The following is a 144,179-nucleotide window of genomic DNA, read 5'->3' as shown; positions in this document are numbered from 1 at the left end:
TGACCCAGAGTTTAATGCTTACAGCAACTCTGCATCTCCAAGTTTTCACCTTATCTTGATCTTCAAGATACACAGCTCATGTGAGCACCTACTAATTCACTCCACATCAAATATCCCAGCTAAAAACACAATCTCTATTTCTATATACTAACCCAGATAATTTATCCTTAAAACAACTTAAGAAGTCAGAAGCACTGAGCTCTGAGAAGGACAGTAGTTTCTTCTATAGGCACATCTGGATCCAGAAGAGGACAAGCCCTCTTTGGTCATAAAGGTGAAAGAGCTGCGAATGCACTGAGCTATTCCATCCCCTGGGTAAAAAGTCAGATTTGTTTTCCTGCAAGATATCTCCAAGCCTAAGCTCAAATGGAAGTCAGACTTCACCAATTCTGACTCTGTTGAAGTCAAAGGCAGTTTTGTCATTGACTTAAACAAAACTAGGATTCACCCTACGGTAAGGGGCATTGTGTTTTTCAGCAGCCACCCATGTGGAAATTTTGCTTAGATGACTGACTGCCTGGAAGGTAGCAATGCTAGGCCACAACGTACCAGAAATGTTTGTTAACCCATGTACTCCAGCATTTGAAACTGCAGAGATCTGAGTACAGTCATGTCCTTTAGAAAAAGGATGTTCCTATACCCTTGGCTTCTTTACTCCACCTGAAGCTGGTTATGCATCTGATGTACCTAGCCTGTTGTTAAGCTGTGCTACTGGGTCTGACTGTTTATCAGGGAACATCAGAGAGGTTTTATGTTCACACATTGTAAATAATGTGACAGACCTTGAAAATATAATGTCTTTTTATAGCTACTGTATGCATTGTGAACTCAAAAGAAAACATCTCCTGAAAGTAGAGTTGAAAATAGGTTATTACATTCATGTTTCATGTTCACTCACATTCTGATTTTAAAAAATCCACTCAGTGTATGTTCAGACTGTGGGGAAATACATAAAACTATAGGAAGTAGGAAGCTAAAGAAGAATTCAAAAGCATACCTAAGAAATTCCTAAACTCATCCCAGGAATTTATCTGGTACTCAGAATCTAGGCAAAATACTTTTACGTATGTTCAAATGAACATACATATGATGCAGAGGTATTCTAAAAATGCATCTTTGAACTATGAGTCTGAACCAAAGTTCCTGTTATTACAAAAATGCAACAAAACTCCTTGGTAATATTGCTTGCTTATGCATTGGCTTTTCAGTATAAGGCGCCCTATATTTGGCAACAGATGCATTTAAATTTATACATACACAGATTTAGTGTGCTATTAAAACTGCAGTGCAAAGCATGCCATGAAACGTATAAAATATACTGCAATATAGTTAAGCTTGTGCTTAGCTGAGCTGTTTTCACCTGCTCTAATTAGAGAAGGCCTCACACAAAACCATCAAATCAGAGATGGAAGCAAAGCATCAGAAAATGCAGAAAGGCTGTAAAAAAGAAAAAGGAGGAAAGGCATAGAGAGATCAAATTTCAGCCTTTGCATCTTGGGTTTCTTTCTAGTTCAGAAGCCTCCACAAAAGCTTTCCCGAGGTGGGTTGCTTCTTTCAGTTTCTTCAGTCTAGAAATTAAAGCAGGTACGTATCCACAGGCACCTTTTCACCATTCCTGTTTCTCCCATCTGCAATGAGCTTCTTAACAGTACTTCTGTGCTTCCACTTTTGGGCCAAGCTGCAGTGAGGTACTTCAGCCATCCAAAAAAACTAATTTTATTGTAGCAGCTAGAGGTGAACAGCTCTCCCTTATAAGATGAAGTAGGTGCTAAATTTTATGGTTCTGAAGTGAGGAAAAAAAAAAAAAAAATTGGGAACAGAAAACGAGTCAGTCTCCTATCTGCATCTGCCTGCAGGCACTGTTCTAAGGGACAGAATTTATGACCATGAATGCCCCTGTGCAACTTGCATGAAAAGGAGAACAAACTTTCCACAGCTACATGCAGGCCAGTCACGATCTTGCTCTGTGGAAGTATCACTGGCACCAATAGTACCAACACCTTGCATTCCTCCAGCATCATCCATCAATGGGTCTCAGAGCGCATTAGAGATCCCAGAGGATGAAGGGATGGAGAATGACTTAATGCCTTTCCAAACAGCGAACTGTTATTTTCATTTTGCAGATGGGATGCTGAGGGTAAAGGAAACAAAGTGACTTTGGCCCATATGACAAGGCCAGAAGTAACCTCAAATTTCCTGAACACCATTTCTAAAAAGTAGAAAGGGCCACTTGGCACTTTCACTTTCTTCACCCCAACAAAGACTTTTTCCACCACTAGAGAAATGAGGGAAGATATACTAATATGTTCCTAACCTCACCTTGAAATTGCTTCTCCTTGAGGTATATTTTATTTCCACCCTCCTTCTTTCACTGCCAGAAGTCTTTCTACATCAGTACTCGAGCATTACAGAGCAACTGCAAAATCTTGCAGTACAGCAGAGCAGAGGTTATATGGCCAAGACAACTGCTATTTTCATCAATTCTTCAGCAGTCCAGCTGATCATAACAGCTATTCTTGACTAGCTTGCCTTCCTAATACCAGTCGCCAGGAGAACACAGCACATACTATTGGCTGTGGCCCTCACTAAAAATACAGTGCATTCTTGCACAACAACAAAAGCTCCCAGTAGAGCCAATGGACAGCAGACTAAAAACAGTAACCAAAGGCTTTAAACTGCACAAATTACAAAGGTAGAAGAACTGAAAGCAGCATGCCACTAAAAGCCATCTGCCATCTTGGCCCGCCCATGTGTCCCTTCTCCCCAGCAGTGTTTTATATTAGTAATGATGTCTCTGTATTATGTATGACAGAGTCTCTGCTGCTTTGAGCAAGCAATAATATAGACGCTCCTTCAGTCCACTGCTTTGCATATCCACACTAGCTGGGGGAGCAAAGGATCTGCCTCCCAGTCTCTCTTTCTGGACATAGTTCAATTGGAAGGCAATATGCACATGCAGATATTCTCCAATGCATGTACATGTTGTATTATCAGGACTCTCATGCACATTAATAATACACAGAAGTACATAGAAATAAGCATGGATTCAGACATGGTGCGGATTAGATGAGATAAGAATGGATCAGCAAATGGTTAGCCTGACTCCGGGCCCATCTCCAGGATATAAAAACATTGGTGTGCTTTTTTAATTTGTTTTAACTACTTCACTGGTAGGTTAATAATTTTACCTGCCATCGAAGCTGCCATTTACATAAGTCTTTGGAGTGAAGTCTCAGAAGATTTTTTGAAGGAAGATGAAGCCAACCACTGGATTATTCTAAAAGATGCCGCAGAGATGGATGTGGAGTCAAGGCTGAGGCACAGCAGTTCAGTGCAGAGAAATAGCTGAGAACTCTCCATGATCAAGCTCAGCTACTAGCAACAGCCTTTGTGGGTTTACATGCACTATGAGTAAAAAAAAAAATTAAAAAAATAAAAAATAAAGGAGAATTAGCCTGAGGAAACAAAGACTGCTTTCACTACTTGAGCTAACGGGCTAACTCATGTGGTCTTCACACAGTCCTGCCAATAACACCTGAGTCAGCAGACTGAACTAAGAAAAGAGGATGAATAGAAATGAGACAGAAGATGGAGAAGAAGGTGAAAACAAAGCATGTGAATTTATATTGGCAGATCCTTTTATGAATCAAAGAAAACAGTAGCTGATTCAAGAGAAATGACTACTTCCGCAGCTGACCTCAGAAACTATGGTGGGTTATCAGAAAGTTGGTGGAAAAATTCATTACAAGCTCATTTGTTCAGATAATTTTGCAAAATACACTGTGTAGCCCACTTTCAGCTGATGCACATTGAAGTCCATGAATACAAAACATATTAGGCAGTTTGTGTATGGGAACCCAATTACCACACTCAGCTCACCTCAAGAGTTAGATGGAAGGCAAGGGATATAGAGGCACACAGACAGGGTGAAGGCAGGGAGGACTGAAGAAGTGAAAAGAGAAAAAAAAAAAAAGGGAAGGAGGAGACAAGGAAACTGTGCAGAGAGAAAGGTGGAGGGAGAAAAACTAGCAGAGAAGAAGGAAAACAAGGGGGAAAAAAAGACAGGTAAGTCAGAAGTAATTGTGGATAGCCAACAGGGTGGGGAAGAACAGAGTCTGCCAATAACTGGAGGCAGCTTGAGGCAGCTGAGCCTATAAGAAATGGGAAAGTGAAGTGTGCTGTCCAGGTCAGAAAGACAGCAGCAAAGGACATGTAGTAAATGCATTTTTCTTTCTCCCTGTTAGAGCATTTATCACCGTTAGAGCAGAGAGATGGTAGCACATGTGAATCATTCCACAGCTGAGTTTTGGATCCAAAGCCAGCACATTCTGTATTTCAGCACAGGATGTTATATATTAGCAGAGGTTCTGATTTCCAGAGGTCCTGAGCTCCCAATCTGAAGTCTCACAGATATCGAAGGCAGCTGCTTTCCCCTGAAAAGCTGCAACACTGCAGCTGAAAGTTATTTTGCTGGACTTCTACTAATGATTTTGACAAATTAGGCCTCAGCTTAGAGCACCACAGTCCAAGAACAGCCATTTGGCAAGCACATACAATGGGAATAAGGAGGAGTGAATCTGTTCTTAGAGGTAATGTACTTCAGGTATGCTTCCAGTCAAGCTCCTCAACTGTGTGATGCTCCATGCGTGTGCAGAGAGAGCATCTGATTCCCTAATTTCTAGGAATAGTGGTCTGGATTTGTAACGTGCATTGAGATGCTCAGAAGAAAGGTCTAATTTTAAGTCCAGAGAGTTGACATTTACTTGATTTTTCCCAATCTGCTGTTTCTTAGAACTCCAAATCTAAAGGGATGGGATGGTGCAGGCAACTGGCGATATCACTGCCATAATAGCTACATCATGGCACAGACAGCCCCAGCTCATAAGGCGGTAGGAAGCACACGAGTTGGTATATAAAAAAGGACTGGCAGCACAATGCAGTATGTGGATGCCAGATTCATTGCTCACTGAGAGCTACATTTTTAAATCCAGCATTTGCCTCGTGTCTGAGCTGCAGCTGATTGTTACAAAGAAAAAATACTAAAAAAGAATTTTAGCCCTGAGACTTTGTGTTGCTCTTGGTTCTTACGGCACCAGGAAGAAAGTAGGGTTTCTGTACTGAAATACTAGTGAAGTCTTTGTCTGAACTGAGGTTTCTGTTGGCATTCTGGCTGTTCCTGTCTTTGTAAAAACTATAAGGTAGGATTTTTTTCAATGTGAAAGATTTAGCAAAGCTGCAGACATCCATTTTAGCCAAAGTGATTTCATCTCTTTTTCCTCCACGGCTGCCCAACTGAAGAATTATCAGACTTTTTTTTCTACTTCTCATTGCATTCTCTAATGCCACTGGTTTGTACCAACCTTCTATTTTTTTCTACCAGCCCCTCCCCAAATTAGCAATCATCAAACAGTTCAGATGTTGACTAGGAAGAAAAATAGTATAACTTAAAATTAGCAAAGAAAATAAAAACACAAGTTATTCTTCAGGGATCTGAATACATTCTGCTTCACACTGAATGTGTTTAAGAAAGAACAGACAACCTACTTCTCAGTGTCTGGGAACACAAGATTCAAATTCATGCTTTGGCCTCATTTTGAGCTAAGATAGCACAACTACAGGACAGAAAAAGAATTGCGTAAGGATCTGATTACAGGACTGAGAGCCAGGAAACCATGAGCATTGGTGCTGTCATCAGAATTTTCCTGTGTAAATCACTTGATTTCAATTCCTCTGTCTGTATGAAGACAGGCATATTTGCCTACTCTTAAATAAGTCTCAGAGTTACTGGTAGGTTATTGGCAGAGAAATCCCAAGGCCCAAGTGCAGATCTGATGGTGCTTAAGCGCTCATCAGGAGCTCCATCTGTAAATACTGAGATTGAAAAGAGAAATTGCAGGCAAAACGGGCACATCCTCCATCTCTGAAGATGGCAGCCTGAACAAGGTCAGATTTGATCTTGTAGGCAAGGAAGTCCTTCTCTTTCCAGTTTGACGTTTGTGCTCTTTTCTTGTATCACTGGAACAAAGCCAGAAGCATTTATTTTCTGCCACTTGGTTTTGCAAAAAAAGGTTCGACGGAAAATTGTTCGCTCAACAATCAAAACATTTTTTCTTGCTCTTAAAAAAACATTAAAACATCTTTTGTAAAAAAAAAAGTTCTAGAGAAACAAAGATATTTCACTTCTTTGCACAGAACCTAACAGATAATCTAAAGGAATTCATATCCCCATTGGACAATATACTCTTATTCCATACATATATTATGTGTTATAAAGGAGTTAGCACATGGACTGTGAAAGCTTAATTTGAGATTGAAAACCTGCAGAATAAAACAAACACACACAAAGCTTCTGCAAAGTTTGTCAGCCATCTTCTTCATCTCACCAAAGACTGGCTCAACAGATGCTTATTTTATCTGACATACTAAGCATAGACTAATAATCAAAATAAGTTAAAATCAGAGGGAATCTATATAAATTAATCATAGCACGAACTATTTATCAAGATTCATCACTTTTTTAAGGATATGCCACAAAGTAATTTTGACTGATACATGGCACAACTATAAGTAGATATTTGAATGGTATAAAAACATAGATCATCAATCCATCAGGTACAAAGACATCATGCCACAAATCAGTCTTCAAAATGCGGATTATTAGGTTCTGTCCATATAGTAGAAAACCACCCAGCTGCAATTTCTATAAGATACCTAAATAAAATGAGAGGACTGAATTCAAGTGTTTAGGTAACAGACAAAACATCACTTGGTGGTACATGTTGTCGCTCCTGAAAAGCGCAAGCAGAAGGTGAGGTTATGAAATCCCCCCAGAAATACAGAAAGACGCTAAGTGAGACTTTGCTAAGTAGCAGTTACTGCAAATACTTCATTGCACTCTCAGAGCATAGATGTCTGGAAATGGTCTAAGACATTCTCATTTTACTGAGGAGAACATCTCCTGTTCTCTGTGCCTTCAGAGAGAGGCCCCACAATATCTGCTACATCAGGCTAAACTCATGTAAAAAAAAAAAAAAGTGAAAAGTGAGCTAAAGAGGTTTCTGAACAAATTGATAAATGAAGAGTAACTAGTCACTAGTATCAGAAGTTACATATCCAGTGATTCTAAATCAAAGACATTACTAAGTTATTAATAGAAGTCTGTAACTAAGTCCTGAGTTCAACCTCAGTATCTTGAGGAAGTGGAAAAAATTTTTGCCACATAAGGACTCCACAGTAATCTCGGGTAACTACAAAACAGTGTATGATCTCTGCAGTGGATGAATTTCTAGAAACAACAGTAATGAATAAAATTGGTAGACATGTATAAATCAGATATGCGAGGGAAGAATCCAACAGTTTCTTTCAAAAAGTCACGTCCCAGAAATTTGATGAAATCTTCAATGAGCATATGGCCTAGGATGCTCTCTAGCCAATACAGCATAAGAAATCCCTCCTTGCACTGAACTGAACATTCGTAGATCAAGAAGTTAATAACTGGAAACAAACTGTACTATTAGTTCTCCCAGTGGAAAAAGGTTTTGAATGTGTTTACAACCACTATAACCACTATGTTTGTAACCAACCTGGGAAAGCACTACAAGAGAGGTGACAGGTTGCTGATGATACAGCACTGCTCAGAACAGGCAAAATTGTAGCTAATCGTGAAGAGCTGCAGAAGAACATAATGAACTTAGAAGAAATTCAGTGGTGGTGGATGCAAAAAAAAACAAAAAACAAAAAAACAACAACTAGTTATGGACACACAATGATCAGCAGCACTCTTGGGAAAGAAATCTTAGACTTAATTCAAATAATTAGAAAAGGTCACCTCAGTGTTCAGCTGTTGTCAGAAATGCCCAGAGCAGCTTTTAGAAACTGCTAGGAAATAAGTTGAGAGAACAACAGAATGAATGAACAAATAAATAAATTCCGTCTTTCTGGATGAATCCACATGCACCTGCATCTTGAACACTCCTGTTCTCAATTTTAGAGCACATCATTGCTTGAAACGTTTTAAGGAAGCATGGAAAAGCACTAGAAAAGCACCGCCACTGGCACTAGCTGACTCAAGGCTGCTGGTATGATAAAACAGGGGGAATGAGGAAGATGTCTGGTGTTGGGACCTATCCTACTGGCAGCTTGTCATGGGAGGAGAATGATTCACAGTACTTAAGACCACCATGTCGGAGAGTTTTACTCCTCATTCATGGAGACAGTTGGTGCACATCTAGAGGATGTTATGTTCCTCTCCACAATAAAGGACTCTCTGGCTTTGTAGCCAGGAGTGAGAACATCAGCATGTTTCAAACAGAGCACAGGTGATAAGTGGAGAAATGAGCAACTTAGGAACGAGCTGAAAGGAATCTAAACTATATAAGCTGCCCAATGACAGATGGGGAAAAAAAAGAAGGACCCTCCTGTTTTGTCACATCTCTTGTCACCTCTTGCCCTCCCCTATTAATCATTTCCCATGCATGTCATCTTCTTACTTCCTTGCTCAGTCTCTGATATCACTTCTCCCTTTTTGACGGGTAAAAACCTACCACCTTGGATTTTCCAGGGTGGATTCCTAATGATCCACAGAAAAAAAAAAAAAAAACTATGAGGCTTTTAAAAATGTCCTAAACTACTTTGCCCTTCCTCTATTTAACTGATTTGCATTGAAGAGCAGTACTTGCTCTACTCTCAAACACAGGGATCATTAAAGGCAACAAACATAAGTCATGATAAAAGAATACAGAGAATTCAAATACTTAATTCTCTGGATCATTTCCTTTTTCAATGGAAACTTAAGTTCTCCGTGGATAAAAAACAATGCTTTGAGATAAATCTAAAATAGAGAACTGAGCAGAAGGAGGAATTGTACTGGACTTGATTGGGAGGTACCTGTACTGTACACCTTTCCTGTGCATGAACACAGCATTTCAAAAACATACATACAGAACCCATCTAGGACTACTCAGAATACAGCTTGAAATATGGGCATAGATATTGTCCTGCATTTTAGAAGAGATTCATCCAGACAGCCACTGTAAACACCTGAAGGTTTTGGTTGGCAGCAGCATTTTGGAGGTGCACACTGGAGTTGCAGAAGTGTGTAGCCAAATCACAGACACTACAGGTACACCACAGCAGAGAACAGGCAAGAGCCCCAGCTGTAGGAGAGCAACTAGAGATGGATGAAGTCCAGCCATAACTATTTCTGCCATAAGATTTTTGAACCTTGCATTTTTTGCACCCTCTGGATTCACCACCTCTATGAAATGTACTGAAAAAAGTAACATTTTGGCAAAGAAAAATTAGTTAGGTTTTGAGTGTTATGTTTCAAAACCACATTTCATATCAGAATAAATCTGCTTCTATTAGTGAAAAGGAACACGTTTTACAAGGGAAAGCTCCAAGCCAAGCTAGTACATGCAGTAGAAAAAAAGGAGGCCTATTTTCAAGTTTCAAGTTCAAAACATCATACAAAAGCAAAGTCACATCTCCGGCAGTTTTGTTGGGGTTGGGTTACATCCAGTTCCAACAACGCTATACAAGGCGTATGAGCCATTGCAATGGTACCTCACTTGATCTTACACGATAGAAAAGGCAGATTGCATGAAACTGGTGCTATGCAGTAATGCAGCTTCCTCAGTTATCTGCTTCACAAACAGCAAACTCTTTAGCCTTATTATTGTTTTTCTCATTTGCCACATTCCAGCTCCAAAAGCAACTCTAGTTCTCTAAATTGTTAGCAGCTTTTATAGCCAAAGATAAGTATCCATCACTTTTAATTTTCATCGTTGCATCTGTTTTGTCATTTAGCTGCAGCAGGTTGTATCACAATGGAACGATTAATGAGAAAATGGGTACAAACATTTTTATTTCAAATAGCAGCTCCTGGACAAGGTCTGTAGAACAGAACCAAGCCATGTGACTGTAAAAAAAATAATAATTAAAATAAAAATTGAAAAACCCCTACGTATATTTGTATACACACAAACCTAAAGTGGGAGTTGTGCCAATGTCTATGAACACCTTAGAAATGCAACAAAGATAAAGGCATATTTTTCACATTTGCCTGGTTGGATTTTTTGTTTGTCTTTTACAATTAATTTGGCCTTTTTTATTTCACATAAATGTCCAGCTCAAGTGTGGTACATCAACAAATGGCATCATTTATTTTCCAGGGAAAAGCCAAACATTGTGCTTCCATTTAGAAAAGGCAGCATATACAAAGCGTACTGCTAATATCAAAGGTTTTGAGAATGAGAAACAGTAACTTCTATTGCTGTCTCTAGGAGATTTGCTGTAAAAACTGTTCATTTATAATTATATTGGAACAAGAATATTCTTTAGTATAATTGTTACCTATAAACATAGAAGTCCTCCAAAATATTTTACAGTTTCTGCTGGATGGGAAGAAGAGTGTGATCTGTGGATACTATCCACAGAAAGCAGATAAGCTTTTTGATTTACCCACCCTCACCCACCCAAATAATCCTTCAGATTGAAAGAATTAGTTAAATTTCATTAATATTAACATTGTAGTCAGTTAAGATTTTGCTAGGAAAACAAATAAACAAATATTTTTACTCATAAAAATACAATCCCATGAAGCAACTATTTATCTAACAAACAGCATATTATAGTGAACAGCATATAAAAGTGAAGACTTCAGTATTAGATTGAGATAAATATTCTAGCTGGAGACCTATTAGATTCTGCACTTTCATGTCAATGAAACATTTGGCCTACCAATGCATTTTTGCCTACTCTGCCAGGCAGGGCTCAGGCTCTGCAGGAGGATACAGCCGCAGATCTCTGCAGGAAGAGAAGACCTTTTTTTCCCCCAAGTAAAATGTTCCCTAACTCTGCAAGGGATGTTGGCAGTAGATCTCAAACTCCGGCCTGTCTTTTTAATACCCCTACAATAGCTCAGTTGGATTGGGACCAGCTGTTGGTGCATTACCATTTGTAAATGCTTAAAGCAACTACTCCTTGTTTTCTTGGCAACATGTACTGTGGAAGAAAAAAAAAAAAAAAAAAAAAAAGCACTTTCATTCAGACATTAAGAATTACTGGATGCCAGCTTTGGCTTACACAAGCTATTGTTTGCACAGCTCTCTTCAACAAGTTTTCACAAAAAAAAAAAAAAAATCCTGTTTAAGCCCCTAAAATTCTGATTTGCACCATCCACTCAGCCTTCATTGGAAACAAGATTCCTTTTCCAACCATTTCAGGCCACAGGTCGTTCTGAGTTTCAATTTCTGCAACATCCCCACAAAATCACCCAGATTGTCTTAGGAATGATAATTATAACTTCCTTACTCGCTGTTTTAAAATAACAGTGATTTTTTTGCCTTTTAATATGAGCATAAGAAAGAGATCTGAGCTGTCATTACCCATGTTCTGAAATCAGATTCAGCACTGAAAGCTCGGGAAAAAAAAAAAAAGAAAACATTATACTTAAGCATTTGAGAAATACTGAAAGAGTCAAAATACCAGAAAGATCCCCGATTTGGCTGCCACGACAAAAAGAGCCCAGTCATAGTAGGGAACATACACCAACATTTTTGCTATTCAGATGAAAACAGCTCCAGTGACCTTTCACTGCCTCATCCCTTCCAACCACCCCTACTAGAGCATGGTGTACTGGAAGTGTCTAAGCACGGATGCTAGCATCTCGGTGGTTGCAGCTGCTAGTACAATAGGATTAATTTGCCATCTACCAACTCTAATGCCCTTCTGTTTCATCTTCTTTCCCCACCAGGGGCAGTGGTGACAGCATCTGTTCCACTGTTATTTTAGTGGCGCCTTTCGTGCTGTTATAGTTAAAGGTCTGTCAGCATTTCCATTACACACACTCATGCACACATTTCTTGAGGGGAGGGACAGCTCAAATCCCTCTCTGGGAAAAAAAAAAAATATAGTAAGAACACTGGGGCTGAAAATGGTATGAGAGTCTTATCTAATTTATTGTTAGAGAGAAAAAAATGGAGATACAAGAGGTTCCTAGTAAACTATTTTGCATGTATTAATGGAAAACAATGGTGAAAATTTTATATGGGTTGTTGTATGGATTGGTCTTAGAGAAATATATCATGTCAAAAAGAAAACAAAAAAGAAAAAAATGACAAAGCAGATAATTTCTCCCCACCAATGACACTCTTTTGTTAGTTTTTAGATGACTAATTTAGATGATAGAATATTACAGGATATTATTGCAGACAAGATTTGATTAATGAGCTGTTGATTGTGGCTGACCAGCTCTTAATAAATAATGGGTACCCCAGATCTCTGAGCTGAGAGGGATAATGGGAGAAAAGCATTGATTTCTTCAGGAGGTCAAATGCACCAAGAGGTAAAGAATCTCTCTGCTGGGCATGGGAGCCTGCAGGTTGGTACTCCCAGCCCTCCTGCTATATGTGGCAGTGATGGTTGCTGCATCCGACAGGACAAGGGTTCATTCCACCATCATTTTGCGGCAGCTGTTGCCCATGAACAAGTCTGAGTCACGAGCATTACTTTCTATCCAGTAGAGTGGATAGGAAAAAAAGGCAAGTGCTGAGGCAATTAGAGGACAGGTCAGCTTATCTCAGCAATGAAAATCCTCTGGAAAAGCAACAGGTAGCAGGTTAACCAGCTCAGGACTGCTTCACAGACCCCACAGGTGTTTTCTCTCACTGAGCTATGCAAGCCTTTCCATGCAAAATTGCTGGACATGTGCAGGTTCCCCCTGGTGAAAGAGAACTTTGAAACAGTATAACATCTAAAATCTCAAAACCCCTTTCACTTGGCATGCTTTAATACTGCAGAGAGGTATCTCTTCAACAATAGAAGGGGGGAATTCTTATTTTACAAAAATCTCTTCTTATAGAGAGAAATTCATTGGCAATTCAGAGGGCCAGCACTAGCAGCAGTACAGTACTTGCCATAGGATGATTGACATAACCTGAGTTTTGTAAGGGCAAGTTCCAATTTGTCTCCAGTATGATCAACACACTACCATCACTTACAACTTTACTTTCTGTAAACCTCATCCTCTTCCAAGTTCTGAAATAACAGTGAGGCATTTATCTTTCTGAAAAATACATAAATTAAAAAAAAGAAATTGGGGATTTTTAAATTCTTAGTACCCTAAGGAAAAAAAAAAAAAAGCCTCACAAGAAACAGCTAAGCAACATAGTTGGAGGCAAGGCTCCAAAGCCATACAAATTTCGTTAGTCACATTGATTACCATCACAGTCCAGTCACTGTGATGGGAAACATTAATAACATGCTGTTTCTTTCACAAGTTACATGATCAAATACCTGGGTGTCCTTTGTCATATCACTTAACTGCTCTGCATTTCAGCATCCTCATCTGTGAAATGGAATAGGTAATTAAACACTCATGAATGCTTTGGGACTCTTTGGAGGAAAGAATTATGGTGTCTTATTACTGTGAGACAACATGCAATTGTCTCAGGTCTCTGTAACAGCTGAGCCTAAATGGTAAAGGAAAAAAAAATCCAAAAGCTCAACTGAGATCTTCCGCCCTATCCTCTGCAAGATGCTGCTACTACTTAAATCTGATTTTCATGTTGGGGAATCAATCTGAGGCTGGATCACATTGAAAAATATTATCAGGTTACATGCAACCAGGTTGGGTTGGAAATGAGGAAGAGAAAGGAGAAATGAAGAAACATATCTCCCAGAAATATTACATTCATGAGCTGCAGGAATTATTTAAAAGATGACTGAGCAGAGGAAGCTCAAAAGAAGAGCATGGAATATGCAGCCTTCCTCTCACAAAAAAAAACACCACCCTAAAACTACCCCCACTGTGTAGTCAATTTCCCAAAAGCACATGGCAATGAAAAACATTTTATACTGCCCCAAATTTGCCAGCAGTGAGATCTAGGTGGCTACTGCCCACCTCACAGCATTGCAGAAGCAAGTGCCCAATGGGTATAATTCTCCATTATCTCTCAAACCTTTGCCACCAGTGTACAGATAGAAGCGACGGAAAAATGAAAAGTGTGTATATTGTAAGCGTTGGTTAAACAACCCCACAGTAATTCTTATTTGCTGGAGGTTTTAGAGAGCAGATGTAGGATTGGCAGGGGCCAGGAGCTGGCTATATTGTTCTAGCACATTTAGAGCCAACACGGAAAGAACACGGAAAGCTGCATTTTTGTGTGTGTGCATGCGAGTGTGTGCGCGTACGTGCGTGTGTCTGCCTTTTGCCATCAACTCAGCTAAGGTTTCTTGGATTCACACTGACATATACAGGAAAAAAAAACAGTGGGTTGGTTCTCTTCCAAAAGAAATATGACTTATATCAGCTGCTGCATGAGAGTCTCTCAATTGCCACTACTAAGCTGCCTATTTTGCAGTAGCAAGTGGCCATGTGCTGTAACACACTGATTGCCTGCTTTGGTGGTATCGGTTGCTAGAATAAGGGCAAACAAATGGGGAACCAAATATAAAAAGCAGCCAGCAGCACTGAAGAAGCATTACAGCTGCCAGGCAATAACTTAGATAGTTACAGCTGCCATCACCTAGTTCACGCAAGCTTTTTAATATCTTTTGGCAGCGCTTGGTGTCACAGCACAAAAGGAAAGTTGGCACTTCCTAGCATACTTTGTTTGACATAACTGTAGGCAGAACCCAGCTGATACCTTCATCAATGTGTATGTGTTTGCTCTTAAGGTACATTTTAGCAGATCAAACATTGTTTTTCTCTTTCTGTTGCACAAACCGCTGCTAAATCATAGGTTGGGAACCACACCAGATAAATGGGAAGCAAGCTGGAGCACACGGCCAGTCCCAGCAGCACCTCCGATAAGGAACACAAAAAAAATCCTACAAAAATATAGTACGGCAGGAGGGGTTGCGGAGGGAGGTTTAAAAAAAATAAATATACTGCTTTGCCAAAATGTTCTCCCGCCTCGCCAGTAGCAGCAGCAGCCTCAGAGCCAGGACAGATTCTCTCCTCCATTTACCGTACTTATAAAAAACCCACAAGCACAAACACATAGACCATCACATACACATAATTAAAGCATCGACATCCCTTACTGTGATTTACAATCCACACCACCAGAAGTACACAGGCGCTCCCAGGATTTCATCAATGTCTCATCTGGTGCTCTTGGCAAACCCAACCTCTTCCTTAGACACAGCGCATGCTGCACCTCATTCTCTCAGAAATGGGGATGCAGAGCTCTTCCCCTTATGTGAACTAGGGAAGACAAGCACTAAATGTGTCAGCGCCATGTGATTTGCTGCCGTGGGACCTCATTTTGCAGGAGATTAATAAAAGACTAGCCTGCAGCATTGACTCTTGAGACTGCTTTCTATCATCGTGAGCCTTCTATGTGGCCCACAGATTCGGGTTATAATATTGTACAAGGAACTGGACAGCCTCGGCATAATGATACTATTTTACAGCACTTACAAGCAAATATACAGAGAGAGAAGGCTCTGCCCCCAGGAGCCTCCATTGGCTTAAAACACAGCAAGCCAGTAAACCTCCGCTTGAAAGCATCCTGAGGTTCCAATAATGCATTGAGTTGATTTATTTGTATTTCATCCCATAAAACAAATGAATCCCTCTCTTAGGCCTCTGTTGCTTTAACAGGCATTAATAAACTACAGCACTGAGATGAAGAGCATTACATCGCTTTTCAGGTGTAACACTATCAGGAAGGCTAGCAATTAAACTTGACAAAAGGAAAAAAGGGAAGCAGAAAATATCATTATTTTAATTTTAAAACAGGAAACTGAGGCACGTGAAAGCAATGAGATTTCTCCAAGCCTAATCCAGGGCCAAGAACCAAAAGGCAGATCTTCCCACTTTCTCATTCAGCATCACACCCCACAGCCCTGAGTCAAGCAGGCTCCTCTCTGAGGAGCAGAAATGGCTCTGGATCCAACCTGCCCACTGCTGCACAAGAGCGAAAAACTCCAGTTGATCGTGGGTGGTAGAACAAGGCACCAGAAGCACCACAGGGACATGAGGGAGGTGCTGAATATTTTCCTAACACTTTGCTTTGGGATCCAAAGCAACACTTTCAGAGTGGCAGAAAAGGAAAGCTGATCCATAGAACGTCCATGTGGCTCCCAATTCGGTCCAGGCTACGAACATATTTTGGAAGCTCTTCATATGCTGTAGGAAGGGACAATCATTTAGGCACACGCATGCAAAAGGACAGTCCCAGATTTACAGCCACACACCAAGATAAAACAGGTGGCTGTAATGCTGTAAAAATGTATTGTGAAGAACTTGTGAATTTTAAAAACAAGGATGCCTGCAGACATAATAAATTGATGCATCATTGTGTTAAAGCTAAAGCTTTTGCCTTATCTTAAAATGACAACGCAGGGGAATTCCAGGGAAGGGACTGCTCCATCATTACTCATATCACAGCAATTTACTCCATTCATGCAGGTCACCTCCTTGATCTCAACAGGACAACGCACAATGTCATGGCTTACATCTGCCATACAGGTAGGAAACCAAGACCAAAGACACCCAACAAAGTCAACCCCAGAGAATTCCTGGGGAAAATAAATGTTCCAAGGTTCTGGCAAAGAAACCCAAGCCCTTCCCTTCCTCTACCACAAGACATGACATCTTTTCTTTGATTTTAAACATTTCAGTGGAGATGATGCCATCTGTTAGCCAAGAATTGCTTCCTCTTTCCCTCCTGTTTTTAGTGACAGCATACAAACCTGGAAATACTACAGACTGTACTCGCTTTTCAATAGTATGGGAGCAATAAAATAAACCGATCCTCTGCTAGCCCCAAAAGCAAAGAAAGAGAAAGAGTGAGCATCTAGATTTAACTTTGCAGGCAAGATATATCCACCTCAATTAAGATGCAGATTAACAAGACAGTCAGCCTTACAGCATTTCACCAAACATTTTAACTGGGAAAATAAATAAATAAATAAGCTCAGGTGCAGTGAGATACTGAACAGAAAGAAACAGGGATAAATCGTCAATTATGATAAACTGGTTTCCTCGGTAACTATATTTATAACTGTAATGACATTGTTATTCTTTTAGTGATGAACAGGAAGGTTTGCTACAACAGTATATAATTCAGGTATACAACCAGCATCTGTTCCATTGGTAAAGCTGAATCTACATCTTAATGGAACATGGCAAACCTCTAAAAATTTTTAAATGCTTTAACATTTCTTCTAAATGTTTGTAGATTTCCTCCAAAGGAGGGGAGAGCCCACAGTGCTGAATTTCTCCCCCACATCTGTGCCTGGCTTTATGAGGTTATTTCATTATCTTAGCTGGGCACTCCAGATCCAAGAGACAGTGGACAAAGGCACAAATGAGAGAAAGAGAAAAATAACAAATGAGAACAACTTGGGAGTGGTATTTGACTTGTTGAGTATACACGTAATCTTCATCATATGCACACACACAGGTGCTGTAATTGGACGTTGCCTCCTACCTGCTTCCAAAAATGATTTCATCAATAAATTGCCCCATGTTTTTGAAAATGTGCTTGAATTTCCACTACTGATATCAGAAAATCAGTTCTACTGATACCCTTTTAACTGTCATTTTAACTATTTTCGTAAGTCAATTGAAATCCAGGCATCAATCACACTCCTTCCCACAATCTAGCCTTCAGCTGCCCAGCAAAGCTGTGGCACCCCATCCCTGCAGGCACTCAAGGCCAAGTTGGATGGGGCTCTGGGCAGCCTGAGTTGGGGGGGGGGGGGGGAGAAGAGAGCAGCCCTACCCATGGCCGCATGTGGTTCTGGGTTGGATATAAGGTCTCCTCCAACCCAAACCATTTTTTGGTTCTACAGCCTTTCATCACGAGTCACTGGTCCTGAAAGCAGGCCACAAGCTGGAGCAGCATCTGCCTTCTTCCCAGATTTTCCCCAGTTAACACCAGCATTTAGGGATGAGAGGGTGTGAAGTCCTCTGGATTTCATCCAGACCTACCATCAGGAGGCAGTTGGATAACACGCATAGGTCTCCCAGCTAGACACATTTGTCAGTACCACAACTGGGCCCCATCAGTGACAGTCCCTGCAGGGGCTTGTGATGGTGACAAACATGCTTCAGCATCACAGCACCCTTTCTCTCCAGCATGCCCCAGAGCAGCTTATAGTACAGTCAGTCATCTGTAGTCTGCCCACTTCTGCAATACTCTTAATCAGGCACTTGGGCAGTTGGTGTCGTTACTGCCCTCCACTCACAAGGAAGAGGAATGGAAATAGCAAAGCAAACCAAATCCTTTGGCAAAACAAAGACACTGTTCAGTTGCATCTGGAAGCAAATAAGCCTCCTGATGAACTACACTGTGGGCCGGGGGCTGCCTGTGTGCCTGATTGTGTGAAATATAAGCTTCCCCTGCCTAACTAGGCAGGCTTTTCAGTTAGATGCTCAGTACTGATTAATGGGAGTGCTAGAGCTAAAGCACTATAATGCTCACAGATTTTACCCTCCACTGTGTCTTTAGGCCATTGCCCCAAAGGCTTTCATGTTCCTAAAGCTGTCATTTAAAACATTTGTGAATCAGGATGTGTGGACAATGGAAGAAGCTGGTAGAGCCAGGGAGTGCAGATGTGAAATAATTCAATCAACGGCAATTTTTCCATTTACTTCAATGGGTTTTGGATCACCCGCCTCATGAGTGGAACACGTATTGAGGAGGAAGCAGCCCGAGCCAGATGAACAGCCAAGATACCAAAGTAACAGAGTTCCACCAAATAAGAGGATCTATAGCAGCTGCAGCTTGAGATGTATGATGCAAACAAGGACCTCGACTCAGCTAGCAGAATAGGAAAAGTGTACGAGAGAAAACTGAAAATAATCAAGGATTGAGCTATTTGAAATGCCACATGAGATGCTGAACAGAAAATTTTTGTAGGAGGAAACATACTACATAAAGGAATAATAATACTTGAAGGGCTGCACAGGATTTCTGAGGATGAAATGAAGGCACAAAGAAACAAAGTGAAAACTTCAGAACATTGAATTTATAATCAAATAAAAAATAACCAAAGAAATAAAAGAAAGCCTGAAAGCTTTTTATTCCCTATATGGCATAAGCATCAGTCTGTGATGCTCACTGTAACAGTTATATCACACTGTGGTGCTGAGATCATTGTGTGCTAGATGACAAAGCTTGCCCTAATTGATGCCATTAAGTAATAAAATAATTATCGTACCTCAGACTATTGGCACTTCAGAAATGACCATTTCCACACACAAGCAGTGATGCATTTCTGGCACACAGCTTGGTGCTGAAATGGTTAACACCATATAATATATGTCAGTAATGAAAACTAGCACTCAAGCAACGAAATTCAAAGCTAAGGCTGACACACCATCGTTAACGCAGCCCTTTGTGCTTAGCTACCACGGGAGTCTTGGAGCAGCACATGGTGTTGTACCCCACACAATATGTGCTACTACAATACCGCATTCACAACACAATGAATCGAGGTCAAGTGAGTGACCTTAAAAAGAGCTTTCTTTTAATTCTTTAAAGAAATGCCCCATGATATGTTGGAGCCCATTAAACAAAGCTGCAAGAAGATACGGTAAACTTTAATTAGCAGTGAAGGCAATAACCTCACTTTATACTTCATAATTTCTCCCACCATGTTTTATTACATGGAACAGTCATTTTAGTACCTTTGTACCTAAGGCAGCATCTGTGTGGTGTGGTAAGGGATGTGTTGTTGGATATTTATTGTAATGGGGCTTCATGTGGTTGGAGGTCAAAGTGTAGGACTTTCATTTGTACATCACTGCTCTACTATCTGCTCATGTCTCTGGGTAACCTGATGTTCAAACCTTTTGTAAGGCAATTGCTGAGGAGGTTGTTCTTATTGTTACAAGAACTTGGAGAAGGGATGCTGGGCCCTGGCTTCGGAACAAGCCTACTGTGTGACACAAGGTAGTCTGCCAAAATTTTTCTCACACTAATCCCAGATGCTTCCATTTTTAAGGGACTCAAGTGCAGCTCCTACATTCTGGTCTCAGCCTGAGAATCAGCAACTGGGCTTCTCTGAAACACTCAGAAGCAATTTCAGAAAAATTGCAGATTTTTACCCCCACAAATCACCTGCGATTTTGAAATGCTGGCCTCTTGCCACTGACCTTTGAAATATCCCACATTAAATCGGGATGGTAATCACCTATCTCTTAGAGCAGATTGCAAACTGCAAGGGACACTTCTTTTTGTTCTTTTTATATTAGACATTTACCCAATAACGGGGCATAATATCTGAACTTGTGTATACAAGGGCACTCTCTGCATTTTACTGGTGGAAAACTCCAATACAAAGGGGTTCTGGACCAGATCCACAGCAGGGCTCGAGCAGCTGTATCCAGCCTGTGTGGAAAAGATATAATCCTCAGAACACCCAGGAGTCTTTTGGCACATCAATCAATTGCATTACATATTCCTCAGTTTGTACAATTCAGCTTCTGTGCATGCTTAGAAAATGCTGTCTTGAAAAGACTCAGTCACTCTGTGGTGATCAAGTATTTATGCCCCAGCAGGCATCCACACACCTCCATCTATCTCAGCATAACAGCCTGGTCTTACAGGTGCCTTTGGAACATGCCTACTGAAAGAGACTAGATACAAAAACATCATTGCTCTCAATTTCCTAGGCACCATGGCTAGAAGAGGAAGGCATGCCTAGTGGTAATGGCAGCACTTGATTTCCATTACATGCTTCACAGTTTCTGCTACAAAACCTTTCTTTCCCAAACAAGCACAGCTAACCACTGTGCTAGAGTTGGGCTATTTTCACATCCTTTTTCTGCCGCAATTAACCTTGAATTTCATGACAAGAATCACTTCCAGAAGCAGCATGAAGAAGATCTCTTCTGTCATCCTACCCAAGACTAGATGGTAGTTTGACATGCAGGATCCAGTTCCTCCAGAAAACAGAATTATAGAATCACAGAAAAACCTGAGTTGGAAGGAACCCATAAGAATGAAGTCCAACTCCTAGGCAGGAATTAAGGCAGGAGAAAGGAAAATGAACTCAAAAATCCTAGATGAATGTACTAACCAGTAAAGCACCAGCTATAAATACTGCAGTTTCCTTATTAGTTAGTTTTTCAGAGGAAAGTCAGACACCAATCTTAAGAAGAGATTTTGAGGCTGAAAATCCGATGTAGGCAGAGGTAGAAAACATTAAAGAGTCTATGCCTGGGGGAAAAACCCTGCAATGTTCTTCCACCAACCAGCTTCCAAAGTGCACATAGATTTCACAAAAAAAGTCTGCACCTAACTCCAGGCTGCTGTTCTCACTGTGATATGAGGACACTTAGGATAAGTATTGTGACACCTGCTGTTGCAACTGTCATTGTTGTACCTCCACAGTAGGACCAAAAGAACTTGCCAGTCCCTGTGCACAAGGGATGAGGCACCCTGTGTAAGATAAGAACTTGTCCTGTGATGTCCAGGATCGCAATAATCAAGTACAACACTTCTTTTGGATCTGAAGCTACAGTTGAGGAATCACAGGGGTTGGAAGGGACCTCAAGAAATCATTGAGTCCCAACCCCCCAGCTAAAGTAGGTACCCTACAAGAGTAGGGTACAGGTAGGCATCCAGACAGGTCTTAAGTATCTCCACAGAAAGAAACTCCAAAACCTCTCTGGGCAACCTGTTCCAGCACTCTATCACGCTAACTGTAAAGATGTTCTTCAGCTAACATGTTGAAGAATGGAATTTCCTATGTTTAAGTTTTAGCCATTACTCCTTGTACTATTGCTACACACCACTAAGAAGAGCCTGGCCTCATCTGTTTGCCTCCCACATCCATTGAGATATTTATCAGATTCTGTCTAAACTTCTTTTCCCCAGACTGAACAGACCCAGGTTATTCAGCCTTTCCTTGTATGGGAGGTGATCCAGACCCTTACTCATTTTTGTGGCCCTCTGCTGGACTCCTTTTTTGAACAAAGGAGCCCAGAACTAGATACAGTGCTCCAGATGTGGCCTCTCACCAGGGCAGAGCAGAGGAGGAGTTTAGCAGAACACAACCCTCACGACAGGAGATGGATATACCTGTGCATTTCATACATCAAAAATCTTCAACAGCTGTATCTACAGTGTTTGAAAGCCAGATTTTTCAGAATTCAGTGTATATAATTCTGCACAGGAACATGTTGGGAGCGTCAACCTGCTGGTAGGCATGCACCTAGCCAGCCTGAAGAATATCCAGAAATATGATGCAGATGGCTGGGAGCAGGATGCAGAGGCTGCTGGATCTGTAGACCTAAAAGCTGCTTGCTCTTAGTAGGACTGGAATAATCACTGAATCCACTCACAGGTCTAGCACAGATGCTTAAGAGATACTTCTCAATCTCAGGTGTCTGCATAAGTGAAAAATTGTGTTTTTAGGACAATATTGTAATGTGCAAGAAAAGCAGAAATATTTTAAATTGTGCTAACCACAAGGGCTGCACTGTTGTTTGGCTTCACCAGAAACACTGCAAGCAGCACTTCAAACAAAGCTAGAAGATTTATACAATCTCTCTCAACCCAGTCTTTCGAGAACAGGCGTCTTCACCTTCCTTCACCTTAGAAGAAAGAAGTTCTGAGCATCCGGAAGGCTGCACTGCACACACTGCAGCAAGTATGTCAACAGCATGTGGACCTGCACTGAGAGCAAGTGCAGAACACAGGAGCTGCACGCTCTTAGCAGCAAGCCCTCAGTGAACGCTGGGCAGGATGCTCTGCTCCAGCCCAGGCTACTAAATTGCCTTTAGAAGTAGTTCTTGATTGAGCACATTGCAGCAGTCTCTACAGGGGGACAAACGTAGAAATAATTGTCACAAGAGGAAAGGGCAGAAAATAGGCAACTCAATACAGACTGAACAGGCACTTTAATAGGGAAGCAAATGAGAAAATTCAAGACAATTAATAGAAGATGGTTTAATTCTCTTTTTCTTTAAAGTCTGTCAAATGGGACAGTAATGACTACTGGTAATTAATTTTTCCCATTTTGTGAAAGCACAGCAATGACTCACTAGGTATCAAGCAAGGACCATGTCATGGAGGCCTTTTCAAAACCTGCATTGCAGACATAGATCTTTGTAGGGCCCCACCTGGCCAAGTGCCCTCTCAGCACCTTTATATCTCACTGTCTGAAAAATTGCTGTAGAACTTCAAGAATTCCTGAAACGCTAAATTCCACTAGAAAGCAACTCTGTCAACAATTCCCTTTCACGCAACACATTTATTCCTAGAAAATATTAAAATATATTCATTTAAATTCACCCTTGATGCAATGCTACCAAGTTTAGCTGTGGCAAAATCAAATTAGGTGTGATTTTGTCTACATTTGAGAAACTTCCAGCGCACTGAGGCTAAAACACAGCAAGAAAAGAAACTACTAATCAGCTTCAGAAGTTCCAGGAATGCCTTCATCTCTGTGTTTTCCCTGTGTTTTTATAGTATATTGTTGCGTATGAGTTAAAATTTGTGAAAACATTAAAGCTGAGCCAACTACAAAATAAGCTAATATCTTGTGTTTTCTGAAAAATGCAAGTCTAATTAGAGTTTAGGTAATTAAAGCTTTCACAGTTATAAAAAATACAATACATTCATTTATGCAAATCTGCCACAGAGTGTGATTTCAGTAAAATACCATGTAATGCGCGTAACATCAGAATTTTGCTTACAATTGAAACGTCTGCAAAGCAAGTTCTCTTCCTAAATTTCAGGCACACGCACTGTAATTCTCTTGCATTATGGATTTAAAACTCAGATTGCTTTGTCTTCATTTAAAAATGATTAGCAGTTTACATCGGATTTATGTGCTGGCATAGCCTTTGTATCACTGAACAACTACAAGCTGATTTACAAAAGCCCAGATACACTATGTGTATATCTACGTAACTACAAAGTAATATGTGATGGCAAGCATAACCAGCACATAATTTATAATTATGTGATTAGCAATATCAGCCACTATTATTAATTAACGTTTAATGCTGACATTGTGCTTGGGGCTGTATAAACTACAGGTGTAAGGCAATTTCTGCCTTGGAGTGGCAAGGAGCTGCAGTAACACATTTCCCAGTCCTGCACCTTTTGAGGACCCCAGAGGAGCAAGCACACAGCAGGAGTCCTGCAGCTCTGCACAGCCAGAGCAGCACAGGCTGCTGCAGCTGCCTACCCCTCTGAAATAGTAGCAGTAGGGAAAGCTAAGAACCCTTCTGTATTAAAAAAAAAAAAAAAAAAAAAAGAGGAATACTCAAGTCTTACCAAAAAAAGTTCTCCAGCTTCTGTAACCCTGAGGCAGACCCAACAAATCTATTTAACACAGAGAAACATAGACCTAGAAACTCACTCATCTCACTAGCGAACAAGGAGGGACAGACAACTCTGGGGGCTGCACAGATTATTTTTGGTCCATTCTGTCACTGAAGAGCTGAGAACTGCTTTTCAGTAGCTCCAGGAGCCCTGACACAAAACCTTACTGAGCAGCCCTAGTCTATAGGGTACGACACACCCAACAACTCGGAGCAAGTTCTCATGGAACAGCACCCGAGACACATTTGGACAGCAAAACACGAGTGAGAACAGTGGTTCAGAAACATTCACCTGGAACTGAGACACCAAAACCAAAATTAAATAATCAAGATACGCAAAACTACAAGAACAGCCACTATATGTTTGAGGGAAAAATACTTTCTAGATAGTGCGCGCAATTGAGTTTGTGATTAGATTGAGATTTTCACAAAAGTCATGTGTAAAAGAGGTGCTGCTGCTTCACAGCACTCAAATGTTGCTCTATCTGTAGACACATTTCTTGACTATGCAGAAGGATAAGGGATATGAAATATCTTGCCATGAAGCCATTGCATCTCCACCAGCCCCCAAGAAGGAATAACTGTCCACTATGCAATAAAGAGAAGTGAGGAGAATTTTTAGTACCCTATGATGTGAAGCTAGCAGTAATTAAAACTGGGTTTAAAGCATTTCTTTAAGTGGTGATTAGGCATTGAAAAACACCTCTAACAGATATTGTCAGTTTTGAAAATCCTCTGCTTCTTTCATGCTCAGTAGTCTAAATGGGAAATAATCCAACCTGGAAGTGTCCTTCATTATTATTTACATAGAGCCTTACCTGCTCTTTTGTTGATAAATCGAAAAGCTGTATTTGCAGCAAAATAATGATAATATACAGCTGCACAGACAGATTACAAAAAGCAAAGCAATCAGACAATTATTTACTGTGCTACTAGAAGACAGGTACAAACTTTCTTTACATCAAGTTTTAAAACTGTCACGCAGCTTTTAATTGCCATTAATAAGGTGGAGATAAAGCCCTCTGGGTCTTAATCCCATCATCATGGTGTCGCAAGTTAATGATACATTAGCCAGTGCTGTATATCACCAGCTTACAGAAGGGTCAGAAGGAACATTTCATCCTAGGCCATCAAGGCTGTATTCCATGGGTAACCTCTAACCTATTGGGACTGTCAATCAACAAGCAATATGCATGAATACCATGGTTCTGGTCTGTCATCATCCATTATTAACATTTCTTTCAGTGGTTACAACTAAACTGAGTTGTCAGATCTTCTCACGGTAGAGATGGGTGATTTGCTATTGATCTTATCTCAGAGAATTAGTGATCTACTGCACAGCTCTGGCTAGCTGATAGCACCACAAGAGGCACAAGATTGTTTGGCTTGCTGTAAAGGACCTCTGAAGATTACAAGAATACAGAAACCATAAGAATCCTATAAAATTAAAGGAGCTATCAAGGAAACAGTCCTTCAGATGGATTTAACTGAGAGATGAACTGAGATCATAGAAGTCAAGTAATGGAAACTAGCTGGGCCCCAATAATGAGCAGGACCTCAGAGGGGTATTGTCATACAGATAATGGAGATCTGCATCCAACCTACCACAAGATTCATTGGCACTTTGATCAGATTAATGCCACCAGTATAGATAAGGGCAAAAAAAGAATCCAAAGCAAAGGACTTTTTCTATTCCTCGCTATTGAAGTCTTTTTTACAGAAAAAGTACTCTGGAGACCAGGGGCTCTATTGAATAGTTTTACATAGGAAATATGACTAGAAGTGTCCTCCCAGGTCATCCCCTGCTATGTCTGACACATCATATCTCATTGATATCACAACATCACAATCTCATTGATAGATTTCCCAATTTTTTTCTTGAATCCAGGTAGTATTCTCGCCCCTGTGACTCCTACTGGAAGGCTGCCCCAAAACTTCATATTATTCAAAATCCTTATTCAACTTCCAAAAAACATGTGTTCAGAATTGGCTCCTATCAGTCATTCCTACAGCATTCAGTGTATATTTAATTTAAAGTGCTCTCTCTCATCATTTATCCCAATATTATATTTATAGGAGCAGTATACTCCTACTCAGTTTTAGTTTAACAGAACCAAAGACACAGATCCTACCTCAATTTAATTAACTCTTTTTCTGTATCACAGCATAATAGACTGGCTGAGGCTACCAGAGACCTCAGTTCTTTCCAGCCCAACTCCCACTTACACAGGGACACCCAGAGCAGGCTAACCAGGGCCATGTTCAGGTGGCTTCTGAAGATCTCCAAGGAGGAGACCCCACAGCCTCTGGACAACCTGTACCAGAGCTCTGGCATCCAGGCAGCACCAAAGCACTTCGTGATGGAAACACCTTCCATGTTCCAGTTTGTGCCCACTGCCTCTTGTCCTGGCACTAGGCACCACCAAGAAGAGGCTTCATCCTCTTTGCTCCCTTCCTTCAGGTACATAGTTTAAGATCTCCTAAGCCTTCTTTTCTCCAGTCTTACCAGTCCAAACTCTCTAAGCCTTATCACATAGGAGAGATGCTCCAGCCCCTTAATTATTTGTGACCTTTTGTTGGACTCTCCAGCGTCTTTTTCTCTCTTACACTAGAAAGCACACAACTGAATGCAGTTCTCTAGGTGTGGCCTCAACAATGCTAAGTAGAGAATAAGAATCAGCATCTTGACTTAATGCAATGCTTTGCCTAATGCAGTCTGGGATACATATAGCTGCTGTGGTTTTCTTTGCAGCATGGGCACGCTGCTGGTTTGTACTCAACTCTTTGTCCACAAGGACCTACAGGTCCTTTACTGCCAGGCCGCTTTCCAGCTGCATATCCCCCAGCATGTCCTGGTCCATGGGGCTGTTCCTCTCCAGGTGCAGGACTTTGTACTTCTCCTTGTTGAACTTGATGAGGATCTCCCCAGTGCCTTGTACAAAAGTGTTCAGGAATCCCACATGTTTCCTGGATATGCTTCCCCTCATGCAACATCCAGGGGAACATCTCAGGGAATATTTCCCTTCCCTGCTGTTGAAGAGCTCCAGCAGTTGTCAGTCATTGTGAGATTCAGAAAAACTCTTTACTGTTACTTCCAGCTGATGAGCCTCCTGCTCACAGCAAAAAAGGAAAACATCTGCATGACCTTGTGCTTTATTAGTACTTAATTTTATCTGTTTTCCATTTCTGCTGTTGTCAGGGTCAGTCCTCTGAAATGTCAAGGCCTTTCAGCTTTCTGTCACTTACAAACTTTTTAAGTGCTCGCAAACAAAAATGTTAAGATAGGTTACAAGACTGATCATTAATAAGCTGCTAGTTGCTGTTCTTGTCCCTTGGCAGTTCTTTCAACTAGGTTCTCAGCAATCATCCTACAGCCATTTCTTTACACTTCCAGCAAAACTCACATTCTCCAGCCCAAATTATTTTCTTTCACATAGCATCCATTGAATATTTTACAGAAGCCTTGATTGAATTAGAGCTACTGTAGCTCTTGGTCACAAACTCAAAGAAAGATACCAAAGGAATGGGAGGCAATTTACCCATGCACTGTTACAGTATTTGCAAATTATGGTTTCTTCCAACAGATATACACACCTCCCCCAGTCTCACTCCACTAGAAATAAAGAGCTTTAAAAGTTACTGGAATTACTTTTACTAGTATTTTTAGCATTTAGTATTTTATTAGTATTTTTTAGTATTACAGTACATATGATTTTTTAAAAAAGATTTGAGACCTTACATGACTTGGAACAGGACAGAGTGTAAGCCCATAACTGTAATATCATGCATAACTATAGAAAGGATTAATTATCTCAAAATTATGACATCTCAAATGAAAATAATTTGAAAGATGCTACTGGTCTCCAACAGGTTTTAAAGCTTATGGCAGGCAACTTCATTGGTCGGTGCTGATCTGAGAAAATACAGATCGATTGCAGAGAGCTGCTAGCTCTGGAGTCCACAGTGAGAGTATGATATGGTGTCCTAAGTTAGCTTTACCTTTGCCCCATCATTAATACCTTAGTGTTGGTATCATCATGGGAACTTTTGGAAGGAAATAGAAGGAAATAACTGCCATCACTGTTCCTTTAGCAAGCCTAAAGAACTCCCAGGTGCCATCCCAGCTCTAACTACGACCTTGTTCTGCATGATGGTGACTTCAATATTAAAAACATGCACAGTGCTCATGCTGCTGTGGGCCCTTTCAGACAGCTACTCACCCTATCTGATGGAAACATAATATACACAAATCGCTGAAAATAACATTCCTTTGTGAACTCCACTGCTTCACTAGGTCAATTTAATTACTCAGAGAAGATTAACAAAGAAAGGAGTAGCATCACTAGACCCTAAACCATGTGTCATGTCCTTGCTGCAGAAGAAAGGATGATTTTGTGACTAAAACACAGCTGAGAGACTTACGGTAGGACTTCAGTGTTCTTTATAATATTGCACAAGTCACTTGATAACTTGATTCATGACAGTTAATAAAGTCATGACACCAATAAAGTCTCCAATAAATAGTTCACAAAAAAATCAGACTCATTTTGAGATCTTACTTATTAGAGCTTTTGAGACACCTTTAGATCCTTAGTTGGTAGAAACTGTTATTTCAGTAAGTTTATTTGGATACAACAATTTCTCTATTTCAGCTGAATCAGTAGGACTGCTCCTCATAAAAAGCTCTCAGCTTAGAAGCTGCTCACATGGGTTTAGAGGGCCCGAATTTCAATCTTGCTGAGGTAGCATGAGGAAAGTGTGCATAGCACGTGGAATGTTGCCACATTCACTTCTCACTGGAAGCTGATAGATTTAGAAAAAGATTGTGCAAGTGATTACAGACAGATGCCCAGATACCCCAAACTTTGATAGAAGTAAATAAGGAAAGTTTTAGCAAGGTTCGTGCATTTATTCATTGGTCTAACAGGATGAAGTACAGAGACCAGGTTGAACAAGAGCCATTCACCTGATCCTCATTATTGAATTACTCAAAGCTGATTAAACAGTCTAAATCATCATCTTTACAATTATACAATTTATTTACTAAGCTCATCAAACCCAGGCTTGTGTGAGATTCCAGGGCAGTCACTAAAGACTCCATATGTACCTACAGTATTCTTAACTGTCTTTCTGCTAGGTGAGCATAACTCCAGTTGTCTGGACTTCTCTAGAGAAAGAGAGCAAGAGGAAAGTTCATTGTCTCCCCGACAATTTGCAAGAATATGCAAATTAAAAATGGAAGTTTTGTCATTTGCATGGCAAAGAGAGCGAGGAAAGAGAGGAAGTATTGTTAGGTATTGGTAATGTAAAAACATAAGTATGCTGTTATTTATGTAATTAGTTATTGCTTTCATTATGGGTGCAGTCTTAATGGTTATAGTATTTATGTATAATTACCTTAATATTCACTGAAATTTCCAAGTAGCTCCCTAATTAACTGTCTCAAATATATAATTACATTGCATCTTTACGCAAGACTTGCCTAATTAATGTAGTTACACCACTTCTTTGTGAATGTGCATTATTAAATGCTCTTCGCATCATTCTTCTGACTTCTTGTAATTCACGCTTTACAAAAATTAAGACCCTGAATTAGAAACCTTCATGAGCAACCAGCTCCAAAAGCAAGCACCAGATGAGCTTTTCTTAACAAAAAAGAAGTCTTACTGAGCCTCATTACCACCGCCTTTAACAAAAGCTTTCCATCTGGATCTCAAAGAAATCTCAGGTACCATTGTTTTTTTAAGAGGGCATAGAAAACATGTTATAGTTGTAAAGAGAAGATTTTGCTGCCATCAAGGGTACAAACTCCAGACTCCTTAACTCATCTATCAACAGGCACATCTGGCAAAGGAATCAGATGAGTGCATGAGAGCACCCCAACCACTTAGCAATTGTCAGGTGGCATTTCCAAAATGCAGGAGGTAACAAGAAGTTTAAGACGACTCCAGAATCCTCCAAAATCAAATGAGCTGTGGTTTTAAATCAGGAGCTTTGACACTTTCTTGCTAATACCCTCACCAACTTCTACACTTTACACACTGCCTGCTGCTCTGAAGTGCCTACCGTGACACTGCTTGCCAGTATTACAGCTTGGAGGTCTTTCCTTAACCCTTAGCTCCGTGGGATTGGTTATACAGTGGCTCCCTGGGGAAAGGAGTGCATTCCACCCTTAGTCAGCAACATGTGTGAAGTTCAGAAGAATTCAGATGCACTTATAGATTGAAATCTTCTGATCCCCAGCATCCTGGACTGCTCTGTGAGGCACTTGAGAAGAAAGAGACAAGAAAGAAGTTCTGGCATACTGTCCAGTGAGAAGTGTTTTCTGAGTTCATTATGCCCACCGTCATCTGACAGAGAGGACATTAGAAAGCTACTGAAGGGACAGAAAAGCCAGAGGCAGTTCTTTAAAGAGGAGGTGCACTGAAAAGTGGAAGAGCTAAAGAAATCTTGTCAGAGTTCTTACAAAAATAGAACTAAATCTGAAATTGCCAAAATGCAAAGACAGTACAGACACAAGGAATTTGATTCTGTCAGTTTCATAGGACTGATGTAGCTTATACTGTACTCAGCAAATGCTGTTGGCCATATAGGCATGATAACTGTGATAGTGCACTCCAGCGGCACAGAACTCCCTGCCCACATCTGGTCAGTATGTTTTACACACACTGGATTTGTTTGAAACAATTGGGCATGCTCCACAGACATTTTATAAGGATTAACCTACCAGTTAAATAGTTTCTCCAAATCCTAATTATTCGGGTAAACTTTGCCAAATGTAAACTGTAGAACTGTTGTAGCAAGTGACACCCACCCATGTGGCAAGTGAAGTGAGGGAAGAAACACACTTTGAGGACTTTTACTGAGCAAACATCACTTGGAGAACAGAGGTAAAGATCTCTGACAGCGCTGTAATGAAGGCAAATCACTGTCTGTTCCTGGTAGCCTGCTCCTTACATTAATTTCCCATTTCCATGTGAAATTTCACTTGGTATTTTTTGCACAGCAACCAGGTCTCAGAGATAAAAGGACAAAACCTTCAGAGCTTAGGACTCAGCTTTGTTTGTATTTACCACTACAAAGATTTCACCACCAACCAGCTGTCACAGGTAGGCAATGTAGGTACATAGTACTGAGTAGACCATTCCATTTCAGCTGCCATAGTAATCACTAAGTATTAGTACACAGGTGTATACTACATATAAACCACACTACACTAGAAAAGAACCCACCCTTGATAAATCTGTGTGGATACAAATAGAACTACTTTGGTAGACAAAGAGTTGGCATTGCTGAGCTTTACAACGCAGGCCAAAAGGTAGAGTTAGGCACAGAAATAAACAGCTTGTCTTTCAGAAGTGCCAAATGTCAGGAAGCCAGAATAATAACTACTGCATACATCTTCAAGTATCCTGCCCTACATCCATATATTCTGGCCATTTCATAAGTACATCACAGGTTTTTTTCCATAGGAGCCCATAGTTCTGAACTGTTTCAAGCACTGGAAAAAAAAAAAAAAAAAAAAAAAAAAAAAAAAAAAAACCACCTTAAACTCCTCATTGCTAACAAATCAGTACTATTTTAAAAGAGCCTCTTTCTTTTTGAAATAACAGATACTAACTCATACACTGAACAGATACACTAATTAAGCACTATGTACTGCAGTATTTAGATAGATGTTCAACCTGTCAGTTGAGCATGTTTCAGTTGACATGCGACATGCAGGTGGAAAATAGAGTATCATTTCACCATGGGTTTTTTCCATTTCTATTTTTTTTCAAGCTTGTACGCAAAGAGTTACTGAAATAGTCAGTCATGCAACATCTGGGAGACAAAAAACACACACAGGAAAATACAGCAGAAGGGGAAGATTCATGAAAACAGGAAACATTAAGAGGAGAGTGAAAATATGTCAAAACAAAGGAGGCAATAGACCATCAGGACGAATGAGTTCACTGATCAGCAGAAGTTCCTCAAGAGCCTTTAGAGACCAGCGTGGTAACATAGGCCCCTCCTGACACAAAAGGCCAGCAACCTTTTAAACCTCAGTTTTACACACATGAATTTTGGTGGCCCGCTCACAGACACGCTCATTGAGAGATCAGTTCCATTTTCAAAGCCTGTGTTCATTCTAATGGGCAACATCAGCACTTAAAGAACACCACTAATAACAAATGCAGATGTTTACAGCCACAGGTGGCCAGAGTAGGTGCTTGGACCTACTCTGTTAAGTTAAAGCATCACTGGCAAACATGCATATTCAGAGGACTTTTTGCTCCAACTGCAACCAGGGCCTTTACACCAATGCTTGCATTAGCACCCTTTTACTTGCCCAAAGCTTTGCCAGCACTCCTGTATTTCCAGTCATAAAATAGGATTCATTTGCATCTCTTGTCGTCCCTCACATTTCCACTCTGAACAGTTTAGTCACCCAGTCTGATGCTACCAATACTATTCTGAGCACTGGAATAACTAGTTTCACAGCACAATAAAAAACTGTAAGTACCTGAAGTGAGCAGTCCTCAGACTGAGCACTGCTCAGGCAATGTTTCAGTGACAAGTGTGAGTGCAAAAACCAGGACGTTGTGCAACATGAGGAGCTGTGAAAGCAAAGGCCATTCTGCAAGAGATTACACAGGCTTTAAAGCCAGCCTGTCAAAGTAGCCTTCCCCCGCCTTTCTGAGGGAGGTCTAAGATAGAGAGAGCCTTTGTAAGTCATCATCAGCTCTTGAATCACTATAACATTAGACAGAAAAGCAGCCAGGTATCATCTGCACAGAGAGAAGTTCCTTGTGTAGACTTTCTCAGTCTTCTTATCACAAAACAATCTAGGAGGATTTTGACTGAGGAGATGAGGTATCTCAATTCTTTGCAACAAACCAAACCCGAGCCTGTAAGAAATGAAAGATCTGAGGACAATTTAAAAAAAAAAAAAAAAAAAAAAAGACTTCAGTGTAGCCTCATCCACTGACTTTTTGCACTTGCACCAAATGTGGGCTCTTCCCATTTCACAGCACGTACTTTCCTCAGACACAAAAGCCATTTAGATACACAACTCCTACTGACTTTCAGAGGAAAGGTAAGCACTTAAATGCACTTGTGCCTTCACAAATCTCCCCCTAGTGACACAGCAGTAAAATTAATTCTCCAATAGTTGCAATAAAATGTATTCACTGATGCCCTACGAAATATCCCAAATAAAAATCAGTCTTATGGGAACGAAAAAAACACACAGGGTAAATGCTCCTCTTCTCCCACCTGGAGAGAGGAGTGGAGAAACCTTTGGGACCAAGGTCAAAGGGGGCTGTGAACCCCATGCATGAGCTGAGGGGAGGCAACAACTGAAGGCTGCGCATTGGGTTTGTAGCCAAAAGTTGCCATCAACTTCAATTCCAAAAGTAAAGATGACATCTGAAGGACATACCTTCATGAATCCATTCCAACGTGTGACCTTAAAGAAAACACTCTACTGGAAGTACCTTAAGCCCTCTGGAATAGCTGCCCCAAAGGTGATTCATAAATGGCTGTTAGATGCCAGTCTTGGTGAGAGGTGGGTTCCAGCATTTCTCCTCCTCATCTCACCAGTCTCTGAAAGACAGGATGTTCAGGGATTCACAGCTATGACGTTGGAAATCATGAGCTTGAGCTCACTGTCTGGGGTTGGGACTTATCTGCCACACCCATGGGTGTTTCATTTTACTTTGAAAATATATTAAAGCCTTTTACAAACCCCAATTTAGGCTGAAACAGACCAAGAAGCCCGTATTGTACACCCAAGATCTAAACATCATCACAGAATAAAGCAGCACGTTGGGTATTTGTCAGACAACAGATGTGGGGCCAAAGCAGAAACTAGTACAAGGTTGCAATGAACTTCTAGGATCTGTAACATATCACATCATACACCGACCTGCCCATCACCAAACACAGACCACCCCCGGTTCCCAGGCACACAAGCAACACCTCATCTCCCCCAGCTGTAAACACACACACAACACGCACTCCAGATCCAGCAATCCGAAGTGCACACACCCGCTCCAGTCCCAGCGAGCGCACAGCACTGTGCTCAGCAGGACTCCCACAGAGCGAATCCCTAACCACACATCTCAGTTTTAGAAAGTTAATTTTAACCATTACCTGAAAGGCAGCTCATCCACAAAGTGTAGATCATTCGCAACAACAACGACATCAGGAGAGAGAGAGAGAGAGAGGAGTTTGGAAGGGGGGAAGCCTCTTAATTACATACAGTACTGCATGACTTCACAGAGCAAAGCTTTTCTTTAAGATCTTAAGACCACCCACAAGCATAACACATGGCCTGGAACCTGAAGAGAATATCTGAACAGGGGTCTCAGCATAAGGATGGGAGGCAGGCAGTTTTGCCTGGGCATATGCAAATGTTTGTTTCTATGGGATCAAATAAAAATTAACTATTTGTTGTGTCTGGTTAGCATTTGTCTGAGCTGGGGGGCTGCTTGGTAAAACATGGAGAAATAAACCTCAAAAACCTGAGACACGAGAGGATTATTTGTCTGTACAAGGCTTTAGTCACGGTTTTTGGTGTTTTATGTATGGATGTTGTGCAGGAATAGGACAACAAGGGCTTTGTTCAACTTGATCATCTCATCAAACAAGGCTAAAAGAATAAAAGTTGGGATGCAAGACTAAATGGATATGATCTGAATGCATATTTGTGTTACATCTAATACAACCAGCATCATAGATGAACAAGATCAAATAAATGGTAAAACCTGACAAAGAGAAGAATAGATGGTGTGTGGAGCCATCTGTTTTGGAGGACACCCAAATCTGTCTGAATCAGGAAGGCCAAACTACCAGCTATTCTAAGATCCTCCATTCCAAGAGTGGCCTAATACGCAACTACACAATCAGCTTCTCTCACCATCACTTTGGCTGCAACTTTTTTGTGCAATTAAGTAATTTATTCCTTTCTTCATCCTCCTGATTCTAATGAATCCAAGCCACAAACAAGCCCCAGTTGCTCCTATTCAAGGAGTCTGATTGCATCTGGCAGTAATTGCTGAAAATCCTGAAGAGGAAACAGGGAAGGAAAGCATATTGTTTGTGGGGGTAATAGGTGAAGACCTGCCTCTCTTGACCTATAATACATTAGTGTCAGTGAACATTTGGCAGCCTTCAGATGATTAGCAATGAAGATGAATCAAGCAAAAAAAGAGGTAGAAATCTGCCTCATCTGAATCGCCAGAACTGCATAAATTTGCATGTTGATTAGCTGTTCTTTTGTCTGTGTTCCTAATTATTATGACACATTATGTCTTCATCATGCAAGATTCTGATCTGTCTTGTTCAAAATGCATGTAGAAAAAAGTGCTGTTTATTGATTCAACATGTAACTTTAATTTTTATGTTTGCTTTAATTAAATACATATTTGATTGCTTTTGACTGGTGTCTCAGATATTATTTTTTTTAACACTTATTTACTTCATCCTGTTGACAAACAAACAGGTAACCTTTCTTTATTCTCAGATCACTTGCTGATTAAAATCCTCCCTACACCCATCCTCTTCTTCACACACAACCACCTTTGCTTCCATGTTAGAGCAAAGATTTAAAAAAAGGGTCCTTAAGTAATGAGTGGTATCCACAGTTCTGAGCAGGACTGCAAGGACTTGAACAACATTAACAGTAGCAAAGAAGTTCATGTACAACACGGTCAAGGTAATTTTCTTACACCATAAACTCATTAGCATTACGACCAATAAAGTGTCTGGAAATGCAGACCTTCTGATCCACAGCATTAGTTACAGCAGGCTAGATAGTACCCATGAATTCTTCCATTGACTTTCACAGTAGAAAGATTAAACTGTAGAGTTCCCAACACCAGAGGAAGCAAAGTCCCCACCATTCCACTGACTCTTGCGTGATTCCAACAATCACAACACTCTACCTGCCTCTGGTAACTGGGAAACTGTTTCTTCTTACAAGACTTGCTTGGCTAAGCAGCTAAAGAATCAAAGCCAAACAATAAAAAAAAAAAAAAAAAAAAAGTAAACATCCATTGCTTTGACCTAAAACAAGCTTCCAGTATTCTTAGCATTTAAAAAAAGCAACATAAGATTAAATTTCAGTGAAAGATTTCATAGTGTACTTCAACTTATATTTTATCTTTTTCAAGTTTTGAGATAAAATTGAACTCATTATGAAAGTTAGCAGCATGTTAAAAGGAAAACTAGGGAAACGTATTTCATTGTAGAGCACACTGAAATGTATACAAGTGTTGAAATGAAACATGAGGGTTTTTTTGGCTTTTTTTTTTTATTATTTTTCCCAAATTGAAACAATTCTCTGAAAGTAGCACAAATTCACGATTTGTTTGACAGAAGTCTGCATGTCTTAACCAGAGCCTCAGTTTCAGATTAAACATTTAACCCTCTTCCCTGTCTACTAATTAGTCTACCTTCACATGTGTATTCATTTTGGAAATTGATCTGTATTGAGGTAAAAAATATTTCTCTGGATTTTTTGTTCCCAATAAAGAAAAACAAACAATCACTGTTGTAATTCGGAAAACTAAGTAGCCCACTGAACTTGGCAACAATTCCTCATACTGTGGGCCAAATATGAGTATCAAGACTTTAGTTAACTTCCTTTAAGCATAAAAATTATGTGTTTTATTATTATTTTCTAAAATCCACTCTTTCAAGGAAAGCAGCAAACAGCCTATTAGATTTTCTTTAACAGCAATAGGAATATGCTAGTCTGTGTACAGATATTAATCAAAACTGTACTGATAAAGATGCCTGTGGGTGATAAAAGCTGTATATACAAACAGTTGATTTAGCTATTGGGGTTTGTTTGTTTTTTTTTTTTTTTTTTTTTTTTAACTGTTGTATCTCTGCCAAATCAAACAAGATTTAAAACAATGTTTACCATTTTTCACTGTTCATGGCACATGATTGGCTGCAAGGGTAATCGGTTGCTTGGTACCCAATAATCATTGTGAAACACAGGTAAATACAAATCCATATTTTTAAGAATATGGACACATAATTAACACTTTGTTACAGTGTAATGACTTAAAGTTTTTGACATCAACCCACAAGGCAAGGAGGAAAAACTTGTTGCATTTTCAGGCTATCCATCTTCATTTTCCTTAAGTGCCAAGAGTATCTGATCCCAATCCAGAGGCAAGCAGTAACTACCACCCTGGACATCCATTGCAGTACCCAGAAGTAACAAAAGAGCTAAAGGAAATCTCACATGTGGACAATAAATAATAGAGATAAATCAAGTCAGCTAATAGACTCTTTTCTGCACTTTCCTTCCCAAAGCACTTCAGCACATGGCCCACACAGAGGCACAACAGTTCTGGGCTCACCCAACCTCCACAGTAGCCAAGCACAGCCAGAGACAGGCAAGTGTACTGCAAACTAGGGCAAAGCACAATGGAAAAGGGTGCCCTGCTGGCATGACTGTCATGGGGCAAGTCAGTGCACCTCATCTCTGTCCTGGTAGCACTGACCTGAACACAAAGCAGCCACACGATTACCAGTACTACCCTACGTCCAAGACCACCGCCACCATCAGTACATCAAGGCACTGCAGGTATCAAAGAGGACACATGATTTTCATTCACCACACAAGAAATCATGCTGATGAACGGATGTAGTGCCCTCTCCGTGCTTTATAGTACCTTGGGAAACACCAGACATCCTCCAGTTCTCTTTTCCCAGTAGCATCCTCAGCTGAGGAGGGAGGCAGAATGCAAGGAAGTCGGCAAGCAGGAGAAGCTTGTTCCTGAAGTACAGCCTCATTTCTTCCAGCAAAAGCTGCTCACACTATCCACTGACTTCCATCCCCTCCCATAATCCTTTCCTCCAACTTACTTAATCAACAGGAAGGACCCAGCCCTTCCTCACACCTGGAAATCAACCCAGCTGCATTACAAGAACCAAAGACCAAATAATTAGATCTTTTGTAAAAGCTTCCCATTCCCTCCTCCTCAGCCCATGAAAAAATAAGAGCCTTATTTTACATCTGGTCAAGTTTATATTAACATTAAAATCCCAGAAAATGCACAGTTGAATTGGGCTTCTAACTACAATGAATGCACCAAAAAGCTCCCTCCATTTCAGTATCCATTTGCCCTAGACTACACCTCAAAATACTGCTTTCTGTCCAGGATTGCTGCAGAGCCCAACCATAAGGCTAAAGTCTTGGAGGGAAGCTGGAGACACCAACCAAGAATTACCAACACACTGTGTTACAGTTGGTGTTAGAGCTGGAAAGATTGTTGTGTTGAAAATGGGACAAGAAACAAACAGGGAAGGAATGCTCACCTGTATCCAAAGATCTAGGTTCACAGGAAAGACTCCACTGAAAAGGGATCTCCAGAAAGAAATCCTTCCCCAGCAGCAGTCAGCCTTAAATGGGGTCTAGCAGGAGCGGTGTAGCCAGGCTGCTGGTCACACAGCTGAATTGCCTTCACCTGTGCTTTCGTGGCTGAATCAGTCCTTTCCCCAGGTGATCAATCAGTGGTTCAGGCCACGACTGAACAGTTCCCATACACACTGGAAATTGACTGTGACTCAGCCTTGTGGAAACTCACTCTGCAGACATGAGTTCTTCCTAACTAACATCCAACAGGCTTCCCAGCTCCCAAGAAAGCTCTTACAGCTACTAGCCCAAGAGTGGCTGGGACTAAATCTGCTAAAAGTAAATCTTTTAGATCTGGGATGGTTTGGATTCAAGCTAGGACGTAGAAATGAAATAACTTGAGTTGCATTGATGTATGAGAGTCTCCTGTCAGTGGGGAGAGGGCATAAATCCATCTTCACCCTCCTTGACTTTAGCATTAACAATGAGATATTGCTGTCTCACCTGATGGGTGGCAGAAGTCTAGGGTAAGGTACTAAAATTATTTTCAGTCTTTTCTGCTGAGACTCATCCCATGACTCCTGAAAAAAAAACATTATCTTCAGCATTAAATTCCTCTCTCCTGTGGACTTCTGATCTGCATTCTTTGCAGCACTTCCCCGTGTCTACACAGAGCCACTATGTGACATGACATGAATTGAATTGTCAGAAGTAGACAGGTGAAATATGTCTATACCTACATCTTGGTGAATATAAACACCCTGCTACCTCCAACATGACAGTGGAAGAAAAGCAGCTGGTTACATTCAAGCAAGACAGAGGTAAGACAGATGGGAGTCAGGAAAGCATCTTTAAGAGCTTCTCACTTGTGTGCAGTATGCCTGGCATGAAGTTGCATTTCCAGAATCGGGTGTTTGTTTCATAATTTAGAAACAGCTCTTGGATTTGCTACTGATGCTAAGATTTCCCACAGCAACCTATGCAAATAACACTTCTGTTCTCTTCCATTGGCTAGCAGGCTCTCTCCCATCCTGGCAGGTGATGACCTTGTCTCCGTTATTCATGGCTGTGTCACTTCTCAGCTGGACTGTAGTCATTTGAAATATGCAAGCATGCAGCATTCACGCTTAGAAAACTTCATTTACTGCTGCAATGCATCTCTTCAGTGACAATGGCATATCAAACCTGGCATTGGGCCTGGCATCAGCTTCCCATGGAATTCCTAATTGAGTTCATGGTCTTCATTCTTATCATCCTCGTCACATCTAACAAGCTGTACAAAGCTGCAATGAAGGGTCTGTTTGACAGATTTGCTCCTCTAGACCTATGAGCTTGCTGCAGAAACACATCTGTCCAGAGCCTTCAGCCTGTGGATCAAACATCTTCACCTCTATGATAAGGCATAATTCTCTGACTTGCATAAATAATAGCAGCTGAAACAAGGTTCTCCATTACACCCACTTTTCCCTTGGCAGAAAGGCTGGAGAGGCAATCCCATCAGAAAACCTTGATAAACTGTGTAGGGTCCTTTCCTATACAGCCTTTCCCACAATGCTTGTTCCCCACGACAAATCCTCACTCCACAAGCAGCACCAGTGTCACCAGCAAAGCTAAGGCCTCCATCCACACAGCACAGTTGGGTTAGCATGGCCCTGGCACCAGTTGAGCTTTGCTCAGTAGGTGCAGGGGCTGCCTGCAGGGAGCTGACCTGCCAAGCACGCACTAAGGGCAGGGGCCCACACTGCATCCACCATGTCTGCGAGTCTGTGGAACCAACTGGAAGTACACCACATAGGTGGCACCCAGGTACTAAAGCGCATTATTGTCTCTATTTTTATTGTATACGTTGTTCCTGAACAGATAATTAATTTGCAGGAATTCTGTATCATGCCAGCTCTTCAGTATGAATATTATTTTAATTGTTTAAATTGTGAGTTTATACATTTCTCTCAGCTTGGCATACACAGTTTCAGAGGATGTTGACAGGTCACTTGGCCTTTAAGATCACATGTTCTCCGCTAGAATATGAATCTTAATCCAAATAGGACATTTTATTTAATTGAATTTTCAAGTGCTGCAGTATTTTAAAGGAGCCTTGTTGTAAATCCCCATCTTCCAAGTCTTGCAAGTGCAAAAGATCACATCTGATGATGGTAAGAGAGCAGGCCAAATTAGCAGCAAGCACATGAAAATGATTTGCCATATGAAGGCCATGAAATATAATGAATATCTGCATAAAGGATGAAAATACTTTGCCTAAGAGCAATATTTGCTGAAATCCACACTGATTAAACTACTGCAGTAAGAGCTGCCTACTGGAGGCTTCCTTTCCCATAGCTTACTTACAAGTCACTGATAGTGGAGCTATTACTAGGTATGTTTATATCTATGGAATTGTACGCTGCATTGCACTTTTCTTGGGGGGAGTGGAGGGAGGCTGTAATTACTGTTTGTTCTGAGGAAAGAGTGAAGCTTGGTTTATACAAGTATTTACACTGTGCAGCTCTACTTGCTTTGACTCTATGCTTGCAATAAGAAATTACTAACATGCAGCAAATATCTATCAGCAGAATTACAACCAAGCAATGCAGGTTTTGCTAATTTAACTGAGTCTGCGTGGTCTAAGACCAAGATTAGATAAAGCCTGCTTAAACTGATGGCAGTTACGTGCTTGTGACCTTCCCAGTGGAGAGGGATTTCCAAAGCCACCAGTGTCACTGGTGGTACAGGTCTCTGCTGTGAAAACTGAAGCAGCAGCAGATACACTTTGAACAGACCCAGCAGAAGGAGCTGGCAGAGAAGCTAGCAGGAACAACAACTTTGATTCTACCACATATATTTTCCAATCCTGAAAGCTTTTCTGTTATTTTGGTGTGGATTTTAGGGATAGGGGGTGAGGTTTTTTGTTTTGTTTTGTTTTTGGTGGTGGTGGTGGTGGTGGTGGTTTTTTTTGGAATTTCAGGTTACTTTGGCCATTTTCAACTATTTTCATTAGTGTGACTTGCTGAAATTTTAAAATCATGTGAGAGAACCAAACCTTTCCTCACTATGGTGGCAAAACTGAGGTTGGAACTTAAAAGCAGTAGTTGGCCATACGATTTTCCAGACACCATCCACCCTCTCAACAGAAAAACCCACCAGACGGGGGAGATGGCATTTCCAAACCTTACCACATTCCTGCAGAAGAACCTTTCCTTTATCTTCCACCAGCCTGCAGAAGTCATGCCACCTCCTGCTTCTCCGGTTTTCCAAAGGCTGGAACAGATCAGAGAATATGTGGCTGCTGCTTTTTGCTATAATCGGTATTATTTTGGCTCTGAGGCATGGAGAACCCTCCAAAAATGCCTTGAGCGGTCCACACCTTGCTGTCTCCAGCCCTGAGGTCGCACAGCGCAGCGTGGCCATGTCCCCCTGGTGGTGAGGACGAGCAGGCAAGTTCACCTGCAGCTTCAACCATGGTCTCTGGCAGGAGTGGTTAAATCGCTCTGAGGGACATTAGGGACAGTAGTACCTACCGATAAGTGTTGTCCAGTTCCGGGCCCCGTGTCCTCAGCAGGAGGGTTACCTGAGGCCCACACAGGCAGGAGAGGCGTAGCCATGCTGCTGCCATCAGCGCTGGGCTGCCACTGAGAGAACAGCGCTTTTCGGCACAGATTATTGTTCCTCATATTCCTTTGTTTGCCATTGTAATCTCCGCAGTCATTCTCGTTGATAAACAAACAAGTGAAAAGATGCAATGAGGTGTAAGAATAGATTTGCACAGGGCAGACAACTGAACATTTAATTTATTTACCTCTCCTAACAGATACCTGGGGTGACATTTATTAATAAACGGCATTATCAGGTGTCTGATATGTAGCTCACAGAAATTAATTACCCAGCCCATGGTAAAACCATAACAAGCCTGCAGTGCTGTAACATTTGTGCTAATTGAAAATGAGATAAGTGCTGTGGGTGCAATTTGCATTCAATGCAGTGTATTAATTATCTTCAGTTCTCTTCATGATAAATATACCTGACTGAACCGCTCTGCTAATTTACTGGGTAATAGAGTCATAAGTGGATTCCCTTAGGTGACCAACCACCGGCACTGGGCTCTCCACAACATCAAGGCCTTCGTCTCTTCCACGTACTGACGCTGGTTAGCAGGCATGATATGATTTTCTTGCAGACTGAGTTGAAAGTACACAGCAGCAAACTCCTTTTGTGACCTCTCCGCTGCTCCATACGAAATTAGAAAACACATCTCCACACACAAGACTTTGTACTTCATCATAAAGCAAAACAGGACATATTTCATTTCCATTAATGACACGCCGCGAAGTTTGATGGCGGCTCCGTGAGGAAAGGCCTTTCCCTCCATGCTCCCCGTCCCTCCCCAAGCATTTCACAGTCATGTTGTTGTGAGATTTAATTAGATTTCTGTGTGAAATATAAATGAATTAACTCTTGCAATACCTGTAATGATCAGGACAATTCAGATTTAAAGGTACTATGCAGTTCCAGCAGATTAAGGCATTAAGTGTTGCGCTCACAGATGACGATTACATGGGGATCAAGTTACAAAACCAAGGTGTTCTCGAGTTGAAGCTCTGTGGCACCCTACAATTAGGACTAAAGGTTTTCATAAATGGGCCCAATAACGCAAAAAGCTCCATGCAAATCCCAGTCTTTCTACTTCAGAGGTCACACACTGTCTAAGGCAACTGCAACTGTACGCGACCACCGTCCTTTATTCACCCTCCTCCTCTGTGACTTGGGCATCTGAACTTGCTGCTAACCTTGGACGCACTGTTACTAATTTCAGGGTAGGTGATGGCAATGCAAGGAGATCAGGGCCAGCGCCTCACTGCGCTGCCCCTGGAGCAGCCTGGGCACGCTGTGACTGAGCGGTGATATCTGCCTCCCCCAGCTCCCCTTCGGTTTGCAGGCTGCAGATGGGGTCAGCTTTTGGGCTCGGCTGTCAAATAAGCAGACACGTAGGGCAGCAGACGGATGGAGATGACAGTCACACATGCAGCTGATGGTGCCAGAGGTGGTGAGCACAAATCTCAGCCCCAGAAGCACGTAACTGAGGCCTTGTTGCCCAGAGGCAGCCCTGCAGGCAGGGAGACAGAGCAAGGAGGACACGTTCTGCTCTCCTTCATCCCTATACGCCACCGTCTCAGCAACAACTAAAGGATGAGAAATATCAATTCAACGCCAGCAGAATCAGTTAGCTATCTCAGAAGAACATCCTAGTGCGAAAGAGCTGGAGAGACAATACACTTCTGCCTGAGATATGTTCACAATGTTCCCTTTTTAAACAGAGGAGTCTCTCCAAACTGTTAGCTATCATCTGTTTCTAAACATACTAACTGCAAATACAAGTTTGTTTCTCAAAGTATTTTGTGTACTTACCCAAATACCCTGTGCATCTTGAGCTTGTGTGGTTCACTAAAAAAGGCAATTTAATACCAAGGAATAACTATAAAATTTTAGAGCTATTTTTCACAAGCTGATATGATCTATGCACAACTTAGCAGTGACATCTACAAAGGCATCAATTAATCTTCCCAGCACTTCTTCTCTGGTAAGAAATTATTTGGAAAGATAAAACTGAAGAAAACTTTTTTTCTTAGAAAGCTGTAAGGGAGAGGGGGTAGATTTGCAGTATCTTTTGGTTCAGATGATAGCCAAAATCAGAGAGAATAGAACCTTGGCTGTGCAGAGGCATACGAGTTCTCCCAACCCAAACCTCCACTGAAAAAATTATATGTCACCACACAGATAGAGGGCATGGAAAGGGATGTGGTGGTGTATGGGGTGGCTCCTCAGCCCAGAGTGAGGGCAGTTGTCCCACCCAGACCCATTTACAAGCTGAAAACAAGCAGGCCTAAGCCTTAATGCACTGAAGGCATCTTTATATTACTATCCTCCCCGTACATTCCCAGACTGACCTCCTCTAAGCTGCAATCCCCCACATGGGCTATGAATCCTTTTTCCAAAGGGGGAAAAAGCCCAATGTGGCAGGGGAGTCCTGGCATATTCACAGTGCTCAAGGATTCCAAGTGTAGACAACTGGGTTGCTTCCCCACAGAAAGGTGCTTCACTCCTCACCTCTTGCCAACACACAGCCCATCAACAGCTTCAGCCGTGCTGCATGCAGCCCACCCTGGTTTAAGCAGACAGCTGCCACAGGGTGCTGCAGGCACACTGGTATCCCCATGTTGCGGGCAAGCAGGACAAATCATAGAATCATAGAATTGTAGAATGGCTGAGGTTGGAAGGGACCTTAAAGACAATTGAGCTCCTGTCCCCAGCTGTGAGCAGGGCTGTCACCCTCCCAACTCAGGCTGCCCAGAGCCCCATCCAACTCGGCCTTGAGTGCCTCCAAGGATGGGACACCACAGCTTCTCTGGGCAGCTGTGCCACTGCCTCACCACTCTCTGAGTAAAGAATTTTTTCAGAACATCAATAGAACGCAGAAATGCAGCTTTTCTGGTATGCTACAGCAGGACTAAAATGAAGCCCAGGTCTCCTGCATCCTAGTTGTCACACCAGTGTCCCAGGCCTCACTGCCTTTGCACGCACACAGTGGCCAAAGCACTTTCCTGCTCTTGCAGGAGGGACAGAGCTGCATAGAAAAGGACGTGAGGTGCAACAGAAAGAGGTGGGGGAAAAAACATGAACAAAAAGTCTTAACTTTTCACATGAAGCACACATTTGCTAAATAGAATCCTAATGGCATTATTGTAGCTAAAAACAGAGACTTGAAAATGCTGTATACATTATTATGTTCATTATCTACGAACTGCAAGAATGCTGTGCTAAAACTAACTCAAAACACCTCAGGTAAGGTAATTGCTACTAATGGATTTGAAGTGTGTAAAATTGAGCGTTATTACACAGACATCACATTCTCGACTTGGTGAAGCTGTTGGATACTGTAGTTACCAGCTCACTCGTCTCTCAATCAGGGAGGGATTTGAGGAAAAGGGCAAGCTCTCTTTCAGTCAGCGCTGGAAGAAAAATTCAACAACATGGTATTAAGGGCAGCCTGCACACACTTCTGCAGCTCAGATGGGTCAGTGCTTGTTTTATAAACCACTGCCTCAGAAAAACATCTATGAAAGTTTGCTCCAGAAGTAAATCTCTCAGGGGAGATCTGAGAGTAAACTTTGCCTTTTGTTTATACTTGCAGGTCTAGAGGAAAGAATAGGAGAGCAGCCTGCAAAATTAGACCTGAATAAAGAACCACGAGTCCATATGATGTATTCTGATGCAAATTAAGGGCTGGCTCCTCAAGATATCCTAAACTACTATAAAGCCCTGCTGTCTAAAGACATAAGACGATCTTAATAAACCTCCTCCTATTTAAGGGGATGCCCGCAGGCCAAGGACTGTGAACCTGAACCTTGCCAAAACCTAGGTGTATTTGAAACACCCGAGTCACCTGTTTGAAACATCCCATGTAACAAAATGTGTTTAATAAATTTAATTGAGTATTTTTGCACTGAGGGAAGGAAGGATTTATTTGCTTAAATGAACAATTCCGGATGAATACATGAAATTCCAAACACCAATTTAGCTCTTTGCAGTCACATCACCGGTCCACAAATTAACCTCAAAACAACAGATTTTCCTCTCTTTCATAAACATGAAAAATAAGCTTTAGGAGAACAAATGCTTTTTTTAATTTTTGAGAAGTTAGATTAAGTCCATTTCTTATTTTAGTTATAGCATCAGAGCTGCAAAGTGGTGTTTGGACAAAATGATGTAGAGTGTTGCCATTTCAGTCAGTATGCAGAAAGAATGTGTGGCTGGTACTAGTAAGTTTCAGTTCTTCCTGATTGTGATGGAGGACAGAAACTAAAAAGGCCGTGTGCGAATGGGATTAAAGCAGTCTCTATCCAAGTAAAGAAAGCACAAAGAAATCCAAACTCACAGCTGCAACTGACAGCAATGGGAGCTGTGCTTTGAACAGATAACCAGCTGAAGTTCTCTGAAAAATCAGAGCGTGCATCTCAGATTTCTTAAAATTAGTGAACACTTTCCTACTTAATCTCTTTCTGCCTGAGTTCTTCATCATGAAATGGGGATAATACCACCACCCAATGCCTCACTGCAGCACAGTGAAAATAAGTTCATTAATGTTTATGAAACATTCAGTTACCATAGCGATGAGTTCTATAGAAAAGCCCATGTGGAAATTAATATTTCGGTCTTCAGAGTAGGGTTTGAATAGAACACATTTAATAAGGCCCAGGGCCACACAATGAGGAGAAAGGAAAACCGTAAATATCTTGCCATTGAAAAATAAAAACAATAATCAAATCAAAATAGCTTGTTACACCTATTTTTACAGAAATTTTTCATTTTGGTAAAAGTTATTCAGTGAGAAATCCAAGATTCTTTCCTTGTTGGCTTTCTCTCCTCTAGTTTTCCCCTTTGCTTAGTACAAGGTTGAGGATTTCTTAAAGTGAACTTGTGATGGCAAAAATTGGAAAAATTGGTGACATTTTTAGCTATTTGCAAAGTGTTTTGATTTGATAATACATTACCTGCCAAGAAAAATATGATATCAGCCTTGCCCAACCCCAGAAGGTCAAGACTAGCAGTACCTCTGGAAGAGGCATCAGGTGTACGTAGCTCCGTTCCACACCTGTCATCGGCAACCACTAAAACCAAATACAGATATATTAAGGGAATCGATAAGAGGAAATTACTGAGGGTGTGCAAAGTCTTTAAGACACAGATAATGAAAAATCATTTGCTCTGTGCTCTCTGGAAGCAAGAAATACAAGAGAGTGAACCTACGCCACATGTGTTTTTTGAAATTCACGCTTTCAGAAGTGATGTGTTGGAAACAGAAATTGCATAACCTAAGCAAGGCCATATATACATACGTTGTAAGCTGAAATTTTCATACTGAAAATATCCACCGTGTAGCAAAAAAGATAATACATAAAAAAAAATACTGAAATACCAACATATGATTTGGGTATCTAATTACAGAGAAGACACTTAACTAACGAAAGCATTTTACTTATTAAGCAGCAAAATAAAAGAATGAAATAGAGAAATTTACTAGAGAAATAAGATAGTAACAAAAATCTTCAAGATGTTTCTATACAACATATACTGCATCTTCATATTCCAAAATTTGAATTCTCCGTTCAGAAACTAACAGGAAACCTTCAGAAGCTCTGAAAGATTTCCATTTTAGGTTCCTGAACAGTTCTGAACTGTTCCATCCAGCAATTCTTCTCACCGCATGCTCAGTAGTCAGTGTGCAGATGGAGTGATATGGTTTTCAGATTTTGAACTGTAATGCCTGGTGCTTGGCTTGAGTTGGCTGCTTTCATATCAGCGAGAACTAGAGCTGATGCCACCACAGCAGTCAGCACAACTAATCCCTGAAGTTGAGTCATTAACATCTTGGTAATGAATAAATCACAGGCAAAACCAAATGAGTTGTTTTTAAGTAAAAAAAAATGCAGTCTTTCCTTTACAAGAGAATTTTTGCCAAAAAGCAAGCAATGAAAAACAAAATCTACACTCTGCATTAAAACTCACCTAGCTTTTGTTGAAAGTGATCATTCAAGTCTTTCTCTGCTTTAGCTTTCCTATGCACTTCTGCCATTTTATCTAATAGAAAACAGTGGTAGAGTCTTTTGAATAACCTTTATTTTCATTTGGCATCCACACTGCTGTCTGAAAAATTAAGCTTTGAAACACTACAGGACCACAGGATTCAGGTGGTAGAGAAAAAAAACTGCTGGCTTATATGCTGGAAGTAAGTTTTGTGTTCATTTATTGAATCCGATACCAAGCAGGGCAGCTTTTGTCTCTGATTTTGTCTTTGCGTGGCACTGTTGTCCTGTTATCAGCTATTTATGTAGAATATGTCTCCATATATGTATTTACAGAATGTATCTCCACTGTCCTTACGACAGGTAGCAGATGAACCTGTTCATTTATGCTGAACGTCCATGGAACAGGACTCCCAAGGCATGTGGCTACAAGTGCTGTTACCCTCTAGAGGTGGGTACCTCTACTCATTGCCAGCACGGGCTGCATCTCATAATACATGAGACCACAGCAGGCACGGTTCTATTATGGAGCTACAGCCAGGAGCCAGCACTCTCAGCAAAAGATAATATTTCTAGCTAAGTGTGGTGTTAAATGGGCTTGTGCAATCCACAGCCAAAAATCCTGTTAAAACTAAGACACTAACAGGATTTTAAAAACAATAATTCAAGTAGATCTGGTGAAAGCAGTTCAACTCAACAAAGATAAAACAGGCATAATCTTTACATTTCAAAGCAAAATCTGAAGCTAATTGAATTTTGCAGGAAACTCCACCTACAAGAAAATCATTTCAGTTATTTACTGAATCACAGTATCACAAATGTGATTCTCAGACAGGCCTGATAGTGAATAGCAGTGAACGACAGATACTCAGATCATAGAATGATAGAATCATTAAGGCTGGAAAGGCCACTGAGGTCATGTAGTCCAACCCCTAGCCCATCCCCACCATGCCCACTGACCACGTCCCTCAGTGCCACATCTAAGTGGTACTTCAACATCTCCAGGGACTCCACCACCTCCCTGGGCAGCCTGTGCCAGTGCCTCACTGCTCCTTCTGAGAAGAAATGTTTCCTAACATCTAACCTGAGCCTCTCCTGGTACAACTTGAGGCCATTCCCTTTTGTCCTGTATTCAGAGAATATTGCTGTCATTTCAGAACTCCTATATTTCCTTATGGGACCACAGACTAGGAAATGGCAGCACTGTTAGCATTGTGTGCTTGCTGAGGTGTGCTGAGAGAAAAGAGCAGCTATGCCTTGAGACTTCAGCATCCTACTGCAGGGACCCACTTCACAGACCAGCCAGCCCACAGCTATAATTCGCTCTTTTGCAACAGAAAATTGTGCTGGCCTTTTTAACTAACTTTCAGGAAACTTCTTCATCAGGACTTCAGAAGCTTTTGTTTTCATTTAAGAAAAGCTCTTCTAAGCTAGGGAAGCCTAATTATGAGAGCTGCAGTCTGCTACACAGCACTCTTGTACCCAGAAATGATGTGAGGGCCAATTGCCAGGACTAAACATTTAACGCATCAACAGGTGTTACATGTTATGCATCAATGAGGTGTACATCACTGAAACATAAAGACCCAGCAAGGCGGCAGCACAACTATCAACCAGAACAACACAGCCATAAAATCCTAATTAGCCTCATACACTTGTTATGGACATTTTTATTTATTGACACGGTCAAATTAACAGGCAGCAGCATTTTATTTTAATGATAGCCTAGAAATCAGCCCAGAAAGAAAGTTAGCATTAATGTTCAGATACTGCCTGCCATTCACATTTAGCCACGTGAACGCATTTTTTTAAATACACCAATACTGTCACTCTGATGGAGTAACCTTGAGCGGGTACAACCAAGCTTTAAATCGATGCCTATCTTGTATATTCTCCTCCCAAGCTGTGCAAAAGAACTGCTCAGCAGCAGGCAGGCCGCAAGCTTCATAGTTCTCCACACACATTGCCACAGGCCTGATCCCTGCCTGCCGGATGGAGCAAGTTCAGGCAAGATGGAGTGAGGCACGAGGAATCCGCGGTCTTTTATTTGAACCCAACCAGCCAGGGAACTATGTAAAAAGATGTAAAAAGCATCTACAGGTTGGCTGTCCCTACAGGAGCACTGCACTGATTCACACACTTCCAAAAAGCAGGTGTCACTGAGCACTACGCTACTGCTATAAAGATTTATGTCCATTAGCAGAGTGGCAGATTCCCGTAAAGCAGACACTGGGATGAGGCTACTGGGGTTAGCCGTCAGCAACGGTTTAGAAAGCAGGAGAGAATACCTCAGCTTATGGTTATTGCAGTGGCGAGTTTAGGTGGTCAGCCTGATCGCTTCTCAAGACGCATAAAGGGAAAGGAACTGAGCAGCATTGGGGTTATCAACCAAGTTAGAGAAGACGAACAGCATAAAGGAGAATGAAGATTATTTTCCAAGGTAATTTAAGTAAAATCCTATTTTGCTGAGAGTAGTAGTAGTAGCTTGGAGGTGAGCACTTCTGGAAATGAGATTATTTCATGGAGTTCAAATGTACTGAGTACAGCTGCTTTCCCAAACCAGCTTCAGCTTTTCAAGCTCCTGATTTACCCACCTCATCTAAGATTGTACCAGAAATTGCAAAGGAATACTGGGAAAGTATCTGTGTGCAATAGTTGAACAAAACAGACTACATATTTTGCATGAATTACATATTATACCGCACTATGCTTGTTTGTAAATCCTGTTGTATACAAAGGATCAATGCTTCAAAAAGAACCAACATCCCGACTCAAAAGTGATTTGAGAGTCTAATTTCATAGTCCAAAGTGCTGATGTCCTTTAAAAACACAGCCCGCATTCCTAACTCACTTCAGCAAAGTACAGGCTTTTATGCCGAATCCTGTTCTGTGGCTGAGATGTGGGCAGAAAACTGGAGAAAAACACTCCTAAAGATTTCTTGGTTCATTTGACTTGGTGTTTATGCATATGCATGAGGACAAACCCACCCGCGTCTATTTTTTTGTTAAAAAAGAACCAGAAAATCCATTTTCACTTCAATTTTCATGGACAGAGTATGTTGCTTCAGGGAAAAGCAGGCCTGCAAGCTTACCCGAGAAAAAGTTTCACACTGCATTTTTAGTAACGGTGGTCATGACACGCAGAGAAGGACAGGACAGGACAACAAATCCTGCTTGCTTGGGTGCAAGCTCAGGCTCCAGTTGCTGCTGTGGGACAAGAGCTTCCAGAGTGGTTGCATTATCCCAGCTGCTGGTATGGGACGAATGCTCCCAGAGGGGTTGCATTATCATCCCCACACCCCCCAAGCCCAGCCAAACTGGGGTACACTTTATGGCCTTTCTTCAAGTGATAGCAGTATCAAGAGAATGGCCAAAAACGAAGGGGGAAAAAAAAGCAGAAAAAATAGCAGTTACCAGTATTTGTCATTATTATAGGTTATATATACAGAAAGAAAGTTAATTAAGCTTTAAAAAATCCATCACACATCAATGGCTGCATTTTAATGAGTACAAAAAGTTGAGGTGTTTACTGCCAATTAAAGTGGTTTTTAAATAAGCATTAATTAACACAGAAATTCAGAAGAAAGTTATACCTTGTCAAAGAAAGGCCAGTGCAGGCTATGCCCACTTCTGCTCCCATTCATACTCAGATAGTAATTACCACCAACCCTATATTTTCCATAATAATGAGGAGAGGCTGTCATGGCTGTCAAACAAAAACAAAACAAAACAAAAAGTAGTGCACAAAAATATCCTTAAATTGAAGTAAACTTTCTTTTAAGAGCCAAAACTGAAGAAGACTCCAGTCTGTACCAGGACAGCAAGTGGGGCTACAGGACCACTGCCTCAGGAGAATCACAGAGTCATGGAATAGCCCGAGTTGGAAGGAATCAACAGAGATCATGAAGACCAACTCTGGCTCCACACAGCACCACCCAGCATTCAAACTAATGTCTGAGAGTCTTTTCCAAACGCTCCCTGAGCTCCAGCAGCTCAGGGCTGTGCCCACTGTCCTGGGCAGCCTCTTCCATGCCCACCGCCTCTGGTGCAGACCCTGTCCCTCACCCCCAGCTGCCCTCCCCTGACACAGCTCCATGCTGTTCCCTCGGATCCTGTCGCTGTCACACAGAGCAGAGCTCAGCACTGCCCTCTGCTCCCTGAGAAGAGCTGCAGCCGCCATGACAAGACCGTGCTCCCTGCTGAACAAGAAAAGGAACCTCACCCACCCCTCATACACTTTGTCCTCTAAAATGTTCTCCACCTTTGTTACCCTCCTTTGGACACACTGATAGATTTATGCATTACAGAAGCATCAGAGATGCTCAAGGCAGAGCCAGCACCAATTTGGGGGCTTTCCAATCCCAAACCAAAGTTACAACCTCCCACTGAGGGAAGACAAAAGAAAGGCCAAAAGATGAGCAGTTTCATCCCTGATGCCTTGGGTCCTGGAGGAGCCAATTCCTCATCTTTTAAGGCTTTCTGAACTCTCAGCAAGAGTTTTGTTCTCCCTCAAGTTGTCCCTCAGCAGGAAGCAAGGAAAACAAATTCTCCCATTTTTGTCAGGTATACATTCAAAAATTTTGGGAAAACCTTCCCTACCCCAAAGCACATGTTAGGCATCAGTGCCAAGGAAGCTGCCTTACTGAAAATGGTGTATCTTCTGAGCTGCGGTCATACAAGAATGTCACTGCTACCCCAGCTGACAGGAGAGACAAGTCCAATTTCTAGCACTGTAAGAAATTTTGGACAAATCTTCAATGTAATAATTGTAAAGAAAATAAAAAATAGAGTGGATTTAGAGATGCACAGCTCCCGTTCCCTCTGTCCCTTTCCCTTGGCACGCCTCCTGTACAAGTTATGTCATTTAGACAACACGCAGCCTTGTTGTAAAGTGCATTGCTTGCTTCTATCAGGCAGTATCTGGGTGCCTTTTTCCTAGTCTATGTCCTCAGGCAGTATCTGCAGTAAAATAAAAGGAGTACATTAAAGCCTGTGGAAGTTTTGTTTAACTCAGCTGAACTGGGCCTTCAGATCTTTCACTAATCTTTCTAACATATCTGATGGGGCTAGAGAGGAACATTTTATTGCTAGGAATAGTTGGGCGATTACTTCAGAGAAAGGACGGACGTAACACAAAAGAGTTTCCAAGTACCGACAGGAAAGAGTGTTGCTCATTCTAAATTCCACATTAGGCACTACAATAATAATAAAAAAAAACACCGGTCCTTGTGATGTCTGAACTCCCCGACACTGATGTATGGAGAGGGGAACAGGGAGGAAAAAGACAGACAGAGCAAAGCAAATACGTGGGGATGCTTACGAGCAGAATACAGAAGCCAAGTGCCACGATTTGACCCTTTGTGTTTGCTCTGAAATTTGACCACTCCAGGCCAAAGTCCTTTAGCATTTTTATACCTGTTTTGATTTTTGTTGATAAAGGGTATTTCATGCAGCATTATGATATTTAATGTTGATTAATCAAGATTTCAGACAAGGAACGGATTTTAATTACTAAAAAATCCATTGTTCACATTTATGTTTTCTTTAGATGTATTTGCCCAAGCTCTGATTAAAGGCTGCAACACATAAGCATTGTGCATACAGGCACGTAATCAGAATACATCTTGCTTCATAAAAAATGGCCATACACACCCAAGGAAAATGCTCAGGAAAATGCAGGAAAGCCCTGTCCTCTGCTAGAAAACCTCACAGACCTCCAAATAGCCTACCAGCATGTAGCAGCGACCTCAGTGGAGCCCTCTGGGTGCCCTTGGCATGAAATCAACATGGGGTTTAGCTTGCAGCTGCAGACACCCATGTGTGAAGCTCCCATCAGAGAGACACCTGAACACCAGCAGTTCAGGGTTTTTTGTGCACAGTTCTTCATCACTGAGGATCGAGAAAGTTGTGCTGGATATAAATTATGTTCACCTTATATGTTACAGTGAGCGTGGCACTGGAATTAGAAGTATAAACCAAGAGCCTAAAGAAGGAGCTGAAGTACCCAATCCCAGCATGATCAGCACATAAGAACCATACATAGTGAGAGAGGATGAGGCCATTAATTTTGAAATAACATGGAAGCTGTCCACTCTCCAAAAGTTTCAGATGCAATTGGTTGGCCTAGACCATAGACAGAACTGGCCACACTCATAAGAATGCACATTTATATTTATGTTGGTTAAACTAGTGCAAAAAAGTAACTATTTGCTCTGACATCAATGGAGCCTGAATTCATCTGCAAGCTGCAGCTAACAAAACCACACTACGGAGGAGACAAAATTTTTCACAAGTGTGCACCACACATGTGCAAATCCTCATCACAACTGGCCTCACGCATCAACATCAGTGTTTAAAAATGGCAGAGAGAATCACAAAGAGAATCTATAGAATCATAGAACATCCCAAGCTGGAAGAGACCCTGAAAAGGCATTGAACTCAATTCCACACAGATAGATAGCATTGGCTTTCACTGCTAGGAAACCAAAAAAACTCAAACAGTAGGAGCACCGTCAGGCTCAAATCCATCAGTAGGTACAGCTATAGGATACACAGCTTGTCACCAACATCTTCAAGCACCTCGGCACTTAGAGTCTCTCCTGAAGGAAATGTCTCTCTCAGGCACAGACACACAAGCGTGCAGTGACCATCTCTAAATCCTGAAGTGGCATTTTTGCTTTAAGTCTTTTTCTGACTAAAAAAAAGCTTACATTTCAGTGAAGCATCCTCTTTTGATCAGCCCTCAAAAATAAACCTTTTGATTAAAAAATTATCCACACACCAAAAGCACTTTGAAAGGGCCACTGAGATACTACAGAACGAAGAGGGTCTGCAGGAAGTCTCAGAAGGCACCTCCACTTTGTTTCCTATTGACAGCGTGAAAGAAGCCCTGACTTGCAACACTTTCTCTCTATTTAAGCGACAAAGGTCATTTCAAAATTTCCAAAACAGAAGCAAATCTTTAATTTTAGACACTATATTTCCAAAGATGAGGCCAACAATGTGACTAGATAATATACTGGCATGAAGGCGGATATTGTGAAAACGGAGGGAGGTCAAAAAGCCGCCCCAAGCTATGGACAGGAGGGGACCAGTAGCACGAGTTCCACACCTCGGTGCCAGAAAAGCCAGCCCAAAACACACACACACCCTCACGTGCCTCTGTGCACGTGCTGTGTGGGGACCATGTATGGGGCCGTGCCGGTGCAAGGGCACATCGTGGGATCTCTGCTCTGCAAGGAGACCTGAGAGCAACATGGTAAAGCCAAGCTGCCAGGGTTTTATTGCGCAAACAACAAATAATACTATTTCTGGGGAAAGAAAAAAATATATATATATATTAAAAAATAATAATAATAACCATAGTGGTACATCTCTACAAGTCTTTGAATTAAATGGCATCATGAAAGTTTCACATTTGCATCTTTCATACGCATCATATTGTGAAGCAGCAGCGTAATTGTTTCAGAGCCCTGGATGAAACAACACCAATGATTAAACAAGCAGGTTTAACTATCTCGCACTGATGAGGCATTTGTCAACACGGTCCCGGCATTTGTGCGTGCGGGCGGCACGTACTGTGTGGCTGCAGAGCCGAGCAGCTGCCTGTCAGCAGAAAGGTTCCCTGCGAGAACACTGCAGTGCAGACTCCATGCGACCCTCAGAGCCTCTTTCAGCTGCCTCCTCCTTCCCCATCCCTCTGGAGTCCTTCACCGGCATGTTCTGAATTAAAAGGGGGGAAAAAAAAATCATATCAGAATATTTCTATGCATTTTCATATTAAAAGAGACTTAACCTTAGGCAAGTCTGCCTACACGTGCGAGCCAGAGCTAAAACAAAGTTGGGGAAAGGCGGCTTTGATTCACGGCTCGCGAACAGCTCCCGACAATCCCTTTAATAGAGCTCACCACATTAATGCAGCCCAAGCCACTTGTGACACCCATTAGGGCTAGGGAGAGCTCCCATACATGTATTTCAAGTAAGCGGCGCATTCCCCGGTCCCAGAAGCTGTCTTCATTACAAAAGTCTAATATATCAGAAGACAGAGGAAAGCTCAGCTTTTAGAATGCATTTTTTATTATTCAGCCTTCAGTGGAAATGTCACCTTTCTAAAGCAAGCTGTTATCATGCGTTTCCCATGCCAAACACATGGCCTCCAAGGAGAGGGTTTTATCTCTACATTTCTAGTGATTTGTATTTCTCTTTCAAAGAGCTCCATGCCTTAAGGCACCCGAAATGTTCTCAGCACAAGGAGGTAAGGTTACACGAGACACCGTGGAGCAGGACAAAAAGCAGGGCCGGGAGTCCAACGGCGGCCGGATGATCCCGGACCCTTTGGAGGCGTTGTTGCCACCCAAACCCCCCGTTGGAGCCCTCATGCCCACAGCAGCCATGGCAGCAGGGCCAGGCCAGGCAGCTGCCCCACGCCTGCCAAGCAGCCAGATGCTGCCACGCGCTGGCATCTGGGGCCTGGAAAAGCGGCCACCGCCTCCATTTGGCGGCGAATCCCGACCCCTCGACTGGAGACAAAAGGAGGAGAGCAGGAGGGGGAGAAGGGGCCTCTCCTGACAGTCTCAACTGGTGACGATTTAGACAAAAACCTATTGTTTAAGGGCTAGCCAAATGAATAACTTTCGGAGGAGGAAAAAAAAAAACCACCAACCTTGTGCATTCTCAGTGCTGTCAGAGTCCAGGGTGCAAGTACAAGGGATTATTTATGAAAAGAAGTAACAAGGAAACCAGACGCCAGCCTTTCTCTGCCCCACTCTCTTTGGTCCCCCGAAGGGAAAGGAGCAGCACTGTTATGGCAGCCTCTCATCCTCACAGCTCAGGCCAGACACCGGCACCTGTCCTCTTAGAGGGCCCATAGCCGGTCCCAGCTCCTGCCACCCCCACACGGCTCCACCTGGGCTGGGGTAGAAGAGTTCAGCCCAGTCCAGGGGCAGCAGCCGAGTGCCATGCTAACTGCACCCTTCAGAGAACGCTTCGGCTTATTTCTCTGGGCTGTGTATCCCTAAAGCTGGAAAGCAAATATAATCTCTATACCTCTTTTCAAGAACTTGGCTTCTAAATCAAGGGCAAACTCCTGACCCAGTGAAAACTCCCAGCAATGTGAAGAGGGCTGGGATTTCACACTGTGAGCTGCATTACCCTGCAGCAGTGTAACAAAGATAGTGAAGGGCCTGGAGGGCAAGGTGTGTGAAAGCGGCTGAGGTCCCTGGTTTGCTCAGCGCAGAGCAGAGGAGCTGAGGGGAGGCCTGATGGTGGCTGCAGCTCCTCACAGGGAGCGGAGGGCAGCGCTGAGCTCTGCTCTGTGTGACAGCGACAGGGCTGAGGGAACGGCATGGAGCTGCGTCAGGGGAGGGCGGCTGGGGGTGAGGGACAGGGCCTGCACCAGAGGGCGGTGGGCATGGAACGGAGCTGTTTGAACAGCACTCAGACACAGGGTTTAAAAGTTGAGCAGTGCTGTGTGAATCCCAGAGATGCGTTTGATGTTCCTCGTGAGTCCCTTCCAACTCGGGATATTCCATGATTCTGAGGGGCCATTCCGTTCAGGATTGAAGAGCTCACGTTTGCTTGGCTTGCAGGCCACTCTGAGGAACCATGGTCTGGGCTCAGAGGACTTCTCTTGAGATCAAACCAGGGCTGGGGCTGGAAATGAAGGAGGCAGAGCAGTAGGGAAGAAGGTTAAAAAAAGCCTGGAGAAAGGATATACACCACTTGGCTCCTGATCTTCTCCATGCCTGGTTCGTAAAGGAAGCTTATGAGCATGCAAATGTCAGAGCACAGTGCTCAAACAGGACCGCAGGCAGAGTGCAGCCAGCCGGCAGAAGGCCCTAAATCACAGTGCAGCGCTGTCCTCTCTCATGGAAGCTTCTTCTCTGCTGTTCCACCACTGTGCTGGGCACTATAAAACTTTCATTACTCAGATGCTTCTGGGGTAAGCTATTTCCTAGCCCTTTTACAAGCCCAGCACTTTCATTCTGTGGGAGCAATCCTCTCTGTTTTCATCGTTACATGGGTATAACAGCTGCATCTAATAATCCACTCCCAGGTCCCAGCACTTTAGGACAGCATATCAGAAGCAGAGGCACAAAAAGAGCAAGAAAATCTGTGGCCAAGGCTGAAGGACACAATGCAGGAGATGAACAGAGGCAGCTGGGCAAATCTAGACAATACCCTAGAGATAAATGGCTCAGGGGTGTGAGAAACCAGCAGAATAGGGCACAGAGGAGTTTAGCTGGGAGGGGAAAACTACTAAGCAAGTGATCAGAATAAAACCAGAGCTTATTCTTCTTCACCTCACATTATGCTAGTGAGGCTCCAGGGATGCCTCCCACTATCTCCAGCTGCCCCTTCAGCCTCCATCCCTGCAGCACAGGAGGAGCCATCAGGTAATGCAGCCAGCAGACACTCCTTTTGTCCAGCTACATTGAACCTATTTTGGTTTGTGGCTTTGTCCTTTGCCACCACACAGCTCCTGCAGTGAGATGACACTGAGGCACAACAGCTGTCTCCAGGGCAGAGCAGAACAAGGCTAGCAAGGCTTTGCAGAGGACTGCTGATCAACATCTGCTCCTTCCCTGGCTGGCCCATCTTTATTCCACTTTGCCACTTGCCAATCAGCTTGCCTACTGTATTGCCCCCAGAAGGACGTTTCCCAGACTTGCCAAACTTGGGATCTCGCAAAGCATCAAGGCACCTGCCTGCAGCCTTCCCAAGAGGTTGCCAATTCCCTGCTGCCCAGCAGTGTGCACATCTCCAGCCCTCCTGCCCATCATGGTGCCACCACAGCTTTCCGGCAGCAGCTCTAATCCCTCCTGACAGGTCCCTGGGCCAAGAAGATGGAGACAGAGCTGCCTTTGGAGGAGGAGAGCTTCTAGTCTGCCAAGAAGCCACGAGGTCCCATTGTGGCAGCACATGGAGCTATAGCCTGCTGCTGGAAGGCTGGACAATTCTCTGCTGTGCCTAGGTTCGCTTCTTCTGGCCCACAGCAGCAGTGCAAGGGATTTCACTGCACAGCACTAGCAGGTTGGACCAAATGCACCACTTCCTCCATCCACCAGAATTGAGGCTTTTCTTGGGGATGCCCCACATTTGGGTCTGGGCTCCCCAGCTCCACTCTTGCAGGTGGTCCAATAGTGCAAGAGATGGCTTCGTGCTGCCAGTGTGACACTGCAGCCAGTAGCAGCTGCACGGCCCCTTTGAGCAGGCACCATTCCTCTTCCAGGAGCTGGCTCTGTTCCTCCTCCCCAAAGCTTCCCTCTGCAGCAGAGCTGCACCAGGCCCCCACCCACATTTGGTGGAAGACATGGCCCAAACAACGGCCCAGAAAGGGCTGCATTCACCTCACAGCAAAATCCATGTGGAGAGCAGAGATGCCAAGAAATCAACAAGTGCACTTTTTCATTTTATTGCTTAAATCACTGCCATAAATCTCACCAGAGAGGAAGTTTCTGTTTCTCCGGCTTCCTACTTAGTGTCCTTGAAAAAAACAAATGACACCACACTCAAAAAAAGCCCTCAGAGGTTTACTTCGCACTTCCCTGTGCGTTGTTATGCTGAGTGCTTCATTTAGAGCAGGCTGACCTCCCAGCCTTCTTCATCCCGCTGCCCTTCTCTGCGGGGACGCACCAAGGAACAGGTTTAGAAATGGAGAAAAGAGCCGAGTCGATGTTCCAGAGCAGCTAACCCTGCCAACTCAGCATCCCAAAGGGGTGCGGGGAGTCAGCATGACAATAACTGCTGTCTGAGAGGTGATTTTCACAGGAGATAGAGGAGCTAGGCAACAAGCACAGAAGCTGTGAATACAGCCATATAAAGCAAACAGTGTTACATCCCCTACATTTCATGAGAGGCAGTTTCTCCCTCATGTTTTGAGGGGGCTCTGCTGTGCTTCGCAGCAACTCAGCTCAATGCCAAAGGTCAAAGATCAAGAGAAGCTCAAAGAATGTTGAAAAAGCTCAAAGAAGGGGGAAAGAAGGTGGAAAGGGGACCATGAGCACTCAGAGGATGTCAAAGCAGGCAGGCCAGAGTCTGTCAAAAGAGCAGAGCAGAGATGAGCAGAGCAGAGATAAGGGTGTTTAAAAATGAAAATGGGAGAAGGGATGGTCAAAGGAAAGATACTCATGGTTGTCAGAAGTCCGCGAAGAGAACATTGGACAACACAGGGAAAAAGAAGGTCAGAGACGAGCAGACAACCAGAGAAGGACAGAGAGAAGATCAAGAAGAGAAGGTGAGAAGGAAGCAGCCCAAGAAGACAAGAGAAGGTCAGAGAAGATCCAAGAAAAGCAGAGAAGGTCAAGGAGGGTCAAAAAAAAGGTGACAGCAGGCTGCAGACAGTCAAGAAGAGCAGGGAAGAGATTTAAAAGTGAAGACAGGAGCAGAGGGGAGAGGAAAAGGTCAGAGAAAAGATGGTCTTAGAAGGTCAAAGAAGGTCAGTGAACAAGAGGCTGGAGACGGAGCGATCAGAAAAAAGGAGGAGGTCACAGAAAACCAAAAAGAAAGAGAAGGTCACAGAGCCTTCATATATTTTCTCTTTGAGGTTTTTTCAGTAGGAGACGAAAACATAATGGAGTGGTTCAATGGGGTGCAAGGAATTATCACTTCCAGACATCCAAAGCCCGTCATCTGCTTTGCCTGAATAGATGAGGAAAATCTATATGTCTATTTTACTGTACGACATCGTCTCACAGGAATTTTTGTGAACGAACTGGCAGGTTTACTTTGCTATCAGCTGTTAGGTGTAACAGAAGGTGGAATGGATGCTGCACTCCTCAGCAGTCAGCAAAACAGAGATGTGCACCACAGGGCCTCATAACAAGCACCAGAGAGAAGATAACTCAGAATATTTTCCCAAGTCATATAAGCCATCGATTAGGTACAAAGGAAATATAATATGTAAATGTCAACAAAAAAACAGAATCCACCACCTATCTATCTATATATAAAACCAAGATTTTCCATGTGCCATTAGCTCCAGACTGTGCTTTGTTTAGCAAAATCATTATCTGAAGCTGTGGTAAAGTTATGAATAACAGCAGCATCGCAAAGGCGCAGTTACAGCAAACTGTCCTATCAAATGTCCTGTTCCTTCTCATCTAGACTTCCTCATAACTCAATGCTGCACTTGAAAAAGAAATATTTCATTGTGTCATTACTTAAACCAAATCAGTGAGAGTCACTGGTCGTTTGGTTCCTGCTAGAGCAGCGTTTTCCTTCTGCTGCTTGTCCTGCTGTGCTTGCTCACACTGCTTTCACCTATAACCAACACTGGCACAATCTGAACAAGAAAATGTTTTAAGTTAACACGGAAAAACCCTTTACTTTTTTTTTAAAAAAAAACAGTTATTGCCAGGCAAACACAGTGGGACAGGCAAATGGAACCGACAATACGACGAGGTGGTACCAGCAGGCAGAGCTGCCGGGATGGAGGCAGGTGGCAGAGGGATGGAGGCCTCCCCTGAGCAATGAGCCCTCCAGAGTCACAGCCGGGGCAGCACTGGAAGGAAGCTCTGCATCAGCTCGGATTCTGCATTAGAGATTTCCTACCCTGTCGGCGCAGGAAGTCGTTCCTGTGGCTCACCTGAGGGAGTTCCTGTTATGAAGCCAGAGGGTGGTAGGTTGAAGCACAGTTTCTGAGAGTGATGTAATCTTGGACAGTGCTCCGTAGGCGGTGATACCAATGACCTGGTTACAACCTGCAGTGTTGTTACAGCCCCTCTGCTGGCCTGGTGATCACAAGAAAGGGAAGAAACAAAAAAAGAGGGGAGTGGAATAATTTTAAAAGGAAAAAAAAAAGTTTCCAGATTTCCTTTGTTTAAGTGAAGCATTTTCCTTTTCCACTTTATTTCAATACACCAACCTGGTGTCTAACAGATGGAGACTGTGCAGATGCACTTTGGGGAATGCTCATAAAACGCGTTGCTAAAATACAAATGGAAGGATACAACTTCCCCCCCCCCAAAAAAGTCAATTCAAAAATCATTGCTGTCACCTCATTTTCCCAAAGGAGTCTGGTCTTTGTTCTCCGGATAAAGCTGGGGAGAAGTTTTGGTGTTTTTTTTTTAAAAAAAAAAAACAAACAACAGAGAGAGAGCAAAGGGAACATTTAGAAAAGAACACAGATCCATAATCTGTACAACATTACAGTGTGCAGTGTTTGTACATCGGGAACCTGTACAAGCATGGCTGATTAGCAGCAACCACAGCACACAGCACAATATTCTGCATCCATTGTGTCCTCCTCCCATTCTCTGGACCTTACCAACAAGCAAACAGGTCAGCTAGCTGGCTCACTCCAGGGTTTGCTCAGAGATGACACCAAGTCACTCAGTGCGAGCAAAGCCCAGGCTCCTTCCTGCTCGAGCAGCAGAGTGGGTGAAGGCTTTCTTTGATTTATTCAGATCATTAACAAATAAAAAGTTCAGAAGCTTCCTCAAGCAGAAAACAAGAAGAAAGGGTTTTTCCTGAAGAAATAGTTAAAAATAGGACACTTAGAGGAAGTAAAGTTCATTAAGTGCTAAGTAGTGGCTACAATGACGAAGAGAAGAGCTTTTCCTTTTGTAATCTATACATTTATTTAGCACTGTGTCTTCTTGCTCCTTATCAAGTTGCAAAAGCAGTGTTTATCTGGCTGAGGGAAAGGTCTCCCTTTCTGTAGTGACGTTAACACGTAGCTCATCAAATATAACAGAGTCAAGAGTTTTAAACAGACAGTGCCAGCCAACAAAGTACAACATTTGACAGCATTATTTGCCTTTTATATGCTCTTTCCACTGTTTGAAGTGATATGCCATTTTCAAGACACATTCCACAGTATTATGCAACAGCTTTCTTACTTTTTAATGGATATACTATTTTTAATGTGTCAAGTTTTGCAGAAAGCATTTTAGTATTTCATTCAGCATATACCATTAATAAATTATTTGTTCCCCTCCCTCCTCCAGCTGCACTTAGCATAGGGAAATGGTCTACTGACATACAGTATAAAAGATATTTTCAACTGGCACACTCTACAGACGCTTCCATCACCAGACAAAGCACCAGGAGGGCACTGTCACTTCGTTGACAGTCTGGCAGCGTGAAGCATGCTAGGCAGCAGTTTCATCACAAATCACCCTTTGGTGAAAAGACTTACACACACATAGCAGCCAGTTGCCGTAAAAACAAGCTAGCACCCTGCACAATGGTGAGTCCTGTTAAAAGTGTTTGCTTTTGGCATGATTGGTCCAGCGTCCTTCAGTTAGAATGTCCAAGGATTTGGGACACCCGAAGGAAGAAAGTTGGTGTTGTTCTGTGCCAGAGAAAATTGTCCACTTGACCTGAGTTTGTTCCGAGGGCGAGCGCATCTCTCATTTCACCAGATCTGCCCATTCTATGAGGGCAAAAAATGGATGGGATTTGATGTCTTCAACACCAGCAACGCCAGCACCAAGACGCTCCGCAGGATTAAACTGCAAAAGCTTGATATAAAAAAAAAAAATATATATATATATATATATATGATTCAGTGAGTAAGAACAAAAACAACAGCTTAAAAGTTCGGTAAAGGTCTAAGGTAAAGGATATCCCACCGTTTTCCTGCTCTTTGAGTTACTTTCAAGAGTGTGAAGCATACTTGAAATTCCTAAAATGCAGTAAATGGAAGACTCTCTTTTCCTTGAGTCTCAGTGATACAGTCTTCAGAGAGTACTGATCACAGCATGCAATACCCTGAAGCACTGTACACTGGGACTTCATTTTAAGCATAACCTCGTTTTCAAAAAGAGAACAGCAGCCAGAGCCTACATCTGTAGAACTCTGGCCACTGCATTTGCTTCATGTTAACCTTTGCTCACACCACTGCAATAAGGCTACATCAGGGACGCTGGTCTGTAACTTTCCATTTCATGAGTTGACAGTTGTTCCTAAAATATGGCAGTCAGGTCTCTGTTTCTTTAAATTAAAAAAAAAAAAAAAAAGTTTTGAAGAGTTCTACAAATGCATTAAGATTGAATAATCAAAATCCCAGCGGTTAAAAAAGAAAACAAAACAAACAAAACAACAGCATAAGGGCTCCATGGAAATTTCCTGAGATTCAGCACCTCATTCCCTTTCTAGTCGTACATCACATGCTGAATTCATGTGCAAAGGAAATCACAATATTTACATCTGTTTAAAGATATCAATCCACATAAAAGGGAATGCAAAGGTAACACTCTGAAGATATTAATAAAGACACACAAAAATATTTTGCACTTCCAGAGAATTGTTTATCCTCTATTCAATTACACTCAGTACAAAGGCACGATTTCTTTCTTGCTCTTTCTGCAATAGCTAATAGGATAACTTCTCCCAGTTGTCTCCTGGAACAACATGTACTCATATCTTAATGCACTCAACATCTAAGTGAGTCTACTTCAATAAACACATGAATTTACACATTCTAAGATAGCTTTGCTATTTGCAATTGTAATGTCACATAGTAAAGGTAACTTGGTGACAGTGAATGGTGCTGCTCTGAGATCTTCCACAAGACAGCACAAGCTGCCACTGTCCCTCTGCCTTCTGCTGAACTGTAACTCTGTGTAGCTGAACACTGAGCCCAGAGAGTTATTCTGTGATGCTTTGACCTTGGCAGTATAGGGAAGGAAAGTCACAGTGACAAATTGCTATCCATGCCAAGAGAGCTTTCTTCCTTTTCCTGACAAGGCTTCCTCAACAAATGAATGGCAGCTTCCTTGGATAGTCACACAACAAAAATGTGATTTACTAGCTCATAGAGCTGAACCTCCACCTGACACGTCACCAGCCTGCATCAGAAGGCTTAACCTAACAGGCACTAGGGTGACTGTCCTCTGAACAGATTACGGTCTTGCAATATATCTGAAAGTGACAGATGTATCTCTTCCACTTACATTCCAAGTGGCAAAAAAGCCACTCTTTGGCATATATGAAAGCAGGCAACACATTAGTCTGCACAGTCTCCATGTATTGGCAGGGAAAAGTGAACTGGATGACTTTGTTTGTCTTCATTTTCAGTATTAGAAGGGAAGAATTCCCTTCATTGAGCTGGTATTGCTTTTCTTTATCCATTTAGGTCACGTTGCACTTGTAGGTGAGGGCAAAAGTTTGCCACCATCTAACAAAATAAATGCAGGTTCAACAAAAATGGGATTTTTCTTTCATCACTCCCCTTCCTATCCTTGCCAAAAACACAGAAATGCATGTGAAAGCGCTTTCAGATCTGGAGGTTCAAACTTCGGGTTGCCTGTCCACTCATCATTCAACACTAACAGTGCAGAAATCAGTCACTAGGGCTTTTGACTTGCTGAATATTCAAAAAGTTCTTCCTTCATTTTCTTCAGAAACTATTTACTTCCGTTCAGATCTTCATCTAAGAGATGTCATTTTGTACATATTCACTAGCCAGATACTCTCCACTCAAAGCTGAACACCACAGCTTACGCCTATTATTTATTCAGCTCAAATGGAATAGGTCTGATCCAGGCCCCATTTGCACAGATAGGTCAAAATTAACTACAGGGAGGAAGACAGTGTTACCTGAAATTCAAGACTCTACACAGACAAGTTATTTATTTTCCTCAGTTGTGACAACTTAAATCTAATTAGTTTGAAAATATGTGGTATAGCACTCTGGAAGTTTGTCTGTATTTTAAAATTTCCCATTTAGCTTTTTGCCTAACCTAAGAGTTATCTTCCTCTTAAAGAAGTCAGACTATTCACATTTGGAAGTCCTTCACCCAGGATTTCCTGAAGCACAGCAAATTTTCAACTCGATTTTCAACAAGTGGTTGACACTTCAAATCATTGCCTTACGAGTTTCATGGCACTTTGAGCCATCTTGTTGATCGGCTTCAATATTTTCGAGTTTAATTCACTTCATCACAAACATTTCCAATAACAGCTAGGACAGAATTCCTAAAATGGCCACATATCACCAATAGGTGTTGCCAAAGCACCCAATATTGACCAAACTTGTTCTTTGGAGAAACAGCAGAGCACTCTGTTTTTATGCTTCTGTGAAGCACCAGGAAGCAGAAGTCAAGTTTCCAGATGCAATAAACCAGTCAGGCAAAAATCATCAGTTGCTGACAAAAGACCCATCCACATTCCTATCAGCAGCTTTTTCTTTTTACAGTAATTTCCACAGGAACAGCTCAGGTATATAAGTATTCATCTAGACTGCACATGTACCCATAGAAAATAATTTTTCCCCCACAGTCACCTGCTGAATCAGCGACCTGGCTTCCTTTGATACATGGTCTGGTATACTTAAAGAAGTATGAGTGTTTATTCCTGATGGATGGCACTCGACCAGGGTCTGGAAAAAAAGTCAGATACATTTATTAACTCAAAAAAATGTAGTGCTGGATTATCTTCTAGTATACATGTCAATTAACACACACGGCTAAAATGCCAGTGCTTCCTAGTTTGAAATATTGGTTCTGAAGGGAACCACTACAGATACTGAAGTACCCCTAGAGATTTGCCATTAGAACATTTACATCATAATGCTCTTGCTCTATTGCTCAAACTTGAAAAGTTTTGGAGTTTGGTGAACTTCGCTTTCTTCACATGGAACTGCCAAATAGCCACTATTTTTCAATTTGGCTGAGCACCCTGTCTTCACATACTGAAATCAGCATTCTTTAGAGGTGCTGGTATCTTCCTGTCTCAGTGTAAGATAATTTTGCATTACCACACCAGTGTGAGACCTCCCAGTGCAGGCAATCCATCAAGAGAGTCTGCTCAGGCTTGAATTAATATGTCACTGCAACACACAACATTTAGACTATCCCAGAGAATAGTGCTGAAACAAAGATATCTGTCAGGGCAAAAAAAGTATTAAATGTTCAGGAGGGATATCAGAGAGCTTCGATTTTACTGTGGTTGAGAGAACAGCATTGGTTTTGGCTATTTTTTCAGTCCTGAACTTGATGCAACTTTATGAAGTTATTCTGAAGCTTGAGCATGCTTAATTTCTCTGGCCATGAAGACATAGCAGATCAAGGATACTCTGCTATACAAAGACATACATCTGCGTACAAGAAAGAAGAAAATCAAAACTGGGCAAACCACTTGTGAGAAACTATTGGCCAGCATGCCTGTTTTATAATGCAGCTTGTCCCCTACCTTCCCTGTGAGCAGTTCAAAAAGAATGGCACCCAGGCTCCACCAGTCACAGGCTTCTGTCTCTTCTAGGATAGCTCCAACCTCTAAACATGAGACATTTCAATTAATATTAAAAAGGTCAGTTACACCTTCAGAATTAACATATATTTACAAGGTGACTGTTTAATGCTGACAGAACATATACTAAATACCACAGAGCTTTCATTACGCCTGCAATTTAGTTAGCCCTTTAGCCACCTACAGATTGCATTGTTCAAACACAGCAACACTACACATTTCATGCATAATTTGCTTTTTCCTTGCACACACAGGCATTTTCAAGACTTTTAGGAATTATGGTTAGGATTCTGCTACACTGAAACTGGACAGTGACAGGTGGTAAAGCAAAACACATTTACAGAATTTACTCTGGTTAGAAGAGCTAGACTGGCAAGTTTGACCTGAGGCATCCATAAAAGCAATACAAGAGAGTTTATAATCGCCAACTGCACGCTTTAATTTTGTCTTGGAGGGCAGGATTCATCTCATGGCCAACCCATAGTCTGTGCTGTGAACACCATAGCAGGCTGTTCACAACAGCCTCCTGTCTGCTGAGAACTAGATGGAGACGCTAAATCTACTCCGCATAGCCTAGACATGGGCAGTAATTGCACTGCTACAGCTCAGCCCGAGCTCACCTTAGCTACCTAGGAATAAAAAGTTTTCCCTAGCAACCAGCAAGAATCCAGTGCCATCTTTTGCTGTCCACGATCCAGCAGTAGCGGAGAGGTGAGGTGGGACTTGTGTCAGCCATTGTGTGTATAAGAGCATGATGCACGCAGCAAACTTGGCCTTCAATGACTCAGGCTTTAAACTGCAAAAAATATTAAATACAAACACGCCACACAGTCTGCTCTGTATCAGTCAGAAAAACAGATTGTAAAGAAGATGAAACCTTCATTTTGACTGTCAAAGATGCAGAAGCTGTACTAAAACAGATTTGGTGGCAAAAGGCACACCAGATTCCCAACAAAGGACACCAATTAGCATACAGTCACACAGCCATTCCTGTGAAAAGCATAAAGGCTCTTTAGAAAAATCCTGCTCATCACTTTATGGAGCTTACTGTGAACGTGGCCAAGGAGAGCTACAGATGAGTCAGACTCCAGCATCAGGGAAAGGAACATCATCATCCCAGAGCTTCCCTAGTGGTGTACACACTGAGCAGGGGGTGTGCAGAAAGCTCCCTTTGGGGGAGATGCTCAGGACCTCAAAGGATGAGCCTGAGGTCACTGCTGCAAGAGGCCAGAACGATGGATCACACGTGCTTCTTTAGGCAGGACATCACTCATGGCGAAGTTTTTTGTACAGTTAATAGCATTTATCTCTCCAGTATATCACTGTAAGGGTGCCATATGTTGGCATTTATCCCACTCCTTACAGACTAATACTTCTATCAGTATTGAGGAACACTTACAAAGATATAACGGCAGTCACATGACAAACTTATTGGTTTAACTGTATTTCATACAGTTTTAAGATCATGTTTTAAGATCCCAGGCATGTATCTAAAGAATCTCAATGTAAGTTGAGACAACTTATACGAAAATAAAAATCTGCTCCTACAAGTTAATTTTATTTAAGAAAGAGAAATCTTCGTGACATTTGTCATGCGAGAAAAGAAGGGAAAAAAACCCCTCAGGCCTTTCTATGTTAAATGCGTGGTAAAAGGTTTTTATAGCATCTCCCAGTAACACCTATATGGTAGAAATGCCTTTCCAGTCTGGCCGTGATTTCCTAGTGCTAAATGATCCAATGCTGTACATTCAAAAATAGCATAATATGTAAACTAAAATCTAAAGACAAACACTTCAGGCAGCTTTAGAGTTTTCTTTTCTTTATGTCTTCCAAACAAATGGATGTTTTTATTATAAGTTCAATTCCGGAATCATTTGAGGATAAGGACAGCTAAGCCAAGAGTTACTTACAACTGATTACTACTTCCTCAACTCCCATACTGCCAGTAACTTCCCCATATCGACATACCTTAAATCTTAGCATAATGCCCCAAAAGCAGGTAGTCTATTCCTCCCCAGTGACACTGAAGGAACCTTAGAACTAACATTTAAAGGGGATGGACCTCTTGAAAAAGTCTAAAATAAATACATAAATAAATAAATAAGCCTCAGCCACAAGTGAAAAAAAATTGTCCTTCTGATCACAGAGAAGAAATATTATAGAAAATTCATTTCTAATTTTTGGTCTTATATCCTTTCATGTTGGCAGTTGCAGGTGCTGAAGGTTCTTTGAAGCATCAAACTTACAGGTCACTCTTCACAGAAACACACTGTGTGTCACAAGAAGTTGATGTAACCCTACTTCACTGATCAAGCAAATGGACACAAAGCAAGAGTCAAGAAGTAAACTAGAGTCTGTTTCTCCAAAATCCAAACTCATACTTTTAACCACAGAAGCACTTCCACTATCCACCAAGCCAAAATAAACATCACTACAGAACTCTTGCAAGAAGAGCACTGAATTCTTCCATCCCTCTTATCTGTGACAAAACAACAGAATTAGGATAAAAAGAGAATGGCCAAACTGTGCAGGCTGAGATGTATGGAAAGTCTCTGGCTGGGTTCTCATACACAGAACAGAAATGGGTCTGTGATAAGTCATCTAAACCAACACAGGAGAGAACATGGAAAATTCAGCTGAGAGGAACATCTAAATACCCTTTTTACAAAAACTAAACGTTAGCTCCACTTTTCTCCCACTGTCTGCTGTCCTGCTGCTTTCCCTAGGTCCCACAGTTTCCTTACTTTGGACTAACATGAATGTTTTCCTTAAAAATAAAAACACAAAAATCAATGTGAATACTACAGATAAACATGTGTTGTTTACATTCCCTTACTTTGAACAGGTCACATTACTTCTGATGCAGTACACCAATCGTAAGTTCAGGATATCACATCAATATTACTGCATTTTATCTCAACTGCACATCATGGGAAAATTTAGAAACTATAGATTATGAAGTGCTTTCAAGTGATAGAGTAGCCAGCTAATGTAATATACCACACAGGGCATATGCTTTTTTTAAAGCTCTAATGTCGCAATAAATCTGAACTACAATATCTGCCTTCACTAAGAAAACATTTTCATCTCAATCCATCAGCAAAGTAATTTAAACAATAAATGGTGGTGACCCATAAGCCTAAGTGAAGAACATGGGGATATTTGTGCCAATTCTTTACTTCATGAACCTTGAAATCAAGGACCTTGTCCACATTTGTACAAACATAAACATGCGCACACACATGCGTAGTGTTGGTGTTTCTAGGACTAACGCCATAATATCTGCAGAAAAAAAATATTCTTATTTTCAAATACAAGATCCTTTTGAACTGAATAAACAAAAAGCAAGGTGAGAAAATAAAATCAGTAGCTTTACCAATTTTATTCAACTTTATTAAAAACTTCCTTCTCTTCCTTTCCCAGCATATGTCCATACAGTAGCTAGCACCAACTAGCACACTTGCTCAATTCCAGCACAGAAACAACAGTAACAGCAGTCGTTGGGCTAAACTGAAGGGAAGATTTGTAAGATGCTAACAGATTCAGACTGAGGCAGATGGTTCAGGTAAACAGCTTCTCTACCCAGCACTGTCCCTCTAGAGAACTGGCGAACTCAACTGAAAGGCTTTTTTTTTTTTTTTTAGTGTTTCCATACTTATCTCAATATTTGCACCTCACTTCCTGATACGGGATCTGTAGTTGACAACATGCTGTGCTTTCAAACAGAAGTGCCAATTCCAAAGTAGAAGAGCAGAACTTCACATCTTTTGAACACACACACCGTTGATAATATTATTAACAGTGACGCTGATATTCTTTATACTGGACCTTAATCCAAAATACATCCTTTCATTCTGAAGGATTTCAAAGGCTTTTACAACTATCCCTCAAATATATTCTCCTAAGAATTGTTTCTTCCAGGGCTCCTGATGAGCTCACACAGACACTAAAAAAAAAGAAGCCAGGCTTAAAGCTAGTCAAGTGGACTTGGAAATGCACTGTGCAACTGAGGCCCAGCCACTTGCAAACGATAAGGAGCATAAAGTCAATCAAACTTTTCAGGATAAACTGTAACATCCAAAGACGCATCCGAATTAGGAACAAGATCTGAAATCAGTTCATGACAAAACAGGGTCTACACGGAGAAACTGCTTATCCAAACACCTGAGAGTCAGGATTAGCATTGCACTGAGATGGAATTAAGAGGGCAGCATTTGAATCTCGATGGATTGATAAGATTTTCAAAAGCCACGGGATCCCTTTCCCTTATTCCTCATTTCAAGCAGAAACAGCATACCTTCAAGTACTGCTTCTGCACTGATAGGAAAACAAGGGCATCCATCTGAACTGCCATCAGGTGTCTAGAACAGTTAAGGAGGAAATGGACTTGTCCAACACTCTGAAAACACCAGACACAAAATTTTCCCTTCCGCTGCCATTAAGATAAACAGCATTGCATGAAAATCCATTAGAGTCGCTTCAGAAATTCTATTTACCTTACACTCATTTAATTTTAAAAGCTTACTTTTTTATCTTATTTTAATATCTATAAATGTAAAGAAGCATTTGCAGAGAACCAAGGAAAATGAACCCAAGGTAATTTACTCTATGTAGATTCAGTCAGCCAAGATATAAGATATACTCACTAAATAACATATCACGCAAGCAGTCATAATGCTTTGCCTAAAATGCTTTAGCAATTTATAAAGCACAGTACTGAACCATCTACTCTTAAACATAAAAAGTTTATCATGGCCTTTAAACAATAAAGTAGTGAAGCAAGTGCAATGAACATCTGCTAAGATCAAATGAAGTATGAAAATAGGAAGTTTCAGCTTAAAGGTATCAATAACATACGAGCTTCTACATTCCTCTTTGGAAGAAATTTCCTCACGTCATTAACAGAAAAAAAAAAATTAGAAGCAACTCTTGTTTTTTTTTTTTTTTTTTTGTCCTCTTAGCAACCCAAGATGGAATTAAAACTTCCTTTAAAATAATCAGGTGGCCATAGAGACAAAGAAACCTTTTACCACTCCGTTAACAAAAGAAAGCAAACACTGTTTAACCCTTCAGCTATCTCCACTTATTTTCGAAAGGCATCTTCAAGTTTCAGCTCCATTATTAAAACAGCAACAGAAAACAATTGCAGATAAATTACAGTTTCTTCCAGAGTTGTTAGATGTCCTTTATGTCAGCCAGATAAGAAAACTATAAATCAACAGCCTCAGTACATCTCACTGCTTACTAGTTAAAGTCTGCAAAAGCTGAAGGAGAAGGTATTTCAGCTACAACACACAGTGTACTTGCAGCACGCCTGAGTGCCCAGCCACATCGTGTTGTTTTCAGAAAATACCTGCTGCCCTCTCCAAACCTTTGCTTTCAACTACTTTCTCCAGGCTTATGACAGCTTGCTATTTTGGGAGCAGTCAGCTGTTATTGTTCTCTTTGGGACACTCCGGTGTCTTTGGAGAGCTGGACACCCCCAAAGGGTTGCACAGTCGTTACTCCAAGCTTCACAACCATCGTTGCTTTTTCTGCAGCTTCAGACTTTTCCTCCTTATTCACAACAGCCATACAGTCGTCACGTTAATGTTCAGTCCCATTTCCTATTGTCAGAGCTTTTAAAATCAAGAGAGCCTGTCCTTTTACACTTGCTGCTCTAAATCCATTCATCTGCCCCGTTCCCCGACCCTTTTTTTTCTTTAGGATCATCCTGAAACATTAACGTCACACAAAAAGCTACAACAGAGTCAGAGATAACATCGAGGAAGTCCAGTCTCGCACTAACCGTGAGACCAACCCACCCCTCGACACCTCTCGGGGTCAATGGCACTTTAATCCACCACCGCTATTTTGCTTCTTAAACAGTCTACTCCAAATTAAACCACTGTAATAGAGAACAGCAGAATTTAATGAGTGCTTGCAAATTCCTACTGCAAAACACATACACATAACGTGCAGGTTTTCCAACATCAGCTTTCTATTTGGTAAATAGAGGCAGACCATTTTTTGCTTTCTTCAGTAAATAAAAATTACAGCATTCACTCTGATAATAGCACGCTGGCAATTTTTATTTTAATGCCATATGTTTTAGGTTATCAGCTGCACTTCGCATCTGTATTTTCAATTGTCTACAAGTACACTGTTTGGGAGTATGAAAATCAGGTTGCACACTGAAACACACTGGTCTGCTTGGGGCAAAATCATTTACCTGCAAAGCCTTCCTTTTTTAGCTAGGTTTCCCATTGTGTACAATTAGTACCAGTTTCGATCTAACCAAATACATCACAGATTTCTGTGCAGGCTTCTGCGAAGGCTAGTTTGTGTAAATAAGGCTTGATTATAGCACACAGCTTGTGAAAGCATCTGACTGCATTACTGATGGCCAGTTTTCTACTTACATTTTCAATGACTCTAAGCTTACTTTTCCTACTTGCATTTTCAATGAATCTAAGCTCACTTTGACTTTACAATTTCAACAAATCTCCAGTTTTTAGTAAAAACAATCCAGACAAAATTAATGGTTTGGATAAGAAAGAAAAAAGACTCCAAAGAAAACACAGCTCTGAAATCTCATCCTCTAATAACTCTACAGGGATAAGACAGAACTCGCCTCACTGCTGGAAAGAGAACTTAGTGCAAATAAAACACCTCGTTCACAAATTGCATCCACGTGTTAGGTTAGACCAGCAAGCCACTGTAACATCCTGCTTTACAGGTTAGATTGAAAAAGTACCTAAAGGATTCCTCTTCATGAGTAAATCCTCAACACAATCTGCTTCAGCTGCAAACATGCTCAACTAGTCTGTAGCTCTAGGCAATTCTGTCTTTCTCACAGGTATCAAGCATATTAGGAAGGGGCTCTCTGGGAAAAAAAAAAAGTTACCAATTTTATTTTAAAACTCACAACTATCAAAAACGGAATATAATTACTACTCTTTTTAAAAGGTAACAACACTTTATATTTAAGATCACAAAGATGACAAAACCAATACTTAAGTAACAGAAGGTAATCATTTGCATTTCAAAATTCATCTCTCTTGCTTTTCCCTCAATTAGACCAAAACACGTTGATTCACAGGTTTGTGTGCGCGTTTGTTTCTTTTTTAAACTTATTTACAGCGCAGAATAATGGCCCCCCTGCTAGGCTGGCATTTGCTCAAGTTTCTGTCCCTGTAAATTGAATCTGTTACTGGAATTTTCCCCCTTCAGAATGCCTAGGCACATTAACCAAGAGATAAAGAGATACACGCTGCTGATACTATCAGCCACCGGGTAGGTGGATAATGTGAGGGATTTTCTGTTAGTTTTTCTGGGTGGTTTTTTTTTTTTTTTTTTGAACAAATACATGATAAGAGTTCTCAGGGGGCGCAGAGAGCAAAGGGCTGTTTAAACAGAAGTGAATCATTCTCATCTGATCTGCTAATAACTTTGTATTCAGACATCAGCACACTTTAAAACATTCAGAAAACAAAAGTACTTAAAAGAGAGGAAGGGGAAAAGAAAAAAGAAAAAAAAAAAAAAGCCAACCAAAAAAACCCAGGTGGATCTCACATCTGTCACCTTAACCTCGAGTGCAGCAGAACAGCTCACTTCTGAGCACCTAATTTCTTCTTTAAAAGCAAATGCGTTATTTTTGGCCAACTCCCCCTCAGATTTACTTGAAGCGGTGCTGAGTTTACAGGGATGATTTATAAGCCATCATTTCCCTCGTGGGTTAGAGAAACAACATCTGACTTATCATAGGTGAACAGCGAAGCTTTAGTTTGGCCATCCATCAAAGCAGAGCGCGGGCGCTACTTCCAGGCATCTGCAGATAGCCCCGTTGTCCCGGAGCGGCTCCGGCCCCAGCTCTTAGACTGAGTACAACCACGCAGCGGCGAGCCTTGTGCCGTCGCACAACAGCAGCGCAACGCAGCCCGGCTCTGAGCTCCAAGTGCAACTCCGGAGGTGCGAGTCGCTGCAATGAAACCTCGCCTTCGGCCTGCAGCGCCGTCCTCCAATGGCACAATGCCACCTGCCGCCCCCGGAGGAGAAGTGCAACTTCTCGCAAGACAGCCGGCCCCGCTTGTAATTTATGCACGATGAAAACTGACAATTGCTCTTGCAAACAAAATTAAGTACACTGGCAGCAGGAAATGGAGTGCGGCTATTTAAACTATTTCTTCTCCCATCCTTCTGACACTTCTACGCTTACAGTGTTTGCATTTGTTCTGTTAATTTATACCTACGTCGCATAATCTCTTTTATACACACGCCGTTAACAATTCCTCTCTGCTTTTCATAGGATAACAAGAGCTGAGCGAGCCCCGGCTACTCGCCGCAGAAAGGCTCTGGCCGCTGCCTCTGAACCAGGAGCCCTTCATTGGCTTTAGCAGAGCCCCATCCTCGAGGACCGAAAACCTCCACCACCACCTGCAGACCCATGCAGGGGCACTTCTCTCCTCAAGTCTGAAGAGCTTCAGCATTAATACATATATCCTGACTCCCTCCAGAAACTAGATTCTGACATAGAAGTTGTAGGATTTAAGTTCCACATTTTCCTTCAACCAATAAAGCAACTTAAAACCTAAATATGCCCTCAGGAACTTTGCTGCTCAGTATTATTTACATATCATGTAAAAGAGTAACTCCTGAAACCTTAGCAATTAAAATGATTTCAGACACACTTTTGTGCCTTTCACATAACTCTGCAACACAACTTCTTACCTTTTTTAAACTGAAGATACCACGTAATCTATTTAACTTCCACGTTCTTTTTTTTTTTTTTTTTTTCCTGCCTGTGAAATTTGTTTCTCAACAATTATTGCAGAAAAACAACTGCGTCTCAAAAAGGATCATCATCTGTACTCAGTCTGTAACACCAGACCCTAAAGGACAACGTTTTATCAAAGAGGTCTTCCCTTCCTTGCCTGCTTTTAATGAGACCATTTAAATAACAAAACGTCAAAAGTCTGTTAAATACAGGCTTTCCACACCCAAATCCTACTATCCCGAATTCAGATGAAAACAGACACCAAACTAAACACACAAAGGTAAAATTTTCCAAGCTGAGTTTCACTTGGTTAGAGGTGAAATGAGATGTCAGGTACCCGGAGGCACAGCACCACAGCCCACCGAGCTGCTCGATGCATCAAAACGAGTTGGAGATTCACTTGGAGTTATTTCATTATTCACCGTGTCGCAGTGATGATATAAATCATAGGGCCTGGCTAAGTTTTGTGAAGATCACTTGTTCATCTGTTCCTTCAGCAGGAAAAAGCAAGCTATGAGAAACATTCACAAACAATTCGAAAGAGCAACTGAAGAAGAATAGTATAAAATCCAATTTTCTCAATTTACCTAAGCACTCTGAACTGAGGCACAACTAACTTCAAAGTGGTTAACCCAAGAAGCAGCTTAGGGGCAATGCTGCCATGATCAGGAGGAGACGTGGGTTCCAAGTCATAGGACATTTCCTAAAAGGAAAAATGACCATCCACGTAAGGCTTATTTTCCTGTAACGTAGCAGTGGTGCTGAAGAAAGCCCACTAAGGGGAGCTTTTTTAATTACAGTTGGATGTTTTGCAGCAGCCATAAGAAAGCTACTTTCACCTCAGTTGCACACATTACCTAAGAGCACATACTAAACCTTAACTCAGAATAGAAGGTGTACACAGGTAACAATAAGATCAAATGTGAAAAGCTAACATGGCAATATCAATCCTGCCATCCTGCATCTATCTAACACTTGCACTTGCAGATCTTTGTCTTGCAGCTCACCAGTTACACATGGAACAAAACCAAAAAATCCAGATGGATACCACACCTGTGCTGGGACATGGAAATAAAGATGGCACAGAAAACTTTATTCTTGTATTTGGGGACTTCTAAATATTATTTTGCCTGCTTCCTGAACAATTAATTACAGCAGTTGGCTGGTTGAAGATCAGGGGGGCAAAAAAACCACCTCTCTTTGGATTCTCATTAAAATATGGAAAAATTAGGCTTTGACTTTTACAGATTATTAATGGTGACAAGGTGGGAATAGGCTGTGCTTCCATCTTAAAAGCAGCACAACTTTGTACAGGCCTGGGTTGTGGAGGCAGGAAAACATCTCTTTCTAATGCAACAGAGTGCATACTGGCAAGCAGAACATGTTTCTGTTCCACAGCCACAAGAATTGCTGGGGTTCTCAAATCAAGGGTTCCTCAGTTTCGCTGCTCTTGAACTAAAGTGGGGTGAGGGTAGAACAATAGTAATATCTATAATTCTATATATATAAAATCTATAATTCTGTAATATCTGCCCCTTCCCTTTTGACTTGCACCTGGAGAGCAAAAATTTTATTTACTGTTAATCTCAAGAGCTGGAATTCATTTTTTTGTTGCCATACAACCACCTGTATTCACAAAGAGCAGTTTCACACTGTATTTGAGTGGGGGGGAACCAAGTCACAGAACGAACACCTGCCAAACTAAGTTCACAACTTTTGCCTTGAGTCGTTCACTCAGCTTCAGCTAATTTTTTTCAAGCCCATCTGCACACTCAGCTTGAGGACTATCTGCACACCAAGTTGCAAAGCCTAGCCAGGCCACGCACTCAGCAGAAAGTGTACATTGGCATTTCAAATTCAGAACCAAAAGACGAACTGAAAATCTGAGTAGCATCACTGTAGTTACTTGAACTCTAAAAGCCGTTTCTTTAAGCTACCTATAAAATGTTTAAAATGCAAAGTTATAAGTAACGTATCTGATTATAATTGTCACTACCATTAGACAACTATAATAGCAGAAAATAAATTGGAAAGAGTAAAAGAGGGAGGGATCTGTTTCAAGTGCCATCCTTGCTACAAAAACCCAAGAGATATTGATTTTATCACCCTCGTGATTGATGAAAGCAGTTCTAAGAAAAGAGCTCTCTAAACTATTTCAAAGCCCACTGTAGCTCATCAAAAATGTCAGAGGCATCTCTGAGCCTATTAGGGTTGTGTGTTTCAAACTGCGATACGTTTTTTTTCTATGTTCTTTGCATGTATAAATTGTTGTGCTTTTAAAGCTCATGGTGTCATCTTTTCACTCTGCCCTTTCCCTGTTTGCTCATTCCAGTTATCAGGATGTATTCACACATAACAAACTACTGAAAGAACACACAACATTTTTAAAATTTCCTTAAACAAGGCATTCAATGCAATTACACTTTATGGAAACGCTCTAACAACAACACAGTCAACAATAAAGCAGTTACAAACTCTCTTGCTTTTTAAGATATTCAGGAAAAGAAAATGCTATTGATATTGCATGTTCTTGAGCTCTGTGTTACAAAGGCTCCGTGAGAAAATGAAAGCTGCTTATCTACTTTCCAAGTGAAACATTGTAGGTGATTGTTCTAACCTGGGGCACAGTACATTCTCTCTATGGCATCGCTGTCACAGGAATCTTCAACCTCCCTCCACCTGCTAAAATACGTTAGCTGAATGTGTCCTAAAAACAAAACGACAGGAGAAATCAAAACATTTTTCCCTTCCATTTTCTGCAGAAGTGAACTGTAATTACTCCTTTTGTAGCTAAAAACAGTATCATTAAGAATAATGGCATCATTAAGTACTAGAAGCTATTACTGGGGGTGAATTTGCTGCACTGATAATGAAGCTCTAGACAGGAAATGAAGATACTAATTACAAGATAAAACGCCTACTCAGTTAATTGGAAGCAACAGCGAATAAAAAGAAATGCATTTGCAAAAGTTCCTGACCTCTATCATTCAATAAGATGTTGTTTGGGTTCAAATCGCGGCACACAATTCCTTCTCTATGTAAAGCATCAAGGGCTACAACCATTTCAGCTGCCCATCTTTGAATGCAGTCCTCTGGGATATAAAACCTGGAGGTTATCGCTAATCTTTCATCAAGGTCCTGAAAAATTTGGTGTATATCCTTCTCCCCTGCTACTGCTACTTTGTCTTCCCTCTTTGGTGCTGTCTGTTCACTTTCAGCTGCTGGTAACAAAGACAGGTTTGTTTCCTCTTTCCCAAAGTCTTCAGTTTGATCAGAAAACAGCAACACTGCTTCGTTTCTTATCGTGTCTCTGTCCAAGCTAACATCTTGAGCACCTGAGAGCAGGTTGGAAACAAGCACACTTTCTTCTTTGCTTGTCACGTTTACGGAGCAGGCTGCAGGCCCCTGAAACAGAGCCCCATCTTCTGAACTACCTACCTCTGGTTCAGAAGTAAAAAGGGTCCCGAGAGCTCCCTGAGTGACACCTCTTTGTCCATTCACTTCCCTGGGGGAAGGATCACCCAGTTCTGGTGTCACACGATTTGGCTCTTGATTAAATGCTTTGCACTGCTCTGCAGAACTATTTAATTGTAAGACATCAGGTGTTTCTAGTAATTTTACTTCTAAAACATCCATATCAGTTTTTGTAAACTTGGCAGGCCTTGACACTGCTGCCTCCTCAGTTGTATCAGACATACCAGGTAAGTTTATCAGGAGATCAGGCCTTCCCTCATCAATACTACTCACATCATCGAATGCAGCATCCTTAAACGAGATAACTGGCACGGAGTCGTTTGAACCCCTGCTAACGGTGTCTTGAGCTCTCACACCCATTTTGTTCTCCAGGGCATCCAAGCTTCTGTCATGACCTGGCATAGAGAACAATGGCTTCAAAGGTTCTGATTTCAGGTTATACAATTTTTCTCCCAAATCCAGTCCCAGAAGCTCACTAGCACTATCTTTGCTGTCAATTCTGAAGAGTTCCATGGGGCTCTTCTTTGATTTGGTTAGTGAGTCCAATATTCTAGTAGGACTGGCTATTTCTGATTCACCATCATCAATGAAAAGCTTTAGCTCCTGAGATGGAACATGAGAGCTGAAACTATCACTGCTAACAACAGTGCACTTCTGTAAAGAACTTTTCTCTTTAATATTCAGACTTTGACTCTCCACTTTAACCATAGGCTCCTCATTGAGAGAGCCAGAATCAATTTTTTCTTGCCCATATTCATTACATAACGTTAAGTAACTCGTAGTGCACTCTTCTTCTGAGCTGGATGCTGAGTCCATCCATTTTGAACTCTCTTGTCCATCTTCCTGGTTGCTGCTGTCATCCTGAGAGCTCGGCGTCAGGCTGCTCCTCAGAGGGACCACCTTCAGCATGTTCTCCCCACAGCTTTCTCTGGAATCCGTGCTGCTACCAATGTCTTTAGGGCTGGGCGTCGGCCGCTCAAGAAGAATTTTAGTTGAACTGAATGTTTTGGTTTCGGGAATTTCAAAGCTCTGTTCAGGACTTGTGTTTAAGAATTTACTGACATATGACCACAGTTTTCCTCCTGCAAGAAAAGAAGAGATAGAAGTCTCTTAACATCACTCAGAACAGAATCAGTTTAATGGTGATATAGGAAAATGTCAATATTGACAGAACACACTATCTCCTTAAGCCAATAAAGCAAGTTGGATCTGCTTCCTCAGGAGGAAGTAATTACAGGGACCACAACTTGCTTTCAAGCGGATTTGTATTAATACATAAATATTTAAATAGCTGCATCTGAGATTAAGCTTTTTTTAAAAAATAAAAAAATAAAACCTTCAGTAAAGTCTCATTTCAGAGTCTGTCTCAAGTTGCATGGTGATGACTGCTCTCTCCATCTGCTGTCTCCAAAGAAAGCAAAAACTAGGAAAGATCAAATGGTTTAGGGGTAGCCATCACCAGTTCTGCCTGTTCTGAATCACAGCTTCAAGCTCATAAGCAACATCGGGGAACACGAGACTGAAAACTACTGATCAGCGAGTTCAGTGAGGGGAAGGGAAATACCTCATATTAGTAGGGTATTTTAAGGATATGTTTCTCTTTGAAGAAATTGATTTTTTTTTAGTGAAATACAGATGAATTTCTCCCTTAATGTCAGGCCTTAAGAAAATTCTTTATGCCTTACTGCACTAAGCAAACATTTTCAATATTTTAAGCTATATGGGCAAAACCCGTTTATTCATATCAAAAAAGTTTACTTATATCAAAAACTCTAAACAAAAAAAATACAGCTCCAAAAGTAATCATGAAATTAAAAAAAATACACTCTAAAACTCATTTTCTAAATACCACACATTTATAAGATTACAGTTTACAAACAGAAGTTGGAAAAAAAATGAATCAAGAAGTTACTGCTGCATCTCTTGCATGTGGCAAAGAATTTGTCTTTGAAAAGCTAGAGAGCCACCTTTACTAACTTAAGGAAAAATGCAAAGACAAGATATTTCAGTTTAAAAATTTTATAAAAATTCTAGAAACAGTTCAAACAATCTTTGTAGAAGAAAAGAATAAATATTCAGCCCGCTGGGCACCTGAAAAGTTTTTGGTGTGGTTTTTTTCTTTTTTTACTTCTTTGGGTAAAACAGAGATTTATATTATGTTTTGCCAAAATAGAGTCTTTAATGGTTATTTTTAAACACTCTCCTTATCAGGCAAAATTCCTTTAAAAAGAACAATGAAACAAGAAAGTATTTTTCACTGCCTAGGAGCAGGTTTTATATATTTCCAGGTATTTCAAAACTAAGTTATCAAAGGCAGAAAACCCTTGATACTTTAAAAATGAATTTGAATAATATAATGTGGAGTTTTCTTGCTCTTCATCCCCCTGGCTAAGACAAGACTTCTTTTTAAGGGAAAAAAAATATCTCAGTGGTTGTGGTGAAACTAAATATATAAAAAATACTAAGAGGGAATTCTAACAGCTTGAGTGTAGTTGTAAATATGACCATTTAAATTTATTAGTTCTGCCTACAAGCTACAAATTGATGTATTGGGTCAAAATGACTCTTGCCACTTTCTAAGGCAAGAAAGTATGTCAGGAACAAATGGAAGTGATGCTCATATAGAAGGGAACAAGACCTGCTGTATTCGCCGCTGTGTTACATAAGCATCTCAGATTCACCCAAAGATGTAGAATCACCGAATGAATCTTGAGTTGGAAGGGACCAACAAGGTCAGTGAATCCAACTCTGGGCTCCACACAGACCATCCAGTGTTCAAATCCCGTGCCTTGAAAGTGTTATTCAAATACTCCTCAAACTCCTGCAGCTTCATGCATTCCCTAGTGCCCTGTCTCTGTCACACAGAGCAGAGCTCAGCGCTGCCCTCTGCTCCCTGCGAGCCACCACGAGGCCTCCCCTCAGCTCCTCTGCCCTGGGCTGAGCAAACCCAGGGACCTCAGCCACTCCTCCTCATACCCCTTGTCCTCCAGACCTTTCACCACCTTCACAGATCTCTCTAATAGTTTTACACACTTCTTATACTGTAGTGCCCAAACCTGCATACAGTGCTCAAAGTGAGGCCATATCACGTCTTCAAATACCTACGTGTCATGCCACAACAGCCAGACAAGGTTCAGTGTTGTCTCCCAGCACAGCCAGAGAATCAACTCCTGCCAGTGTCACCAAGCAAGCTGCCTCCTGGGACAGCAATGTACTCCAAGCCTGCTTGGGTACAAGCAAAATAGCTGCATGCATTGGCAAGAGCCAAGCATCCCAGTCCTGTCAGCAGTACCACACAATCAGGACACTGTTTGTCCTTGTGTGAGGGTGGAGTCCACGTGCATCCTTAAGATGAAGAGACTTGCCTCTAATATGACAGCACTGCCGTGCCTTCTGAACACTGCAGTCTCCCTGAGCCTTCTGAATTGTTATTCTTAAAGCCTTTTGGTGCAAAAGAAAGGAGAAAACATTTTTATTTTGTCTGAAAGATTTTCTCCTCTTTTTCACACTTCCAACCAAGACAAAAGCAACAGCACAAAAGTTTAATTATACTAGAAGATTCTGATGGAACAGTATTTTTACAACAATTTTTTTATTCATTATTTCAATTAGATTATTTTAAGTAGACAGTCTTCACAAAATGATTTTTCCCTATGTATTAATTAGGCAAGGAATTACTAAGGGTCTTTTCATACTGAACAATAAAATCTCATTTGAAACTACCCTCCTGCATTATATTCATTAATACAAGCAAATACGATTTCCATCTTCATATTACTAGTATTTATTATCCCAGTACTTTTTGTAAGAAAGCACAAATCTCAGCTTTCAGAAGGTGCTCAGAGAATATGACTGACGAAGACTCACTTTGCATTTTCACAGCATTGCACAGTGCCTGGCGCAACGGCATCTCAGCTTCCAGGAATGGCTTTAAATACAGATATTGTCATGATCAGTTCTTTGTCTATACAAAAATCATTTTTTAATAGAGGTCTGGGTTGAGCTTAGACCCAGGGATTCAGAAAGCTCAATACATTGTTGCTATGGTCTATAGTCACATTCTTTTCCTGCATCGTTACTGGACACCAGGTATGCTTTTGCATGTCACATCTGAAGGTCTCTCACCAAACTAAACACTTCATATCCTATGCTAAGACAGAAAGGAGCTGGACTGTCTGGCAGCATGAAAAGTGAAAGAATTCTCCTCAGCGCTATCTCATTTTTCAAGCACATGCCAAGCTCTTGGTGCAGTTCTTGTCTTCTGCTCCCTCCACCTCACTTAATGCAAGATTTCATTCAGTCTCCACTACATCTTGGCCTCTGCTCAAAGTCTTAGTACAGCTTAAGAAAGGAATCAACTCAAGAAGGATTAAGGAAGGAAAACAGATATGTTGACATCAGCCCTTCAAAATCTAACAGAAAGCTCAATGGAAGAGTCAAAAAGTTCAAAGTGTTTTTTTAAAAATATTTCATTTCGAATACTTTCAGCAAGAATAGGTTTTGCACAAGACAAAAAATATTCTCTATCATTATAGCTTTAAGAAATTCACAACTGTCTACCTGTGAAAAGAGAACTACGACTCATTTTCCATTAGTGAACATGTTATTATCTTACCTTCTTAAGAAAGAAGTTGCTTATTAATAATCACTTGGACTGAGAAATCATAGTGGAAATAACTACTTCCTCCAACTCCAATTTGTAGTTAAATGCAAGTAAATATAAAAAAAAATAAAAATGTTATGTCCAAATATGTTTACACACAAATATTTCAAGACTGGCCTCCTGGTCAAATGGAACTATGTAAATAAATGCTATTCAATAATTGTGTTCTATATGAAAAACAACAATTTCATTCCTTTTTGAAAATGTCCAATCCAGGGTCAAACAAGAGTGATATTTGTATCTGGGTATATAATTATGCCTTTATGAATGACATACTAATAATCTTTCCCCCTCTCCCCATGTGTTGTGTAAGATCAAGAAAACCCATTAGCAAGCCATGCTAATATAGTATCAGGAATCTATAAAAACTAAAATTACAGAAATCAATCCAAACAAGAAAGCTTTGGTCACTGTCAAATAGTCTAATATACTAAATAACTGTAAAAGCTATGATTTTAAGCTAAAGTTTATTAGTATTTAATACGATTTCATAAGTACAGTATTGACATCATTAAGACTTTTTTGTGTTTTTTTTTTTAAACCATAAATAGACACTATAACCAGTCTAGCTCATTCTTTCTAGTTTTACTAGCACACAAAAATCAAAGCTCCTTCTGCAGGTATTAAATATAAAATTACTTGTCAGAAGTGCCTTGTTTCACCATATTTTCAATACTCTGAAGGTAATATTTGTGCTTCAAGAGGTGGAATTGAAGAAGTTAGTGTTAAAAAAAAAGAACAATAGAATTTCAACACAAAGTGATCAAGTGATGAAGCTGGATAGGAATACTGTTAGTTCCACATTTTTTTTTAATATTCTATCAAACACTTCTACAGGTTTTGTTATTAATAGGACTTTGAAGCAGGCACATCAAACAGAAGATACAGAGACTATACTGTACACACCACAAGATAAAAGGAAACCTAACAGATCAGCAAATTTATTCTCCTAACCATGTTTTTGCTCTAGCTGACATGAAAAAAATCATAACCTGATGGTCTTTTCCTCAGCAGGTACTCGGTCACTTACTATTTCAGTTCCACAGCCTGAAAGACTGCCTAAGTGGATGTAATTCAAAAGATTTCATTGGCTTTTGCTAACTTAGCCCATGAGTTTGCACTGAAGGACAATACTGTACATCAATTTCTACAAAACCAGAATGCATTTTCGAGTGTGGTAATCATTGTATTTAGGAAAGTCTACAAAAAGTGAAAGTGAACAGCCTGAGCCCTCAAATAATTGTGATTAAAAAAAAAAAAATTAAAAAAAATTTTTAAAAAAGCACTGTCAGACATCTTTTTGAACAATTCTGCAAAATCGGGCTAAATTCTCTACTTCACTGCATAAAAATTTGTTTACGGCCAGGACTGCCATTCACAAGTTATGTACTTCATGTGAAATAATATTCCAGGAAAAAGAACAACTTTAGAATCTTTTTTCTTAGAATTACTGTCCTTCTTTTCAGTAAAGACATGGCTGCAGCTAAACTTCATCATGTTAATATACAATGACAACATAATTATCTTTGCATAGTTTCTAGACCAAAAGGGAGCCAGACATGCAGACACTATCATGATAAAATAACAATATTTCACAGCAGTCACAATAGCATTGCAGCATACACAGGAACTGGAAGCTAATCTCAACCTAATCTCTAACACGACAATAGTTACAAACTCCAGAGCCTCATACACACAACTGCTTCCACTGCTGCTGGTGAATCTCTGCTACGAAGTTTGCTAGTTTAGGCAAAGCTCCCACTTCCCAAAGCACTTCAAGCAAAAGCTATTATTTCAAAGCAGCCTTCTGAAAAAGTCCCTTGCCAATGACTACATCACCTTTCCTACCCTTTCTGATCTCTGCCAAGTCCTTACAGCTAGAACTGTCTCCTTTCCTAACAACAAATCCAAGCTTTGCAAACCAAAATGCTACCACCCTGTTGTCTACCAATTCCTGCATGCAGCAAGCCTCTTCAGTGTGAAGTTTCTTGAGTGCTCTCCAGATTGATAGGAACTCCACCTTATTTATGCTTAAAGAGATTTGACAGCTTCTAACAGCCACTTAAACTTTGATGTCCCATGGAAGCCCCCCAGCCTATTTTTGAAGCATCTGTTTCTAAAATTTCTGCAGTTCTTAGTGCCAAGAAGAAGCGAGGCCTTGTTAATATCAAATTGGCTCTCTACCACAATAGAACTTGCCAAGTGCCTTCCAACAAAGCTACAAGATAACTTTGCTGACTTTTGTGATTCCAAGGCCCTCTTCAAGCCTCTGACTGCAGTTATGAGAAAAGCCTGTTAGAGGACCCAAGAGCTCACTCACCAATCTGAGTGTGTAACAGCATTATGACTTACTGAAAAAAAAAAAGTCTTCATCTGGAGCAAGAGTTTGGGGTCGAGCTTTCAGAATTCCATACAAAAACCAACAGTGCTGAACTTACTAATGCAGTTAAGGTGTAAGAGCTAGCAAGCTCCTTACCAAATATATAATATCTAACATAACATTTAAACACCCTCTGAATTAGCTGTAATTCAAGCCATCGCCCACTTAAATTAATATTTTACCTGTGAACCACTCAGTGATACTGATAGCATGGCTGACATGAAAGATCACCACAAAACAATATACTTATAAATTAGACAGGCAGTATTTTCCATTGGAACAGAACTACTAAGTATGAATGTAAAGAACATTCACAAAGTGATGGAATAAAGTTTCAGAGATTATCACTTTAAAAGCATTGTCCTAGAAATCTTCATACTTTTTCAAACTTACCTACAAGCACATTTTCTATTTATATTTGGTGTGAGATGGACAAAAAATTTTAAGAGAATATCTTTAGATATTCCTAGTGTTTTTATCCCTGTTTAAAGGATGAGTTCTACTAACAAAGGACTGATGTGTTCGAGACAATCATCAGTGGGTTATTTTTTTTTCCATGTTTTCTCCAGTGCTAGGAAAATCTACAAGACAACTTCAGCATTTCTGCTGAATTGCTTTCCAGCACCGGTCTCCTGGGACATGGTGAAGTACACAGGTCATGCAGTTCCAAAGCAACACAAAATTATTGCTCAATAGGGATTTGGGATCAGGGCCTACACCTGCAATATAATTTTTGTACGTGTTCTTGAGCAATTTACTCATCGATTTTTGCCCCAGTTCTCCCTCTTTAGAACAGAAAACACCACTTATCTTCCTCTCCCCCTTCGTATGTTCAGAGGCCAGTCAATAATTTCATGAATGCAGGGGACTATCCCTAAAGACATTAACCTTGATAATTCCCTGGTCATTAGGAAAAAATACTTACAGCAGTGGGAAAAAAACAGAGGTGAATCCATTTCCAAACAACTTGTTTTTTCAGAAAATGAGGGGAAACTCCTTGCAGTTTATTAGCTTATATTCGAAAGCACCGTCAGTAGCAGCCCTAACCCACATGAAATCCCTTTCTGCCAGCTCACCCAGCCCTCCCCAGTACAGTCTGACAGTCCTGTATCCCTGTAATGCTCCCCGGTTCTTCCCATGTCCCCTTCTCACTGTTCCCCCTTCAGAACTCTCTTCAGAAAGTACTCCTATCTCACCATCTCACCTGCACACTCTCTCCCAGCTCCACCCCAAAATAATTTCTCTCTCTCCTATATTCCCTGTTTGCATGCATGACCCACAGCCAGAGAAAGGCATATGAGCTCTGGCTGCTTCCAAGTATTTGTTTGCTGACTGCCCAGGCAAAATGACAATGCCTGACAGACTCCACCTTCACCGCTGGCAAACCAAGCAGATATCACAGGGTGCCACACAAGACTCTAAGCTGCACAAATAGGATTTAGCAGGCATTTGGTAAATTAAAGATCTTCTCACCACAGAACTCTAAACTTTTGTTACAGACAGCGTTGGTAAGAGCAACACATTCAGGCCAAGAACATTTCTCATGATCAGGTCAAAGATGACTAGAAGAGAGTTACTCTTTTTTAACGAATATACTCCATATACTCCGTCCAAGCATTAAGCTGAGGCTTCTGCTCTTAAATGGAAGAGCTCTGATCATACAACATCTCCATTTTTATCACTGTCATCACACAAAAAAAATTATCACTTTGGGGAGATTATCTTTGTCAACCAATCAAATTAAATTAAGCCTGCCTTTACATTTTTGTTCTCTCCATGTGATCACTACTCCCCCAAATTCCTCTGGTAATACATCCGGTTTTCCATCTGTCTTGTGAAGGGACATTCCCAGGAGAGCAGGTCTTCAAATAGAGAAGAACTATTAGAAACAGTTACATTATTACTGTATCTGGTCTCTAATTCTTTCATTCTGCTAGCCTTAAGGTCAGCTGGTATCTGCCTAGGCTTTGTTGTGCTTTGTTGTTGTTTGAATAGCTACTACTTCTCAAACTGCACATGTTTGAGCTTACATGTAAATTACAGTTCAGATGATGGCTCCTAAATTATTTGGCTGAATCATACAGACCTCAAAAAAGTAGCACTGTACAGAGTCCCAGCATCACCACCAGTACAATAGTGTGAGGTCTTTCTTCATGCAACACTCGTAGCGACAAAATCTTGTCACACATAGCTTAAAAAGTTATTCATGTTTTAAAGCCAACTTTAGCTGGCCTCATGTGACATAAATTGCTCATAAAAATGCTAAAATCTAAGTTATTAGGAGTAAAAACAATAATATTCAATGCAATAAAATTATCTTCTCTCTGCTACATAGCTCCTTCAAGTCATTGTGTCTAAATTGTTAACATTTCCTAAAAAGAGAACTATTAGCAAACCCAAAATTTATATTCTGCACTCATTCTAAATAAATGTGGGCAATTACATTTGAGGAATATTTAAATCCAGGTGTTAGAGGAAAAAAATCAAGATGTAATTATTTTTTGCCACCTGTTCCCCGTACATTTAACAGGAATTTCATAAATAGTTTGAAGGCACTGCTCTGTGGTTCTGCTTTGAACTCCTATGTGATGCCACTAGCTATTTTCTTAAAAATCCAGATCAGAGTAACTATGTAATATTAACTACTAGGCAAATATTTATGGCTTTTTAGCAGACAGTTATTCAACTCTTAGGGGAATGCTTGTCACTTAACCACAAATGTACTTGCCAAAGTTTACAAAAGTAGCCAAAGACTTAGTTTCTTAAAGATGACTGTAAATACTACAGATACTTGTTGCAGTTAAAAGCACTTGCTCTCTGGTAGAAATTAATTGTTGGACACTTTCAATAATGCTACAGTGCAACAGACCGATCAGGATTAGAGGCTGTTTGAAAAAGGAATCAGATCTACCAGAGAATGAAGGGAAAGAAGAGGAGGGAGGATGTGAGATGTCTTACATGACATCTCTAAGGCACGGAAAAATATTTTAATTAGATATACATAAGAGATTGATTTGACACTGAAATGTATGATTGATTAAAACCTACACCTCTGACTTTTTCAGCAATATACTTAAATGAGAGACAAACCTTCTGCATGCTGTAATATGAGAAAGACAGACTCCTCGGAGATGATGTACTTGTGCAGGCACACCATGTTGGGCACACAGCGGGGGATGATGGTCGTTCTGCTCCTGCTGTACTCACTACTTTTCCTTAGACCCTGACAGAGAACAAAAAGGTCAGTTGTACCCTCAGTTGCCTTTGGAGCCTGCTGTGCTCTGTGTTTATCAACCAAACTAATCTATCCGAGTTACTCTGGGCTTCAGAGAAACCACTCATCTGCTGCTCTATGCCCCTCGGTCCCCCGAGGCTGTGCTGATGGCATCTGGCACATTTCCAGAGAACAGAAGATGGCACAAAGCTGCCATTAAAATCAATTACATGGGTCAATGTTTTTATTAGAATCTCTCTCAAACTAAGTCATCAGGATGACACTCAGTTATTTCCCTGTGACCTTTTTTTAAAAATTTATTTTTGTGCATGACCAAAAGACACTATTAAAAAATTCAATTCAAGTTCTAAAGACAAAAGAATGCCCTAGCCTTACAGGTAATCCTCACATTTCCATTGTACTTTAGTAAAGACAACCGCAGTAACCACAACAAAAAGGAAAGGAAAGGATTAATCTCCTTGAGAGGTAATGATTTTTGGGAGGTAGCACAGAGATGAAGTTGCCAGAAGTGAAAAAATTGATGTGAGAGGGAGAAAGGGAGGGAATAGGGAAAGGAAAAAAAAATTATGTCAATAATGTGACCTATTACAGTATTGATAAACATAAGCAGTGAAATGGGAAATTCAATGTTTCCCTATCTGCCAGCAGATACAGTGAGGTTCTAATATACAATATTCACAACTAACATTTTCTGAGGAACAAAAAAGGTTTTCTGTACCCTGCATAAACTTAAGACGACTCACTTCAATAACCAAATGCACTAAGTTAAGATAGGGTCGTAAACCAGTCCTGAAGCCACATTATAAAATGTTAGCTAATTAAGCTCCATGTCTGGGACATCCTTTTTCAGCCCTTCCTCCCATCATTCATGTCATTAATTTCAATGGGAGTCTGAAATAATAGCCACAAAGACAAGACTCAGACTAAATCAACTCTCAGCAACACAGATGCTTGAAGTATGTTGGGATCTTCATCTGAGCACTTTCTGAAACACAAAAGACTAATATAAAAAAAATATCCTCAACCTTTAACTATTTGGCAGTTCAATGGCTTAGTAACATTAAATTCAGTTTTCAGAGTCTATTGATGTAAACCATAAAACAGCAATTTTGGATAAGACCGGTCATCCACTTCATCCAGAATCCCCTTTGGTCAATACAATACTCTTCAACTAAGGGCAACCAACCATGACGATGAGCTGTGGGTATACTTGAGCTAAGGAGAATTTTCATCTTAACTTCCTTAATCAGAAGCACACATATGGCTTGAGTCAGCAGAGTCTGATGGCTCTTTTACAAAGCATGTTGAAACAGTGATTCTTTACCAAAGCCCACTGAAGTATTAACATCAATAACAAGTAGCAAATCAAGTGAGTAAACCAGCACATATGAGAAGTTACACAGAGAAAGGAACGGAAAAGATCGAATACTGAGAAAAATGATTCCAGTGCACTTAATATGGATATATATAACTTGGCACATTAGATGCAAAGTGATCTTGTGTGGTTGTATAAACTAGGAAGCCAGTCTGTTCAGAGAAGTAAGAAGACTTTACTTACCTTCAGTATAAAAGTCTGCTGTGTTCTAGTGTCCATTACAAGTAAAACCTAAGCAAAAAGTGTTCAGAGAAACATGTAAAATTCACATGAGTAAGATGACAATACTCGATTCTCAAACTTAATATTGAAATATTCTTGCAAACAAAGTGAAATATGTCACGATGAAAACAAAAATTAAAGCCCTGTAACACACATTTGTTAAACAACTTTTTTTTTTAAAGAAATAAATTTGATTGAGAATTGGATCTCTAGAGAGCTACTAGAATGTTGCCTGATTCCCAATCAGCTAATTTAAAGAACAAACCTTAAAAAGAAAACCACTACTTTATAACTGTAGAAATAATTTAGCAGAATACAAATTACAGAAATGCAATTGCAACAACAAAATAAAACACACAAATAATGTCCACATTGCACTAGCCTCCTATGTTACATCACTTGTATTATTTTCTTTTCTCCTAATACACTGCACCTACCTTCTTACTACAGTATTTCCACCTCCCCCCCAACCAAGCTTTCTATACACCAAATGCTTTTCCTTTTCCTGATAGTAAAGGAATGTTCCATAACCAAAAGTTTTCGAACGGCATACCGCCACTCCTGTCTCATTCCTCAGCTGCCCTTTTATTTTGCCACGCTCATAAACCACAACAGGAATGGCTGTAAGGAAGTTCCTTTCATGTCCCTGCAAAACTAGTATTAAGGTAACAACAAAAAGAAGGATTTCTTTTGGAAAAAAAAAAAAAAAAAGAAGAAAAAAGTGGATGGGTTTGCTGCAGAAGTACACCTACAGCCACAGAGATAATCTCTATTAGGACTGCATTACCTCTGCTGAAAGTACAATCCAGTGATGACAGGAGTACTAGACCATGCTCTGCCTCTTAGCAAGCTCTGTTATTTTACATGTTGAAAACAAAACAAACAAGAATTATGTACACATATATTTTGGGAAAAGTTTATCTTCAGGGAGCTGGAACTCTCTGCACCTCTTTCTTCAAATCACACACACTTAAGAATTGTTCGTAAACTCCAAGAACATGGATGTACTTGAAAAGCACCAGCTGCAAGACAGCCACAAAAACAATGACAAGCATGAGATCAACTCTCCTTTAGGAACAAGAGTACACACTCACTGCTTATTTACAGTAGACACTGTAAATACCTGATGTAGATAGTAAGATTTGGTTACACTAAAAATTAAAATCCTGAAGGGCTGAAAATGTCAGCACTGGGGTTACCAAACTCAGCGTTCAGTGGACGAGATGCAGCAACTGCACTTAGAGATTCACCAAGAAAGACTCCTTGTACAGGAACAGTGTGTTGGAGCAACACATTCTGGGTTTGCCAGGTGACAGGATAAGCACAATACAGCATTCAGCCTCCCCGTCTCTACTCTGTGGGGCAATGATGGCCCCACTGGCCCTTGCAAGGTAAAGCCTACCAAGTTCACAACTGACTTTCTCTGCACTTTCTGACTTCCTCTTCTGCCAGAAGAGCCACCACGTGATAAGGTGAAGATGTAAGTAGCATGAGGGGAAGTTTCAGGGCAGTACTGCGCAGACTTTCCCAAAGCTGTGGCTGCAGCAAGACAAGCACTGCTTTTTGAGATGCCACTTTCCAAACACTGCCCTCGTTCCCTCTGCATTTCACTCTAGTAAGAGAAAGAGAGTTGGAGTTTTTGCTCTCAAAACATCATTGCTCTCACCAAATTTCACTGAAAGAAATAAAGGGAGAGCCGCTTTTCCTTCTCAAAGACTTCCTCTTTTACTAGGGTTGCACCCAGTATTCACAGCCTTTCTTTGCCTTCTAGTGAAAAAAATATCATCAGACATTGCTATTAGTGACAATTTTTGAGAAAGAAAAGACATGTCATTTCCATGCCAATGGCACATGTCCCTACATCATGGAGTTTCTCCAAACAATCTTTCAGGTCTCTTGATTGAATCTTCTATAAACCAGCTGAAGAAATGGTAACTATAAAACTGATTTACTTATCCTTGCCTAACTACAAAGGCAAAGAATTCAAACGATATACAAGCAGTGAAGAAAACCAAAGAGCAAGAGAAAAATAAAAGCCACTTGCAAGAGGTGCCAGACGAAGACAGATAAAGAACAGTTGAAAACGATCATGTGTTTACCATCACTTTCTTCTTATCCCAAGTTTATTTGTAACTAGACACCGTTCACACCGAGGCAATAAATACAAGAACATATGTGATTTTTTTTTAAATGTGCCCTTTGACTGTCAATATCTCCCAAACAGGTGTTGGCTAAATGATTATAAATTGGCCTCTGGATACACCTCTTCAACTGAGCCGTACCAGGAGTGGCGATAATATAATTAGACCTAAAAACATCAGGCTGGTGAATGCTTTCCATCTGTTTGGCAATAATGTTTAGTTAACAATAGTCTTTAAAAGAAGCACCTTCAACTTCAGTTCTTAAAGTTATTTATAGGGCCATTCTTAACACACCAGCACTCTTGCTAACAAGAGCTTTAGCCACTTGGAAATTATTAGCCATACAGCTGTGTAGGAAAAGGAATGGCAGCATTTAACATCTGTATCTCTCCAGATTTACAAGCATCAACCTCATTTAAAGTCATATCTTAATGAACAGTTCTGTGGTCTGTATTAATATTTTAGTTGCATGCACAAAGATCATAAGGAGCCAAACATTTTTTTAATATCAACAGTAGGCCTATCAGTAATGAAGCTGTCAGCATAAAGGACAGAATAATAGCTTCTTTAACCCTCAGACAGGATTCATTCATTTGTAGAGTAGGAGACACCAATTTAAAAACTGCTCATGGGTTTGCTCACCTTTATAAAGGCAAAAATCTAATTTGGTACTAATTTGATACAATTGTCTTTCCAATAAAAGTCTCCTAAAGCCATCCTTTATTTTATGATAAAACAACTGCTATAACTAAAACTGTCATGAAATAATTACCTTTGATAGCATACCTTATTGCACAAATACAATTAATGTATTCCTCCCTTTCATTTTTCACACTTGCTTATCAGCACTGTATTAGCATATGGTGAAACAGAACAGATCACTGAGCCCTCGCCCTATAAGATGACATATAGAATGACTACGACTAACGGGAATAAAGCAGACAACGGGTCCCTTTAGGGCTGCCTTCATCTGCTGCTGTATTACAACATCAAATTGAAAGTAGCAGCTACGGTTTTATAACTGTAATAACAAATAATGTTTGTGCACTTTTGAGGTTAACTGCCTAGGTGGACTAACCAGTCTTACTAACCAGCTTCCCCATCAAGCATCGTAACTTGCCCCCAGTGATGATGAGCTACAGCTCCACTTTATTTAATGGAAAATTATTTGTTTGCTGATTCAATGCTTACTTTTCCACAAGATCATTAGCTTCACAGGAGATCAATCCCAAGCAGCCCAGCAAGAACCATGCAAGGAACTTTTTTGCCAACTGATACTGCATTTGACCCTGGCTGACCAGAGAATTTACAGGGGCCCATAAAGACCAAAAATCTATTTCTAAGAGAGGCAGCTGCATGCATATTACGAAAAGGTGGTTTAACCAGACTCATCCAAATAATTTAACGAATACAAGAATAATTTTAATCACTCACCAGGAAACTGCTATTTTAGGAAGGGGAAAGACCAGAAAAGAGACTGTCGCAAGCACATTTGCTTGACTTTGTATCAGATGAACAGAGCAGAGAAAGGGGAGCAGCTCTTAGATGCATTATCGAGGCTGCTGACCAGCAGTAACATCATCATTGACCCAAGTGCCAACTTAACTTCTTCACTTTGCTTTTCATAGCCAGGTTCTGGACAGCCATGTACCCCAACAAGTCCTTACTATCTGCATACCATCACATTTTCCTCCCATTGCAAAAGGAAAATGTTTGCAAGTTCATCAGCAATTCTTTTTCTAAGAGTCCTTTTTCAAATATGAAACGACAAACCTCCACCAGAATGACACAGCAGGACAAAACAGGATTCCACAAAACATTCCCCATTGCATAACTCTGTCCTTCCCCGAGCAGACCACACTGAGATGCCTGTACTAGAAACTGCTCCTGGCTTGCAGTAAGCTGATGGAACCTTTTTGCTGATGACAACTACTGTGTAAGGTGTAACATTTAATACCTCATAACAACGAGCTGTCAGCTGTAACATGCAGCATCCTATCTCAGGGGGGAGGGAGAAAAATGCACAGCAGGGCATTCCTGGGCACTGAGCAACTAGACTGTGACACAAAAGGAGACCAGGCAAAATCCTATTTGTAATACTAATGTACTAACACAGTCAAGGTCTACACATCACGCTGGCTTTCACAGCACTGTTGCTTACCCATTTTTCCCTTATTTTTGTGTGTTGATGACAAACTCAAAATGGTAAAAATAAAAATTAAAAAACTGACAGCAAAATAGCAATTGCCATAAATGTATATTGTAAATAAGTGTCTACACCACTCATCCCTATTTTGTGTAAGCACTTAAGTTCTCAGGCACATACTAAAACACATGCGAACACAGCAACCTTGCATGGCAGCAATGTTTTGACTTTTCTACTTGTGATTTTAAGATTTTTGTTTGTTAGGGTTTTTGTTGTTTAGTTTGCTCTCCTGAGGATGGAGGCTAAGTCAAGGCTTAATACCGCAATGCTTAATACTGATGCTGACAACAGCTACTTAAAAAATTTAGCTTCTTAGATTTAATTTACAGTGTATCCAACAGCTTAGTAGAAAATAAATTAAAATAAATTCAGTGCAGAAGGTACAATTAATTGGAGGAAAACATAATAAAACCTGCTTGGTAAATAACGATAGTCTGGCTTTAAGAAAACAGTTAATTTTAGGATTTTTAAATGCACGGAAATTAGCAAATGTTTCAGTATGCTAATTTTTTTTAATTAAAAGATATTTCTGCAGTAAAAGCTCTTTCATATGCATTACTGATTCTTCATCAAACGTTAAGTTTCCAACTTAACACCAGTATAGCCGGTGGCAGCCTGAAGGTTTACCATCTGCTGCCACCCAAAGTCACGGTGGCCACCTTCAGAACATATGCATCAAAGCCCAGAGATAAGAGACCGAAGGAATACTGCAGAAGTCAGCATAAGGGGAATCACAGACCCAGAGGCAGGCAACAGGCAAGTCACCAGGAAAAAAGAGCGCGGTGAGCCATCAGTCACCCCACCAAGCGCCCAGCCAAGGTCGCGTGGGACACTACTGCAAGAACTAAGGACTGCTAAATGCACTGCCCTCCTGCAGCTGGCTTTAATATAAATGCAGCCCTCTAACATACTGCTGTTATTTGCTTTCCCAGACCTCCTTTCTTTTCTGTTTTTGTTTCTTCCCCTCCCCCCAGTATATAATATTAATGTTTTTCCAGAATCCCCACTTGTAGAACATGGCACAGAACATATTTGTGCTGCTCGATTTACTTGAGCAAGGTTTAACATTGATCAAAATAAACACCTCAAAACATCCACTTACACAAACGTGACTAAGTTCACTAACATAGGTTGGAAAATAGCTGTTGCCTGATCAAATAAAAAAGAACAGAATTCCTTACTGTGGTATCAGATACCTAAAGGGTTTTGAAGATACACTACAGCTGAGGAGCTACTTTAAAAGCTACTCATTTTTGTTTTTTAAATTGTTGCTCTACATTGAAGACACCCCACATAACAATGTCGCTAGTGGGTCACATAATGATTCTGGTCCTTACCTCCTAAACAACTGCAATCTCATCAGAGGACAGATCCTCCGGCAGAAGTCCAACAAACTCACAGGTATCAGATGCTCACCTAGGATTTTTTCCTTGCATTTATACCACCAGTGGACAGGAAAATCCCATTACAGGTAGTGACAGACAACTAGGAAGGAGACAAGTTGGTGACCTGATCCTAGGACAAGCACTTGGGACTTCATAAAAGCCTCAGCAGGGGGAAAAAAGGCCGACTGCCATGCTCAGCACAGCAGTAGTGATGAGACAGAAACAGGCATGCAATTCCCCTGCTCTCCTCAGCTGTGCTGGCTGTCAAGGCTACCAGGATTAAAAAATCTGCTTAATACAGATTTATTCTTGTCACTTTTCAGATTACATCACTCAGACTCTCACTCATCTTCCTCTGCTGTTGCAAGAAGAGATTACATTTGGCTAATATGTATGAAAAATGTGATTATTGCTTATCCTTGTACCTATGCAACATGAATTATCTTCTGTTTGCAATTATTCCTCCCTTCACACCATTATTCCAAGGAACTTAAGGTTTGTATATTCTGTGACTTGCTGTAATAGTGTACTTAAAAGACAAAAGGTGCAGCTTTAAATAATGCAAATACTAAGAAAGCAGCGTATATTCAAATTTAAGTTTTTTAATACTTTCAGTTGGCTGTAACAGAAAGAAAAGTTCATCTTTTTGCAAGCTAAAACCTGGTCAATTCCTTGTAATGCTTTCAGCCAGTTTCTCTTTCTAAGCATAATTATGAAACAAAAACAAATGTCTGAACTTGTGCACACTGTTTATTACAGTTTCTTCCCTCTCCCCCCACCCCCACCACCTCTCCATCAAATACCCCAAATGGTTGAAAGAAGCTTGGCAATGTGCACCCAAGAGCCAAGGGAGAGCAAACACCTGCTGCAGTCAATTCAGTTTCACAGCCGCAGCATTCTTGAAACTCACCTCCACATAAAGTGCTGAATGTTGAAGTTTCTAATAGACACTAAATGGTCACAGCCACAACAACATGAGACATTCATGCAGTGCACACACACTGCCATAAAAGAGGCCATTTCTCCTACTTTCTGACTGAGCTCCATTAAAACTAACCACAATCTGTTTGAATTCATCCATAGGTCTGCAGACCATACATGTGAACTCCAGATTCTTTATGTGTGTGCTTTTTTGTACTTTTGCTCATCAAGTAGACAGGTAGTAATCACATTTTCTGAATAATTACCCCTGATTTGGTTCTTCTACACATTCCTAAGGTCAACTCATCACCGTATATTAAATCAGTTACAACTTCTCACAGCAGCACAACAATCACAAACATAATCTCTACTACAGATTAAGATAACCACTTCCAGTTCTTCAGGAAAAAAAATAATAATAATAATTCTGGAATCCCCTTCAGAAGGTCCCAAAATAATGTTAGCAAGGCCCTGATGAGAGTGATTATATTTGATAAGGTTTCAGGTTGTATAAGGAAGCGCAACAAACAGCGTATTGAACAACAAGCTCAAATATGCAGACATTCATCAAAACCTGATCACTGCACACCACTGCAACATGGACAATATGGCTTGACGAGAGTCTAGGGGAGGGGACAGGAAAGACATAAAAGACAGTCATTGGTTACAGAGGCATAGTTATTACTTAATGTACTCTGCTTTCAAGATGAATCTTTAAATGGAGTGACTCTAAATAACAGGGTTCTAAAGAATAAGAAATTGGGCTTGAAACAGCATTGTTAAGGTATCCAGCAGCACTGTAACAAAGTAGTTTCTTCAGGGGCCAGTTGTAGCTTCAAAGGAAAGATTTGCCTAGGGCAGAAACTCAGCACAGAATCTGCAACTCGTATTTTTAATTAGTCAAATTTTGCAAGCAAAAATCCTTGGTACTCCAGAAAGAGGTTTTGTACTTTAAGGTACATGAACCAGTAAAATGATTGATCATTCCTGGTTGGTGATAACAGCAGCTAAAATATTTATATATTAGCCTGTTTTCAGTGTGGTACCCCTGTAACATTAATAAGAGCTGTGCTTGCCAATCAGCAACAGAGCTGAGAGCCTACAACAGTTGCAGGACAAGAGCAATATCCAGAATTAGATTAAACCTCTATTTTCAGAAAGCCATCTACAGGTAGACTCTTCCCATAAAATACTTGCAAACACCATCTAGTTAACCTTTGGCACCATGAAGCAAGCACAGCAGCAGCAGAATTTAAGAAACGTGGTTTCCTCAAACGCTAGCACAGATCCTCTCAAGTCTATCAAAACAGTTGGATTTATATCCACAGCCTCTGCACGAGAGCAAAACCAAAGGGTGAGAGGCGAGGCACTGTTATGGGTGCTCTACTATGAATTTTCACAGCACTTTCAGGATTTTAATAATGCTAAAATCCCTAACTCTCTCAGTTTCAGCAGAAAAGGGATCAACGCTGCAAAAATTATTCAAGTAACAAGGAAAGTGAAAAGGCAGATAGAGAGGGAAAGATGGCACATCACTAAACCAGACCAGAATGAAATGCCTAGTGTTTTGCCCAGTCTAAAAAAAAAATTGAAATATCCAGCATTTCAGGTAGCAGAAAGCATTTTATCTGTGAACAAGAAGCCAATTCCAAATACTTCAAAGGGCTTCAAAAGAAGAACAAGGACAGACATTATGCTAAGGTGAGGTGCTGAACCTTTCAGCATTTGATGAGTGAAGATTAACTGCTGGTTTGCTCCAGTCGGCACTGCCAAGACACCAGCCTGGGCCTCAAGCAGCAGTGGAAGAACAGCTCTGGAAGCCACTCACCACCACGTTCCATTCACTGTGCTTAGTCTCAGTCAGATCTAAGGAAGACAGCAGTAAAATGTCAGTGGCTTGTTACTATCCACATATCCATTTTCTGCTGAAACCAGTGAAGTTACCTCAGGGTTAGAAATAGCAGAATACTATTTGCAGGCATAACTCTGGCTAATGCTGAATCAGCTATAGACTTGAGTCCAGAAGCACAGCATCTTCAACGCCAGCCCTGAAAATCAGAATTGATTTTCAAGAACAAACACACTACGCCTCAGCAAGGATACTAAACTTGCCAATCAATTTAGATTTCTCCAGACATGAGCTTTATAGAGTATATGCAAGCAGAGAAGGAGGCAAAAAAAAAAGCAGCGGTGAGCAAGGAAAGGAGATGGTAGTTTAAATTGAAGGCAGAGGCATAATTTCCAGCACACATACAAACACACATCTTTGCTTCACTGATCATTCAATGAACGTTTGGACTTAGAGTGCCTTTTCATTTGCCTCACGACTGGATGAACACTTAGAAACAAAAGATAAAAGACAAGACTAAGTGTAATAAGGATAATTTGGAAGCATGTATGCAGAGTACAAAGACAGCTGAAGGAGTATTGCTCCTTTTTCCACCCAGTAATTAAACATTAACTCTGACCCCTATAGTACTGTTTACACACAAGCACACAGCTGTATACACAGGCCTGTTTCCTTGAACCACTCTTCACATGTGTCTCCAGCACTAAGATCTTGTATTTCTGTCATCTTGGAATCCTAATTCTCCCCAGCTCTGCCTCAAAGATCGGGGTAATTCATTTCACACCTGAGAAATGTTCTGAGAGGGATCTAGGAGACCTCACAATGCTAAGGACTCTAAAACCTCAACTGCAAGAATCAGCATTTTCTCCAGTCACTGCTCCTTTTTCCTACACGAGAAGATGGAAAAGGCTTTTCTCAGTTCCTTTCCAACACTTCTTCACCCTTATACTCTCAGACTAATTCACAAAGTCCATGACTGGCACAGGCATTTACTTGGAGGCTACCAATCAAACAGTTGTTCTTTCAAAGCTGTCTCTGACATGTATACAGGGAGAAACACTTCACGGGGTAAAGTCTGTACTTAAAAAACAGAACAAAGATGATAAATGAAGTTGAGGATCAGAAATCCTTATGTGTGACAAAAATAACCATAACACCCAATGTATATAGCCCTCAGAGAAGTTATCAGCTTATCCACACAATTACAACAGTACAAGCAAAGAAAAACAAAGATTTGTAGCTAGGTTCAGTCTAACAAGAAAGAAGAAATACAGGTCTTAAAGCAATGGGATAGCTTTTCTGACACGAGTTAGAAATGCATAAATTGGTCATGCATCAAGTACACCAGGCACAAACCACGGGTTATACGAGGAACTCAAAAGACACAAGGGAATTGGAATAGAAGGAGGAAATGAACCTTTGCAGTCTTACATTAGCCACTGTCACACCACTGATTAATGTGTCATCCTAGAAATATTTGGTAAGGTGACAACTAATCAGCACTATCAAAACAAAGCAGAAATTCTTCTGGTCTCTTAATCAGGCTTGCAAAAAAATCTGTATGGTCCTTCACTGTTTATAGAGGAACATGGCCCTCGGATTTTGGGTGACATTACTTGCAGGTGACAAGAAGAAGCTTGGCTTCACTGATCAATCTGTGTCTTTGCTGGGGATTTCAATTCCAAATTCTCAGGAATGGAGAGCAAACATTTGTCGTCCCTTCTAACACCATTTTAAACAATAGCTCCAAAGTGGGAATTTTTACCTGTCTGTATTTCAAATGTCCACCAGCTTATTCAACTGAAAACACATCAACTTGTCCTTACCCCAGTACTGTAACCATGATTCATTTTTAAAAAAACAGGCCTCATCCTATTGAATGCCACCAAACATGTGTCTTATCCTTTAGCTCAAATATATTTTGCATGGCCTTACATGAATTGCTCAGATAAAAGCCTTTTTTCTTCTACTTTTGTTATTTTAAAGTGCAGATGCATTTGAGTCATTTTCCCCTTTTGTTTCATATCCTTAAGATCCACAGCTTCAAAGACAAAATGTCAGCATGCAGTCGATTTATGACTGAACTCTTGAAGAGACACTGAAGAATTACCTTGTCAATCACCCCAAGGACTCTGAAGGCCTTCAGTTCCTCGGCAGGGCTCCTTAGGTTCCAAGAGGGCCTTGAACTTAGTGATCCTGGAGGCTAATGGAAGATATCAAAGATTACACATCAATCAGGGTGGTACTTGAAGGAAGACTGCCTGCTGAAGCAAATGCCAGGCCGAAGGAAACTAAATTTATCATAAATCAGAGAGAGTGAAGATGAAAGGAGAAGTTTTCTGTTTGTCCTTAGTGGGGGGAAAAAAAACAACTTGCAAGTAAATAAAACCAAGATAACATCGAAAACAAAATTTTGAAAAGAAAAAATAATGACTTTTTATACTTTCTATGCTTAGCAGAACCTGGTTGAATCAATTGCTGAATTCTTAACCCATCCCAATAATCAAAGCCTTATAGCTACTACAGATACAAAATAATTCAGAGATCACTGAAGAGGAGAAAGTAAATTAGAGGCTTTTTAAGTTTGAAGAACATGAAATACAGGATTATAAACAGAATTCTCTTGTTCTCTGATGAGCTTTATGAAATCCTTTTAATAGCAAGGTGTACAATAATTTCTAATGCTGCCTTAGGAAAAGGAAGCTAGCTATATCATATTAATCTAGAAATTAACAGCAGGTGCTAACTGTTTAAGTATTTAATACACAGAGACTTTTGTCCATTTTGTACTTTGTAATTTCTCAGGGCAGACTCCAAGTTTGCATGGCAGAGGAGGGAACAGTGTTTAAAGCAGAAGTCTTTCAAGACAAAGTTCAACCTCTAAGCATCACATTTTACCTCTGGCACATTAACAATTTAATTTTCAGAAGTTTCTAGTTGCAAACTGAGTGAATTCATTAGATCCTCCTCTAAAAATTCAACATGCAGCTTCCACTAAAACCACAGACCAGAGTCCCTTCCTCCCAAATCTGATAAATTCATTTGGAAAGCTGAACACAAAAAGTCTTTTTTAGCCTAACCCAGCCTCCCCAAGTCTCTCCTTCTAACATACAAAGATAAAGGAAGAGAAAGGTGAAACTCTTTGATTTTTAAATTTCTGAAATTCAAAAGTTCATCTCACATTTGTCAGTATCTGGAGACATTGTTAATAAATACGTCACAAAGGAAAATGATCAGAAACTTGCAGAAAAACTGGAGACATTAAGCCAGTTAATTCTATTTCCTCCCCACATAGTGTTTGTCCTCCTATATATTCACTGTGCTATTGTCAAGGACCAGAGCACCTCTTCATATCTCTCCCCAAAATCAGTTTCCCTTCACGTAGTCAATCGCCTTATTTCCTTCCAAATTATTTCCTGAAAGCAGCTCCTATTTTAGCATTGCCTGTGAAATTCAACAGAAAGGGCCAAAAACACACATTCCAAAAGCCTGGAACATGTTCCAAAGGTGTAGTTTCCCTTTTGTCAATCTACTGGGCTCTCGGTTAAGAAGAGTTTATTATTTATCTTCATTTAACTGATTGGCTCTTGTGATTTTCCTTGTCATGCAGACACTGCTCAGTACCAACAGCACTTAGAAGAAAACAGCCCAGATTCTACAAATCACTAAAGCTTTTGGTACAAAGAAGAAAATAATTCTGCATGAAGTTTGTTCTCCAGACCTACCTTAGGTCCTACATGCTAGTAAGCATGTAAGCACCAGGAAGGTCAAGGTGGATTTCTTTTTCTGTCTTGTATTTACAAGTGTGTGCTATTTTTTTGCATTAAAAAAATAGATGCTTTGAAACGGAGTTCTGCTAATGCAGAGTTTAATCATGACACAATTTCAAAAGCATTCTAAGGAATATGTGTTATGAAAGAAAATATTTCAAAATTCTCAGGGCTACTATAAAAGATTTCAATTTACAAGCTATTACTTTTTTATAACACTGCTTGATAATCATGCTTTCAAAACTTTCTCTTATGCACAATGTTCCAACCATGAATTAAGTTCATGCATCTGTTCAGAAGTTAACAGTTGTCTTAACAGTGCTACAGAACTGGACTTCTGCACCCATCATGTCCATAGAGTCTGAAGTAAACAGTACACATTCTTGGGTTCTTCTCTAAAATATCACTAACAATGGCACAGTCAGTAACAGTACATACACACTGTTCTCCATATGTGCATTTTATAGTTGCTTCCTTAAAATGACTAATCTTTTAATTTTTTTAAATTAACTTCAATGATTAAGTTGCTACCTTAAAATGATTAATAACATTAATGTCTCTACAGTTCTCAGTAGCTTTTCTATAAGTTTCAGGATATTTTTCTTTTTCTTCTTTGCTCTTTAAAGTGGTGTGGTTTCACCATTGCAATGTCTAGTAGATGACCCCAGACTTGGAAAGACATCATACTCTGTTGCAAGAGCAAGCTCTAAATACTCAATTTCCAGAAATAAGGCAATTAAGCATTATATGCCTGCTCCTCTGAACAGGTGAAAAACCCAAGCTCAGCATCTTGCCAGCAATAAGAAGAATAACTAAAGGACAGCTTGCTCGTGAAAACTAGAGGAATAAAGAAGGAAAAAAAAAAAAACAAACAGGAAAGAGGCTAACAGAAAATCAAAGACTTAATCTGCTTTTAGAAATAAGACACTCATATTCCAAAGAAAGTGTCAGACTACCTATACCCACACAACTATCTGAAGAATAACTTCAGCAACCTGTCCAAATGCTCAGTATACTGCTCAGGTATTCTAGGACTTTCTCTGCTGCTGCCTTATGTACCATTTCTAGACTACACTCTGAGCTTCACAGCAGAAGCCAGCTGGCATTACCTGACTAGGGACCAGCATCCAAAGTCTTGCAGTTCCTTTCCTACCATCACCTTTTGTTAAGCCGGAGCTAACTTCAAGTGGAAAAGGATGATGTGATTGTGATTTCGAAGATGCAACAATTTGTGTCCATCACGAGTCTTCAATAGGCTCTAACTTTGCAACCTACACAATGAAGCATAGCTCTTGATTTAACTTCAGCATCGCTGTTGGCCATTACAAGAGCCTCTCATGTTAACCTCACTGAAGACAAGAGTTCTATCCCTAGCCTGGTGACGCAAACACCATGTGACAGAAGGTAATTCTACTGCTGATTCCACAACCTCTGACAGCAGTCTTCACAGAATTTCAGGATTAAAAAAGAGCACTTTCAGAAACATCAGTGCAGAGCTCAGCTCCAAACTGCACATCAAAATTAGATCTCCCCTCACCATGCAGAGGTGGTGTTTGATGACTTCAGTCACCACCCTTGATAGCATGGCCAAAACCCTCACTTCAGCAAAGAGATTCTTCATTTTGAAGCAGATTCTGCTGGCCTGAGATGCAAAGTTTCACATGATGGCTGTGAAACAGTTTCCAGTTCTCCTGGTCCAGTAGGGCACCCTGAATCTGCATCAAGCAAAAAACATGCTGCATCTCTGCATGCATCTGAACAGAGACTAGGTTAAGGCGCCTCACAAGGTCCCCAGTGACCACCAATTTGAAATGGTATCTTCCACGAAGCTGAGACACAGCTGGGGTCATGTACATCTAGAATCAACAGCTGATTGGTATGCAGAATGATCTGGAAAACCTTGAGACTGAATTTCTATTTTATGTTAAACTTGCATAACATAAAACTAAAACAGTGTATTTTCTTTACACTTTCTGCAGTTTTGATGCACGTTGAATGAGAAATTTAGGAAGTACAATATCTTATTAAATAACTGCAAAGAACAGAGATTACTTTTCCTGTTTAGGCATTGAGTTTGCCTGTAATACACAATACTAAACTGCTCTGAAAACTGAAAATATCTGACATTTTAGAGTACAACAGCTTTTGTAAAGTTGCAAAAAGAGACAATCCAAATATAAAATAAGTGGCGTAAGTGGAACTAGAAATAGTTTCAAAGAGTGAAGAAGATATGCATTGCAAAAATACCTTCAGCGTTAAAACAGACCATAGCCTGTATGCATATTTGTGCTGGGTCTCCCATTCAACAGCTATGCTAGGCTGAAGCTTTCTATTGGTCAGTCTAATGCAATTCAAAGGCTGCTGAGGCAGGCCATCTCTCTTACTCAGGCTTGGTGGTGACTCCCTTAAAGCTTGCTAGTCATAAGCAGGCAAAAGAGAAAAACAAAGCTTGAGAACCTGCAAAATGGCCTGCTGCTGCCAGCATTCTTGAGTATTTATTGTCAAGAAGGCTCTTGAGGCTGCCATGCTGTGCTGAGGAAGAGCAGGAAAGTGTTTGCTGAAGCATGTTTTTCCATAAGGTCTGTATGCCTGTTTACAATCTTCAGAAGGTCCCTCCACATCTCCCACTCCAACAGATCTACAGCAGGGCTTTTCTCAATGTTTACCATACCTTGTCAAGTAGGTTCCCAGTTCATGGTCAGTCACAGTTGCATCTGTTCCCTGCGCTGCTTCTCAGCCTTAAGAAATCTTCTATCCATCCTTAAGACCTCTACTTGTAACCTTTTTCAACAGTGCCAAGAGTTCTTCAAAAACACGTCCTCTTGTGTTTCTCTCTTCACTACTCAGACTTGCCAGCAGCAGGGTGGTTGCTAAGGATGCTATCCTTGAGGGCTACACTGATGGCTTTTTGCCGAGGCAAGAGAAGTAGCAAACTATTATCATTCTTTGTTTGGTTTCCATGGCATCAAAGAATCTTTTTCTTTGCAGTTCTGAAACACCAGGCTATTGCCTCTAAAGAAATCTGGTCTTCACTGAGGCAGGAGCATGGCATTTCAGGCCTGGAAGAATAGCTTGCTTCCTTCAGGAGAAGCCCCTCTGCCTTACTGCCCCTTAGAGTTCAGACAGTAAACACATGGCTTGGGTTACGTTTGTAACACACAGCCTTTTTAAGGCTGCTTCATATGGCTCAGCATAAGCCTGACAGATTTTGGGAGTCATGAGGAGCAGAAACGTGCAAGACAAATACTAAACCCATCCTTCAGAGCTTACCTCTTCCCTTGCTGGATATTTCTCTGGCCTGGTGGATGAGAAAGAAGCAAAATATCACATCTATGAAGGCCAGATAAGCCTGGTTTTGAAGCTGCTCACCCTGTTCCTTGTAAGAGCACAAAAGAAACACAAGACTACCTATGCTGGTCATGAGTGACAAAGTAGTCCTGCCTTTTAACATCAGGTGGTGAATAGAAACACTGAAATATTTACTCTTGCTATTTAACCAAGCCGCCTCCTCCAATGTGCTTAAAGTTTCAGCGCTTTCATATTCCATGAAGTTCCCTGCACTGAATCATGTTTTCCTTGCCAGAAATGCATCCTGCCCATCATAATACAGGCACAGGCAATTCCAGGAGTCTATTACACTTGGAAGTGTGACAAAACTTGACCATGCTTCTAGTAAAGGCATCATATATATACTAAAGCAATGGTTCCTCGCAAACACTTTAGCATCACTCTAGCAAGGACAAAGAGATGAGATATCTCTTTGCTGACCCATGTGGGCAAATAAAGATTTGTATAGTCTTATTTGCCTATGTATCCTGTCTAAGCACCAATATTTGAACAGGAGATGGGATCAGTCTGCAGGACTTACAACAGTAGGGGATGCTACCAGTAACAAACTAGCCTTGCCCCAGACTTGACCAAAGCCATGCTTACAGCAGTTCAGAAGCTAGCTAGTTACAAAGAACGTGCACACTAATCTTCAAAACTATAGACTTAATTTCTATAGGGGACACATGCAAAATATCTGCATGTTTCCACTAGTGAACATCACCCCACAGACAGATGCAGGTAATTTCAATACACTTTATCACTGCCTGCATGGGATGGAATACTTCACACACACACATACACACACACACACACACACACACACACACACACAAATCTACCTTGGGGACTAAAAAGGATAAGTAGTAATTTAGCAATTTAGTAGTAATTAAGGTGAAAGAATTCAGGTCTCATCTGCAAACACCATACAGGGAGTCACATTCTTCTTTTTGTAAGATCCTCTCCTGTCCTGAAAGCCAAAGTAAAGAACATGCCAATTCCTCACCTTTAAAACAATATAGTCCTACTTCCCATAAATTTTCAGCTATAAAATCAGAGACAAGTTATTCTCCGCCACAACCATCGTGACCCAACAGCACTGCCTGCATCTGATGCCAGAAAACTACAAAAACTCTAAGACAAAAGTAAGGCTTCCATGTTATAAAGAGTAGCAAATAAATGGAACTAAAATACAAAGGGAAAACAGTGCCATAGGGAAGACAAAGCCACAGCCTAGAAAAACATTTTTATCGTAGAAAGGAGAGTAGAACATTCAGATTTGCCCTATCTTGTCAATTCAGAGTTTCAAGAAGACTGAATTTCTAGTCTCATTACTTTTTTTTTTTCCTTTTGTCTTACTCCAATTAGTTTCACTTTCTTTGGATCTACGAAGAAGACATTTGCCTTACTCAGTACAGCAAAAGAGGAAATATTTCTCAAGCCCACATAACAAAAACGCAACCTATTTCTTCCTCCTTTCCAACTGCAATTAGTTTTTAAACTTATAAAAGGGTAAAAATAGGTTGTTCTTGGGTTTTTTTTTCCTTGTTCTGTGGTTTCCAAACATACTGAGATTTCCATTCAATACAGATTCTTCCCCACTTTCAGGGGCACCTGACCCAAAGAAAGACTACCTAGTAGGAGTTCATATCAGTCCAAAATACTAAATTGTTCAAAGTACAATTCACAGCAGCAGCAAGACTGCAAATCTCACAAAATATATCTCATTTGGAACATTCTCAAAAAAATGTACTTGAGGGCTCTCAACACAGAAAAAGTTACCTTTAAAAATCACTGGTTTTGCTTTTTAAATTACTTGTTATGCAGTAAGATTTTTATAACACTTCACATTTAGGTAGCTGTAGTCTCCTTAGAGCATTTTTGGATCTGTGCAACCTAAGAAGCAATAATCTCTGTGCTTTTTGCCCTTACCTGATACACACGCAAAGAGATGGGAAGTTGGTAAATTTTATATTTACAATAGAGCAGTCACCTACACGCAGTTTCACATGAGTGCAGTAAAGATCTAAAGTAAGAATAGATAAGTCCTGATGGAAATGGTTGGGGAAGGGCAAAGTAGAAATTTATTGAGGGCGTCTTGGAACGAGCTTTGTTTATCTTTTGCACAAGTACAGATAAGGGTGTTTCTGCTTAAGACAGTCCTGAAACTCCACACCAATAAAGAATCTGCTGATCACTCAAACACAACCAGGAGAGACATCTAAAGAAAGCAAAAAGAGCCTTTGCTCAAGTAAGTATTTATTTCTAACCATCCCCCACCCCTCCCAGCTCTACAAGCTTAACTCAGTTGTGATACATCCATATGTGCTAGGCTAAAGAAACCAACAGACTTTCTGCTACATCCAGGAGTGAGTAATATTTTCATTGAAAAGTCAAAAAAAAAAGTTTTAGTGGTGGTTTCTGGTTTTTTGTTTGTTTTTTTTTGCTTTAACTTGAAATCTTTAGCACAATCAAAATGTCCACCTCATCAACTGTGGAGCAGAAGGAAAGTGTGCTAAATTAAGCATAGTCTCTAATGAAATGAAACCAAAAAGAATAGGAAAATAAGAGCAAGTTAATAGAAATATAATGTCAAAATACTCCTCAGTCCTCCTGAGATAAATTCCAAAGATTTTGATTCTCAAGCTTGAATATGCTTTACTACGAGACAGAACAATTCAATTAGACCAAATTTTAAAAAATAATAATAACAAAAAATAAACCCTACCATAGAAACATCTTCAGAGGATTTATGGTACAGACTGGAAATCTTTTCAGCTTGCATGAGGTATTCCGCAGTCTTCCTTTTCACTGCTTCTCGACGAGTTGGACTTGATTCACCTCAAAGGAAAAGAAAGTAAGGTTATTTTTTCTACACAGAGAGAGGTGCTAAGTAATCAAAGCACATGACTGCTTTGATTCTACCTTTTTGATTTACTTTGGGTTACTAATAATCAAAACTACAAATATGCATCTCATAAAACGCAAGTACTATGATATCAGAGTTCTACCAAAAAAAAAAATAAAAAATTAAACCTTGTAATAGACTGAGGTGAATAAAAATTCTTAGCTAATTTTTCTGTGATCTGGCAGATGTTCCTATTATAACTTGAACTGTAACAAACTGCCAGTCTGAACACTATACCTCCCAAAATCTCAATTACAGAAAACAAGATAAGAGCTTACATAGAAACAATAGAGAAATTTTTGGAGCTGTTTTTCCCCCCTGTTTCTAACATGAGATTCCTTAAGTATAAAGGGAATACAGAAATGCTATCAATAGTCAAATGACAACATGGGAGACGTCAACAACTCCTGCTCACAACGTTCTGATGCTTGCTGTTCCTTTGCTGTTGACTTGGGGGTGACACAGTAAGAGAGGAAAAACCACTCATATCAACTATTTCAATTTCCAGATGGCTGAATATTCATTGTGTTAGACCTAGTCTATCCAAACTTTTGCAAGAGGTGATAGTCCTGTGGTACTGCAAAAAATCTATGTTCACTCTAAATCCTTATGTTCAGGCACTCTCGTCACAAGCAGTGCATTGCTACAAGAGACTCGACTGTTACTAAAGAAAAAAAAAAGAATTCAACTACCAACCAAAGAGAAAAAAACTGTGCACCATAATTGCTATAGCAGAAAAATGAAAATACTGTGGCTGCTGAAATACTGAAATGTCTGCCCTGGAAGTTCTCAGAGTAACAGCAAAAATTTCATTTGGCCATGACAGTTGCTTCCAGCCACAACTGAAGCTGCCCAAGACTTGCATAAACACAGCCTTGGCTACAGAAGGCTTCAGAATCACCAGGTGTAAGTCAGCACCGTTCTCAAACAGGGCAAGGAACTGCAAGGTTATCTAACAGCTACTCAAGATAAAAGACAAGGCAAGGAACAGGAGAGGTAATAAATTAAGCATGCAAACACCAAACCCTGACAAACAGCAGATAGCAGAGAATAACAAAGACTAGAACTCATAAGAAAGAGATCAATGAGCCATTTGACATGCCCACCAAGTGCAACCTTGAAGAAGTTCAACCAGAAACTTGCTGACTGATAAGAAAGGAACCAGATTATTGTGGGTTATTAAGAACAAGTCTCATAAAAAAAAAAAAAAAGCAAAATTATTACAGGATGTCTGAGGGAAACCAAGGAAGAACTTACTGAGTAAAAGTTTGTTAAAACTTAATATGGAATGCTTTATAAGAAGAATTGTGGGAAGGTTGAAGCCTCATCTGAGATGTTTAGGGCCAGGATTAAAGGTGAGGGACAAGGCAGAGTCCCAGGGGACAAGTGTGAGAAAATAGGGATGGGAATTACATCAGTTGATTGTGTGTAAGTAGGCTGTTAGTCAGCACAACTTAGTCTAAGATCCTGTACCTGATCATCATTGTCTTACCTTCTCACTCAAGTCTATTCTTCCTCATTTTCTGCATGTGTGAGCTCACTGCTCTCTGTGCATATGATGCAATACCAACCTTCACACAAGACTAGCAGACAAGTCTTCTGAGAGTCAGACAATGGGCCTGGGCCCAGTCTTTCCCAGAACAGCGATAGTTCAAAAAAAAATTGAGCTGCACACTTTGTCCATGGTTATGTAGGTGCCTACAAAGGCAATGTCCTCTGTCTGTGCCCATCTGTTTGTGGCCAGCCGTGTGCCTACAGAGAATGCAGTCACATGCATAAGCCTCTCAGAAATTTGCAGCACAACTGGCAGGACCCGAAGGAGAGGTGAACTGCCTACACTGATCTCCAGCAGGTCAGGGCAGCAGGAGGCACTCTGATGTCTGAGTCTTTCAGTTGGACGGACCTGGTTAGCTTTAACATCTGATTCCTTAATAAAGAAGGATGAGAAGGTTGTCTGAGCGCTCATATTTCTCAAAACATTTTCAAGATTGGAGAGAAAAGTGAAAAGCCAAGTAGCAGGTTTCTTTAGAAAATTCCTCTACTGTAGAAGCTCTCAGTTATTTTCCCTCTGCCTTATACAAGAAGAAACAAATCACAGAATGGTTTGGCTTGAAAGTGACCTGAAAAGTCTATCTAGTTCCAATCCCCCTGCAATAGATAGTGTCACCTCTCCCTAGACTGGGCTGCCCAAAGCCCCATCCAACCTGGCTCAGAACATCTCCAGTGATGGGACATCCACATCTTCTCTGGGCAGCTTGTTCCACTGCCTCACCACCTTCTGAGTAAAGAATTTCCTCTTTATATCTCGTCTACATCTATCCTCTTTGAGTTTAAAGACATTACCCCCTCATCCTTTGATAAAGAGTTCTTCATCTTCCCCACAGGTACTGAAAGGTTGCTATAAGGTCAACCTAGAGTCTTCTCCAGTCTGAACAATCGCAGGTCTCCCAGCCTGACACCACAGGAGAGGTGCTCCAGGCCTCTGATCATCTTCATGGCCTCCTCTGGACCCACTTTAACAAATCCTTGTGTTGGGGGCCACAGAGCTGAATAACGTACTCCAGATGGAATCATTGCCCTTGCTTTAAATAACCCTTTGACCAAGAGAGTGAACAAGGCAGAGGGGTCTTTACTACATTGTTTTTGTTCTACCAGTCATTTTGACCTTGCTAAATTAAAGATTCACCCTCACTTTTGTACTGTGACTACCAACTACCTAAATGCACAGAACTGCCACACACACTCCATCAAGAACAGAGCAGAAGAGACTCATGCTCTACTCCAAGCTCTGTTGAAAGTGATCTATTGTAACTATTACTATCCATCTCCCACCAGGTGGAAAAGTGATTGTTAACTCCTTGGACAAAGATACAGAGCCTTTCTCCATAAATACCTTGGACTGCACGTGGTTTAGGAGGAAGCCAGACAGTCAGAAATTCAGCACACTTTTAGGTTACAATGTAATGGATATGCACAAATTTCTGAGTTAACTCCTCTCATTCTAAAGAGAGAGCAAACTCAGGTCTAGCTCCTCTTAGATCAGTCTCTACTAATACTCTTCTGGTGAAATTCCCTTAGATCAGACTACCAGTACTATTCTCATGTTGAAGAAAAAATAAAACTCAATTGTTTGAGCTTGGGATTGGCTGTATCAGCATGGAATAGACACACAGGGTTTTGTTTGCTTTTAAATAAATGTGTTGCAATTTCTTGAAATATGACCAACACTGCTGCGTTCATCTTTAATCTCAGAGCACCATAAAACTTTGTAATGATCACTGGTGATCGTCAACATTCTCAAAGGCACACAAAAGTGGTAGTTGCACAGGGAAAACAAATCATCCACATGGCAACATTAAACTCTTCAGCCAGCATTTTCTTCAAACAAACTGGTAGAAAACTGCTAGGCTAGTGTCTAAGGCTATCATAAAAGTCAAGCTTACTGCTTAATTGTTAGTTATGTGTATTTAGTTTGGATGTTTATTGCCTTTTTTCAATGCTTCAGTAATTTTACAGTAATTAACGCAAACAAGATAGGCTGTCCCCTTAGAGCTGTCTTTGTTCTCCCTACTTTCACAAGACATTAGTTTCAGTTTTCCTTCTAGTTTCCCTTCCTGAGTAATTTGTTAAAAAACATTCACAAACTGTTCAGTCATTAAAATCTTCAGCCATTAAGAGGGTGCAGATTCACAAACTCCACGAGTTCTTGTATCTTATTCATGATCAAGATCATTATCAGTTCCATCCCTAGGAATCCTGTAATAAGGTATATGTTTGAGTGGGAGTTGGGGAATTGGATTCTCAGAACAGGATTTTTATTTATATTAGTTTAACAAAGCAAATGAAAAGGAAAAAAAGAAAAGCCATATTCCAATGTAATTTCCCATTTAACCAGTCAATGCTTCATGGAAATCTGTAATGAAGTAGAGGATACAAATTCTACCAGAGTAGAGAAAATATTAATTCAAAAGTCTTAGCACAGGGTGATGCCTAATAATAAAAATCTCTTTAAACTAAAAATAATCTTTACCATTTATTTAATTTCATCGATTTCAATTTACCAAATGCTTCATTTAAATAAAGCATTATAACACAGGGCTAGAAAAAATCTCTGCCTCTGATAGATGCTTCAGCTGTGTGACAGACTATGCCTATTTTTTCAAAATGGCAATATTACATTTTGTTATAATATTTTGTAAAGTGAAACAAATGTGTGTTCTTCAAAGAATCAACACATTTATTTCGAGTGAAGATCTTTTGATTTTATCACTGCATGAACACACTGAGTTCCTATTTTCATTCTGCGGTTAGCCTGCAATAATCTAAAGAAGTATCTCTCTTTAATTACAATTTATAACTTGAAAGGCGTTTTTCTTTAAATGGCAGCAAACAGGAAATGTTTAAACTGTGTCAAAGCCTTTGATGAATCTTTACAACTGCTCATAAAAGATCATCCTGCTTAAAATAATATTGATTTTTCATTTATTTTCCTAGATACTAGAAGATTTATGTTTTATCTGATCAGGATCAAAGCTTTTCCCCGCTCCTGATCACTGGGATTAAATCAGCAATGTCATTTTACATGTTTAAAAACTACACTGCTAAAGCACAATATAAAGTGTAGCGATGCTGATCACAGAGACCTGAATAAAAACCCCCTCAAGATTCCTCCCTCTCTCTCCCTCTGCATTTGCTACGGAGCAGCTGTGCCTCACACAGATTCACATGAATGAAAATATTAAGGCGAGAAACCACCCACTTAGTTTATTTTCCATATGACTTTCCTGTAATTATTTTGTAAACTGTTCACACAACAATATATAAAAACATCTGCAAAAACAGGTAATTAATGTGTCAAGCCAAACTAATGCATTTTTTATGGTGTCCATGCTTCGTCAACTGTAATTATAACTCTTTTTAAGCAAATGATGATGTGTTTGTTGCAATGTGCAAGTGGTTATTTTAGATGCTCTGTTTACTATTACTGCAAACAGAATATAAAAACTCTACAGCTACTTTGTTGCACATATAAGCCTTCATCTACACAAGCGCGAGCAGGCTGCTCCCTCATTTTCCAAAGGCTTTGCCTATTTCAAAGAAATAAAAATATCTTAAAATGAAAATTGGCTTTGGAAAGGCTGACCGGGCCACCCGCTGACCAAACTAACAGTAGCCAGGACATTAGGACAGCAGCCAACGAATTAAAATTTGTTCTTTAATTTTTATTTCTAAGGACAGCTCAGCTATAATATATTTACAAAAACAGACGTTCCTAACAACATTCAAATGATCTTGAGGGTTTGATAGAGGAAAACCACAAATATCAGAATAATCGTGCCACCAAGTTCATCTGTGACTTGCAGGCTTGTTTTCCTATAGACCATTGATCTGAATGCAAAATACAGAGAAGCAACATTTCCACCGAATATGCACCCTGCGGTAGCATCTGGGAAGCTAGCAATGTTACAAGCAGCTTTCTTGCTCAGAAGAGCTAATTTTCTTGCTCTGAATGATCCGCTAATTTAATGGTGAAGCACCGGGTGTTAAGGTGAGCTAGCTGTTTTTTCTCAGGTATCACATCTCCTGCGATATTATCATATAGGTAAATGCCTTATGTTCAGGTGTCAGGAAAAAAAGCTATGGAGAGGGGATTATAACTTGTAAATACAAAGTGAAAAATAAAAATCTCTGGTAGATATCAAGAGGTGGTGGATGCCCCTTCCCTGGAGACATTCGCGGTCAGGCGGGGGAGCTCTGAGCACCTCATTGAGCTGCAGTTGTCCCTATTCCTTGCAGGGGAGTCGGTCTGGATGGCCTCTAAAAGTCCCTTTCAACTCAAATGATTCTACGATTAGCACCGTGGAGAAATCTGTCCCCTTTTCCCCCCAGGTAATCTAGAGTATTAACAGAGCATGTTACGGATGCGTAGAAGTGCCTTCAAACTTGCTCTGATCCTTAACTAGTCTCCTCCACAGATCCAGGATAGATGCTTATCTTACAGATGGTAACAAACAAAAATAGCACTGCACGTTACTTGCCCTTAACATATACTATATCACACATCTACTAAATCACAGTATATATTACCCACCTAGGAATTCCAGATATTCCTTCCGTCACGTCTGACCTCCTCCAAACCACTCCCCAACCCAAACAGCAAGTTCCCTACCTAACCAGCTGCTTGACGATGTGCATATTTCCACAGAAGAGGTAAAAAGTTAGCATCACTTGTCCCGATCCTTTGTAACCTCCATATTCCAAATCTTCCTGCTTTTTTTCTCAGACTTACTAAAAATACATGTGGGCTGCCTTTGTTTAAGAGGTATCAGAAGCGATTTGCTCCAGGAAGGAATGTCCTCTTGCAGGCTACAAGGAACTTGTGGAAGACTGCCTGTTGTGCTAACCCCAAACTCGATGTACTTAACAATTTAAACGGTAAAACTTTCTCTAAATACTGAAATCTTCAATGAAACATTTATAATTGCCAAATCTAATAGCTATAATACCATTTTTTATTTTTAAAAGTTTCTTTATCTTCTTCACAGTCTTCCTGCACATATCACCCAGCTGGATCGCTGAATTTTTCAAAGAATTGCTCTCTATAAAAATGCAAGGGAGTAAGCCTTAAAAGATTTATTTCTTCTCACAATGAAAAGAGGTTTAGCAGCACCTTCCTTATTAGTGGGTAGCCCAGCTGTTATTTTTGCCTAATTGGTTCAAGAGGACCTCTGTTCTTCTTAGGGCAAACACTTCTTACATCATGTGAAGCTGACTCCTTTGTCCATATTAGCCAAACAAAAGCTCAGGCCCACTGTAAGTGACAATGCAAGTCATAATCCAGCACAGATTTGTGACCACTTTGGACATACTTTTATAACCCTAACATTTATTTCAGGAATGGGAAGAGCTGCAGATTTAGGAACAAGTCCCCAAACTTTCACAGGAAAGTGGGTAACCTTTAATTTTCAAACAACTACCTAAGTGAAACGTGGCAGGTGCTGGAGTAGATGGACACCTCAGCATCAAGGGAAGATGCTACAGATTTTAGCAGCAGGTGGCAATTCAGATTTGCAAAATAAGCCCACTGGCTCCTCATCTCCAATATGCTATATAATAAATTCATGGTGATTATCTCTGGGGTGGTGGCTAAATTCCACTGCTGAAAAAAAGACAGTAAATATTAAAAAATAAATAAAGCTAAAGTTAAGCCCTATTATGGTAAAAACAGTTTGAAGTGCTTTTTTTCCTTCTAAAAAAGGTTAGGATGCACCATATTTCTCAGACTTATTCTTTCTCCCTTCCTGAAGGCACCAGAGAGTACCCCACTGTCCTTTAAAACCACACAAGCTAAAGCACAACTGTGTGACAGTGAATAAACGTGTAAGAATTCTTCTTCCAATTTTCTGGTATGCTCTGTATATTTTGTACATTTACTTTATTGCACATTGCTCAAAACACTCACAGATCTTCACTCCCTGCAAGGTTACCAATTCCATTTGCTGTCACGAATGTAAGGTTACAAGCCAGTGGTGTGAATATTTAGGTAAATACTTTCCTGGAAAGAAAATACTGGCATATGTGCAAAAGTTAAGATTACACAGAATAATGGTGTAGACAAAATGCGTTTGAATGACCAGTCACCAGGAGACAGTAACACTCGACATCATAAAAAAGCTGCTTTCCAGAAATGCTAACCAACAAACATCTGTTTATTCATACAACTTCACGTTAAACACACAAGATGGTAGCCTTCCTCATGCATGTGTGACTAACTGGAAAAAAAAACCTAAAAGGAATGGTCATACAGTGCTACAGGGAAGAAAAGATTAATTTCCCATCCATCTGCTAAAACTTTCAGACTTCAGCTGCAAGGCATTTCACCAAAGTAAGACCTCACAACATGAGAAATAACCTTGAACACTTTCCTGTAAAACTACAGAGAAAAAAGGAAAATAAACCTGTGACTGCTGTAAGACAGAAGGATAAGCAATGGCATCCTAGCATAGAGGGGAAACAAAATGGTGACAGCAGCAGCTCCTCCAACACATGGGCCACAGAAATAGAAAAGCACTTCGAAAGCCACAGCAGTGAAAGAATTTACACAGACCACCACCATGAAAGAGAGGAAAAGACTTTCAAACTTCTCTATGCTCTTCTTTCTTAGCTAAAGGAATTGACCCTTAATTCACCTACACGGCCTGAGGCATTTAATTCTGCAGTCAGAGACTTCAGTTAGTTTTCTCACCTGGACAGACGTACCACCACCTAGGTGAGCCTGATGTGTTTACACTGTGCTGGAAGAAGCATGGCAACCACTAGGGGTCTTCTGATAGGAGGTTAAAAACAACGCAAAGCAGAAGTAAAGATTAACACACATTGCTGCAGCTAAGTGCTGCCTAATGACAGCCCAGACAGAAGGCTGCGCAGGCAGGGAGGTCTATCAGAGAGGCTGGGCGTGATCAGCAACCTGGTGAGGAACTGCCATGAGGACAAACTCAAATCTTGGAAAGGCTGGATCAACACCAAGCCGACACTGCCCTCCAGAAGAGAGAAGAAAGTACAGATGCTTATGTTCTACCTTCAGACATGTTTATTCACTCCATCACAATCAAATGCTATGGGACTGCATTCAATGTCGCCTCTGCAACATGCCCCACACACTGGCTTAGTTAGCACCACAATTTATCCACACATATTGTATGGGTACCAACCTGCAGAAGGTAAACCCCAGATCTTTCTCAGCATTTTGTGCAAAGAAGTCTCGAAGTTTAAAATGGACCCCTGTCTTGAGTATTCCTTTACATACCTCAATCTGGTTGCATTTACATACTAGACTTCACCATACTTTACTAGCAGATGCCATATTTTACTGCTTAGCCGTGATGGTGTGTCTAAACCCAGTATGTGTGCATACGGAATGACTTTACTCAGGGTGATCTATCCAACATCTGCCCTGCAGTTACAAATCCTGTAGCACTAATCTTCTCTGAGGCTCTATATGGTCTGCAACAGGCTTGGAAGTCAGCACATTTCAGTTATGAATAGCTCATGGCCCACATTAGCAAGAATTTCAGCATCACTGAAAGCACGCTGGAATTAGATGACTTTTTTTAAGCAAACCACAATATTTTTAATATTCCTTCTTAATCCGGCTGCTTACCAGTAGACAAGTACTGCTAAAACAACTAGTCTGTTTTAGAACAGAAGTTGTAATGTCAAGAGGTAACATTTTGCACTGTAGCTTAAAAAGCTAAATCCAAATGGTCCTATAGCATCCTCCTAGTCTACTAGGATATAATGGCTTTCCAGCTCCTTTGGAAGGACTTAGGGCAGGAAGTTCCTGTCTTGGCTGGTTCCAAGCTCAGTGGAAGTCACAACAAGGAATAAGGAGACAGTCATGATGCATCATCTGAGCACAGAGGTCTGAGATTGGCTGGGGGAAAACCTCAATTCTGCCACTAACGCTGCCATTAATCTTCCCTGGCAGAACCCAGCACAACCTTCTTTTCCTGCAGACATCATCATCTCCATCATCTCACAGCCCAAGGTGTCCTGATGTCCTCTAGGGCTCTGTCTTGCAAAAATTAACTGTTCCTCATCTCTTCAACAGGATCTCAAATACATAGCATTAGCATAAATAATCCTGCAATTGGAATGCAAGGATCCTCATTTGCATTTGCTTGATGCCAACAAACTCACACTGATAGCTCTTAGAAAACAGGTCTATTGTTTCCTCAAAGATGCTCTCATCTGGCACAATCACTGTGTAGCTCAAAAACTGCATAGAGATTGCCACTCTCAACAAGAAATACTACTCATAAGACTTCACAAGTTATATTCCTTTAACATAGCTACTGCTTTGGACAGAAGTTGGTTTCATAAGTATTATTCAACAAACAAGCAAAGGTTCTTTTTAATCTGGAAGCCAGAAACATGCTCATGGAAAAGCCACGGCTTTTCTCCTCTCTTCACAAAGCACTGTCTGGCATTCTGTTAGTCATGCTCCTGTTTGCATTCCTGGCTCCATCACAAGCTCAGATCATAGTCCATCATAATTCCAGTAATTAGAAACAAGTCGGTTTGTTTTCAGTATATCCAGAAATATCACCTAGCTGTCTAAAGTATTCCCAGTATTTCACTGTATATGCATTTCTGGGTTAAAAGTCAAAGTCATTGTATCAAGGTTCCAACAATTTGTGTAATTTCTGTTCCAGCTCTGTTTACTGGATAAACATGAAAATAGCACGGAGCAGTGAGAAATTGACATTCACAGCCTGCTTTCAAAGACACCAACAGCTTATCTAGGAGCTGTAGATAACCAGCACAAAACAGAAATACCTGGGAAATATACTTGTGGCTGCAAAGCTGACTTACGTACCACGCACTTCATGCAACGATGTCCACATTGCCTAGCTGAACCAGCCTCACACAGTAAATAACTATTAATTGTGCTTAGCCACAGCTGCTAACACAAACACCCTAGATCTATGACAAAGCAAATGGATCATACACCTTCAGATGTTAATATGTAACAAAGAGCCTCATATGTAGCAGTCTAGGAATGGACAAGTTTGTATTCTAAGCCACAGCGAACGGAGTTTGTACTTTTCTACACAGTATCACAATATTGCCGTGGCTGTTCTTGCTCCATCACATGCTTGAAGTGATTTAAATGCAGCAACATGCAACAGCATTAACTATGTTTTTACAGCCAAAATCCATAATGGATACAACTAGAGAATGGTGGGAGTTGAAGAAAGAGGAGCAATTCACACCAGAAGGAGCAGGACTCCCTTCTTTATTCCAAATATCCTTTTCCATAATTTCAGGCCCCTAACCAATTTTTTCCTAACACAAATTACTTTCTGCATCGAAGTCAGGAAAGCACTAACTTTGTACAAAACACAGTTGATTTCCAGCCTAGAAGTTGGTGGCTTGCAATCAATAAGTGCATTTTTTCCACCACTGGGCCTGAAGCAATGCATTGACCTCAAAGTACTCTGACATGCTAATAAAACAAATGAGCAGCTATAACTGTGAACCAAAGTTTCTGTCAATTAGTGTATTTATTTTCTAGTATGGTTAAAAAGTATGAAAACTTGAAATTCTCAAGCAAGTCAGGAATACTCACTCCCAACTTGAATTTCTGAAGGTTTCAGCTCAACCAGCTACACAACCTTTACAAACCTGCTTTGTAAAAGTGCCAAAATCCTGCACACAGCAGATCCCAGAAAACATAAGAGGGGATCAGGATCTGCATATTTCAAGGAAAAAGAAAATGATGGCAATCATTCCCTTTGTGTGAATGTGAGGGAGCTCTGGCAGCGAGGAAATGGGAAGTTACAAGAGGTGCAGGTAGTTCAGGAGCAGCAGAGCCCTCAGATGCCATTCCAGGAATTTGTTCTCCTTCCCACTGGCAAATATGTTCAGCATTGAATATGTATATGGAGCAGAACCAGGCCCAAGACATTTGTAGGGCAGATGTCCAGAGACCAAGTTATACTACAGCCTCTCAGAGCGTACACTGCTTTCATCTCCCAAGTGGCACACATCCAGTCTTGCAGCAGGACTGTAAAACAGGACATGGAAGGATTCTGTACTAAAAGTCCACAAGAGAGTAGCAGAGGAAAATACACATACAGCACGCACAGTGTAAGTGACAGCACTATGCTCCTGAGAGCACAGATAGTTGAAAATGAACTCAAGATGGACACTTCTTTGGTGTAAGCCTGTGCAATACCTCGTCTCATCCTGTAGAAGTACACTAACTCAGAGAGCTGAGGTCACTGGGAGCATGACAGATGAGCTGCCCCAGCTGCCTTTATGGAAGCATGCTACTCCTAACTAAACAATAAGTCTGTAAACTCACAGTAATAAACTTACTCATACGTGATTTTGAAGACGTAGATTTAAGAAGTAAGAACTTCTTGTGCCAAGCCTAAAGGAGGCGGCAGGTAACAGAGAGATCTTTATCTTTTAGATATGCCTAATCAGTGCATGGAGGTATTTCACTTCCACAGTAATTCTCAGAGAAGTTTCAAACAAGGGATGAATGACGGTTCTTTTTTCCTCTGGTACATTAGTTACATTTTCCAATGATAAGTGTCAATTCCTATTTCCTTGGTGCCACCATGTGGCAAAAGCATGTACTGCCATTTTACATGCAAAAGCCACTTTCAGTTCAATCTAAAGAAAGGCTGCATTTGCAGACAATACATGTCTGCTTTGAAAGGTACAGTCACTTTAGATTGGTGTGTAACTATGTACGAATGCTGTGTTTCACTTTCAAAAAATACATAGGCTAATTTAGACAAAAAAGGATAAAAATACCAAATGGCAAAAGACAAGAGGCATTTGGCAACAGCTGCACCACCCTCATCTTCAAAACAGGCACATTATTATCCACATGAACTACATAACCAGTATTGCTGAAATAATGGGGACTTTTTATTGCAATACACAGCGAATATTCACAAATCAGTGTTAAACATACCACCCACTAATTAAATGTACAAGAGCTAACTCCTGGATTGAGCTTTTCTGTTATTTCAGTTTTTTGTGTGGGGCTTTTCAAACTGTCTTTATAGACGATTAAGCACACTTTTTAAGCTCAGAAGAGAGAACAAGATGAGCTGGATTCATGCAAATCTAAGCTAAGTGCCCAGCAGAGGATGACCATCAACTTCCCCACTATCTCCACATCCATGCAGTGTGACAGAGAAAGGAAAATGATGAGATGCCTACCCAGAACCAGTCTGTACACATTTCTATTCCCAAGGGAAGGCATTTTGATTACATCGACAAGCCATGACAAGCAGCAAAGCAGCAGCCCTACTGACAACCACTGGGACAGCACAAAAAAAAGAGGTGGATTCCCTTTTGCCAGAAAGTTAACTGACATTTTACGTAAAGTGCACACCTTCAGCCTTCATTGTTAACTTATCCATTATTTTCTTCTAGCCTCCATTAAAGCAGCTCAGTAGGTTAAGTTCCATTCCTACAACTGTTCACAGGGCTTAGACCACTGCTGAGCTCTGTACTCAGATGGAGAACAGGATTCTACTTGTACATGCTTTGGTACATTAGAATTTAAGTTCAGCTCTGGAGCAGCAAAATATTCATGTGACGTATGCTGTTAAACAATGCCACAATTCTAATCTCACTCATTTGATCTGTGTCAAACAGAAGCACAATACACAGACCTTGAATTCACTCCAGGAAACAACAGACCTCTTCCTGTGGTCATTTTATTCTGTTGTTGAACAAAATGCAAATACATGAGGTTATCCCTCTAGATTATCAAGAACTAGAGATGGAAAGGGATAAAACTGTCCCTTGACTGACAGGGTACAAGGAGACTCTACAGAAGTTTACATGGAGTTGCACTTCATCAGTTAACAATGGTTTTTGCAGATATACTGATGCATTAAAGTCTTCTGAAAAAAATCCTGCTCTCCTCCAGCAGCATAAGCATGTGTATTTCTATGCATCTTTCAGCTAGAAAAAGGAGAACAGTTAAATGAAAGAAGCAAGAGGCTGTGAGCCAAGAATACTTCTAATCCTGTTGTGATTGAAAAGTTAACCTGAGTCTGCCTCTCCCCATGTGTAAAATGGGGATAATTAATCCTCACTTAACCATGTAAATTAAATAATGTTTCAACAGTGCTGCAAGTGCCACACATTAATTAATGCCTAGGTAATAAAAAGGAAAGAGACAAAAGTGGAGCACTTTGCTACTTACCTGCAAGTCAGAGGTTGTGCTGCAATTTTGAGTAGGAGATATTTGGCACTTGGAAGACTAGACCCTAGCTTATTATTCAAGTCTTAAAGAGAAAGATTTCTCTCTGTCTTGCAAGCACAACAGCTATCAAGCAGATGAAAGCCAGGCACACATTTTTCTGCATTTCATATCACCTCCTTGCAACACAATAAGTAGATGTAACAAAGGAAATACCATAATGAAATACCCATAACCAAAGGTAAAACAAACAATATGGGAAGATCCATACCTTGAACACCTTCCAGAAGTAAATCAACACCCTTTCTATAAAAGCTGAAAGCAGCTTCGTAGTCTTCTTCTTCCTCCTTTTTCAAGGCCAGCTTTATCAACTCGCCTGCTTTCTCTAAGTAATCTTGTTTGCCAGGCTTGGGTTTTAAGCTTCCAGAAAACAGACCATGGCTCTCCCTTTCTCCTTCAGGTTTGCTCCACTCCTGCTCAGATGCCACAGCGCTTTGTACTGGGGGCTCAGAAGTATGGCAAAGGCCAACAGCTCTACTGGGAGAACTGTGGTTGGATGCCATTCCATCATCTAATTCAGCAAGAGAGTCTACATCAACTGTCAAAGAGATCAGGTCGCTATCACTGGAGAAGCCTGAAAGCACGACAAGACAGACATTTATTACTCTACATTATATACCGCAGGAATATTCAACATTCTTTATCGCCTTCTTTTTTATTTTATTTTAGCCTTCTTTTCACCTTTCTAACTTCCTAAGACTTTGCGCACAAAAATTTTCCAACTTAAAAATGGCTTTTGAGTAACCAGAGATATGGTTTTTTAAAAAGTTAGCTACAAACTCTGCAGAGCAATTCTTCATTTTAATACAGGGAATGAAGAGACAAACATCTAACACCCAACTTTAACCTTCAAAGCCTGCTCACTGCTGGAGCCCAGGAAGCTAAACCTCCCTGTGTGAGTGCTGTTAGAATAGCAGAAGCCAGATCATTGTTGCAAGATCTCTCTGCATATACTGTTTTAAATCAGTGAAATGAAACATCCCAAAATGATTCAATTAGGACTTCGAATTCACAGTTTGTCAGCTTCTGCATCACGCAGCACTCTAATTCGTGACTACCATATATACTATTCTTCCATTGTTAAGATGTGGTAAAAAATGGATTATACCTCTTTCACTGGAATTTCACAGCTTTTATTTTATTTTACATTTGCCACAAGCATACACACTTACTTCAAACTGATCTTCAGTAATTTCAAACTACAGAAACCTAGAAGAGTTATTCGGGAATAAGTGGCAAAGATATTTTACATGCACACCATTCTGTGTGAATCATCATCCACATAAGGTGTCCATCCATAATTATGACTCTTTAATAATTCGAACTCCACAGAACTAATTGAAACTTCAGAGCTCACCTCCACATTCCGACTGGCTTGTAAGCGTCACATCATCAAGTCCACTTAAGTCTTTCCGAACTGAAAAAGACAAGAACGATAAAAATGGTTCTGATACCCTTTTGCATAACAGATTAGATGTTCACTTGCCATCAAAAACAAAAGATACGGCCCTGCTGCAGGTAAAAGTATGTAATGTGAAACTGCTCTTGAACTGGCTATCAGAGATATCCATTTGGTAGCACACCATTAAAACTGACAGCAAAGTCAGACTTGCCATTTCTGGCTGCCACCAAGGTTAAAATCAGAACACAGTCATTTGCTTAGGATGGCTAACTCAAACCTCAGCACTCCAACTCACCTAATTTCAACAACAATAGGACTTTAATCCCTATCTCACACCATTCTAATGATTTACAGCTAACAAGACTTACAACAGAAGAGTCTTCAAAGCTGGGACCTACATCTACAAACTAAGAAAAAAATGCCAGGTTTCAGTCTCAAAAAATGTCATTCCAGAATAGTACTCTGCATGAGACATATGGAGCGAGCAATGAATTTGGCAGTGCCACCTGGATATCACGTAGCAGTTTGTTTTATCACCTTGGCACATGTACCTACTGAAGCAATAAAACAAGCAAGAAGGTCAAGGCATTTAGCTGTTTGTACAAGCAACAAAAGTAAATTTTGAGCTAAAACCGGCTGTCTTGTTTTCTTCTGTATTATCAACAGAGTCAAGAGTTTATGCACGTTATCAGGAAAAGTATTCTGTCTTCTTCAAAAAGAATGTGTAGCAGCAAGGAGGTGACTCAAAGGCACCTAGCTCAAACTTTCATTTTGATTTTGCAGCTCTAGAGTTCAGAAGGGAAGGGGAGACAGGGAGGTTTACAATTTATGGAAGAGTAGAGAGAAAGCACACACACTTGCTAAGCACTGTAGAAATGTTGCTTCTCCAGAGCTAGCAAATCATTTAACCTAAGTGAGAGGGGAAAAAAAAAAGGCAGGAAGAAAAACAGATAACCAGTCATTACTTGGTCTAAAATCAAGCCATGACAATATTCAGTGACGCAAGACTACTGGAGAATACAGGAGTGCACAGGTGCTCTCAAGACACTGCTCCAGATCTTTTCAGGGGAGGAAAACACAGCAGTGTTTACAATGAGAAGAAAACTGTAGCTTCATGAATACATAAAGAAGGCAACCTCACAACAGACCAGTTGGAGGAAGACAGAAGATTCATTAGGATATGAGTGATTAGGTATCATCTGCCGAAGTTAGAGATAAACTTAAATTTGGCTGTTCATGACTAAATTTACGAAATAACATTCAGAGGCGCCAAATGTTCTTCTTCAGTGAAAAAAAAAATCACAAGTTAGGGAATCTGCACATGCAAACAGAGCTGACTGATGGAGAAAGGCGAATGAATGGAAGAGAGTGAATGAATGGAAACAAGACCCTTGAAGGCCATCCAGTTCCAACCCTCCACCATGAACAGGGACCGCTCCCACTAGACCATGTTGCTCAAAGCTGCATCTAACACCTTGAATGCCTCCAGGGATGGAGGACCCACAGCCTCTCTAGGCAAGCTATTCCAACACCTCACCACTCTGTGAGTAAAGAATTTCCTCCTACTATCCAATCTAAATGGACTCTCTATTAGCTTAAAACCATTACCCCTTGCCCTACCACTACCAGGCTGCGTTTTGTAGAAAGGGTGCACTGGTCTCCCAGACTATATGAATCAGGACACATCTACACAGAATATTTCAAACAGAGCTGTCTCCTGCAGCTGACTTGACCAGAAGCTGCACTAACAGAGCTAGCATGGTACAGAGCCTGAGATAATAAACTTTGCTTAGGGGAGTGGTATAAAACCCAGTTCCATCACCACACAAATCGCAGTCACAGGGCTTCCAACCAGCACGAGGGGTAGGAAAAGTCTGAACCGCATCTGCTTATTTCTGGAAGGAAAGCATGAATGTGGTAAAACCAGAAGGAAGAAAAAAAGGGGAAAAAAAAAGATGATGTTCCAAGGGGATTTATCTAAAGAATGTGGCAACTGGTATAGAAAAACTTTGGAGAGGGGGTTCGACAGATGAACATTGTCTCACATATCTAGAGAGGAAGATGAGTGACAGTCAGCAAGATTAGAAAGTACTGTGATGCTCTGAGATCTGCCCTCTTGAAAAGCACAGAGATCCTTGTAGAAGTATTTAAAACATGAACTGTCAAACTGTTAGAGAAGCAGGATATTTATTGTTCATCTTGGTTCAAAAAAAAAAAAAAAGCCCATCAGTTTGATCCTTCTACCATTAACACGCATGTATTCTGCAGGGTGAACTTTGTCTTAAAAGAACAGGCAAAACGGAGAAAACACAACAGAACCTTATTAGCAAACACCAACTTCTGTTAAGCAAACACAAGCCCCTTCTCAGTAGGACAGTTTGGAGGAACAGTGCTCATGGGGAGGCTGTGTCAGCCCACAAAAACAGAGAACTAACTAGTCCAAACTAGCTATGATAATCAGACTAGAAGAATTATATGCAAACAGGGAGAGGACTCAGAGCCGAGTATTGCCACTGCCATCTAGAGGCCTTAAAGACAGCTGTTACTTTCTCTCCCAAATCCCACTCGCCAACGTTTGGTTTCAAACTTAAGAAAGTATGAGTCGCAAGACGTTAGTATACTTAATATCTGAAGGATACATGTATTACTTACAAATTTAAGTATCTGTTATAATAATATATACTTACATGCTGTTACTCTCTTTAACAAATCCTATTTGCCAACATTAGGTTTCATACACAAGAAACTGTGAGCATAATTTTTAAGTATATCTTCTGGATTCTACTCAGCAGTTAAACCCTGGTGGCATCCAGGGCACGAACAGCTAAATAAGAACTCTCTGAAATGAATACAGCAATTCAAATCTTAGACCTATTTTTCATGCTCTGGGCAAATTCAAAGTTACCTAAATACTTATTGATCAATCTCAAAATGATTTTAAAGTTCCCTGCAAATTTTTACTACCAGAGACTTAAGTCACAACTCATCATGAATGCTACCAGATCACTTACCCAACCTTTTGGAATCAGGTGGGACTGCATACATTTACACCAGAGAGGTCAGTTCCCACTGATACCTGAAGAAGTTCTTTGGAACAACAGAGCAACAGGACATTTAAAGTGGACCAGACAAACTCCCAGAAAATGTCCTGTTATAAGCAAACTTCTAGCAGAGCAGACAGAGTTCTGCTTAGCCAAACTTTTCTTTTTTTAAATCCCAGTTTCAACTTATCTGTCATATCAACCAAACAGAAACGTACAAATACAGCATTTGTCATTTACACTTGTCATTTATGTGCTCTTTTAAAAGAGATCAAGGTATAAAGCCACATGACAGAAAGAAGCAAACCTTCAGAGCTGCAGTCAGATAGGTTGTCAGTCAGTGAGTCAGACAGAGGCTCAACAGGACCGATCAGTTCAGATCCATCATGTACCTCTCCACCCTGAAGAGAGGGAAAGAAATTATTTAGTTGCTGAGCTCTATGGAAATCCCTTTATATAGCAGTGATATTCAAAATCAACTTTTCTAACCAGTAAATGTTCCGTGACTTTCAGTTAATGCACTTAATCAATCTATACATACCTGCAAAATTAGCTTGAAGTTTAATCCTAGTATCATTCTAACCTATTCAACAACTGTGTAAAATAGCTGGTATAATTTCTCACAGACTTCAATAGGCATAATGCTGTAATGAAATAGAAAGTGTAGTAGCAAAACCCCATGCTGCAGCAAGTGAGGATACGCTCAAATGCAGCAGCCACAGACTGAGAAACAAAGGAAAGAAGCTGCTTACCATCAGGAGGCCTCAGGTACACAGGGATCTCCTGCAAGATACCCTTGCCTCCACTGCCAACCCTTAAATGAGATCTGGAAAGGGGTGGATCATGGTTCTACCCCTTGCAGTCACCCAGGTGCACTACATGCACCTGAGCTCTCCTGAGTTGGCCCTGCCTTCCCACCAGGTGCTCAATCACTGCTTCAAGCCCTGACTTTCCATTTCCACTACAAATGAGTGACAGTAAGCCTGACCAAATCCTTCTAGCTAAACTCCACGCGTTGCACAACATAAAACTAGGAAAAACTTCTCTGAAAGAGTGTTCAGGAGCTGGAACAGGCTACCCAGGGAGGTGGTTGAGACACCATTTCTGAAGGTGTTCAAGAAACATTTAGATGTTATAATAAGGAACACAGTTTAGTGGGGAAAATATTGGTGGCAGGTGGACAGTTGGACTTGATGATCTTGGAGATCTTCTCCAACCTTCGGGATTTTATGACTATGAAAATTCAGAATGCACTCCTTCTAAAGAACCAAAGCAAAACAAGGGTTTTTGCTCAGGCCAGAGTTGCTTGCCACAGACCACTTAGGTATCAACTTCAGCTTCTGTGGTAACACAAGTCCTGAACCACACAGGCTGCAGCAGGTCTACCTACAGGATCTAGAGTTTTACATGGAGAGAACAGTGATGCTCCAGCTCTCTTATGGTTTGAGTCTGTGCCATTTCATGGTATTCCCTAGGTCAGCAGGGCCCTCACATAGAAGTGTCTGTGGATCAGATTAATAGCCTAACCAGGATCTACTATCCTGAGTTTTGGACAAAAGAAGATAAGGCCAGGGCCAGTATATAAGAATAGTGTACCCTTCTAAGCCTGGAAAGCATTATAGGTAAAGTATCAAAAGAAACAGTTAATTGCATGAGGAAACAGAATCACAGAATTGTAGGGGTTGGAAGGGACCTCCAGAGATGGAGTCCAACCCCCCTGCCAAAGCAGGTTCCCTACACCTTGGGTTTGTTATTTTTTTTTTTGCTGTTGCTTTATGTTTTGCTTTATGTTTATATTGATGTCATTTTGTCACTGTTTTTTTAATTTTCTGCTTTGCATTTCAAGTACATCCCTTCCATGCACTTTTATTACAAATGCACCACCTCCAAAGGCAATTCTAATCTGTCTTGAACTATTCCAGCACATTTCCACATCGGTAGTCTGCTTTCCTGGAGTCAGCAGTACATAGGTAGACACAGCATCTCCCTCAGTTCCTTCTAAGACTTCAGTGACCAACTCTATTTCTCCATGATTATATGCACATAAATCTGACAAGCAACAAAACCACTCACACGTGGAGCTGAAGGATTCTGAGTTGGTGACTGATCAAACCATGAAGCTTTCTTACAGAAAAACATAACATAGCTTCAGCTACCGTGAGCTCAAGCTTGCATAAACCTCCTTGTAGACATATTTACTCCTATAAAAATGAATGCCATTTTAGGTTTGTTCATTGCCTTATAAAGTCAGAAAAACCTTCACTTTTAGCCTTTTAGCTTTCACTGGAAGGCTAAAACCAATACCTTTGTTAAGCAAAAGATGAAAACGGTTCTGAACAAATATCCAAAAGCACAGAAGTATTTAAAAATAAATTTTAAAAAGTGTAAATGGAAATAAACTAAAAAATATTTAAATTCATTCTCCTATTTAGCATTACTTCCAATGCTTAACAAAAAATATCTTTATTATGCAATAACTGTTCCATGAACTTGAGTTGTAATTTGTAAGCCTTGCTGTAATCTTGCTTTTGCATGTATCATTTAAAGAGACTAAACATGTCAATACACTTTTAACCCAATCTAAACCAAATGAGCATTTATTTAATTTCAGGGAGTTATTATCATGTTTACAAGTAAATTGATGCTTATCTGCCTGTGGAATATTGGAATTAGCTAAGTACTGAAAATAAAGAGGTTTGAAGAAACTACTGAAAGTGAACTGCTTCAGATGTAATAAAAAGAAAGTCTCAACTTACTGTCCTAAACTGTATTCTGGTGAGTGGTTCTCATAACGCTGTGCAAGTAGCATATTTAACTAGTTACATGCCAAATTGATGGTAGAATTTTTATTGCTTCCCCACATCATCCAGATTTAACATCACTGGTTTTGCTCATCATTTGGTAAGCAAGAATTCCAAATCCCTTCACCTAAAGTTCCTGTAGACCTTTCCACCTCAGAGGTATGATACACCTTCTTGGTTTTTTCCTCAAAGCTACATTTTGAGAGTGAATGGAAAACTGCCAGTTGCTTCAGAAAGCATGTCAGATCAGCTGGTTGGCATTCTATTGTTATAAACAAAGCAGAATCAGCAGTATACTTTATTCCTATCAATAAGGAAAATGCTCTTGCAAATACTAACAAACCTTAAAAAACTCTTCAAGCTGTTTGCTGTTGTAGAGGGCAGGGATATTAGCAGAAAACTGCAACAGGTCTTCAGCACATTGCCTTCTTTCTTCAATCACGGTTTCATCAAATCGCCCTGGAACAGACACGCGGATTGACAGTTTTAGAAATAACTAGATATTTATTCTGCAATAATAATCACCACAGAGTAAATAAATATTTATTTTAAAATAAATAAATAAATGAATAAAGCAATGTTCTGGAGACAATGCTCTGAGCCGATGGAAGTCATTCCAGTGCTTCAGAAGAACACAGCAAATCTTCAATCTTCCTATTCTCAATTATCCCTAGAGTACCACCTTCTGCAATCCACTTGCATGATGAAAGCTGGCAGCTACAACAAGAATCCTTCACACTCCCATCGTAAGAATATGTGAGGCAACACTCTTCATTAGCCAAGAGACACTAACGGATGTCCAGTGTTGTCTAACAGTAAATGATACGTGTGCAATTTGACAATATGCCAGTCAGTGTCAGCCTTGATTACAGCCCAAATCCTGTAAGGAGCTGAGCATTCTTCACGTGTTCTCAAGAACGATGCATGACATGAGCAGAAAGCAGAAATACTGCTAAAAGCCCCCCAAACAGATAATTGATTCCAAGGTGCTATTTATGGAGACAAATCGCAGTGAGACAAGGAAGTTACAGCTCCAAGCAGACAGGGCCTCATCTGCCCTGGATTCAGGAGGTAATCAGAGCTGGGAGGCAGCTCATTTACCAAAATGTACAGTCCTTTCCTTTTTCCCTTCCCAGCACCCAAGACGTTCCAATTAGGGAAAAATAAAAAAATAAAAAAAGTGTTTAAAAACCAATCCCACAGCTCACCTCAGAGATTTGCTTCTCAGGAGAAAGGACCCTTGCATTACTACCTTAAATCCACATTCTTCACAATTGCACACAACTTCTTTTAGCTTTTCATATCAACATCACTTTGTTGTTGAAATAGTTACAAGTTTACAAAAGGAAAAGGGCAGAGGTGAACAGTAATAATTGGAGGAGAATAGAAAAGATAGTTGAAACAGCTATACAGAGGGAAAAAAAAGGACTGGGAAGACAAGTTCAAGAAATAGTATTGCTATAACAGCATGACCATAAAAATAAGAGCCACCTATAACAGCTCTGTGGCATTAACCTTTGAAGAGGACAAAAGATGCATTGAATACAAAAGCAAAATTCATTTATACTCAGAAGCAAAAAAAAAAAAAAAAAATCCCAGAAGAAAATATCAAAGCAGGACTCTTTCTAGAAATTCTTCAAGTAAATAGCTCCTGCCCATGTGGTAACAGAAAAAAGAAAATAAAACTAGAAAGACACGTACATACTCAGAAGATCACAAACACAGCTTTTGGGGATTATTTTTTCCATGAAAAGAAAGAAAAGACATTGCTGGGCTAATTTTCAGCTGGATCAGCCCCATGATTTGTTCACCCCGGCCATTCAGCTGTACAAACATTAGCAGACATACAAAAGAGTGGGCAACAAGTAAGCAGAAAGAAGGCAAAGGCAATGCTATCACATTCAGTGGCAATGCTGAAATCAGGCCATATCAAACTGCTCATCAAACTTCAGAGGCCTTCAGAGCAACACTGTAGGAGCATTATGGTTTTTGCCTCACACCAAGAAAAACAGGATATCATGAAAAAATAATTTCCCTCAATAAAGCGTAACAGCATGAAATAAATTAATCTACAAAGTAACACAGATGCTAATGCAACGCATCAGAAAATTGATTACAAAGAAATTAGCACCTAACAAAGTCAGAAATGTACAGTCTGCACAAAAAAGTGATTCTGTAAGACACCATTCCTGGTTTCCCAGGGATCCTTCTCTCTCCATTATAGGCCTTCATCAAAACAGTTAAGAAGTGATTTTCTTCTTCCTCACCTTCTCCAAGCTTCCATCAGGCACAGGCAACATGCACTCAGGCCTACAGGCTGAACATGCTCATGCTCATGTGCAAGTCCAACAGGCAGCAGCTGGCTCCTCCTTCCCTTAGGAAGACACAGCATGGGCACACTACTCACTGAGATGCTGTTTCACACACTTCACAGAAACATCATCAGGCACCTCATCTCTCAAATTCAGCTGATCCACATGAGCAGGAGATTTGACTTTCTGACAGTGCAATTATATAAGCCTTATTTTCTTAGGGAGCTGAGCAAGAACAAAATTCACTAAGATGTATGTTGGAATAAAGCCGCTGAAACATTAAAGTCACTGTCACATTTCCTGGCTCATCAGCACCACGATACACTAACAGGACAACCAGTTTCAGAATTACAGGACTTCTTGGGATGGAAAAATATTATTTGGCACAGTTCACAGACTGTCATCTTTGCAGCAGTTCCATGCCCAGACACCCTTACTGAACTCCTTCACACTCCCCTAGTTTTCCTGTTGTGCTTTGGCTGGTCTCTCCATTCTCAGTAAGACTTTCAGAAGTACTCAGATACCTCATCTGACTCTTCAGACACAGTCTAAATGATATCTTCCTGCACCTACGTCAATGTAATTTCCACTGCTCTTCACGTCTCTTAGACAAATGAAAACTTCATGACAGAGATCATAGCTTTCCAGAGTTTTAGGAAATCTCAAGCTCAGTTTCATCATACAACAAATGCATTAACATCATTGGGCTACTCCTCCAGCAAATGATGCTTTCAGAATTTCCTATGAGCATGGAAATCAAATGTAAATTTCTGTTAAAAGATTTCGCCATTCTGTTTCTGGAGCAGATCTGAAAAACAAAGTACCTAGCAAAGTTTCTGCTCACAGTGCAGTTTCTCACAACACTTCAGACCACATGACACCTAATCCTTAAACAGGTTCCTTCATTTGGTATCATTACCTGAGCTTACTATGGCCTGAACGATCACCCATAACATGGGTGGAAAAGTTCATTCTACTTTTTCTATCCTTCACTGGATTTATTTTTCCCTCACCCATACCAAGTTTCATATTTGGAAGCGAGCAGCTTAAAAAAAAACCACACACTTGCAGATCATAATTTTCAAAAGCTGTGCTGCAGAATGTGCAAGGCAGCTCAATTCTGCAGGTGTGACACATCTTCAGTTATCCCAAATACAACAGCACAGCGTGGCTGATCCATTTCTAAATCCTTCCCAGTACTCCACATCACCTCCTGAAACTCCGAATGCTACACTTGAGGTGCTGCTGAGGTTTAACACTCTCAAAACAAATAAGCTCAACTGTCTGATTCAACAGTACCCACTTGTAAAGTATACTCTCCACAAAACAACAAGAACTGTTACTTAAAGTATGTGCATTTAAAAAAAAAAAAAAAAAAATGAAACTATGCCATTGGCAACTATTGGCAATGCTTATAAATAACTAATTTAAAAACTGCAACAAAGAAAACATCACCACAGTGAAAAAACATTTCAGAAATGCTTCGATAAAGCAGCCTGAAAAGGGAAGCTCTTAACAGAGATGTGCTTTGCAGCTCACCTTTAACTGAACAAGACTGAAAAGAAGTTTGTCAAAAACTCAGCGTCCACAAAGGCTACATGTTTCTCTAATACAAAAAGCACTAGGACTGAAGATACATGCTGTAGGTGGCAATAAGACACACAGCACCCATTACGAAGTAGAAGAAGCGTGGAAGGAGCTGTTGTAAAATTTTATGTTTTAAATGAAGATAAATCTTAAATTGGAAAAAATAGGACATTTCTGTTCCTTTCTGCTATCTATGAATTATTTAAAATTTTTTACCTCATTTTTTCTTTCCTGTATTTTTCATTCAAACTTAGTAAGTTTTGCTTAGTTTGGTTTTTAACTTTAAAGAGTGTTTTGTCAACAACTACACTGAGTCCTTCTGTAGATTTCCCTCTCTTTGAATGTATGCTGCAGTTACATTTGTTTGTTCCATACAAAAGAAAGATTTTAAAGGGATTTAGTTCTATTTGTCCCATGTTTATAGACAGTAACAGCCCCCAAATCTGTATTTCTGACAATTAAATTACTTTAGAAGTAATTAGAAGTTTGCACTCTTTTCAACCTCCATTTTAATTTCTCTTCCCCCTCCCTTGTGAATAGATACCATACCTTCTACCTAACATTACATTACAGATTGCAAATGTTGGCTCTGTGAATAACTTGTCCAGCAAGCACTCTAGTTTGTAAATGAGACATAAAAATAATCTCAAGATGAAACTAATACGGCACTCTCTTTTTAAACATCAGTGCACAAATTCTGACAGAACAGTGAAGCTTATTCCTCTTCCAACTTCATAAATAAGCCATAAAAAGACCCAAGAGCTGAGTGTAATGTACCTGTTGTGAAAGACAAACTAGGAATTTTACACAGCTCTGCACAGAGACCCATGAAGTCTACACCAGAGCTCAGCCTCCTTGCCCATCACTTGAACATTTCTAACAATAGCAGGCTAAGTCAGTACCTCCCCGAGAGTAGTTTGCACACAGCCTGCAAGCCAACTTCCACTTGTTTATGTTCACATATTCTTTAAAACATTCCAGCACCATCCCTACATGCAGCACAGTGAACAAGAATAAGCATGGTAGCACTAGGTAGCAAAAACTCTACGTCTGGCAGAATTTGGTCCTGAAACTAAGGGAAAAGTTGTGCTTTGAAGGTGGAGGTTTTGTCTCCACGGGAGTTTCCAACTGTTTCTTTGACACAGGAGGAAAAAGAGGGCTGCCAGCAAATACTGCTACAGTGCCACAGCCCAGAGCTGCACAACAGCACTGCTGAATGAAGGGTGACTGAACCACCTCTGCTATGGCACTCCGTGAACTGGCAGGTCTGCCTATCAAAGTCACAGGGGGTTGGGGCTTTTTGTTATTTTCTTTTCACGCTTACCCCAAGAAATCATAATTTAAAATAAAAAATGCATCAACAAAAAACACTGTGCAATATAAAAAGAATAAACAATGTAGATAAAGTATGCAAAGAACAGCAAGGTGCAAGAAAGGGGAAAAAAAGTGTTAAATGCATGCGAAAATGCCATACAAGGAAAAAAAAACCAAGCAAAAACACACACTAGATGCACATCAAAACATAGTACATGTGAAAAGATGAGCAGTGAATGGTAAAAATGTCAAACGCATGCTAGAGGCTGAAACACACCAGCAAGGGACAAGGAAAAAATGTGCAAAAGCTTATGCCACATGCATGTCTACAAAGAGTGCATGAGGAAAATGTGGAAACATGCAGCAGCTGCACGTTGGCTGCTTAAAAAGACACGTGAAAAATAAACACAAAAAAAGAGCACACCTAAAGGCCCACCCAGCTGAAATGCACCGCATCCAAAGATGCACAAAAAAACACACACAGATGCCAAAAAATGGAGAAAAGGTGCAAAACTGTACACAAGAGGCATGCCATGAAACTTGAAAAACAGTGAACACACAAACATTAAATTCCAAGGAAAAAAAATATGAAAAATGCTGTGAGAAGTGCAACATGCACAGGAGGCACACAACTTGTTAAAAATACAATACGATACACTACACAACAAAAAGGCTTAAAGCTCAAGATATTGCACATCCAGCAAGATAAGGTTCAAAATACAATGTTACACAACATGATATTACATTTTAATGTTCAAGTTATTTTAAGCCTTAACACTCGGGAGGATTGGATGGCCTTTTTGGTTGGTTGGTTGGTTGGTTTTTCCTTGAGAGGCACAGAATGTTTTTTTCTTTAGTAGCTGACAGTGCAATTGGTTCTGTATGGAGTTCTATACAGAGCCATACTGCTTCAGTGAAAATCCATCTATGGCTACTCTTGATGATTTCCATCTGGATTACGATAAAACCCTTTTTGGCTAAGTAGCTTTTGCCACATATTTCTCATGTAGAGTCACAGCCCTCCTATGTATAATTAATAGCTTTATGTAATACTGACCTCAAAGGAGTATACAACTGATAGTTATAATTAAATATAACATATTTTCTCCAACATTGTACTTCTCTGTAACTCATCAATAAACAGTTTATATATGATAGTCTTGTACATTGTTCAAGCACTGTTCACAAAGCTAATACAAACAACGTGCTCCTGAAAACAGGGAACTAATGTTTAACACATAAAGAATCCTTAGAGTTGGAAGGGGCCTTTAAAGGCCATCTAGTCCAACTCCCCTGCACTGAACAGGGACACCACAGCTAGATCAGGTTGCTCAGGGCCTTATCCAGCCTCGCCTTGAAAGTCTCCAGGAACAGAGCATCAACCTCATCTCGAGGTAATCTGTTCCAGCCTCGCCACCCTCACTGTAAGAGACTTTCATAGAACATATTACATCAACAAACATAAGTGCTTATTTCTCTAAAATGCACAAGCACATAAGTAATTCCATTTAAAAATAATAATAAAAATACCAAATTGTGAAAGCAGCCCACCTATCGGTAAGACATTCACAACAAACCAAAAACACTGAGCTCAAAAGCACATAGGAAAGACTTCTCCACGCAGCTGCAAAACAAAATGTACTCATGGATTCTGAGTTATCAATACATTTCAGCAATTCAGGAAGAAATCATGCTTACCAAACACTATTGCTTTGGCAAAAGGTGGAAAGAGTTCTGTATGCCTGCAGAGGTTCTTATGAATTTGCCAGAGATCTTTGTGCAGCTTCTTAAAGTCGCTGTATCTCTTCCAAACGACTATCTGAAGCACAGAAAGAGGTGGGGAGTATTAGTAGGGTTGTTGTTCAAAGCACAAATACATTTTCAAGCAAATCAGATCACTACCTTCAGCAAACACATTTAGCAAAAATATACAATCTGAACTGACAAACGTAACAATCATAAAAAATAGTGATTAGGTACCTGTCCCCAACCCCATTTTGGCTAACAAGACTGCAGCGTACAGACTAAACATTAAGGAAAAGGTGAAAAAAGGACACAGAGGGTGAAAGCAGCAATGTTTCAGCCACGATGCAGACCAGTTACAAGGAGCCACTAAGAGAAGGAAAAAAAGAAAAGCTAAATGGGAGCATTTCACTATCCAAAACTGAACAGCATGCTGTGCTTGGCGCAGGTATGGGGAAGAGACAACAGCAAGAGAAAACTAGGAAAAATGAATCAGTACAAGTAAAGGATTCTTACAGAATCTTATAGACAGAGGATTTCTTATGGATAGAGCATTAAGCACCAAGGACTACAAACTAGCTGATAATTTATGCATCTACATAAAACGCTGACCGTGTGCAAATGCAAGCCCAAATTTTTTATTACTAATAGTCATGGTAAAAAAATTGAACAATTCTTTTTGTACTCTAGACTTCAGAAATGCAAGGACAGCATTCATTACAATGGATTTTCCTGATCTGCCCTTTTCAGAAAGAAGTAGCCATCTTGCAGCCAGGTATCTACATTATCCTTCTTCCATCCCATTCTTTGTATCCTGCCATTTGAGAAAGAAGGAAACCCAGTAGGAAAATCAGATCAGGAGAAAAATCAAGCAACAGAATTTGCATTTGACTGCTAATGAGTTTGCTAACAAGATTTAGGAAAATAAATTAAGAAAAAGAACAAAGGCATTTTTTGCTAGACTCATTAAGCCATGGTAATAAAACTCAACACTAATGCAAAGAGACTAGTATAGAACAAAGAAAAACAAAGAGGGTGTAATAAATTCATAAGTTGATTCCAGTGTTCCTTCAGTCACAAGTCTCAATCAAGTGAACACAACTAAACACCATTTTAAATATTCCATATATTTATGGTTTAACCAGTTGCATTCTCATGAGCAATCATAATTGAAAAAAATTTGCTTTCCTCAAGGAGATCAGATTTAGAGAGAAGTAAAAGGTTTGATTTTTGAGTAATTCTTTTTTTCCTTTTAAGCACCAGGTCAGAGGCCTTCCAATTGTCAGTGGATGCAAGTCATACCTACAGAACAGTGCAGATTTAAGGCAATAGGACCGTTAGGAGTGTATATGTAAAGCTTTACCATGGCAACACTCTATTCACCTCATCAATTTAATTATGTGTAAAGTAGCTGTCCTGACTCAGCCCCACCTACCTACCACACACATGCATCCAGAACTCAGCTGCAATTAGTATTTGATGGAGTTCAACAGGCAAGGCAATTAAAAACAGAATCTCTCAAGAAAGTTAACTAGTGATTTGACTTCCAGAAACAATAATTCTCTACTGCTGTACTTCCATTTAATCCAATATCCAGAAAGTGGGTGATCAGCACTTATTGAGTTTCTTAAGAAAGCAAAGTCACAAAACATCAAGCTGCAATATAGCCAGTATTTGGAGACACTGAGAAATGTTGCCAAAAATTAAGAGCATTAAATTCTGTTCCACTACGGAGTATTATTTTTTGCTGCTGCAAGCGTTCTCCCAGTAGCCAGGAGGAGAAAACATAAAAGGCCTGTAAAGCAAATGAGTGAAGGTCATCCTAAACTCTTTCACAAGCTCATGGAAATCATGCCTTTGCATGCACACAGCTCAGCAAAGTTAGCAAAGCTCCCACTGTAATATACTCTTCAGAAATTAGATTTGGAGGAAGGACGTGCTATACTTTGAGGCCCAACAAAGCACACCAAGTATATCATAAAACAGGAATTAGACTTGTAAGGGAATAATGTGTGTGCTCATCATAGCTAGAGCCACTGTATCTCTATTAACTCATCTGATCTCTGCCTTCCACAAAAAAATAACCCTTTCTCCTCAGCAAATTATGGATGAAAAAAAAGAAAATCAACCATGGACTGCCCTAACTAGAATGACTTCATATGCTATGTTGCCATCATCAACACACGGAAGCAAGGAAACTGAAATGAATGCCACAAGCCCTTCAGTATCTGTTAACTCCTCCACATACAATTTTGCATTAACGTCATTCTTCTGAGAAGAAATCCCTTACAAAGTTACCTTCCTTCCTGTCCCAACAATAACAGGTGAGGACATCCTGAACTCTAGTTGGCTGCAGCGGGAGAGACTGTGCACTAAAGGTATTCCAAAGTGCAGTTAGAAGAGCTGACAGAAAGCAGAATTGAGATGACTGTACATGGCCTTACATACAGCTGCACATACGTTACTCATTTATTAGCATCACAGCAATGCCATTAAAAGACTTCTGAAAACGTAGGCAGGCATGGCCAAGTGGGAAGTGGTTGCACAGGGAGGCCATAAAGTAAGAGGGTTGCTGAATATACAAAATTCTGTCTGTTGGATTTCCAAACAAATATTCCAGAAAACTGAGATAATTTATTTTCAGCAGGAGCAGATTAGAAGCATCTTTTTTTTTTCTTTCAAACACTGCCCACAGGTCTTTCACTTCACAGGAGATCACTACAACAGCAAAGCTCCCAGTGTATGTTGTTTTCCCACTATAATTCTAGCAACTACAGTCTGCAGTCTTGCTTTTAGTAACTAGGAACTTTCAGATGCTTGCTTATAACAAAACTGCATCACGCTACCACACTATCACATGCAAAATAATTACTTTGATATAGTACAAAGTGGAAAAATTATCAACTAGTTCATGGCACATTCACGTTCCCATGTTGACTAAAGTGTGTGGAATCCTGCGAGGCTAGCCTGCATCTATAAAGTAAAGCAAGGACTGAAGGATATGGCTTTGCTGTTTATTTCAAAATTATTTAAAATATATTCATGCAGTACACTAGCTGAAAGACACTCAATGTATTTTACTGATGAACAGCTCATCAACAGCTGCTATAAAGTGTTTCTCCCACAAATGAAGATTAATGTACTGGCAGAGGGTGCACACGTGTAGGCTCAACTCAGGAGTCTCTCTGGAAGAGGAGACTGAGCTACAAGCTACAGTCACACAGGTCTACCACTAGCTCTGTGATCACTCTGATTCTGATAGACTTTTAATCTTCTATAGCTTAAGAAAAAAAAAAAAAAAAAAAAAGCCAGAAGCATGAATGCTCATGCTTGTCTCATCCTCAAGAATTCAAAGAAAGATGCAACAAAAGGGTATTGGGTGTAGCAGGCAAGTCTCACCTCTGCCAAGCCACTAATCAGTAACTCATGTCTGACCATACAGATGCAATGAATTCATCTATGGGCTCTTCTTTCATCAACTATCCAGGTTCTCCTCAACTGTGGTAAGAGACTGCACCAGAAATTCAACATATGCATGTTACTCAATGTCTGAAAAGCCATAAGGTTGTGCTTTTGAAGGAAGATACTGCATGTACATCATAATAGTATGAGCAATGTCAAGTCATTAGTCTAAAAGAAATCAAGAAGGAAACAAAAAATAGATTTTCCAAGGCATTAAAGTGATACAAGGCTTATTCAGAGCCTTTTTGGAAGAGGCAAAGAGCAAGCAATTCAGAAGTTTTATCAAAGTACATCATGGGAAAATACTTAAGGATCCTCAAAGGGAGACGCATAATATATGACTTGTAGTCTGATCTCCCTCAATTACTCCCACGTGCCTCCATTTTCCCTGCTCACTAATAGCCAGTAATGATGTAGGCTTTCCATGAAGTATTGGTTAAAGAGGACTGTAATACCTACAGCTGAGACCTAAGACTTGGATTGCAGACTGATCTCTAATTTTACCAGTAGGAGTTAAGTAACCATCAATTTGCCAATTCCAGCCCTGAGAAAAGAGCTTGCAAAGTTATCAAAGCCTTCTTGTCATCAAAAGACACTTTACTTCCTAAGACTTTGTTTCAAGTCACATTCATCACCGAGGGCAGAATTGCAACATGTTACACCAGCGACTGTTTTCAAGTATGAAAGCAAAAAACAGATGGAAACATACAAAAAAAGAGTTTGCACAATTACGATGACAAAATACACAGAAATTGCTAAATTACATCAAAGATACTTCAAAAGGCATAATGTGATATGTAAAGACATTTGTACAAGTTTAAACTGTTACCTCCTGGACATCCTCTGGATTTTTTCTTGAAACAATCTGAAAAGGAAAACAAAAACATTTAGCGCTCAGCTTTACTATTCCAAATGGAAACACGCAGTGATTTGTTGCTGAAAATTAAAACCTGGAAAAAGGCAGGCACTTGTATATTTCTCCTTGCACTTAGAACTGTTTTCATTAGTTTCACAGAAGTCTAATATCCAAACACAACACAGTAGGGAGTTCCAGCAGCAGAGGTGGTTGCTGGGATGAGAAATCAAGACGGACATTCCAGGCAAAATGGCACAGAAGGCATCTCACAGAACAAAGCTGCACAGAGGGCACCCCCCTCATCTTTCCCATCTTCTTCTATTATTTCATATTTGGGTCACATTACTCCCACTAAGCAGAGCTAATAAAGGCTATGCTTAGCGTAATACAAGTCACTCACTGCCTTGCTGTGAATGTAAGGCTTTGTATTCATTAAGACAGTATTTTCACTTCACTTACAGCCATCAACGTGCACACGCAACTAATTCCATCCTTCTGTATTTGTTTCTGCTTAAACGCTCTTTCCCTAATTAATTATAAATGACTTTGTCCAGAGGAAAACCGCAGTGAAAATGAGGCTTGACTGCACACCATCAAGAAGCCTGTGTTTTGTCAGGATTTCTTTCCATAAATAAACATTGACTGCAAAAAAGCCTTCGTAATCCAAGTTCTGCATTGGTCACACCAGTAAGAGCACATCCACACAATCAAACACATTGAAACCAGGTATCTTTATTTCATAACTGCAATTACCTTGTGTCAGTCAGTATGTCCTTCATTATAACTCAGCCAAAGCCATTTAGCACAATAATTAGCCCAGTGTTAAATAAACAGGGCATAAATAAACTCTCACCCCAAACTCAGACTATCAGCACACTGACACACCCCAAAAAAATTAGCACTGTGAACTGGTGACATACAGGGGCAAGTTGAAGGAGTTACATAACTCACGTTCCACAGCATAGAACACCATCTCACTGGCCTCGGGCATCACTCAGTTGTCAGTCCCTTGTAACAGCCTGCACTGACAAACCTTTCCTCAGCTTTTCCTCAATCCAAGGAAATCTGTGACTAATGTCACATTTGGCAACTTGACCAAACTTTAACCTTGTGGCTGTGCTACCTCATTCACTACCAGCCAGTGCCTGTGTACCATTTGTGAACAATTCCGACTCTTCTTTTCCAGCAGCTGGCGTACTTGATGTAGGGAAGCTGTAGAGCTGAGGAAGGAAGGTACCACAGGTACGGCTGTGTGTCAAAAGGAGACCAAAGGGCGTGCACCAGCTGTTTGGCTTTGCAGTTCACCTTTAGTTAAAGTCTTACACCAGTTCTGGCAGCTAGGAAAGTTACCAGATGGGCAGAAGGAGACCCAGAGAGATGAGTAATTACCAGCCAGTTAGTAAGAATCTGGAATAAAACCCAGAGGCCCTGTTCCACACTTGTTATAATGTTACATTGCCTTCTATATCTATCAGTCCTGCCAACTTTAAGTCAGTATGTAATAATTAATGCGTCTTCCTACTTTGTTCTTCATATCCTTTCCTGAAGGTCAACCCCAAAAGAGGTCTTCCCCTTCAACCAAACCTACAATCAATCCAGAGACTTGCCAAAAAAAAAAAACTAACCCCCAAGTTTTCAATGCACATTTTTAGCTCTCCCACAAGGATCAATGCAATTGGCTCCTTCTGCAAATTTTTAATGCAAGCAACTTCCATCTATTTTAAAAATATCATTGTGATACCCATCAGTGAGCTGAGCAATGCATAACTACTGCATTATGATCTGAAAAGAGAAACTCTAAAAGGATCTCATACCTCACCTTTGAG

The 144,179-nt window shown here is 40.5% G+C and overlaps 1 protein-coding gene across 3 annotated transcripts; it reads right to left on the bottom strand.

Annotated features, from left to right (window-relative positions):
* Positions 1-62,786: 62,786 nt before the first annotated feature.
* RPS6KC1 (ribosomal protein S6 kinase C1) lies at positions 62,787-142,401 on the bottom strand. 3 transcript variants are annotated; one of them, XM_042839633.1, is made up of 15 exons: positions 142,327-142,401; positions 137,991-138,111; positions 131,423-131,538; positions 128,586-128,679; positions 125,193-125,252; positions 124,047-124,409; positions 109,858-109,970; positions 102,143-102,235; positions 91,492-91,539; positions 89,789-89,921; positions 79,160-80,737; positions 78,799-78,888; positions 67,370-67,452; positions 66,462-66,557; positions 62,787-63,696 (listed from the first exon to the last, which is right to left on the bottom strand). In XM_042839633.1, exons 6-15 carry the CDS (start codon positions 124,336-124,338, stop codon positions 63,586-63,588), a joined length of 2,637 nt encoding a protein of 878 aa, XP_042695567.1. In that variant the 5' UTR covers positions 124,339-124,409; positions 125,193-125,252; positions 128,586-128,679; positions 131,423-131,538; positions 137,991-138,111; positions 142,327-142,401; the 3' UTR covers positions 62,787-63,585. The 3 variants fall into 3 exon arrangements, with proteins under 3 accessions (XP_042695567.1, XP_042695549.1, XP_042695558.1); XM_042839615.1 differs by lacking the exon at positions 142,327-142,401 and adding an exon at positions 141,435-141,518; XM_042839624.1 differs by lacking the exons at positions 78,799-78,888; positions 142,327-142,401 and adding an exon at positions 141,435-141,519.
* Positions 142,402-144,179: the final 1,778 nt, after the last annotated feature.

The sequence above is a fragment of the Centrocercus urophasianus genome, unplaced genomic scaffold (genome assembly GCF_019232065.1).
Source record: "Centrocercus urophasianus isolate 14NV4802_14NV808 unplaced genomic scaffold, USGS_Curo_1.0 seq_10, whole genome shotgun sequence".
In the NCBI taxonomy this organism is placed as follows: Eukaryota; Metazoa; Chordata; class Aves; order Galliformes; family Phasianidae; genus Centrocercus; species Centrocercus urophasianus.
The sequence above is the reverse complement of the archived record's forward strand: the minus strand, read 5'-3'. Positions and strand labels throughout refer to the sequence as shown.

Excerpts from the sequence above, each read along its gene's own strand:
- RPS6KC1 (XM_042839615.1), bottom strand. The coding sequence starts at position 141,473 with ATGGTCAGACATGAGTTACTGATTAGTGGCTTGGCAGAG. Across the intron at positions 131,539-137,990 it reads TGCCAAAGCAATAGTGTTTG|GGCGATTTGATGAAACCGTG; the intron begins GTAAGCATGATT and ends TGTCTGTTCCAG. Across the intron at positions 102,236-109,857 it reads CCTCTGAAGATGTTTCTATG|CCTCCAGGATCACTAAGTTC; the intron begins GTAGGGTTTATT and ends ATCTTCCATTAG.